Below are 144,179 nucleotides of genomic sequence, written 5' to 3'. Positions count from 1 at the left end.
GTGGAACTTGAAGTCATCCAGGTCCAAAACAAAAGTTCTTGTTTGGAACTGTTCCACTGCTAAACAGTTCTTCTCACACTTGGGAAGTTCTTCGTGTTCAGGTGGAATCTCCTGTAATTCAGTGATTCCCAACCTTTTTTTTTTTAACCAGGGACCACTTGACCAGGAACCACTTGACCAGGGACCATGGTGACCAGGGACCACGTTGGCCAGGGACCACTTGACTCAGGACCACATTGACCAGAGACCACATTGACCAGGGACCTCTTTGACCATGGTCCACGTTGACCAAGGACCACATTGACCAGGGACCACATTGACCTGGGACTATGTTGACCAGGGACCTCTGTGATCAGGGACCACATTGACCAGGTACCACGTTGACCAGGGACCACATTGACTAGGGACCTCTTTGACCAGAGACCTCTTTGATCAGGGACCTCTTTGACCAGGGACTACATTAACCAGGGACCCCTTTGACCAGGGACCACTATGACTAGGGACCATGTTGACCAGGGACCATGTTGACCAGGGACCTCTTTGACCAGGGACCTCTTTGATCAGGGACCTCTTTGACCAGGGACCACATTGACCAGGGACCACTATGACTAAGGACCATGTTGACCAGGGACCATGTTGAACAGGGACTATGTTGACCAGGGACCTCTTTGATCAGGGACCACATTGACCAGGGACTACATTGACCAGGGACCACGTTGACCAGGGACCACGTTGACCAGGGAACTCTTTGACCAGGGACCACATTGACCAGGGACCACGTTGACCAGGGACCACGTTGACCAGGGAACTCTTTGACCAGGGACCACATTGACCAGGGACCACGTTGACCAGGGACCTCTTTGACCAGGGACCACATTGACCAGGGACCACGTTGACCAGGGACCTCTTTGACCAGGGACCACTTTGACCAGGGACCATGTTAATAGATAAACACAGATGTCTATTCTAAACAATGTAAAGAGATATACAAAACACAATGACAGTTCAAAACATACGTTTTATACACAGTATGTATATTAGAGCAACATTCACAAAAATAATGCCCTGGTCAATGTTATAATACACAGATGTATCTTACTAAATATTATCAATAAAAACAAATTATATAAGAAACTGCAAACCTAGATGCTTAAATACGGACTAGAATCAAACCGACTCAAAGTTTCTCTGGTATTTGAAAGATATCTCAGGATTCCAAAAACATATGTTGTCAACACAGTATGTAGGTTGCTCTATATTAGTAAGATACATCTGCGTATTATAACATTGACCAGGGCATTATTTTTGTGAATGTTGAATGTATATGTTGCTCTAATATTACATACTATGTATATAACATATGTTTTGAACCATCATTGTGTTTTGTATATCTCTTTACAGGGACCATGTTAACCAGGGACCACGTTGACCAGGGACATCTTTGGCCAGGAGCCACATTGACCAGGGACTATGTTGACCAGGGACATCTTTGGCCAGGAACCACGTTGACCAGGGACTATGTTGACCAGGGACATCTTTGGCCAGGAGCCACGTTGACCAGGGACCACGTTGACCAGGGACATCTTTGGCCAGGAGCCATGTTGACCAGGGACCACGTTGACCAGGGACATCTTTGGCCAGGAGCCACGTTGACCAGGGACCATGTTGACCAGGGACATCTTTGGCCAGGAGCCACATTGACCAGGGACCATGTTGACCAGGGACATCTTTGGCCAGGAGCCACGTTGACCAGGGACCACGTTGACCAGGGACATCTTTGGCCAGGAGCCACGTTGACCAGGGACTATGTTGACCAGGGACATCTTTGGCCAGGAGCCACGTTGACCAGGGACCACGTTGACCAGGGACTATGTTGACCAGGGACCACTTGATCAAGGACCACTTGACAATGGATCACTTCAGGAACCAGGGCCAACTTGACCAGGGACCACTTTGACTAGGGACCACGTTGTATCTAGAAAGATGACTAAGATGCCTTCCATACTTTGGGGGCCCAGATACCAAAGCTGTTTGGTTTCACACTCTTCAAGTACATGTTGTTTCAGCCTTGGGAAACTTGAGCCAAAATCTTCAAAATTCCTGAGCTCCATCCAACTCTGCAGGGTGTTTCCACCGTTGACGGACAGCTCTTGTGTACGGTATGTCTGCTATTCATTTCAGCAAAGGGCTAAAAGAACAATGTGAGGATTCTCTGGGCACAACACGGGGAGGAGGAAGTGGTTCCCTGTTCGTTCACATTGCATCATTGTCGGATGATGTTTGGAAAGTGCTCCAAAGCTTCCTGCACAAGCTGAGGCAAGAAATGAGACAGTTCCTCTCTGGTCACGGACACACAATGGGCTTCCGCATTCCGACTGCCAAGCCTTTCCATTCAAGCTTACAGCCTCAGCATATTCTCTCGGTGCCTCTGTACTATGCAAGTATATTTAAACTGCCAAAGACCCAACTTGTGAGCTGTCATTGATCCAACCTTTGTAGTTCAGTAAGACACTTAAAACCATCTCACGATGTGTCCACAATAGGACAGCCTCCGTTTAGTCATTTCACCTCCCAGGGAGAATCCAAGCTTGATCTGCTCTTGGATCAATTGTCTTTTCTGGCAGTCTGTGATGTCAGGCTATTCAATAATTTATTCTGTTGTATTGCATATTGTGAATTTTATTTTTATGTAATTACATTTAACTGTGTTGTTGGGCTTTGCCCCACGTAAGCAGCCCAAGTCCCTTTGGAGAGATGGAGGCAGGGTACAAAAATAAAGTTATTATTATTATTGTTATTGTTATTATTTTATTTTAAGACACACCAAACAAGATAGATATGCTGGATTTCGTATCAGAAAATCACAAGAAAATCACTTCCCAAATGTCTAGGACTGTGTGATGTATTATTATTGTTGTTGTTGTTGTTGTTGTTGTTGTTGTTGTTGTTGTTGTTGTTGTTGTTGTTGTTGTTATTTTATTATGACACAGCAAACAAGATAGATATGCTGGATTTCATTTCACAAAATCACAAGTCGAACACTTCCAAGTGTCTAGGACTGTGTGATGTATTTTCAGATGAAGCGTGCAGATTCCAGTAGGGTGGCCTTTTGCAGTTGGCAGATCGTGATTTTGTCAATGTCTATTGTTTCCAAATGCCGGCTGAGATCTTTTGGCACGGCACCCAGTGTGCCCATCACCACCGGGACCACCTGCACTGGTTTCTGCCAGAGTCTTTGAAGTTCAATCTTGAGGTCCTGATAGCGGCTGAGTTTTTCCTGTTGTTTTTCTTCAATGCGACTGTCACCTGGGATGGCGACATCAATGATCCAAACCTTTTTCTTCTCCACAACTGTGATATCTGGTGTGTTGTGTTCCAGAACTTTGTCAGTCTGGATTCGGAAGTCCCACAGTATCTTTGCGTGCTCATTCTCCAATACTTTTGCAGGTTTGTGATCCCACCAGTTCTTTGCTGGAGGGAGGTGGTACTTGAGGCATAAGTTCCAATGAATCCTTTGGGCCACCTAGTTGTGCCTCTGTTTGTAGTCTGTCTGTGCAATTTTCCTACAGTAGCTGAGGAGATGATCAATGGTTTCGTCAGTTTCCTTGCACAGTCTGCATTTTGGGTCATCAGCTGATTTTTCGATCTTGGCCTTAATTGCCTTTGTCCTGATGTCTTGCTCCTGGGCTGCAAGGATCAGGCCTTCTGTCTCCTTCTTCAGGGTCCCATTCGTGAGCCAGAGCCAGGTCTTCTCCTTGTCAGCTTTTCCTTCAGTTTTGTCAAGGAACTTTCCATGCAATGTTTTGTTGTGCCAGCTGTCAGCTCTAGTTTGTAGTGCGGTTTTCTTGTACTGTTTTTTGTCTGCTTTTGTTGTTGTTATTATTATTATTATTATTATTATTATTATTATTATTATTATTATTATTAATTTTGATTGGTTGGGATATCCCAGACTGCCAGAAAAGACAATTTATTTATGTATGTATGTACCTTATTCATATTCCGCCTTTCTCTACCCCAAGGCGGATTGAAGGCAGCTTACAAACAGCACTTGAACAGTGCCTTGGACATAAAAACATAAACTTGAAATAACATTAGATTTATTTATTTATTTATTTATTTCCAATATTTATATCCCGCCCTTCTTACCCGAAGGGACTCAGGGTGGCTTACAACACTGGCACAATTAAATGCCTATACAAAATCAATCCACAATACATGAAATTGAGTAAATACATTAAAATTGATGCATATATAAAAGTATAGTTAAAATGCATTCCAGTATTAAGACAATGTCATCCAAATGCAAGGTTAAACCATTCCATAATCAATTGCACAAGTGATCCAAGAGCAGATCAAGCTTGAATTCTCCCTGGAAGGCATGGTTTTCAAAGTGAAAAGGAGTGCGCTAAAACGACTTATTTATTTATGTATTTATTTACAGTATTTCTACCTCACCTTTCTCACTCGTGGGGACTCAAGGTGGCTTACAGAACTGCCAAAATTCAATGCCAACAACACTCATCCCTTCTGTCAAGATAGAACTTACTGTATATACTCGAGTATTCTGACCCGAATATAAGCCGAGATACCTAATTTTACCATTAAAAACTGGGAAAACTTATTGACCCGAGTATAAGCCGAGGGTGGGAAATGCAGAACTACTGGTAAATTTCAAAATAAAAATAAATACCAATAAAATTACATTAATTGAGGCACCAGCAAGTTAAATATTTTTGAATATTTACTGTATTTCAAAGAAAAAACAGTAAACTAGCTCTGTGAGTGGAAAAGTAGGGTCAACAAAAACAATATGGTATTAACAATAACTTAATAACAACAACAATAAAACTTCATTTGTACCCCGCCCTATCTCCTCATGGGGACTCAGGCTGGCTTCCAACATAGTAACAGGCAACATTTAATGCCTATATAAACAATGCAGAGCTAGATATAGATCTATAATTATATATACTAATTTCACATATGCATTTTCTCCTGAAACATTTGCAAATCCTCTCTATATATGTGCATTTCCCTCCTGCATCTATCTAGAAATCTCTATATATGTGTAGTATTTCCAAGCCCTATTTCCAAGCCCTATCTATATTCATATGCTGTATATACTTGAGTATGAGCCTAGTTTTTCAGCCCCTTTTTTAAGAATGAAAATTCCCCTCGCCTTGTACTCGGGTGAGGGTCCTGGTGGGCTTATATTTGGGTCAGCTTATACTCGAGAAAATATGGTACATTTATTATTTTTCTCTATTATTATTGGTATTATTACATTTATTATTTTTCTCTATTGTTGCTACTATTACATTTATTTTACTCTATTTTTATTATTAATACTAATAAATTTATTATTTCAGTCTGTTCTTATTGTTATTATATTTATTATTTTACTCTATTACTACATGTATTATTTTCATGTATTTATTATTATTATTATTATTATTATTATTATTATTATTATTATTATTATTAACATTTACGTTGAAGAAGAGAATAATGATTTAATCAGAGTTGGACAATCTTATCATATTAGAGCTTTATGTAAATATTTTAAAAAAACATTTAACCTACTGATGCTTCAATTAATGTAATTTTATGTTTTTATTTCTGAAATTTACCATCCTCGGCTTATACTGGAGTCAATGTTTTCCCAGTTTTTTTGTGGTAAAATTACAGTAGAGTCTCACTTATCCAAGCTAAACAGGCCAGCAAAAGCTTGGATAAGCGAATATCTTGGATAATAATGAGGGATTAAGGAAAAGCCTATTAAACATCAAATTAGTTTATGATTTTACAAATTAAGCACCAAAACATCATGTCATACAACAAATTTGACAGAAAAAGTAGTTCAATACGCAGTAATGTTATGTTGTAATTACTATATTTACGAATTTAGCACCAAAATATCACGATATATTAAAAACATTGACTACAAAAATGGCTTGGATAATCCAGAAACTTGGATAAGCGAGGCTTGGATAAGTGAGACTCTACTGTACTAATTTCACATATGCATTTTCCCCTGAAACATTTGCAAATCCTCTCTATATATGTGCATTTCCCTCTTGTATCTATCTAGAAATCTCTATATATGTGTAGTATTTTCAAGCCCTATATATCTATATTCATATATAGCTAGCTAGACATCTCTCTCTATATAGATAATTATATCTGCATAGGATATATACAGATATACAGTTATATGGAAATCTCTAGATATCTATATGTATATAGGATTTGCAAAGACTTGCAAACATATGAGGGGAAACTCATATATAAAATTAATATATAGAGAGTAATACAAATATTTAGGTACATAGGGATAACAAAGGCTTGCAGGGGGAAGTGCCTACATATCTATAGCAGAGATTAATAAATATTTCAGGGACAAATGCTTTTATAAGATTAATGGGTTCTTCTTCCTGACTTGCAAGAGCTTATTTTCCTTTTCAAAACATTCCCTTGGTTGAGAGCCAGGGAGGCTTTGGAAAAACAAACACATTGATAAGGGAGGAGAGAAATATATCGTATATTGCAAGCCATGGCCTCCAGGCTCTGCTGCCCGGCTTGACCTTGACCCCATTATAAGCCGAGGGAGGCTTTTTCAGCTGATAAAAAGGGCTGAAAAACTTGGCTTATCTTTGAATATATAGGGTAATTAAAAGTGACATCCATACTAGGGTTGTGCGGGAATCCCGTTTCCTCCGGTACCTGCGGCACATCCGGCACCTTCTGGAGCACGAAACAAGAAGGGCCCTCCCAGTAGGAAAACACACTTGCAACTAAAGCAAGCGAGAGCCAATCTCAGCTCCTCCTTTGCTTTTCAGCATCACAGTCTAATCTTTTTTGATAATCCTATATAATGGTGTTGTCCTTACTTTGAAAGTAGCATGCACATACTCTAAGCTTTTATTTCCACGAAGGAGCGGCAGACTATCAGCTTCGTTTGACTTGTATCAACATTTGGGGCTTATCTGACTAGCAAAGGAAGTCACCTATTTTTGCATATACACAATTAATCTGTCGATTATCTGGCTTGGGAAATAGCCAGAGGGATTCGCCCAACCTTTTCCACTCCCAGGTGATTATCTGAACAGGGTCACAGAGGGGTGGCTTCTTCTAATTTACATTTCGATGCATATCTAAGAATCCGTTTATATTCATTTCATATATAACAAATAGCTACAGTACACAGTTGAAAGATACTAGTTAGACAAAATCATAAAATAGATGCAATTTATGTAAAGGTTAGATACAGTAGAGCAGGGGTCCCCAAACTAAGGCCCGGGGGCCGGATGCGGCCCTCCAAGGTCATTTACCTGGCCCCCACCCTCAGTTTTATAATATAATATTTTATATCAGTTTTAATAATATGTTGTATATACATATATTGATAATAATATTATAATGTTATACAATATAATACTAATAATAATACCATATAATAATATTAATTATATGTTATATGTTACATATAATATTACAGTATAGTGGTATAGTTCAATATCGTAATATAGAATGCTAATATTGTGCTATGCTAATAATATAATATATTGTATGTACATACAGCTGCTCTGAGTCCCCTTCGGGATGAGAAGCGTGGGATATAAATGTAGTAAATAAGTGTAGTAAATAATTAATTAATTTTAGACTTAGGCTTGCCCAGAGTCTGAAATGACTTGAAGGCACACAACAACAACAACAATCCTAATTCACTTGACTATCTCATTGGCCAGTGACAGGCCCACACTTCCCATTGAAATCCTGATAGGTTTATGTTGGTTAAAATTGTTTTCATTTTTAAATATTGTATTGTTCTTTCATTGTTGTTGTTTTGCACTGCAAATAAGACATGTGCAGTGTGCATAGGAATTTGTTCAAATTTTTTTTTCAAATGATAATTCGGCCCCTTTACAGACTGAACGATTGTGGACCGGCCCTCAGCTTAAAAAGTTTGGGGATCCCTGCAGTAGAGTCTCACTTAACCATAACCAACATAAACGGGCTGGCAGAACGTTGGATATTCGAATATGTTGGATAATAAGGAAGGATTAAGGAAAAGCCTATTAAACATCAAATTAGGTTATGATTTTACAAATTAAGCAGCAAAACATCAAGTTATACAACAAATTTGACAGAAAAAGTAGTTCAATACACAATGATGCTATGTAGTATTTACTGTATTTATGAATTTAGCACCAAAATATCACGATGTATTGAAAACATTGACTACAAAAATGTGTTGGATAATCCAGAATGTTGGATAAGCGAGTGTTGGATAAGTGAGACTCTACTGTATACAATAGAGTTTAGGGTTTTCCAGCTGCTACTGGTTTGGTCTCGATCTTGTGATGATTTGAACTTGTGCAAGTCCGGAAAGGGGCTTTTAGAAAAGGAAAAACATGCTGGGATGCCATCCGGTCTCGGGGCTTTATTAGATTTCATCGTTTTTATTGCCTCTCTTATTTCCTCCTCAGATATGTCCTTGTTTAATAGTTATTTTTGTTGGTCAGTTATTTTTTTGGAGTTTTTAGTTACTTATATACTCATTTATCCAACACTCGCTTATCCAACGTTCTGGATTATCCAACGCATTTTTGTAGTCAATGATTTCAATACATAGCATTACTGCGTATTGAACTACTTTTTCTGTCAAATTTGTTGTATAACATGATGTTTTGGTGCTTCATGTTGGATAAGTTGGTGCTTCATGTTGGATAAGTATGTTGGATAAGTGAGACTCTACTGTACTGAGATATTTTGGATAGGTCTAGTTCTTCTTCCTTATATAGATTAGTATAGAAATCTCTAAATTGTTGTAATATCTCCTCATCTGTCTGATAATTTTTCCCCCCTTTCTTAATTTTTAGTATCTGTTGCTTCTGTTTTTTCTTCCTGATTTTCCTTGTCAACTAAGCACCCAGTTTGTTGGCATTCTCGAAATTGTATTGTTTTATAAATTTAAGTTGCTTGGCCCTTTGTTCCAGTTCTATATGTTCTTTCTATTTTTTTAATATTGTCAAGTCTTTTAGTAGTTCAGTCTTTTGTGGATTCTCTTTTAAGTCCTCTTTTATTGAGATTTCTCTTTTAATCTCATTTATCTTTTGATTAGACATTTTCTATATCTGTTTTAATCACTTAAAGGTTTGGTTTCTGACCTGAAGGTTGCCGGTTCGACTCCAACCCGGGGAGAACACGTAGTGATATACGCATACTTAGGTAAATAAACCTTGCCAGGCAGCTAATACCGAACACTGATGTATATCTCTGAATGACAGAAAGCAACGTAGACAGTGTTTACTGTCCTCGTTTCCTGATTGTTGCTCTTCGTGAGAAATGCCAGATTATTGAACTCAAAGAATGCTGAGCTAGATAGTCCTTTGTTCTGATTTGCAAGTATCTCGTTAAATTATTGCCTTTGTTGACCTTCTGGGTTTTGCTGACTCCAAGCCAACTGGGGAAACCTCTCCCCTTGACAGGGGAGAAACCTAACCTTAGATCGAAAGGAAGTGAAGGCATGGAAGGCAGCGGATGTTTATTTATTAACCGCAGTGAAAGTTCTCCAGCTACCTCCAAGTGATGTGGATGTAGATAAGCTTCCGGACAGCTGAGCTTGCCTGAGTGAAGTGTGTCGTAATGCCTGCATTTTCAGTATCTGTCGCTCTTGGTTCCTACAAAGCTGGGAAAGTGGACCATTTTTGTGGCACTTGAAAGTCAGGCCCTGGCCTTGTCTTACTCAACTGCTGAGTACGCCTGTCCTGTCTGGCACAAGTCTGCCCATGCGAAGCAGGTGGACATAGCACTGAACGAAACATGCAGAATAATCACACCTACACCTGTTGATAAACTCTACAAGTTAGCTGGCATTGCCCCTCCTGACGTGCGATGGGAAGTTGCTGCTAACTGCGAGAAAAATAAGGTCGAACATTATGAAAGCCATCCACTGCATAATTATCAGCCTCTTCCCAGTAGACGCAAATCAAGGAAGGGCTTCATGAGAACCACCACTCCTCTTGATGTCCTCCAGCAGCAGCAAGGGTGTCTCTCTGGGCAGCTAAACCTGGCAATTCTAACTGGATGGCCCCCCACGAGGGTCCTCCTCCAGGGCCAAACCAAGAATGGACAATGTGGAAGTCCCTGAACAAACTCAGAAGCGGAGTGGGCAGATCTAAAGACAACCTGGCAAGGTGGCACTACCTGGAGGAATCTTCCACCTTGTGTGACTGTGGAGCTGAACAAACAACTCCGCATATGTATGCTTGCCCACAATGTCCTGCCTCATGTACGGAGGAGGAGTTGTTTAAAGCTACGGACAATGCGGTTGCTGTTGCTCGCTTTTGGTCTAAAACTATTTAGTTGCTTGTGATTTCTTTTTCCCCCATCATTTTTAAAATGTATTTATCATGCGATGCTTTTGACAAGAAATAAATAAATAAGCGGGATGTAACCAGAGCGTGGACCACCATGGCCAAGTCCGGCTTCCCAAGGTACAGGCGCAGCTGGCGCACAAGTCTAAGTTGTGCAAATGTTCCCCTGGCCACCGCCGAAACCTGGGGTTCCAGGCTCAGTGATGAGTCCAGGAGAACACCCAGACTGCGAACCTGTGTCTTCGGGGGGAGTGTGACCCCATCCAACACAGGTTGCAACCCTGTGGTTCCTGGCCAAATGGTTCCTGGCCAAGTGGTCCCTGGTCAAGTGGTCCCTGGCCAAGTGGTCCCTGGTCAAGTGGTCTCTGGTCAAGTGGACCCTGGTCAAGTGATTCCTGGTCAAAGTGGTCACCGGTCAAGTGGTCCCTGGACAAAGTGGTCCCTGGTCAAGTGGTCCCTGGTCAAGTGGTCCCTGGACAAAGTGGTCCCTGGTCAAGTGATCCCTGGACAAAGTGGTCCCTGGTCAAGTGGTCCCTGGACAAAGTGGTCCCTGGTCAAGTGGTCCCTGGTCAAGTGGTCCCTGGACAAAGTGGTCCCTGGTCAAGTGATCCCTGGACAAAGTGGTCCCTGGTCAAGTGGTCCCTGGACAAAGTGGTCCCTGGTCAAGTGGTCCCTGGACAAAGTGGTCCCTGGTCAAGTGGTCTCTGGCCAAGTGGTCCCTAGTCAAGTGGTCCCTGGTCAAGTGGTCCCTGGACAAAGTGGTCCCTGGACAAAGTCGTCCCTGGTCAAGTGGTTCCTGGTCAAGTGGTCCCTGGCCAAGTGGTCCCTAGTCAAATGGTCCCTGGTCAAGTGGTCCCTGGACAAAGTGGTCCCTGGACAAAGTCGTCCCTGGTCAAGTGGTTCCTGGTCAAGTGGTCCCTGGACAAAGTGGTCCCTAGTCAACGTGGTCCCTGGTCAAGTGGTTCCTGGGCAAAGTCATTACGGGTCAAGTGTTCCCTGGTCAAAAAAAGGTTGGGAACTACTGCTCTAGAGGAGGTGCTCGGGTTCAGGTAGAGGGAGACACTAGGACTGCACATCACACACACACTCTCTCTTTCCAAGGCAAGGAGGCATGGAACGCCATGTGCTCACAAAAGTAGATGATTGGCTCCTGCTTGTTTTCATGTTGAGCTGATTTTCCTAGGAGCATCCTGTTACATGCTCCCGAAGGTAACAAAAATAATGAAAGAATGGATGAAACGAAGGAAAATCATTCCGCGCACAACTCTAGCAGAGTGGGAAGGCCGAGAAAAGGGTAGAAAGAAGGAAGGAATCTGGATCTGAAAAATAAAATTGAATCCAAATGTGTGCTTATTTAGAGATAATAGAAAAAAAAAGAAAGGGACCAAAAAAGAAGGAAGGAAAATGAATAGGGAAAATCAATCCATCGAAGGGGATTGAGGATCAAAGGATATTCACATGAAACAAAAACTCCAGGAGGAAAGAAAAAGAATAACAATGCAAAAGTAAAAAAGGGAAAGCATGTTAAAGAGAAAACAAATGACACGGAGTCACATACTCAGATAGTGACAAATGGAAAGAGGGCAGAATCAAAGGAAGAAAAGGAAACTACAAGAATGATGAGAAAGAAGTTTACACATGACTGGACAAGACAGTTCAGGAGTCTTCCAACAGCTTGATGAGATGTCAACTTGTAATGGGAAGGGATGGAGTTATTTTTAGCCTTTTTCTTTTTTTATAAATGAGGCAATTGCCAAAGTGCCAAAGTGACTTGCTGAAACACATGTAGTGGGAACATTCAAAGCAGATTCCTTGCTGAGATCTTCTGTTCAAAGTCCAGATAGGAATCCGCACCAGCGTGTTGAAATTACGCGTTGCCAAATGATGCCATCGCCTCTTAACTGGTTTACAAAGTGAAACGAGGAAGTTGTTCGTCAAAATAAAAGATGACTTGTCTTGTTTTCAGATCCAGGCTCCTTCGTCAAAATAAAAGATGACTTGTCTTGTTTTCAGATCCAGGCTCGAAAGGCTACAGAGGGGTAAATAAATTAACACTTTCAAGTAGGAATGCCAGGAGTGGTGGTGGCAACGTCTCTGTAGATGGCCAATTTTTTCACAACAGAAGCGACTTGCTTCAAGTCACTTCTGACATGATGATGATCTATATATATATCTATATATATAAAATGATAAAGTTGTTTGCGCAGTGACTATAACAACAAAACTAAACATCCCAGAAATACGAAATTTGGCAACACAATGCAAAAGGCTTGCCTCCAGGTTACAACAACACAACCACACCACAAAACCACAATCCAGACCCACAAAACTCACAACAACGCATCATGCGATAACAACACAACTAAACGCCCCAGAAATACAAAACTTGGCAACACAATGCAAAAGCCTTGCCTCCCAGTTGTAACAACACAACCACACCACAAAACCACACAGGACCCACAAAACTCACAACAACGCATCGTGACTATAACAACACAACTAAACACCCCAGAAATACAAAACTTGGCAACACAACACAAAAGCCTTCCCTCCAGGTTGTAACAACACAACCACACCACAAAACCACAATCCGGACCCATAAAACTCACAACAACGCATCATGACTATAACAACACAACTAAACGCCCCAGAAATACGAAACTTGGCACACAACTAAACGCCCCAGAAATATAAAACTTGACAACACAACGCAAAAGCCTTGCCTCCCGGTTGTAACAACACAACCACACCACAAAACCACAATCCGGACCCACAAAACTCACAACAATGCATTGTGACTATAACAACACAACTAAACGCCCCAGAAATACGAAACTTGGCACACAACTAAACGCCCCAGAAATATAAAACTTGACAACACAACGCAAAAGCCTTGCCTCCCGATTGTAACAACACAACCACACCACAAAACCACAATCCGGACCCACAAAACTCACAACAATGCATCGTGACTATAACAACACAACTAAACGCCCCAGAAATACGAAACTTGGCACACAACTAAACGCCCCAGAAATACAAAACTTGACAACACAACACAAAAGCCTTTTCTCCCGGTTGTAACAACACAACTACACCACAAAACCACAATCCGGACCCACAAAACTCACAACAACACATCGTGACTATAACACAACTAAACGCCCCAGAAATACAAAACTTGGCAAAACAATGCAAAAGCCTTGCCTCTCAGTTGTAACAACACAACCACACCACAAAACCACAATCTGGACCCACAAAACTCGCAACAACGCATTGTGACTATAACAAATACAAAATTTGACAACACAACTCATCCACCTCCCCAATCCCTACATTTACACTTGGCCTCCAAAAAAACAATTACAATAATAACAATGACAACAACAACAAGAATAAGACTCAACACCATCACAGGCAAGAAACAGTCAGGCACTGAGGCTGAGAGGCCAGTCAGTGCTACACTGGGCCTCCAAAAAACAATACAGTAGCATCTAACTTATCCAACCTTCATGACCACTACAACAACAATAATAATAAACACCTATACAGGCAAAACAAAAAAGACTATTGTACCACAATAAAAATATAAACCGCACTCAGCAAAATCAGACATTACAACTAACAACAAACCAAAGACAACAGGGATCTCAAGCAATTATCAATCAACACAAAAATTGAAGAAGGTAACAAACTTCAAATACTACTACTAATGTGAGTATAAAGAAGGTGGAGGTCACAGCATCAATACAACCTAATGTAGACTGACCAACACCACCTGACTAAGCCACAGCAACGCGTGGCTGGGCACAGCTAGTATATATATATAAATGTAATGTGCGTAATTCCCATGGAGTAAACAACAAAACCACTGGATCAAATCACACCAAATTTGGCCACAAAAGACATAGTAATCTAATCTATGTCTTTCAATCAAAAACCCTTTAAAATGAGGTCCAAATTACAGAAAAAAACCCCAAACCAAAAATTACAAACCGCGTATGCGCAAAGCCCCTCCCCCCCCACTCCCAGGAAACTTGGTTACGTTAGCCAGGTGGATGAGGCTTCAACATGTGACCGAGCACAGCTAGACATATTCCAGACAGGAAACAACCACAGCCAGCTGACACCTCCCCAAAAAGTATTCCCCTCTCAGAGTCATTATTATTATTATTATTATTATTATTATTATTATTGGGTTTCTGGGAACCATCAAAATGAACAAAACCTGGCAGCCAGCATTAAAAAAAACTCCACAATCTGGACAGTAAATAAAGAACAACACTCTGAAAATAAGGGTATTCTAGACAGGAAACAACCAGAGCCAGCTAACACCTCCCAACAAAGGATTCCCCTAGGGAGGAAACAACCACGCTTTGAAGCTGCAAATCCATTCAGTGGTAATCAAGGTGACTAATTACAACATTCATACTTGCCTCCACAAACAAGAACCCATTTAGGACGATGCCACAGCAACACGTGGCCGGGCACAGCTAATAATAATAATAATAATAATAATAATAATAATAATAATAATAATAATAATAATAATACACATTATTTATATTCTGCCCTTCTCCCCGAGCAGATTACAATATATAAACAGATGCAGGCAAATCTTCAATGCCTTGTTACAATGACATACAATGAGATACAAATACACTGGCAAAGGCAAAGGCTTCTCCTTTCATTTCCGGCTCTGGAGGCAGCACTCATCTCTGGCTCTTTCTTCATTTCCAAACTGAGGAGCCTGTGTCCGTAGACACCTCCTGGTCATGTGGCCGGCAAGATTGCCTAGACGTCTTTATGCCTTTCCCTCTTAAGCGGTTGCATGTTTTTCAACTGCTAGGTTGGCAGGAGTTAAGGCTAACAGCGGGAACTCACTCCGTCCCACCGATTTGGACTGCCAACCTTCAGGTCAGCAGTTCAGCAACACAAGGGGCACCGCCATGGCCCCAATATTGCTGGACCAGGATATATTACTTTTGCTACACTGATATAACTAAGCACTGCTTCAAGGTATCAATGTTTGCATTCAAAACAGATGCAAACTGGACATGCAATTGGAGTCCAACCACATCCAAAGGGCTGCAGAATTCTCACCCCTTGCTTTAGAGGTTAATTAAGTACCTAGGAATAAATTACACTAATGCACAGAGCATGGGAAATAAGCAAGACAAACTCCAACTTTTAGCACAGCACCACACGTACGATGTCATAGGCATCCCTGAAACCTGGTGGGATGACTCCCATCACTGGAATGTAGCCATTGAGGGCTATAACCTCTTTCACAGAAATAGAACAAAGGGGAGGGAGAGTAGCTTTATATGTCAAAAACAGTTATGTTGCAGAAGAAATGCAAGACTGTAAAACAAGACTGGAAAACAAACTCAGCCAAGAGTACAAAGTCCAACCAATTCCTCACTTGCCTTGCAGACAATTTTATGGTCCAGAAGGTAAAAGAGGCAACAAGGGAATTGGCAACTCTTGATCTAAATCTGAGAAACATTGTATCCTCTTCTAGTAGTAGTAGTAATAATAATAATAATAATAATAATAATAATATCTTCATTTTGTACCCTGCCTCCATCTCCCTGAAGGGACTTGGGGCGTCTTACATGGGGCCAAGCCTGAACAACACAGTTTAAAATGTAATACATTAAAATGCATTACAACAATGTAAGACAAAATAAAACAACAACATTATAACAATATATAAAAAGGCATCAAACCAACAACCAATATCAGTTTCACTTATCGTCATGGGTGGGTGGACTAGTGCAACATGATTTAAAGGATAGGTTAATAAGTAAAGTGCATTGGTCATATGGCAGCAGTGAGGATAAGAGCTAGTGATTTTTCTTTACATTACCCATTTCTCGGGGGAATAGAAGGAGGGAGGCAGCTAGTTATCTTTTGCCTGCGTTATCCAAGCCTAAGAGGACCAGTTATTAATAGTTATGACGATTTGCACCAGCCAAGAATCCATCATTTCACAGCATTCATCTGACCCTTTATTTTTTCATCGTGTTTTGGCTCTGGGATCCGTTGTGCTCAGAAATTATGCGCGGCATGGTGTTGCTCCATCATAAAATATCAGCGGCAGGAAATAATTGTTTCTTTTGGGGACGTGACATACTGTGATTCACAAGAAGATGAGGTTCGGAAGGGCTTTTGAACGCCCACAGTGACATTTCCCCCCTCCCTGTGATGCATTTCTGTAATGTTAATGGAATCTTCCCAATAATTCCTTACGGATTCCTGTGAGCAGCTAAGAGCTTGAAATTGAGAAATGAATGGACACCCAACTACACTTAGGACCCAAGCATGGCCTTGAAAAGAACATCTAAGGCACATCGACATTGACCACTTCAATGTCCACGCTGATACAGACTCTTGCTCAGCAGCAGCAGCTACGGACCTAGTGTCTACCATGGAGACACTAGGACTCTTGCTCTGCAGTACTGGGCCCACGCATCAGGCAGGACACACGTTAGACCTGATCTTCAGCACAGGAATTCAAGTGACCCAAGCCTCTATTTTAGAGGTTCCATGGTCGGATCACTGTGCCCTGAGAGTCAGGCTGGAGCATGCCTACCTACCTGGCAAGGGCGCCGAGCCGATTTGGGTTCGCCCAAGAAGACTTATGGAACCTAGTAGGTTCCAGAATGCTCTGAAGGATCTGGAGCCTGTCAGCGACTCGATCGATGTGCAGGTGGACACATGGAACATCAGTCTATCCAATGCACTCGACGAGATCGCCCCTAGACGCCCTCTCCAACCCCGCCGAAATCGGTCTCCTTGGTTCACCGAGGAACTTCGATCGATGAAGCGGGAAAAGAGACGGCTAGAGGTCGTGTGGCGAGAACTTCATGACAGAGCTTCGAGATCAGCTTACAGGGCATTTATGGAGTCCTATGAGCATGCTATCATCGAAGCAAAGCAAGTATATTATGCCTCTTTGATAGCATCCACCAGCTCACGCCCGGCAAAATTGTTCAAAATAATTAGATCTTTAACGACGGTTCCTACCAACCCAAAAAGTGATGATCAGACCCCTTCAGCCGAGGCTTTTCAAAGCTATTTTGCTGACAAGATCTCACTACTACGCCGGGACCTCCCCGCCACAATTGATACAAGGAGAGAACTTGAGACTCCATGGCCACTCGCTGGGCCCACCCTCGACCGGTTCATCCCACTGGACACAGAGGCTCTCGATAGGCTCATAGTTGCAGCTAGACCGACCACTTGCTCCCTCGATCCGTGTCCCTCCTGGTTGGTAAAATCCTACTTGGAGGGATTACATGATCCTCTGTTGAAGATAATAAACAGCTCCCTTGAGCAAGGAGTCTTTCCAGAGGGTTTAAAAGAGACGGTGGTCTCTCCCCTGCTGAAGAAACCAGATTTAGATCGTTCGGTTCCCTCCAGCTATCGCCCAGTTTCGAACCTCTCGTTCCTGGGCAAGGTGATTGAGAGGGCAGTAGCGGAGCAGTTGCAACAGTTCCTAGACAACACAGCCGGATTAGATCCCTTCCAGTCCGGCTTTCGTGCGGGACATGGGACAGAGACTGTGCTGGTCTCCATCACGGATCACCTTCGATGCCAGCTTGATCAGGGCGGGTCGGTGCTGCTCGTGTTATTGGACCTCACTGCAGCATTTGACATAGTCGATCATAATCTTTTGACCCACCGCCTTGCCATTGCTGGAGTCAGGGGGACAGCTTTAAATTGGCTGGCCTCCTTTCTTCACAACCGTGGACAGCGAGTGGAGAGGGGAGGCCTGGTCTCTGAAAGGTCCCCTCTACTTTGTGGGGTGCCTCAAGGGGCCATTCTCTCCCCTCTGTTGTTTAACATCTATATGCGACCACTTGTTCAGCTGGTTTGAGGTTTCGGACTCGAGTGCTACCAGTACGCTGATGACACTCAGCTTATGTTGAAGATGGAAGGCCGACCGGACTCTGTACCTGATAACTTTCATCAGTGCCTCAAGGCTGTTACTGGATGGCTGCGTGCCAGTAGGTTGAGGGTGAATCCAGCAAAGACGGAGATCTTATGGCTGGGCCGACCGGGCAGTGGGGATATCCAGTTGCCTACCCTGGATGGTGAGGCGCTATGCCCGTCTTTACTGGTAAAGAGTCTGGGAGTCCTCTTGGACCCTGCTGACGATGGAAGCCCAGGTCTCCACCATTAGCAAAACCGCTTTCTTTCACCTGCAGCAGGCTAGACGGCTGGCTCCCTATCTGTCAGGGGACAACTTAGTTACAGTGATCCAGGCCACGGTCATCTCAAGACTGGACTACTGTAATGCCCTCTACATTGGCCTTCCTTTGTCGGTGATGCGGAAGCTCAAGTTGGTACAAAATACAGCTGCTCGACTTCTTGCGGGAGTCCTGATGAGATGTCATATAACACCAATCCTACTACAGCTACACTGGTTACCAATTGAGCACCTGATCACTTTCAAAGTGATGGTGCTTACCTTTAAGGCCTTACATGGTCTAGGGCCAGTGTACCTGAGGGACCACCTCACCCCCTATCAACCCCAGAGATCCCTCCGTTCTGAGGACCAAGATCTTTTGGAAGTTCCCAGTTTTAAGACCTTGCGCCTAACAGCAACTAGATGTAGAGCTTTTACATCAGTGGTGCCATCTCTCTGGAACACCTTGCCACCTGAAGTTCGTGCCTTGCGGGACTTATCAGTCTTCTGCAGGGCATGTAAGACACACCTGTTTTGGCAGGCTTTTGATCTCTGCTATTGCTATTTTTAAATTGCTTAGATTTTAGCTGTTTTTGTAAGTCACTCCAAGCCCTGGGGGAGTGTTTTTGAGATTTTTTAAAAAGATATTTTAAAGATGTTTTTAAATTGTTAGATTTTAGCCTTTCTTGTAAGCCGCCCCAAGCCCTAGGGGAGTGGCGGCATATAAGTTTAAATAATAAATAAATAAATAAATAAATTGGTTCGGAACCGGTTTGGGAGAACTGTGTGAATGAGTAGTTTGGCATTTCTGGAACAGGCACAAGGCCAGGAAGGTGACTACATTTAACACAAACGGTGGCCTCAAGTAGGTTCCAGAATCCACAGTAGAGTTGTATAATCCGAGTAAACTGCGAGCTGTTTCGTGTCCCGGCTTTGAAGAGGATAGATATCTGTTTTTGTTCTGGGCATGCTGAAAGATCAGTTTTCTTTCAGCCCATTAATGGGGGGTGGGCTTCCCAGGCTCCCCTTTCCATCATTTTAGGTATTTAATCTGTTTGTTTCTACTCTAGAGGAGAGGCGCCCGGCTGCAGGCCGGCATGCATGCTTTAGGGAGGTTTCTAGTATAAAGCTGTTCTTCTGTTCTAGAGGTGAGGCACTTGGCTACAGACAGGAGTGTGTGCTTTAGGGAGGTTTCCAATATAAAGCTGTTTTTCTGCTCTAGAGGAGAGGCGCTCAGCTGCAGGCAGGCATGCATGCTTTAGGGAGATTTCCAGCATAGAGAGATGCTCAGCTGCAGGCAGGTGTGTGTGCTTTAGGGAGATTTCCAGTATAGAGCTGTTTTTCTTCTCTAGAGGAGAGGTGCTCAGCTGCAGGCAGACATGTGTGCTTTAGGGAGGTTTCCAATATAAAGCTGTTTTTCTGCTCTAGAGGAGAGGCGCTCAGCTGCAGGCAGGCATGTGTGATTTAGGGAGGTTTCAAATATAAAGCTGTTTTTCTGCTGTAGAGGAGAGGCGCTCAGCTGCAGACAGGTGTGCGTGATTTAGGGAGGTTTCTAGTGTAAAGCTGTTCTTCTGTTCTAGAGGTGAGGCACTTGGCTGCAGACAGGAGTGTGTGCTTTAGGGAGGTTTCCAATATAAAGCTGTTTTTCTGCTCTAGAGGAGAGGCGCTCAGCTGCAGGCAGGCATGTGTGCTTTAGGGAGGTTTCCAATATAAAGCTGTTTTTCTGCTGTAGAGGAGAGGCGCTCAGCTGCAGACAGGTGTGCGTGATTTAGGGAGGTTTCTAGTGTAAAGCTGTTCTTCTGTTCTAGAGGTGAGGCACTTGGCTACAGACAGGAGTGTGTGCTTTAGGGAGGTTTCCAATATAAAGCTGTTTTTCTGCTCTAGAGGAGAGGCGCTCAGCTGCAGGCAGGCATGTGTGCTTTAGGGAGGTTTCCAATATAAAGCTGTTTTCTGCTCTAGAGGAGAGGCGCTCAGCTGCAGGCAGGCATGTGTGCTTTAGGGAGGTTTCCAATATAAAGCTGTTCTTCTGTTCTAGAGGTGAGGCACTTGGCTACAGACAGGAGTGTGTGCTTTAGGGAGGTTTCCAATATAAAGCTGTTTTTCTGCTCTAGAGGAGAGGCGCTCAGCTGCAGGCAGGCATGTGTGCTTTAGGGAGGTTTCCAATATAAAGCTGTTTTCTGCTCTAGAGGAGAGGCGCTCAGCTGCAGGCAGGCGTGCGTGCTTTAGGGAAGTTTCTAGTATAAAGCTGTTTTTCTGCTCTAGAGGAGAGGCGCTCAGCTGCAGGCAGGCGTGCGTGCTTTAGGGAAGTTTCTAGTATAAAGCTTTTTTCTGCTGTAGAGGAGAGGCGCTTGGCAGCAGGCAGGCATGCACGCTTTAAGGAGGCTTCTTACCTGTTTCTACTCTATGGGAGAGGCACAATAAGGTAACAGCTTCAAGACTCACAGAGCATTGAAGTATCACAGTTGTTAAAGTACTAAAAGTGCAATAACATCCCAGAATGGCAGGGGGTTGGACTAGATCACCCTTGTGGTCCCTTCTATGGTTCTATGATTCTTGGATTCTAATAAGTTCTGGGCTGAATGCCATGGGGCGGTCGCTTTGTGCAATGACGTCCTTAAGGATGTAGAGTTATGAGCCTCACATCCTCACTTTCTTCAATTCCTTGGCATACTTAAATATGTGCTACGTCAGCCAGCTTGTGTTGGCAGCCTGCCTGTTTCTCTTTCTCCATTTCTGTTCCATGGGTCCTGTCTTGATGAAACCATTTACTACCCCGAGGACAGAATATCTTCGAGACAGGAAGTTGTCAGTCAGCCTCAGCCAAAGGCAGCGGCGCTGTTTGTAAACAAAGCAAGAAGCGGTTGGTGCCAAAGTGAAAGTATTAGATGACTCATGTAGACATTAGTGTTGAGTTTAACTTCACACCCGAGAGTGTCCAATTAAGTAATTTAATTTTTAAAGAGCTAAAACTCTCATAACTTTCTATAGAGAACTCCTACAGTAGACTCTCAGTTACTTGGCACTCGTAGAAATTGATAGATGCCGATTTGTTTTGTTTGACTGAAATTCTACTGTATCCATTTCTAAATCTCCTTCTCACTTTCACTGCATGACATTGAGTTGGTTATTATTTTAGGGTTGTGCAAAATTTCATTCGTGCCTCATTTGTCGTATCTATTTCGTAAGATTCATACATACGACTCGATATTAAGAAATGCGAGGGCTGCTTAAGTTAAAAGATTCAAAACACTGATGTATGACATTTGGAAGAATTATGTACCATATATACTCAAGTATAAGCTGACCCGAATATAAGCCGAGGCACCTAATTTTACCACAAAAAAACTGGGAAAACATCGACTAAAGTATAAGCTGAGAGTGGTAAATTTCAGAAATAAAAACAGATACCAATAAAATTATATTAACTGAGGCATCAGTAGGTTAATTTTTTAAAAAAAATACTTTCAATTAAAGATTTTCTAAATATTTATACAACGAAAGAGTGGGAACATTATAAAGAAGTTTAAGAAGGAAAGGAAAAGAAAGAGAAAGAGGGGGGGGGGGGGGAAAGTATGAGCTTCCGTTCATCTCTTATTCCTGTCCGTTATAAATCTGTTTATTTTTAGTTCTCTCCCTTTTGTTTGTAAAATCTTTGGATTTATTTTTTCTCTTAAGGATTGTATGTCGTCTTCATATATTCTTCAAATGATGACCAATCGGTCATCCCTTGCCAGTGTTCTTTTTCAATAGGGACGTTAATTGATCCATATCCTTTATTTCCCATACCTTATTTAACCAGTCCTCTCTCTCAGGACTACTTTCCTGCTTCCACATCTTTGCATAAAGCATTCTTGCTGCTGTTGATAGGAAGATTATTATCTTTTCTTTATTAATGTCATTAAAAATGTCCTTGTCCAAAATACCCAAAAGATTAAGTGTTTTTGAATATTTACATAAAGCTCAGATTTAAGATAAGACTGTCCAACTCTGATCGAATCATCATTCTCATCTTCTTCAATCTAAATGTGCTTATGTCTCCCTTTAATAATAATAATAGAGTAAAATAATACATGTAATAATAATAATAATAATAATAATAATAAATAATACATGTAATAATAGAGTAAAATAATAAATGTCATAATAATAATAATAAGATCAGAGTGAAATAATAAATGTATTAACAATAATAATAAAAATAGAGTAAAATAAATGTAATTGTAGCAACAATAATAGAGAAAAATAATAAATGTACCATATATTCTCGAGTATAAGCTGACCCAAATATAAGCCAACCCCGATCCTCACCCAAGTATAAGCCGAGGGGGGCTTTTTCAGTCTTAAAAAAAGGGCTGAAAAACTAGGCTTATACTCGAGTATATATTTTAGGGTTGTGCAAAATTTCATTTGTCGTATCTATTTCGTAGGATTCATACCTTCAACAAGGCATTTTTTCATTGATAGCACAAGGCTAATATATATTCATTGGCTTGCTCTTTTACTGCCCTCTGGCTGCATTTTTTGGGGTTGCTATGCCTAAAATCTCTCCATCCAAAAAGGTATTGCAATATAAAACTATAACAAGAACTCAGATTTGACGCTTTATGCAGTGAAGATGTATCACTTTGGATTGGGGAGATGAAGGCACCGTAAAATGACTTCCTTTGTATTCTCTTTACTGGGCCTCAAATGCCCAATATTGTAAAAATCCTTGACCCAACCCAGGGAGAATTTGGCAATTTTTAAAAAATGATTTTTGGAAAGGGCTCAGAAGGAAATCTAGATGGGATAATTTGGTGTCATAATAATAATAATAATAATAATAATAATAATAATAATAATAATAATAAATCACATCCTCAGCTGCTGCAAGATAATCGCACAGACAGACTACAAACAGAGGCACAACTCTGTGGCCCAAATGATTCATTGGGGCTGTGGCGCAGACGGGAGAGCAATGAGTCACTGACCAGGAGGTCATAAGTTCGAGGCCCGCTCGGAGCTATGTTTGTTTGTCTTCGTCCTGTGTTTAAAAGGCATTGAATGTTTGCCTAATGTGTGTAATGTGATCCGCCCTGAGTCCCCTTCGGGGTGAGAAGGGCGGAATATAAATGATGTAAATAAATAAATAATAAATAAACTTATGCCTCAAGTACCACCTCCCAGCAGTAAAGAACTGGTGGGATCACAAACCTGCAAAAGTATTGGAGAATGAGCACGCAAAGATACTGTGGGACTTCCGAATCCAGACCGACAAGGTTCTGGAACACAACACACCAGACATCACAGTTGTGGAAAAGAAAAAGGTTTGGATCACTGATGTTGCCATCCCAGGTGACAATCGCATTGACGAAAAACAACAGGAAAAACTTAGCCGCTATCAGGACTTCAAGATTGAACTTCAAAGACTCTGGCAGAAACCAGTGCAGGTGGTCCCGGTGGTGATGGGCACATTGAGTGGTGTGCCAAAAGATCTCAGCCGGCATTTGGAAACAATAGATATTGACAAAATTACGATCTATCAGTTGCAAAAGGCCACTCTACTGGGATCTGCATGCATCATCCGAAAATACATCACACAGTCCTAAATGCTTGGGAAGTGTTCGACTTGTGATTTTGTGATATGAAATCCAGCATATCTATCTTGTTTGCTGTGTCATACAATGTTGTTGTGTCAATAATAATAATAATAATAATAATAATAATAATAATAATATACTTTATTCATATTCCATTCCGATGCGACTCGGAGTTGATTACAGGGTACATATATGGCAAACATTCAATGAAATTATACAATTGACAACAAAGACAGACAGTGCACAAACAGAGGCAAGGCTTGTTGAAGTGGGAATGATTGTATATAGAGTTGTTTAAATGTAATTGAGTCATGGTTGTGCAATGTGTGCTGGAGATTGCATCATACACTGTGTGCTGCTTACTATGCCAGTGTGTAAAGGGTTAAATTTGGATTGCATCAGACAGCAGAGGATGAGATAAATAGTCCTCTACTTCCTATCTTTTTCTCTCTGTCCCTTCCCGTGTGTGTCTGCGTGAGAGCTGTGTATCGTCTTGTGAGAATTCCATTCGTAAGTAAACTTTTGATAGAAAACTGAAGACTGCAGTGTCGTTATTTATCCAGAGCTTCCTCGTCAGCGACTTCTGCTGTGCGTGTGCCTAGCAAGCCGCTCTGACAAGGCTTCCCTCATTTTCCATCTCCGGCATCTGGAGGCTGTGCTCGACTTGGCCACGGGGAGGTGCTGTTGTGACATTCTTCCACGCCGAGGAAGCTGTTGTCCTTGGACACCTTCCTAACCAAATTGCTGGCATGTTTTCAGGGGCGCCTTTTACCTCCCCGCCAAAGTGGTACCTATTTATCGACTCACATTGCTGTTTTTGAACTGCTATGTAAGCAGAAGCCAAGGCTGATGGCAGGAGCTCACCCAGATCTTTGGGTCAGCAAGATCTTCGGTCTGTGCCTAAGGAAAGAAGGAAGAAGCCATTGTTCTTGTCCAATTGTGGGCTGTGCTGAGGATCTTCATGCTTCACCATTGGTCAGATAGGACTTTGCCAATAGCATGCCAGATCCTCATAATGTTAATTAAAGACATTGTCCAGCTATCGTCCCAAGGAAAGGGCATTTCCAGTCTCCCCCAAGGTACTTGAAAGCACCTAGAACATTGCTTGAAGGGAGGGTGTCTGTATGCAAGTATCGGAACAAGTTGACATCCACTCCGAACCGATCTCCGATGTTCATTTCTACCAAAAGCGCCGAGGAGATGTCATGGCTGATTCTTTCGGACGTCTTATGGGAACTGCACAACGTGAGAACGGTTTCCTTCATGATGTTTCCGTTCACACTCAGGCTCAGCGTGAGGTCCTCCGCGCTGCTTCCACACGTGGGAAAGGAAAATTGCAAATGGCAAAATATGAAATAGAGGCCGGGTTTCTGGACCACCAGATTTCCATCGTCATAGTGGAAGTTGTAGAGAATCCCTTCTTTATGCCACTTCAGTCGTGTCTGGTTGACTGGAAGAGCTGGAAGAGCAGAGAAGAGGGCACATGTATGGTCTGAAAGGTATTCGCAAATTAATCAGCCTTTTTCTAACTTCTTTTGCATGGAGAACTTTGGAACCCAAGAGCAGGCCAGACTCAAATCTTTTTGATAGAAGATCTAGAGAAGTATCCTGTTAGTAGACCTTCTCCCCAACTATAGATTTTCAATTACTTGCCCAGAGGAAGGGGACAAGGATCGTGTAGGTTCCTCTGGAGATCATTGCTCTCATTACTCACTCAACCATTAGCTGGGATCTCCAGAGCATCTCAGATCATCTCTATGGAAGACATTCTTGGTCTACATGAGAACATCTGTCCATTAGGATATAGCCTGGTGCTTCTCTCACCTCACATCCACTCTTGGTCTACATGAGGACATCGGTCCATAAGGATATAGCCAGGTGCTTCTCTGACCTCTCCTCCACTCTTGGACTACATGAGGACATCTATCCATAATAACTTAGCCAGGTGCTTCTCTGACCTCTCCTCCACTCTTGGTCTACATGAGGACATCTATCCATAATAATTTAGCCCGGTGCTTCTCTGACCTCTCCTCCACTCTTGGACTACATGAGGACATCTATCCATAATAACTTAGCCAGGTGCTTCTCTGACCTCTCCTCCACTCTTGGTCTACATGAGGACATCTATCCATAATAACTTAGCCAGGTGCTTCTCTGACCTCTCCTCCACTCTTGGTCTACATGAGGACATCTATCCATATGAATTTAGCCCGGTGCTTCTCTGACCTCTCCTCCACTCTTGGTCTACATGAGGACATCTATCCATAATAATTTAGCCCAGTGCTTCTCTGACCTCTCCTCCACTCTTGGTCTACATGAGGACATCTATCCATATGAATTTAGCCCGGTGCTTCTCTGACCTCTCCTCCACTCTTGGTCTACATGAGGACATCTATCCATAATAATTTAGCCCAGTGCTTCTCTGACCTCTCCTCCACTCTTGGTCTACATGAGGACATCTATCCATATGAATTTAGCCAGGTGCTTCTCTGACCTCTCCTCCACTCTTGGTCTACATGAGGACATCTATCCATAATAATTTAGCCCGGTGCTTCTCTGACCTCTCCTCCACTCTTGGTCTACATGAGGACATCTATCCATAATAACTTAGCCAGGTGCTTCTCTGACCTCTCCTCCACTCTTGGTCTACATGAGGACATCTATCCATAATAACTTAGCCAGGTGCTTCTCTGACCTCTCCTCCACTCTTGGTCTACATGAGGACATCTATCCATAATAACTTAGCCAGGTGCTTCTCTGACCTCTCCTCCACTCTTGGTCTACATGAGGACATCTATCCATAAGGACTTAGCCAGGTGCTTCTCTGACCTCTCCTCCACTCTTGGTCTACATGAGGACATCTGTCCATAAGGATATAGCCCAGTGCTTCTCTGATCTCACCTCCACTTTCCACTATTAGTGGAAAGTGGTGATAGGGAGCCACCATCCACAAGAAAAACTTTGTGTATGATCTCAACCATTGATGGCTTCACTGTTGATCAACAGACAGCAAAGTCAAGGCCAGGAGGCTCTAGAGTCAGCAAGAGATCCTCATAGGACATCATGGATATTTAGAGATGTCTGCTAGCTTTCAGTTAACTGTCATGGACTCAACTTCAACAAACCCAACAAGCAGAGACCTTTATGGCCATCTGTCAGGGGTACTTTGTACTCTTCCTACATGGCAGAGGGTTGGACTAGATGGCCCATGTGGTCTCTTCCAACTCTATTATTCTAGGTCACTATATCCCGAAGTCTTGGAGACCATTGCATGTCTAGTTAGGAAGCTATTTCCTATGACTGTGGTTTCACTTCATCTAGTCCTCCGTCCTCATAATTGTTTTGCATTGTATGGTCTTGTTAAGTGCTGGTGATTCTAACTCCTAGCACCAACCTTGACCAATAAGAATTCCCTATCTTCATTGTTTTCTGGAATCACTGATCTCAGAATATCCCGTTTCACCTTCCTTTCATCCATTTCTTTTTGTTGTGTTCCATCCCATCTGACTCATATACACACCTTGAAGATATGCAACTGCTTTCTCGGATGCCATAGTCTTGGAGATGTCTTCTGGTATTTCCCATGTAACAAAAAAGAAGAAATTAAAATGTGAGTTTCCAGCTATATCCCCGTTGTTGACCCAGTGAAACTCCAAAAGTTCATTTTGGGAGAGTGGCTGGAATTGGTCATTGTCTGTGTTGTCCAACTTTATGAATCTCTAGCTATGTTGCAGAAATGCAACAAACCCTATTAATGATTTGTTGAGATATATATCTAGCACTGGCAAGGGAGCTGCAATGGGCATCAAGCACAAGCAGGTACATATTTGGGAATGCCAGGCATCTCCGATGTGTATTGGATAATTCTTATGCAATTCTGTTTGCTTTCATCCACACTGGCGTCCTTAAATAAGCAATTACTATGTAAAGGATACTGATTTTTCTTGGTCCCGGTCCCAATCTTACCTTGCATTTCTGCTCTTGGATGTCCATCACATTGGGCTGTCGATCCCTTTAAGAGAAAAAGAGAGTTCCATACATAATGCGGAACTTATTTATTTATTTATTTATTTATTATCATGTCAGAAGCGAATTGAGAAACTGCAAGTGTGAGAGAATTGGCTGTCTGCAAGGACGTTGCCCAGGGGACATTGCCCGGATGTTTTGATGTTTTACTATCCTTATGGGAGGTTTATCTAATAATAATAATAATAATAATAATAATAATAATAATAATAATAATAATAATCTCATGACCATTCATCATTCACAGTGATGTTGACCGGCTATAGCTGCCTAGAAGATCAGGGGGCAGAGGACTCTTACAAGTCAAACAAGTGGTCAAAGAAGAAGAACATGTCCTGGCAGAATATGTAAAGCAAAGTGAAGAACCTGCTTTGATTGAAGTCAAAAATCAGAAACTCCTCAAAGCACAGCAGACAAAAAACCAGTACAAGAAAACCGCACTACAAACTAGAGCTGACAGCTGGCACAACAAAACATTGCATGGAAAGTTCCTTGACAAAATTGAAGGAAAAGCTGATAAGGAGAAGACCTGGCTCTGGCTCACGAATGGGACCCTGAAGAAGGAGACAGAAGGCCTGATCCTTGCAGCCCAGGAGCAAGACATCAGGACAAAGGCAATTCAGGCCAAGATCGAAAAATCGATGACCTAAAATGCAGACTGTGCAAGGAAACCGACGAAACCATTGATCATATCCTCAGCTTCTGTAAGAAAATCGCACAGACAGACTACAAACAGAGGCACAACTATGTGCCCCAAATGATTCATAGGAACTTATGCCTCAAATACCACCTCCTAGCAGTAAAGAACTGGTGGGATCACAAACCTGCAAAAGTATGGGAAAATGAGCACACAAAAATACTGAGGGACTTCCGAATCCAGACTCACAGAGTTCTGGAACACAACACACCAGACATCACAGTTGTGGAAAAGAAAAAGGTTTGGATCATTGATGTCGCCATACCAGGTGACAGTTGCATTGACGAAAAACAACAGGAAAAACTCAGCCGCTATCAGGACCTCAAGATTGAACTTCAAAGACTCTGGCAGAAACCAGTGCAGGTGGTCCCGATGGTGATGGGCACACTGGGTGCCGTGCCAAAAGATCTCAGCCGGCATTTGGAAACAATAGACATTGACAAAATTATGATCTGCCAACTACAAAAGGCCACCCGACTGGGATCTGCACGCATCATCCAAAAATACATCACAGAGTCCTAGACACTTGGGAAGTGTTTGATTTGATTTTGTGATACGGTGATTTTGTGATACGAAGTCCAGCATGTCTATCTTGTTTGCTGTGTCATAATAAAATAATAATAATAATAATAATAATAATAATAATAATAATAATAATAATAATGTCTTATTATCTTCCCAAGGGGACTCAGAGCGGTTCAGGGGACCAAGCCCAATCAACAGATAAAACAATAATAATATAATAATAATAAAACTTTATTTGTATTCTGCCCTATCTCTCCAAGGGGACTCAGGGACTCAATGCCTCCGTAAACAAACAAATACTGACATAAAATCCTAGAGAAACCCTGCATATAAAAATAACATTAAAACCTAACATCAAATTAAAGCCTGACATCAGTAAATTAAACTTAACATCAATAAATTAAACTACATGTAGTCTAACAAAATTATATACAGTAGAGTCTCACTTATCCAACATAAACGGGCCAGCAGAATGTTGGATAAGCGAATATGTTGGATAATAAGGAGGCATTAAGGAAAAGCCTATTAAACATCAAATTAGGTTATGATTTTACAAATGAAGCACCAAAACATCATGTTAGACAACAAATTTGGCAGAAAAGGTAGTTCAATATGCAGTAATGCTATGTAGCAATTACTGTATTTATGAATTTAGCACCAAAATACCACGATATATTGAAAACATTGACTACAAAAATGTGTTGGATAATCCAGAATGTTGGATAAGCGAGTGTTGGATAAGTGAGACTCTACTGTAATAACATTACATCCAAACAAACATCCACATTAATTTACAACAGCCAACTAAAGTTCACAGTATGGTTTGGTTGTGTGGTCATGGAGCTGGAGTTGATAGAGGGAGCTCATCCACGCTCTCCCCGGGTTGGATTCGAACCGGCAACTTTCAGGTCTGTAACCCAACCTTCAAGTCATTGATCCCGCCATTGCAAGGGGACCCTATCTCTGAGGATGCCTGCTATAGATGTGGGCGAAATGTCAGGAGAGAATGCTTCTGGAACGTGGCCAGAAAACTCATAGAAATCCAGATCTTTACAGTAGCAAAAATCAAATAAACCACATTTCTCAGGACAATAGGGAGGCATGAATCAGAAATGACTTACCGTCCGTTGAAGCACTAAGACCACAATAATCCCCAACGTTGCAAGAAGACACAGAGTGAGTGAAACTGTGGCAAAGCAGAGGTATCCTTGGATGGTGGGATTGAACTGCCTGGTGACACTATGTTCAGTCATATCTTTGGCCACTTCCTGGGGACAGTTCACTCTGAAGGAAGATGTCTTCTCTGGATTTACAAAATCCTCAGGGTATCGCTCCATAACATCCTCTGATCACGTTCGGTCTTGCATCTGTGCTCTTGAGGGAGTTCACCCACATCTCGACTCAAAAAAATATCTTCATCCCTTGTTGCATGAAGAAAAAGTAGGAGAAGGAGAAGAAACAGGAGATATGAGGACGCAAGAGAAGGGGTCTTATCTACTTTTCACAAAGGGTTCCACCAAGATGAGACTTGTGCAGGGTTCACAAAGATGAGGCTTGTTCAGGGTTCCACCAAGATGAGGCTTGTGCAGGATTCCACGAAGATGAGGCTTGTTCAGGGTTCCACAAAGATGAGGCTTGTGCAGGGTTCCACGAAGATAAGGCTTGTTCAGGGTTCCACGAAGATGAGGCTCGTTCAGGGTTCCACAAAGATGAGGCTTGTTCAGGGTTCCACGAAGATGAGGCTCGCTCAGGGTTCCACAAAGATGAGGCTTGTGCAGGGTTCTACAAAGATGAGGCTTGTGCAGGGTCCCACAAAGATGAGGCTTGTTTAGGGTTCCACGAAGATGAGGCTTGTGCAGGGTTCCACGAAGATGAGACTTGTGCAGGGTCCCCCAAAGAAGAGGCTTGTTCAGGGTTCACAAAGATGAGGCTTGTGCAGGGTTTCACGAAGATGAGGCTTGTGTAGGGTTCATGAAGACAAGGCTTGTGCAGGGTTCCACAAAGATGAGGTTTGTGCAGAGTTCGCGAAGACGAGGCTTATGCAGGGTCCCCCGAAGATGAGGCTTGTGCAGAGTTCCACAAAGACGAGGCTTGTGCAGGGTTCCACAAAGATGAGGCTTGTTCAGGGTTCCACGAAGATGAGGCTCGCTCAGGGTTCCACAAAGATGAGGCTTGTGCAGGGTTCTACAAAGATGAGGCTTGTGCAGGGTCCCACAAAGATGAGGCTTGTTTAGGGTTCCACGAAGATGAGGCTTGTGCAGGGTTCCACGAAGATGAGACTTGTGCAGGGTCCCCCAAAGAAGAGGCTTGTTCAGGGTTCACAAAGATGAGGCTTGTGCAGGGTTTCACGAAGATGAGGCTTGTGTAGGGTTCATGAAGACAAGGCTTGTGCAGGGTTCCACAAAGATGAGGTTTGTGCAGAGTTCGCGAAGACGAGGCTTATGCAGGGTCCCCCGAAGATGAGGCTTGTGCAGAGTTCCACAAAGACGAGGCTTGTGCAGGGTTCCACGAAGATGAAGCTTGTGCAGGGTCCCACGAAGATGAGACTTGTGCAGGGTTCACGAAGATGAGGCTTGTGCAGGGTTCTACAAAGACGAGGCTTGTGCAGGGTTCCACGAAGATGAGGCTTGTGCAGGGTTCCACGAAGATGAGACTTGTGCAGGGTTCACGAAGATGAGGCTTGTGCAGGGTTCTACAAAGACGAGGCTTGTGCAGGGTTCCACGAAGATGAGGCTTGTGCAGGGTTCACAAAGATGAGGCTTGTGCAGGGTTCACGAAGAGGAGGCTTGTTCAGTGTTCACGAAGATGAGGCTTGTGCGGGGTTCCACGAAGATGAGGCTTGTGCAGGGTTCACAAAGGCGTGTCTTGTCCAGGGTCCCCTGAAGATGAGGCTTGTGCAGGGTTTCACGAAGATGAGGCTTGTGCAGGGTTTCACGAAGATGAGGCTTGTTCAGGGTTCCATGAAGATGAGGCTTGTGCAGGGTTTCATGAAGATGAGGCTTTTGCAGGGTTCCACAAAGACGAGGCTTTTGCAGGGTTCCACAAAGACGAGGCTTTTGCAGGGTTTCACAAAGATGAGGCTTGTGCAGGGTTCCACAAAGACGAGGCTTGTGCAGGGTTTCACAAAGATGAGGCTTGTGCAGGGTTCCACGAAGACGAGGCTCGTGCACGTCCACCGGCTGTACCTGCTTCTGTCTACAAGTCAGCAGGTAACTCCAAACAGGGCTCGCTCCTTATGCGCTTAGCAGATTTCTGCAAAACCACTGTCACAGCTGTTCTGGCCCAGAGGGAGACTTCCTGTTGCGCATGCCACCAGCTTGTTCCACTTGCAGAGAAATGGGAGGACTGCGGTATGCTTGCACCTCCGAGGAGTTCCCCTTTTTAAAACTTTGGAGATGAGTTCTTTCCAAAGATGGATGAATCATAGTTATTTTTAGGACTCCGGAAAAATTAACCCACCTCTCCTTTTGGAGAAATTTGCAAACACTACCCATGAAAGCCCACACATTTGCAGACCCAGAAAAATCCTTAGAGTCACCCCACGTCTGAAATAACTTGAAGGCACAAAACAAACACAGAGTCTCCATGTTGTATTCAATTGTTTATCTACTGAGTTACCATGGATTTTGTGTATCTGAGCAACTCTCATCAATCACCATCAATAAGGCACCGATATCTATATCAAAATGCTACAAGAATGGTATCAATAGAAATAAACAATTTAAAAAAAACACAACAATTTGCAGGGCTCACTCTCGTGTTAAAGTGATTCTAGAGTATCAATATTAAATATATATGGTCTCATATAAATGTAAACGTGTGTATGCCTGTATTTATAAGTATTTTCTTTACAGTCCCAACTGGGTACTATCTTAACACATGAAACATAACATACATCCATCTCAAAAGGAAAACAGTCCAAAAATATGTTGTATACACAACTGGACAACAACAAGTAATCCTGGGTACAATGTCCTTGTTTTGGGAGATCCTTCTTTGGGTTGTATATATTATTTATAATAAACTAGCTGTGCCCGGCCACGCGTTGCTGTGGCGAAGTATGGTGGTATGGGAAATAAAAGTATTGAGGAATTGGTGGTAGTGAAAGTAAAGGGTAAAGGTTTTCCCCTGTAGAGTAAAATCTCACTTATCCAACATTCGCTTATCCAGTGTTCTGGATTATCCAATGCAGTCTGCCTTTTAGTAGTCAATGTTTTTGTAGTCAGTGTTTTAAATTCATTGTGATATTTTAAAGCAGATAATATCTCTATATATAAAAGAGTGATGGAATCCTGGGACCGACAAAACAACAAAACTAAACACCCCACAACCTTGAAAATTAACAGCACAACCCCTCATCCATGCCTCTAGGTTGATACAACAAAAAGAAAAGAAAAATAAAGTCCTAATTAGAGGGAGAGGAATAATTGTTTTTATCCAATTGCTGCCAGTTAGAAGGCTAAGCTCTGCCCACTTGGACTCCTAGCAACCCACTCAGCCCAGGGGACAGGCAGAGTTAGGCCTCACTTAGACCTCTTCCACACTGCCTATAAAATACTGACATCACCAGACAACGCCACAGCAACGCATGGCCGGGCACAGCTAGTAAGATTATAAATGGGTTATATAGCTGTGTGGAAGGGCCTTGAGTCTACACTGCCATATAATCCAGTTCAAATCTGCTAATCTGTATTTTATAGGCAGTGTGGAAGATGCCTAAGTGAGGCCTACCTCTGCCTGTCCCCTGGGTTGAGTGGGTTGCTAGGAGACCAAGTGGGCAGAGCTTAGCCTTATGACTGGTAGCAATTGGATAAAAACAATTATTCCTCTCCCTCTAGTTAGGACTTTTTTTTGGTTTTCTTTTTGTTGTATAAACCTAGAGGCATGGATGAGGGATTGTGCTGCCAAGTTTAGTGTTTCTGGGATGTGTAGTTTTGTTGTTTTGTCCTAGGCTGAAATTTCATTACCTTTTAATATATACTAGCTGTGCCCGGCCACGCGTTGCTGTGGCGAAACATGGTGGTTTGGGAAATAAAGTATTGAGGAATTGGTGGTAGTTAAGGTCAAGGGTAAAGGTTTTCCCCTGACGTTAAGTCCAGTCGTGTCTTACTCTGGGGGTTGGTGCTCATCTCCATTTCTAAGCCGAAGAGCCGGCGTTGTCCGTAGACTCCTCCAAGGTCATGTGGGATGACTGCATGGAGCGGCGTTACCTTCCCGCCGGAGCAGTACCTATTGATGCACTCACATTTGCATGTTTCCGAACTTCTGGGTTGGCAGAAGCTGGGGCTAACAGTGGGGGCTCTCTCCGCTCCCCCAATTCAAACCTGTGGCCTTTCGGTCCAGAAGTTCAGCAGCTCAGCGCTTTAACACGCTGCGCCATCAGGGGATATTATTTCCTAAAGGTTGTGAATATACAATATTTCTGATTGGTTTTTTTTTGTTTGTTGGAGGCAAGTATGAATGCTGCAATTAGGAAAAAATGATTAGGATGTAATGGCCTTGCAGCTTTAAAGCCTGGCTGTTTCCTCCCTAAGTGAATTTTTTCTTGGGAGGTGTTAGCTGGCCCTGATTGTTTCCTGTCTGGAATTCCCTTGTTTTCAGAGTGGTATTGTTTGCGATATTTTATGTGCTTCTACTGTCTGTGGCCCTGAGAAAACAGAGGATTTTCCAGACTTTGATGATGGGAATACTTTGTTGGGAGGTGTTAGCTGGCCCTGATTGTTTCCTGTGTGGAATTCCCGTTTATTTACTGTCCTGGTTTTAGAGATTATATTGTTCTGCATTATTCTATCCCAGTAATTATTTCATATTAAAGAAGAATCTCACTTATCCAACGTTCGCTTATACAATGTTCTGGATTATCCAACGCAGTCTGCCTTTTCATAATCAATGTTTTTGTAGTCTGTGTTTTAAATTCATTGTGATATTTTAGTGGTAAATTTGTAAATACAGTACAGTAGAGTCTCACTTATCCAACATAAACGGGCCGGCAGAACGTTGGATAAGCGAATATGTTGGATAATGAGGAATTAAGGATAACCCTATTAACATCAAATTAAGTTATGATTTTACAAATTAAGCACCAAAACATCATGTTAGACAACAAATTTGTCAGAAAAAATAGTTCAGTACACAGTAATGCTATGTAGTAATTACTGTATTTATGAATTTAGCACCAAAATATCACGATATATTGAAAGCATTGACTACAAAAATGCGTTGGATAATCCAGAACGTTGGATAAGTGAGACTCTACTGTAAATACTACATAGCATTACTGCGCATGGAACTACTTTTTCTGTCAAATTTGTTGTATAATATGATGTTTTGGTGCTTAATTTGTATAACGATTACCTAATTTGATGTTTAATTGGCTTTTCCTGAATCCCTTCTTATTATCCAACATATTCACTTATCCTGCCGGCCTGTTTACGTTGGATAAGTGAGACTCTACTGTGTCAGAACCCTGCTACTAGAGCCTGGATGTGGCTCTGAGTTTCAGGGTCACTGACATTGATAAGACACCTGCGTCCCAGGACTCGGAGGAGAAACGGCTGATGGACTTGGCGGGGAATTTGCGCGGGGTTTTACTGAGCGGGAAGAGACTGTTCAAATGAGGGGGAGGGTATATAAAGGAGGGTTGGCCGGAGCCTCCCATTCTTGGCTTTTCTGATGTTCATGTTTCCTACAGTAAAAGTTCCTGGTGATACCACAAAGAGTCTCGTGTGTTCATTCAGGAGCGGCTGTGGTGAGCTGACACTAAGCCAAGAATACGGACACCATCCCGCTGTAGCGGTGAGGTGTAACATGCAAGTGGAGGATGAAGAGCTCTTGGGCGCCGGAGGAGGAAGGTCGGAAAGGGCCACTCCCGAGACGGACGCTGAGTTCCACCAGCTGGCGGCCCTGGCGTCATCCACCGCTTATGCCCAGCCAAATGGGGTAACCCAGAGGCGCGGAGTGGTGCGGGGAGATAGCACCGGAGGAGAGGAAGGTTCACCTTCCCCAGGCCCGCAAAAGATGGTGTTTCTGGAGGAGAGGATGTCGGCGATGGAGACCACCCTGGCAGTGATGTCGAGGGCGATGGAGCGCCTGGCGGTTTTGGCGGAGCCGGAGCGAGGAAGGGAACTCCGGGCTAGCTCAATGTGGGACGTGAGCATGGGAAGCAGCCAGGGCTTTGCAGACCTCCCAGCACCGAAGGGAAGGGAAATGCGAAAGGAGCCCGGTGCCCGGCCCAAGATCCAAACGAGCCTGACGCGGGTGGAGGAGAGTGACGACGAAGGGGAAAAGCCTCCGAGAATCCCGGCTACGCTCCCAACTGAGACCCTGGTGCCCCTGGCGAATGCCGGGCGTGGCACAGGACAAAGGGAAGCAGCAGCGGGGCCCACTGGCCCGCAAGGGGGCTTGCGACGGGCGGAGGATTGGGGATTGCCACCACAGGGACCCCTACCGAGACGAGAGGAACTAAGGATCGAGTTTGGGGGAGAGTCCTCTGAACTGGATTTTTTCCTGACCACGGTGAGGGGCTATATGGAGGACAATGCCCACACTTTTAGAACGGAATCCAGCCGGGTACGGGCCATTGGTGCAGTGTTGAAGAGGGGAGCGGCCAGCTGGTACGTTCAACTACACGCGCGGCGCGACCCATGTCTGGGGTCACTCCGACGCTTTATGGGGGCCCTGGAGACCCGTTTCCGAGATCCACTGGAGCAGATCCGGGCGAGGGAGGAGTTGAAGACCGTCTCCCAGGGGCAGAGGTCGGTATCTGAGTATGCGGAGGAGTTCCAATGCCTCGCTGAAAAGGTGCCGGAATGGTCTGCAGTGACAAAGATAGAACTCTTCAAAGAGGGGCTCAGGCGGGAGATCCTCTCCTGGGCGGTGCATCGTGATGAGCCTGACACACTGCGCGGATGGATTCAGCTGGCGGGGCGCATCGAGACATCGCTGGCCCAGGCGAGGAGGCACCGAGGAGGGCTACAGCAGCGGCCGCAGATGAAAGAGGGGAGCCGGAAGGAGGGATCAACCCCAGCCGGGAGGAGAACGGAGCCGACAGGGAACGTGAGCACCAGCAGGAGGGGCTGCTTCGTGTGCGGCCGTTTGGGCCACAGGGCTGCCGAGTGCTGGCAGAGAAAAGGGGAAGGCGGAGGCCCGCCCAAACCAAGAGCCGTGGCAGGGAAACGCGCCGAGGAAGAACCACCGATGAGGCACCACTCGGGGGGGTTGGTAAGTCAGGACAAAGCCATGATAGTGGTCCCCATTCAGCTGGAAAGTGGCAGCAAACAAGCAACCTGCAAAGCATTTGTGGATTGTGGATGTTCCAGGAACATCATCTCCCCTGAATTAGCCGAGGGATTGGGATGCGAAAGAACGAACCTAGAATCCCCAATAGCTTTTTCGCAGTTGGACGGATCCACAGCATCGGGATCATTAGCTAAGTACAGTGCCGAAGATGTAAAGTGTAAGATAGGGAGTTGGGAAGGAAAGGTGTCATTTGTGATATCACAAATAGCCAGCTATAATGTTATACTAGGCATGCCATGGCTGGGGCAGGCCAACCCGCAAATCAACTGGGAGGATAAGAGCATGATCTTCAGGATGAAGTTGGAAGGAGGGAGCCAGGAAGTGGAAAGGGAGCCGGGGAAAAGGGGGGAGGAAGACTCTATCAGGATAGCAGAACTGGCAGATAAATTACCCCCAGAGTATCGGGATTTTGTGGACGTATTTGATGAGAAGGAAGCAGACAGTTTCCCACCGAAGCGGAGAGTTGAAGTGAAGATAGAGCTAGTCCCAGGAGCAGAGCTTCCTAAGGCAAAAATATACCCAATGTCGGCTAGGGAAAAGGAGGAACTGAGAAAATACATTGATAAAAACCTAGCGAGGGGTTTCATAGAGCCTTCAAATTCCCCTCTAGGGGCGCCTGTGTTGTTCAGGCGCAAAAAGGACCAAACGCTGAGGCTCTGCATTGACTACAGGGGCCTGAATGCAATCAGTTCTGGAAATAAATACCCCCTACCTTTAGTGAAGGACTTGATCGCCCAGTTATCGGAGGGACAGATATTCACTAAATTGGACTTAATTGAAGCGTACCATAAATTGCAGATTAAACCAGAGGACAGGTGGAAGACGGCCTTCTCCTGTGCATTCGGATTATTCAATTATCGTGTGCTCCCTTTCGGTTTGTGCGGCGGAGGCGCCGCGTTCATGCAATTAATCAACGAAGTGTTGCATCCATTGTTGTACAAGGGAGTCTTTGTTTTTTTAGATGACATATTGTTAGTATCTCGGACTAAGGAGCAACACATAGAACTAGTCAGGGAAGTCCTGCAAAAGTTGAGAGAAGCAAAACTGTATGCGAAGCTTGCCAAGTGCGAGTTCAATAAAGACCAGATAGACTTTCTGGGGTATAGGATTTCCTCCCAGGGAGTGGCGATGGACCCTGCGAAGGTAGAAGACGTGAGGGGGTGGGAAGCCCCCAAAACACGGAAGCAGCTGCAATCCTTCCTAGGGTTCGCAAACTTCTATAGAACATTTATCAAGGACTTTGCGCGCCTCACTTTGCCATTAACGGATTTGTTAAAGACTAAAGGTAGGGGAGAAACAGCCAAAGTGAAGGCCCCAGGGGCCAAACTGACCTGGACAATAGAATGCCAGGAAGCTTTCGAAGCCCTTAAAAAGCGTTTTACTGAGGAGCCTGTCCTACAGCACCCTGATATGTCTAAAGCCTTTGTATTACATTGCGATGCGTCAGACCGGGCATATGGGGCAGTTCTGCTACAGAAAGACGAGGAGGGGAACCTGAAGCCATGTGGCTATCTGTCAAAAAAGTTTAGCGATACAGAAAAAAACTGGCCGATTTGGGAGAGAGAAGCCTTAGCGATTCTAAAAGCACTAGAGTGCTGGAGACACTTCCTGGAAGGAAGTGGAACACCGTTTGAGGTGTGGACTGACCATAGAAATTTACAGTATCTAAGATCCCCTCGTAAACTATCAGCGAAGCAAATTAGATGGGCCCAATATTTCAGCCGTTTTGATTTCAGACTCAGATTCTTCCAGGGGAAACATAATATACTCGCTGACGCTCTCTCTCGGATGCCTCAGCACGGGGGAGGAATTCAGGAATCTGAAGGGAGTATTTTTCTTGATAAGCAATGGGGCCTGGCAGTACTAACTCGAGCACAAGCGGCCAAAGAAAACAAACGTACTGCCATTTCCACGGGGGGAGGAGAAATATGGGAGGAAGAGTTGAAGCGAGCGTATGGAATGGACAAATGGTTACAAACAAACAAAGAAAAGGGAGAATTGTGTGGGGATTTGGTGTTTGTAAATAAGAAATTGTATATTCCTGAATGTTTAAGACGAGAAATGTTAAGGAAGTACCATGATAACAAAGGTGCGGGTCATCTAGGCCCCACCAGGACTATTAAACTGTTGGCCAAACAATGCTGGTGGCCCGGAATGAGGAAAGACGCCAGGGGGTACGTCACGCAGTGTGAATTATGCGCAGAGGGAAAAACACCACCGGGGAAGCCCCAGGGGCTATTGCAGAAGGTGGTGGAGCCCATGAGGCCATGGGAATGCGTAGCCATGGATTTTGTAGGCGAACTACCCCCCAGCAGAGGCCACAGATACATTTGGACAATATTGGACCTATTCTCAAAACAGGCACACTTTGTGGCTCTGCCAAAACTTCCTTCAGCTGAAAAACTTGCTGATTTGTATGTGAAGCATGTATATCGCCTACATGGGTGTCCCGACAAGATAATTAGTGACCGGGGAGTCCAATTTACTGCAAAATTTTGGGGAAAATTCTTGCAGCTGTTAGGAGCAGAAAGGAACCTGAGCTCGGCCTTTCATCCCGCGACCAACGGGGGGGTCGAACGTACCCAACAGACACTGTGCCAATTCTTAAGGATGTACACCAATTATAGACAGGATGATTGGGCGGACCTTCTTCCGTTTGCTGAGATGGCTTTTAACGGGGCCGTACATTCGGCCACAGGTCGTGCCCCATTCGAAATAGTATACGGACAGGAGGTGGCACCTTTCCCCAGGCTACCCGAGTGGAAGGAAGGGGAGGGCCAGACCGACGAGGAATGGCCGGCCAAAATCAAGCAAGGGTGGCAAACCGTGGTAGAGGCATTGCGGGAAACACAAAAGAAGTACAAGCTCTTTGCGGATCGTAGGCGCCGAGAGGGGGACAAATTGGGCGAAGGAGATCTGGTTTGGCTGAGCACAAAAAACCTGAAATTGGGGTTCCCATCCAAGAAATTGGCTCCACGCTATATAGGGCCATTCAGGGTAGCAAAAAGAATAAACGAAGTGACCTATGAGCTGAGGCTACCAAAGGACCTAGGAAAGGTACACCCGGTATTCCATTGCAGCCTGTTAAAAAAGTATAAAGGAACTCTGGACAGCGGAGAACAATAGTTGTGTTTAATCTTTTCCTTCCAGGACGAAGGGGAGGAGGACGCCATGTCAGAACCCTGCTACTAGAGCCTGGATGTGGCTCTGAGTTTCAGGGTCACTGACATTGATAAGACACCTGCGTCCCAGGACTCGGAGGAGAAACGGCTGATGGACTTGGCGGGGAATTTGCGCGGGGTTTTACTGAGCGGGAAGAGACTGTTCAAATGAGGGGGAGGGTATATAAAGGAGGGTTGGCCGGAGCCTCCCATTCTTGGCTTTTCTGATGTTCATGTTTCCTACAGTAAAAGTTCCTGGTGATACCACAAAGAGTCTCGTGTGTTCATTCAGGAGCGGCTGTGGTGAGCTGACACTACTGTATATTGATAATCTTATATTATCTGCTCAGAACTGGATTATACGAGGCTCCTTCTTCACAGCTGTATAAAATGCACACTGAAGTGGATTATATGGAAGTGTGGAGTCAAGATAATCCAGTGCAAAGCAGATAATATAAGATTATAAATGGGTTATATTGCTGTGTTGAAGGGCCTTGAGTCTACACTGCCATATAATCCAGTTAAAATCTGATAATCTGTGGAAGAAGTCTAAGTGAGGCCTAAATCTGCCTGTCCCCGAACTGAAACCTGGCTGTCCCTTGGTTGCTAGGCAACGAAGTGGGCAGAGATTAGCCCTCTAAACTGGCAGCAATTGGATAAAAAAAAATATTGCTCTCCCTCTAATTAGGACTTTGTTTTTCTTTTCTTTTTGTTGTATCAACCTTGAGGCGTGGATGATGGGTTGTGTTGTCAAATTTTGAGGTTGGGGGGCCTGTACTTTTGTTGTTTCGTGAATTGCCGTGATGCCATCACTCTTTTATATATATAGATTTTAATAGTCTTTTGATGTATGGTTATTGTCTTCTTAAACCAGTTGGGACTGTAAAGGAAATACTTGTTTTACGAATACAGACATTTAAATTTGTATGAGAATATATATATATATATATATATATATATATATATATATATACATACACACACACACACACACACACACACACACACACACACCCATATATACTCGAGTATAAGCCGACCCGAATATAAGCCGAGACACCTAATTTTACCACAAAAAAACTGGGGAAACATTGACTCCAGTATAAGCCGAGGGTGGTAAATTTCAGAAATAAAAATAGATACCAATAAAATTACATTAATTGAGGTTAAATGTTTTTGAATATTTACATAAAGCTCAAATTTAAGATAAGACTCTGATCAAATCATTATTCTCATCTTCTTCAATGTAAATATGCTTACGTATCCTTTTAATAATAATAGAGCAAAATAATACATGTAATAATAATAATAATAAATACAGGAAAATAATACATGTAATAAAATTGAGTAAAATAATAAATGAAATAATAATAAGATTAGAGTGAAATAATAAATGTATTAATAATAATAAAAATAGAGTAAAATAAATGTAATAGTAACAATAATAATAGAGAAAAATAATAAATGTAATAATACCAATAATAATAGAGAAAAATAATAAATGTACCATATATTCTGGAGTATAAGCTGACCCAAATATAAGCCAACCAGGACCCTCGCCCGAGTATAAGCCGAGGGGGGCTTTTTCAGTCCTAAAAAAGGGCTGAAAAACTAGGCTTATACTCAAGTATATACTATATATATATATATATATATATATATATATATATATATATAGAGAGAGAGAGAGAGAGAGAGAGAGAGAGAGAGAGAGAGAGAGAGAGTTTATATGAGAACATGGATACTCTAGAATCACTTTAACATGAGAGTGAGCCCTGAAAATGGTTTTTTTTATTGTTTATTTCTCTTTAAGGAGTCGTGCCATCAATGTCACTACAGAAGCATGCAACTGTTGTGTTATGGGGTTTGGAGTAGTGTGCAGAGTTTTGGGGAGCCCATGGTGGTGCAGCGGGTTAAACCACTGAGCTGCTGAATTTGCTGACCGAAAGGTCGGCGGTTCGGATCCAGGGAGCGGGGTGAGAGAACCGGCTGTCTACAGAGACATTACCCAGGGGACGCTTGGATGTGGCTTTGGGACATGGGAAGCTACAGCTGACAGACGGGAGCTCACCCCGTCTCATGGATTCGAACCACCAAACTTCAGGTCACAAGGGTTTAACCCATTGCGCCACTGCAGCCCCTAGTCAGGACTTTAAAGGTGGTGATTCCGGTACTGGATCTGTTTCGGAATTGGGCTTAAGTACCGTATATACTCGAGTATAAGCCGACCCGAATATAAGCCAAGGCACCTAATTTTACCAAAAAAAAAAAAAAACTGGGAAAACGTTGACTCTAGTATAAGCCGAGGGTGGTAAATTTCAGAAATAAAAATAGATACCAATAAAATTACATTAATTGAGGCATCAGTAGGTTAATTGTTTTTGAATATTTACATAAAGCTCAGATTTAAGATAAGATTGTCCAACTCTGATCAAATCATTATTCTCATCTTCTTCAATGTAAATGTGCTTATGTATCCTTTTAATAATAATAGAGTAAAATAATACATGTAATAATAATAATAATAATAATAATAATAATAATAATTAGAGTAAAATAATAAATGTAATAATAATAATAATAATAAGATCAGAGTGAAATAATAAATGTATTAATAATAATAAAAAATAGAGTGAAATAATAAATGTATTAATAATAATAAAAATAGAGTGAAATAAATGTAATAGCAGCAACAATAATAGAGAAAAATAATAAATATAATAATACCTATAATAATAGGGGAAAATAATAAATGTATCATATATTCTCGAGTATAAGCTGACCCATATATAAGCCAACCAGGACCCTCACCCGAGTATAAGCTGAGGGAGCCTTTTTCAGTCTTTAAAAAAGGGCTGAAAACTAGGCATATACTCGAGTATATACAGTATCTTGGACAACTTCTTTAAAGTTCACACCAAAAATCACCTTCTTCTGCTGCCAGATGTTGGAAGACAACTTCAGCATCTAAAATGACATTTGAACCCCTAAATACATATCCTGGTTTCTCTGATAAAAAAGACAGCCAGGTTAGCTATTCTAAAGTAGAAAATAAGTCGTACCTCAAAAAACAAACAAACAAACATATTCCATATAAGAAGAAGAGAGTCAATTGAAGAGCTGTTGTGAAGGAAAGCGAAACACCGCAAGGGGAAGAACCGACAAGTCCTGGAATTCTGAGAAATTGGGCTCTGCATTTCGTTCGCGGCAGATAAGGATCTGCCTGGTTTGATGTGTTTTCGGTGATGCCGACAATTTCCACTGTGTCATTTCCACTCGTATGGGGAAGGTAAAGGTTTTCCCCTGACATTGAGTCCAGTGGGTTGGTGCTCATCTCCATTTCTAAGCCGAAGAGCCGGCGTTGTCCGTAGACACCTCCAAGATCATGACTGCATGGAGCGCCATTACCTTCCCACTGGAGCAGTACCTATTGATCTACTCAACCTATTGGAGGGGTTTCAGGGGACTGACTCACCATTGTGGAAGTTGTAGTTTACCCTACAGCCAGAGAGCACACTCAACCCCACCTATAATGCATCTAGATCAAATTTGTCCAACATAACAAACTGTAAGTGTTGGGGAAGTAAAGGAGAGAATTCCAGGAGAGCAATAAAACAAGCCTTTTATTGTTATCACAGAACAGCTGTAGGCACCCATTTCAATGGGTCCCGTACCATGCAAATGGCCATCGCAACATGTGCACAGTTAACAAAGATTATATACCGCATATACTCGAAGATAAGCCGAGTTTTTCAGCCCTTATTTATGAGCTGAAAAAGCATCCTCCCGGCTTATATTCGGGTCAAGGTCAAGCCAGCAGCAGAGCCTGGAGGCCACAGGATGTTTTCTTTTCCAAAACCTCCCTCCTCTGCTTCTCCTCCCAGGCTGGTTATCTTATATTTTTTTGAGAGAGAGACAGAGAAGAAGCGAATGTTTTCAAAAGCGAAAGGAGAGTGTGAGAGAAACCCTTGCAAGCCAGATTGCATGGGCAGAAGGGGAAGAAAAAAAGATATTCTTGCAAATTTGCATGATTCATTACTATTACTACTACTACTACTACTACTACTACTACTATTGCAAGAACATCTGAGTCCAAAGGGAGGGAAGGAGGGAAAAGAGAGCAACAGAAGGTGTGGATTTCTTTTTATTCCTAAGGAAACAAAAATGAGGTGGGCTTTTTTGGGAGGGGGAGAGAAGTTTTAAAAAGCCTTTTCTGGCTACTTTAGAGTTTGAAAAAGGGAGAAAGAAAAGAGGACAAAGTTGTTTTTAAGGGGACTTTGCTTGCATTTCTTCCTTGGGTCAATGCATGCCCCAAAGCTTCTAAATATTTATATAGATGTTTCCCCTACAAATACATTCATATATGAATTTTCCCCTCATATGTTTACTGGTCTTTGCAAATCCTATGTAAATATAGATAACTAGAGATTTCCATGTACCTGTATATGTGTTCCTATATGTATACATTAATTTTATATATGAATTTTATATGAATTTTACCCTCACATGTTTGCAAGTGCAGAGCGAAAATGCGTGTGCACACACACACACACACACACACAAATGTCTAGATAGATATAAACATTGATAAATAGGGCTTGCAAATATTGCAGGAGGAAAATGCACATAGAGAGAGGATTTGCAAAGGTTTCAGGGGGAAATACACATGTAAAATTAGTATATATCATGATAGATCTGTATCTAGCTCTGCATTGATTATATAGGCATTGAATGTTTGCCTGTTACTATGTTGGAAGCCGGCCTGAGTCCCCGGGGGAGAGAGATAGGGCAGGGCGCAAATGAAGCTGTTGATTATTATTATTATTATTATAAAGTTATTGTTGCTTTTCCACTTATAGAGTTAGTTTACTGTTTTTCTTTGAAATACAGTAAATATTCAAAACATTTAACCCACTGATGCCTCAATTAATCTAATTTTATTTTTGAAATTTGCCAGTAGCTGCTGCATTTCCCACCCTCGGCTTATACTCGAGTCAATACATTTTCCCAGTTTTTTGTGGTAAAATTAGGTGCCTCGGCTTATATTCGGGTCGGCTTATACTCGAGTATATACGGTACCTTTGGCTTATCTAAAATTGACCAATGGCTGAGGGTCTTCCTCACCTTCCACACCTACTTTGGCACAAGTGATACCAATGACCTCACTTGTTTACTCTGAGCTTTCTTCTCTCCTTGGAACTTTCTGGAGAAAGGCACCAGCTCACAGGAAGGGAAGGGCATATGCAAAGGCAAAACTATATAGGCAAAAGTTTACTATTTTCTGGCTTATGGTCCCTTCATAAGTACTGATGGAGTTTCTTGGGGTTAACCTGGCATGATGTGAGTTATAGTTCATTCACAACCTTATGCATTTGGTAAAATTAAAACATTGACTTTTCCAAATAACCTGGACAATGCCGGGTACCCATACTAGTAAGGAATAAATGCTGTATCAAGTTATTTTAGTTTGTTGCTGTTGTGTCTTTGAAAATGTGTCTCTCCAAATAGATTTCCACGGCTGAGTGGGGACTCAAACCTTGGTGTCCCGTCATAGTTCAGTGTTGAAACCATTAATCCATAGTGGCTCTTTAGCTATACATGATGAGATTATTATTATTATTATTATTATTATTATTATTATTATTATTATTATTATTTTATTGTATGACACAGCAAACAAGATAGATATGCTGGATTTCATATCACAAAATCACAAGTCAAACACTTCCCAAGCGTCTAGGACTGTGTGATGTATTTTCGGATGATGCGCGCAGATCCCACTAGGGTGGCCTTTTGTAGTTGGCAGATCGTAATTTTGTCAATGTCTATTGTTTCCAAATGCCGACTGAGATCTTTTGGCACGGCACCCAATGTACCGATCACCACCGGGACCACCTGCACTGGTTTCTGCCAGAGTCTTTGAAGTTCAATCTTGAGGTCCTGATAGCGGCTGAGTTTTTCCTGTTGTTTTTCGTCAATGCGACTTTCACCTGGGATGGCGAAATCAATGATCTTTTTCTTTTCCACAACTGTGATGTCTGGTGTGTTGTGTTCCAGAACTTTGTCAGTCTGGATTCGGAAGTCCCACAGTATCTTTGCGTGCTCATTTTCCAATACTTTTGCAGGTTTGTGATCCCACCAGTTCTTTACTGCTTGAGGCATAAGTTCCAATGAATCATTTGAGCCACATAGTTGTGCCTCTGTTTGTAGTCTGTCTGTGCAATTTTCTTATAGCAGCTGAGGATATGATCAATGATTTCGTCGGTTTCCTTGCATAGTCTGCATTTTGGGTCATCAGCTGATTTTTCGATCTTGGCCTGAATTGCCTTTGTTCTGATGGCTTGCTCCTGGGCTGCAAGGATCAGGCCTTCTGTCTCCTTCTTCAGAGTCCCATTCGTGAGCCAGAGCCAGGTCTTCTCCTTATCAGCTTTTCCTTCAATTTTGTCAAGGAACTTTCCATGCAATGTTTTGTTGTGCCAGCTGTCAGCTCTAGTTTGTAGTGCAGTTTTCTTGTACTGATTCTTTGTCTGCTGTGTTTTGAGGAGTTTCTGATTTTTGACTTCAATCAAAGCAGGTTCTTCACTTTGCTTTACATATTCTGCCAGGGCATGTTTTTCTTCTTTGACTGCTTGTTTTACTTGTAAGAGTCCTCTGCCCCCTGATCTTCTAGGCAGATATAGCCGGTCAACATCACTGCGAGGGTGCAGTGAATGATGAATGGTCATGAGTTTTCTTGTTTTTCTGTCCAAATTGTCCAGTTCCACCAGTGTCCAGTTTATAATGCCAGCAGTGTATCTTATGCCAGCAGTTTATGGCCTTGATGGTGTTGCCTCCATTGAGCTTGCTTTTGAGAATTTTTCTGACCCTTTGTGTGTATTCTTTGCTGACCACAGTTTTCACATGTTCATGCTTGATGTTGTCCAGCTGTAATATGCCCAGATATTTATAGGCCTCTGGCTGGTGACACTTTATTGTTTGGCCATTAGGCATATTTATGCCCTCACTTTCAATGACTTTTCCCTTCTTCAATGCCACTGTCGAACATTTGTCCAACCCAAACTCCATGCTGATATCAGTGCTAATAATAATAATAATAATAATAATAATAATAATAATAATAAGTCACCATTCCTGACTAATGGTGAATTGAAACACAGTGAGATCCAGAATCCAAGCCAAATGACGCAAAAACTGATGAATATTCTCAATTTGTTCCAGCTGCCCACCACTCCGCCCGCCTGACTGTTTACTCTCTTAGGCAAGTTGCTTACTGTAAAAGCATAGGAAACCTTGCTTTCATCTTTTGACAAAATTTCCGAGGAAAGAACCATCACGAAACAATGAGAAATGTATTGGGTGCCCTCAACCCATCTGATTTGTTCCCTCCAAAAAGCGGAGCAAAGAAAGTGTTTGATGTGGTTGTTGCAGCAGAGGCAGGCTCTCTGTTCAGACTAATTTTAGTAGCATTCTCTCTTCTCAGTCCCATCCTGAAAGTTCTACAGCCTTGTTCTGGTTTCCGGGCTGTCTGGCCATGTTCCAGAAGCATTCTCTCCTGACGTTTCACCCACAACTGTGGCAGCCATCCTCAGAGGTTGTGAGGTGTGTTGGAAACTAGGCAAGTGGGGTTTATATACCCGTGGAATAATGTCCAGGGTGGGAGAAAAATTCTTGTCTGTAGGAGGCAAGTGTGAATGTTGCAATTCGTCATCTTGATTAGCCTTGTATCTTCAAAGCCTGGCTGCTTCCTGCCTGGGGAATCCTTTGTTGGGAGGTGTTAGCTGGCTCCGATTGTTTGTTGGTCTACCATCTCCCAACAAAGGATTCCCCCAGGCAGGAAGCAGCCAGACTTGTTTGTTGGAACCAATTACTCTGATTTTATCTGCTTACTCTGCTTACTCTGATTTTATCTGCTTGGATTTTAATGTATTGTCCATATTTTATTTTGTGTATCGTTGGAATGTTTTAAGTTTCTGTCAAATATGTTGTGTCGTTGTTTCGGGCTTGTCCCTGTTGTGAGCCGCCCCGAGTCCCTCCGGGGAGATGGGGCGGGATATAAAAATAAAGTTTATTATTATTTTTATTATAATTAAGGAAGTGTGAATATTGCAATTGCCCAACTTGATGAGCATTGAATGGCCTTGTAGCTTCAAAGCCTGGCTGCTTCCTGCCTGGGGGGGAATCCTTTGTCGGGAGGTGTTAGACCAACAAACAATTGGAGCCAGCTAACACCTCCCAACAAAGGATTCCCCAGGCAGGAAGCAGCCAGGCTTTGAAGCTACAAGATGACCAATTGCAACATTCGCACTTGCCTCCAACAGACAAGAGTTCTTTCTCTCATCCTGGACATTATTCCACACTTGCCTTGTTTCCAATACACCTCACAACCTCTGAGGATGCCTGTCACAGATCTGGGTGAAACGTTAGGAGAGAATGCTTCTGGAGCATGGCCAGACAGCCCGGAAAACTCACAGCAACCCATGAAAGCTTTCAACAACACATTACTGAGGTCTAGTTTTAATAAGTAACTTTGAAAGCATCTGGTATCAAATATTACAAGGTTTTGGCTCACCAAGGTGGAGCTTGTCTGCCCTCTGCTGTTAGAAAGGAAGATGTATTTTTTGAAGAAATAAATTATTTTTAGTATAGTAAAGGTTTTCCTTTGACATTAAGTCCAGAGTGTCCGATTCCATCTCCATTTCTAAGCTGAAGAGCCGGCGTTGTCCATAGACACCTCCAAGGTCATGTGCCACTGGCACGACTGTTTGATTGCCGTTACCTTCCTGCCGGAGCAGTACCTATCGATCTACTCACATTTACATGTTTTTGAACTGCGAGGTCGGCAGAAGCTGGAGCTAATAGCGGGAGCTCACCCCGCTCCCCGGATTCGAATCTGGAAACCTTTCGGTCAGCAAATTCAGCAGTTCAGCGGTTTAACACGCTGCACCACTGGGGGCTCCTGTACATTAGTACTGTATATATAGGCACAAAGATGCATGTAATGCAATACAACACAGAAAAAAAGCTGGACGTCTCCATAAAAGTAAAATTGTGCTTTTATTCAATTCTGCTTCTTTAAAAACATTTACAATCAGACACTGCCCTGTTGTCTTTTGGAAAGCATGGGTTTTTCTCTTTCTTGACCAAATTTTAGCTTATTACTGTCAACCTTATTATTTCCCCATTATATTAATAATATTAATTTTGGGCAGAAAAATGTGGAAACGGGATGGCTTGTCTTCGTGCCCGCTTTTTCCGCCATATATACGCATATATGGTTGGAAAGGAAGAACAAAAAATAAACATAGAGATGACCAGCTCAAGCTGAAGTATGGCTAACAATGCTGATGAGAAAGTGACATGTTTCTGAACGGGAAAAAGATAAGCAAAGTTTGTTTTCCACATCACTGCTCTTAAAGAGCCCTTGCCCAAAGATTTATATCAGTGATTCCCAAAGTGGGTGCTACCTATTAGGACACGGGGGCGGGGCCAGGGGAAGGGCGGGGCCTCTTCCTAAGTGCCAGAGACAGGGCTGAGTCCCTGAGGCACCTGCTAGGACACAGGGGGCGGAGCTAGAGGAGCGGGCGTGGCTTCTTCCCAAGAGCCCAAGACAGGGCTGAGCATCTATACCTCTCCTGAGAGGCCTTTTAGGACTAAAGGGCGGGGCTAGGGATGGGGGCGGGGTCTCCTTCCAATTGCCTGAGACAGGGCTGAGCATCTATACCTCTCCTGAGAGGACTTTTAGGACTAAAGGGCGGGGCTGGGGCGTGGGCGGGGCCTCTTCCCAAAAGTCTCTGTAGACCTCCCCTGAGGTGCTTGTTAGAACATGGGGCAGGGTATAGAGGCCACGCCCCCTCCTTTAGTCCCGCCCCCTGTGTCTTGGCAGGCACCGCAGGACAGGGATAGAAGCTCAGCCCTACCTCAGAGCTCATAACTCCGCCCATCCCAGTCCTGGCTGCCCATTTGTGGCCCCTCCCACCTCCTCCTCGCAGCCCTGCATCTTGGACTAGGGGAGAGGCTCAGCCCCGCCCCCTTGAGAAGAAGCCACGCCCACCCCTCTAAGCCACGCCCCCTTTCCAGCGAGCACTGAGCCATATTTTGTCTGGAAAGGGGGCGGCAGGCCAAATAAGTTTGGGAACCACTGATTTATATCGACCAGGGGCGGCTGAAGCTATAAGCAACTGCGGGTGGCGCAACATCCGCTAGGGCCGTTGTTGAGGTGCCAGGGCCAGCCATCCTGATTCATCTGGGGGTGGGGCGGAAAAATACTGTTTGCTTACACTTGAAAATTACCTAGGGCCGGCCCTGATGTCGACCAAAGAGTTTCGGAGGGAGACATTATAGAAAATTGCCTCCCCAAATCTCCCTCTGGATCGTCATCTTTGGTGCCATTTATGTACAGAAGAAGGGTGCCCCATTGAGCATGCTATGGTTCGAAGAAGGCTTTCCCACCCACGATCCCTCCCTTATTTTAAAAAACACGGTCAAAGGAGCCAAGGTTAGGTTGAGCGGCACCAATGCTTTGGTAAAGGACCCATCCTCGCTGCTAATTTCCCTTCCCCAATAATCCGGGAAGAAACAAAACAAACTTTCTCCCCAGTTCAATTTTCATCTCTCTCTTGGACTCCGGAGCGTGGTCTATGCTCTTTTCCGCCTCCCTTCCAGGTTGCGGAAGCTGTAGGGCCTCAGTTTCATCTCGGCAAATTGGATGGAATATTCGTGGCCTTTCCAGTGGAACCAGTTGACGCCCTGCAAAGGACAAGCAAAGTTGGCGAATGAATTTAAATCTGCATGACAGAGATTGGGGAGGGATGCATTTGGATCATATTTCAATGAGAGCATATTCAACTTCCCACCATTTTGGTGGTTGTTGTATGTTTTTCGGGCTGTATCGCCATGTTCCAGAAGCACTCTCTCCTGATGTTTCACCCACATCTATGGCAGGCATCCTCAGAGGTTGTATGTCAGGATGTGCTCGTCTCAGCTATTCCCAACAAGCTGACCCGTTCACACCATGCCCGTTAATTGGAATGGGAGTACAGGAAGGGCCTTGCTCTGTCTGGGAATGGAATGTTAGCAGTTAGGCCTGGGCTGTGGCGCAGGCTGGTGAGCAACCAGCCAGCTGCAGCCAGCTGCAACAAATCACTCTGATCAAGAGGTCATGAGTTCGAGGCCAGTTTGGAGCCTATGTTTGTCTTGTCTTTGTTCTATGTTAAAGGCATTGAATATTTGCCTTATATGTGTAATGTGATCCGCCCTGAGTCCCCTTCGGGGTGAGAAGGGCGGAATATAAATACTGTAAACAAACAAATAAATAAATAAATAGGTGTAGTGTAGAAGGGGGGCCGTGGGGTGGTGGTTTTGATATACTAGTGTTTTGGCGGGATTTAGTCAGAAGTAGCTTCTTTTTCAACTTGGTAAGAAGGATCAATAAAGTGTTTCCAAGGATTTGCCTGTGTGAGCCTGTTTTGTATCCGAGAACTTCCAAGAACTGACATTGTGACAGCCAATTCATATACCTCACAACCTCCACACACTGCTGGAAGTTCTTACGGTGTCATAAATTAGTTAAATTAGCTGTCTTTCAAGCTGCTTAGGTCAACAGCGAGCTATGTTATTATTGGTTGGGAGCTCAATCCGACCCGGACTGGCTTCGAACTTGTGACCTCTCAGTCAGTAGTGATTTATTGCAACTGGTTACTAATCAGCTACGCCACAGCCCAGCCCTATTGTCATAGTTGGTCCTGAAAAGGTCAGCTAGTTAGTTAGTTTGTTTGGTCAGAAGAGAATACTTCTAGAACATGGCTGGAAAAACTCACAGCAACCCATTCAATAAACTTCTTACAAGAGCAAATAAATCAACAAGCCTTACCTGGCTGTGGCTGTTGTCCCCATATCTCCCCATCAGGTTGACCCGGTGGCAGTTTTTGTACCAGAAAGCTCCTTTGTACGATAGCGCGCAGTTTGTGATGGCCGAATCGTTGTCTTTGTCATAGGTCGAGAAGGACCTTCCATTATGGTACGTCATGGAATCACCTATATCATAGGAATGAGAACAAAATGCATACCTTAGATTATTTGTTTTCAAAGTAACGGTGCCAGTAGAAAGTGGAGAACCGGTTCAAATTGTTGAAAAAGAGATCGATTCTAAGAGGCAAGGTTGTCAATCTTCAGTGGTTTCAGAAGCAAGAAAATATACTTTAAATAGTTTTGGAGGAATATATAATATTCCTCCAAAATTATGCAGATTTGAAGGACTTTTCATGTTATGCGTTTCAGCTTCTAGACCAGTGATTCCCAAAGTGGGTGCTACTGCCCCCTGGTGGGCGCTGCAGCGATCCAGGGGGCGGTGATGGCACCTATTAGGACACAGGGGCGGGGCCAGGGGAGGGGTGTGGCTTCTTCCCAAGAGCCTGAGACAGGACTGAGAATCTATACCTCTCCTGAGATCCTTGTTAGGACACAGAGGGCGGAGCTAGGAAAGGGGGCGGGGCCTCCTTCCAAGAGCCAGAGACAGGGCTGAGCCTCTATATCTCTCCTGAGAGGCCTTTTAGGACTAAAGGGCAGGGCTGGGGTGGGGGCGGGGCCTCTTTCCAAGAGCACAAGACAGGGCTGAGCCTCTGTATACCTCCCCTGAGGTGCTTGTTAGAACACGGGGGCGGGGTATAGAGGTTCAGCCCCGTCAGGCACTTGGGAAGAGGCCCTGCCCCCTCCTCTAGCCCCACTTCTTGTGTCCTGGCAGGCACCGCAGGAAAGGGATAGAAGCTCAGCCCTGCCTCAGAGCTTGTAACTCCACCCATCCCAGTTCTGGCCGCCCATTTGTGGCCCCGCCCACCTCCCCCTCCCAGCCCTGCATCTTGGACCAGGGGAAAGGCTCAGTCCCGCCCTCTTGAGCAGGAGCCACGCCCACCCCTCTAAGCCACGCCCCCCTTTCCAGGGTGTGCTGAGTAATATTTTTTTCTGGAAAGTTGGCCAAATAGTTTGGGAACCACTGTTCTAGACAGACCAGGAGACCCACCTGCTGTGCCACTGTATCCATCAACTTTGAGCCGGTAGCGAGTCCTGGAATCTCCCACAGTGAACTTTTCATAGAGAGCATAGGCAGTCTCTCCGTGATCCCGCAGATCCACACGCAATTCGTACTGGGCTGCGGAAGTGATCTTGTGCAGCTTATCCAGACCTACAAGAAACAGAGTACGGTCAGAACACAAGAGGAGGTTTTCCCAGTCATCTTCTGGCATTCCAACTAGGATTTTGCTTCCGACAAAAGTTGTTGTTCACAGCCTCCAACATGGAGCATAGACTCCTATGATTAGTTGGCTTGAAATCCAGGTGTGTGAGGTATGATCTCATGGCTTCTTGGTTGGGCTTGGGCTTAAATTAAGTCATGTTTATTTAGTGTGTCTTAGCGCAAACAATGTAACCAAAAGGTTCAAGTTCCTGTCTAAGCTCTCAAGCTTCTTGTGTTTGTCTATGTTCCTGAAAGAGTTTTGCCTTCGGAAAAGTTCCTGCTTTCATGCTTATGGATTTACGCCTCTGATTGTGACTTCCTTGATTTCATGTACGTTGTCATTTTTGAAGTACAGTAGAGTCTCACTTATCCAACACTCGCTTATCCAACATTCTGGATTATCCAACGCATTTTTGTAGTCAATCTTTTCAATACATTGTGATTTTTTGGTGCTAAATTTGTAAATACAGTAATTACTACATAGCATGACTGCATATTGAACTACTTTTTCTGTCAACTGTGTTGTATAACATGATGTTTTGGTGCTTAATTTGTAAAATCATAACCTAATTTGATGTTTATTAGGCTTCTCCTTAATCTCGCTTTATTATCCAACATATTCGCTTATCCGACGTTCTGCCAGCCCGTTTATGTTGGATAACTGAGACTCTACTGTACTATTCTTTTTTTATATGGACTATTGCTATTGTATATCTCCTTTCTACTGCTCTTTTGGAAAAGGCCCTCCTTTGTACTTGTTTTTCTTAATAAATTGCTGTAGTTAGTACTACTGGATTGTGGTGTGGTGCTGGATGAAAGCTAGAATGCAACAAGATTCTCCCCAGAAAGGAAATGCATATAATGCAGTTAGAACTGCATTGAACTGCATCACATAATGTAGCTCAAACGGCACTACATGGCAGTGTAGATCCAACCTCTCTGTGCCAAATTGAGACAGTTGGAGAGTGCTGCCATTTTGGTTTATAGGAATGCAACTATAGTAATGGTGCTCTGCGAAAGTGTTGTAACTCAGTCGCTGCGGCCTGTACTACAGCAGGAGTTGGACTCTGATTCAGAGTTTGATTCAGATTTTGGGCCCATCCAGGACTTGGAGCAAAGCCCAATGCCTCTGCAAGTGCCCGAAGTAGTGGAGCCAGAGACTCCGTTAATTGGCGAACATTCCGATCCTCAGTCAAGGTTGGCTTTGCCAGATGTTGTTGACGCAGGGGAGGATGATGCTTTTAATCGCAGAGAATCTTTTGCAAAGGAAAGGAGTCAAAGGGAGGGAGTGAGACGGAGTCGACGTTTGGCTCTGAGATGCACTAATGACTAACTTTCCCATGTGAAATTCTGCGCGTCCCAAATCTCATTGACTTGTAGCCTTGAGTACTCCTTAAAGGTTCCTCTCTCCCTGCTCTGTTTGCGGTGTCAACTTTGATATTCCTGGAAGAAGAAGCTATGTTCCTGCCTCTTGCTCCTTGCCTTGTTCCCATGCCTGATTTCAGAATTTCCAGGCTGTGTTCGTGCTTCATGACTCCCGAGTATACCTTGCCTTGTTAACCTCGAATCCACAACTCCTTGGCAACTGCTTCCCTTGTGGATTACAGTGTCTTGTCCTTGTTCCTTGCAACTTCTGGCTGACCCAGTTTGGACAGTGTTACGGACTACTCCAACTTCTTGGCGAAACTATCGAGTTCCCTTTGTGGATTACAATATTGAAAGACTTTACTGTACTTGTGTTGAACAGTCACAGACTTTATACTATGGACTAATTCCTCTATTGACTTTTTATGCTATTTGCTTGCATATATATATATATATATATATATATATATATATATATATCCTATAATAAACTGCTTTGCTTATGAATCTGGCTCCAGTGTGGTTTTCAGGGTGCTCTCGCTACCTTGGGGTGTAACAGAAAGCCTTGATCATCGGAAAGTAACTGTAATGGCCACATTCTTTTTCCAACTGTGTGTAATGTATATTCTTTCCATCCCTCTCCTAATGCTCCATCCAGCATTTCATTGCAGCCACTTACCCATCCAGAATTCACCCTTGGGGTCACCAAAGCCAGCCTCATATGTCCTCCAGTTTCTGTAGAAATCCTCTGCTCCGTTCTGCCTTCTTAAAAACACCTGGCAACACAGAAAGGAACCGTTGGTATTAAAACAATGCAACCTACCTGCGGAGTAGAGTCTGTGCACAAGCCTAATCGACACCATTTCGCATCAACCACAGGTAAGAAAGACCATGAATCTGGAATCTGGTGAATGCAGTTTAAAAAATATAAAATAATAATACAAAAAACTAAAAATTGAACTAGTAAATAAATACTCACAATCCATCCTCCACCATCAGAAGTCATGTCACAGTAAACTTCTACTGGCTGAGACTGGTCACCATTTAAATAAATGGTGTAGAGGCCAGAGGTTGTCTCTCCATTCAGTAGAGCTTGGGAACAATCCCTGGGGTAAGGATACAGGAGCCCGGCTGCAGAGAAAGGAAGCAAACAAAGAATGAAAACTTGAATTCCACCATTGGTGACCAAAAAAACATATCTGGAATGCCTAGAAGCTTAGAAATGGGATATAATCTATTGCTAATCCCCTGCTTCTGTGTCACAACCTACCTCCTGTCTCTCCAGTTCTACAATATCCTGGCCAAAACTAACCAGCGACACTACTGTTGTATTGAAAAATATATATGGTTATGGCCATGCTCCAGTCCCCAAATGCCATATATGTATCATACTTGTGGTGAAGACCGCTTGGATGATCTTGCTTCTCAGGTTCAGGTTCAATGCCTGCAACTTCACAATGTACTGTGTGGATGGACTTAGGTCTGACAATCCGTAGGATGTGGATTCAGGTCCCAGGATCACCTCCTGCAGAGAGTATCAATAATGGAAGATCACTTTTGGTTGAAGGACCAAAGCTCTTACAGCTTTAAAATGTCTGCGTGTCCTTGGTTGAATGATTCATGGGCCTCTAGGAAAACAATTTAAATGATTTATGAGGACATCGCTGGTCCTAATAGGAGCTACTCATGCCATCTCCCTGTGAGAAGGAGGAGACCGTTGGCTGAAAATGAATGTTTCATATGTTCTCAGTTCAAGCAGTGTGGCTAAAATGTCAGGTACATGCACTTTCATGTAATGTTTCCATCCATTGGATTAATAATGTATTTAGATGCATCCCTCCCACGGCAGAATAATGGGCATCACGATATAAAAGAAACGTGGGTGAAGAATATTAGTATAGTTCTGATATCTAATTGGAGGAACTGCAGTCTCTGTAGTGCTCTGGGCATTAGACTAGGACCAGAGACCATGGTTCAAACCCTTGTTTGGTCATGGAAATACACTACCATGGGAAGTCTCAATGTCTCAGTCTCAGAGGAAGACAGAGACCCAACTCCTTATTAACAAAGATTGCCAAGAAAGTCACACCTTAGGTCAGTGATTCTCAACCTGTGGGTCCTCAGGTGTTTTGGCCTACAACTCCCAGAAATCCCAGCCAGTTTACTCTGGGAGTTGAAGGCCAAAACATCTGGGGACCCATAGGTTGAGAACCACTGCCTTAGGGTCTCCATACGTCAGAAACAAGGCACAAATACAATAACAATACAGTGGACCATGTATTTCCCATTCTCCTGATTGACAGCAGTTGTTTAAGGTTTCAGAGAGGAACTGTATAGAATCATAGAGTTGGGAGAGACCACATGGACCATCTAGTCCAACCCCATGCCATGAAATGCAGATGGCCATCCAGCCTCTGTTTAAAAGCTTCCAAGGAAGGAGCTTCCACCAAGTTCCTTCTCCTAACTCAGTGGTCCTCAATCTGGGGTCCCCAGATGTTTTTGGCCTTCAACTCCCAGAAATCCCAGCCAGTTTACTCTGGGAGTTGAAGGCTAAAACATCTGGGGACACATAGGTTGAGAACCATTGCCTTAGGGTCTCCATAAGTCAGAAACAAGGCACTCAACACAATAACAATACAGTGGACCATGCATTTCCCATTCTACTGGTTGATAGCAGTTGTCTAGGGTTTCAGAGAGGAACTGTATAGTATTATAGAGTTGGAAGAGACCACATGGACCATCTAGTCCAACCCTATGCCATGAAAAGCAGATGGCTATCCAGCCTCTGTTTAAAAGCTTCCAAAGAAGGAGCTTCCACCAAATTCCTGCTCCTAACTCAGTGGTCCTCAATCTGGGGTTCCCAGATGTTTTTGACCTTCAACTCCCAGAAATCCATCCGGTTTACTCTGAGAGTTGAAGGCCAAAACATCTGTGGACCCATAGGTTGAGAACCATTGCCCTAGGGTCTCCATAAGTCAGAAACAAGGCACACAATATAATAACAATACAGTGGACCATGCATTTCCCATTCTACTGATTGACAGCAGTTGTCTAGGGTTTCAGAGAGGAATTGTATAGAATTATTGAGTTGGGAGAGACCACATGGACCATCTAGTCCAACCCCATGCCATGAAAAGCAGATGGCTATCCAGCCTCCATTTAAAAGCTTCCAAGGAAGGAGCTTCCACCAAGTTCCTTCTCCTAACTCAGTGGTCCTCAGCCTGGGGTCCTCAGATGGTTTTGGCCTTCAACTTCCAGAAATCCCAACAGTTGGTCAACTGACTAGGATTTCTGGGAGTTGTAGTCCAAAAGCATCTGGAGACCCCAGGTTGAGAACCACTGTCCTAACCCAACTTGAAAATGTTGAGGATTGAACATGGGGATACATGCACACAAAACAATGTCCTTGTCCTGTAGACTGTTGGATTGGATCCATTGCTTACCTTGAGCCTACCATCAATGGACTCATAGGTGAGGAGGTAGCCTGTGACTGGAGCACGGGGAGGCTTCCATTTCACCAGGGCTGTTTCGGACTGGACATCAGTGGTGGTCAGGTCCTTTGGAGCATCAAGAGCTGCCAAGAACACAAGAAAAGGTATAGGTAAATGCTTTTGATGCATATGCATTATAGTAACTACATAATAGATGTAAAGGGATAACCACATCCAAATCACACTTGTGACGTATCATATACATTTGCATTTAATAATTAGAAGAGATGCAAGATTTCAGTTAGGAAGAACTCGGAATGTGGGCTTCATTTTTGTAAAAAGCTTCCGCTGATTTCAAATTGTGCCAGAGGTCATTTAAGTTGGACCAACAATTCACAATGGGTCTGATTATGTTCTCTTTCTATTGAGATTTCTGAAAGAAGGATGGAACTAGATCTAGAGAAGATCCCATCCATGTTCTCCACTTCAACTAGATGCCTTATCTTGGAAGCTGAGCAGGGCCAGCCATGATTATACCTGGAGGGGGGGGCCCTGACCACCATACCTGTAGTAAACTTGGTGGAGATGATTCGACTTTTCTGTGAGTCCTTAATGGCGTAAATCCTGAGTGTGTACTCAGAGGCTGGACGGAGGTCAAAGAGATCATATTCCACAGTATTTCCAGAGACGCTCTGCGTCACTTCCGGTGCTAAACAAAAAAGGAGGAACAAATCAACATAAGGAAACATCTTAGGACCCTTCCACACAGCCATGTAATTCAGAAGGAAGAAAATTCCACAATATCTGGTTTGAACTGGGTTATCTGAGTCCATATATTCCAGTTCAAAGCAGATAATGTGGGATTTTATTCAGCTGTGTAGAAGGGACCTTAGACTCATCAGGTACATGTATTTAATGGCCACATTCTATGTGGTCCCTAGATTTGTGCTTGACAATAGAACGATGCAATATGAAAAGTTCTGCTTGACTTACCACCATCAGTAATGTAGGAAATCACATATTCATCTACTGCAGCTATTGCTGGTTGCCAGACAGCCAATGCTTCAGATTCGGTTATGTTTACAGCCTTTAGTCCTGAAGGGCTATCCAGAGCTAGAGAGATAGAAGACATAAATTAATATATTAGTCATTCACCTCTTCTTCACTGATCTTAAGAAAGCTATATGTGGGTCTCTGTTGTAACCCAGGCCTGGAAACCCCTATGAACACAGCACCACAAAAGAGGCCAACAAGGTATATTTAGTAAATCTTGATCAAGAATATCAAAACAAGGACGTATAAAGCTTCCAGAATACTTGAATGCAAAACGAAGGCTTGGCTTGAAATGAGAATTCAGGCTTAGCTTCTCCCTTGAACGCTACGTTGCCTGAACTAACTCTTAGGAAAACAACTTGCCCATTAATAGACAGCCATGAAGTCATTTTGCTTCCCATGAAATCTCTCCTCAATTTTCCCATGCAGACACTCCATCCAGAGTTTTCTGTTTTATGCTCTAATCCAGGGGTCCCCAAACTAAGGCCCGGGGGCCGGATGCGGCCTTCCAAGGTCATTGACCTGGTCCCTGTCCTAAACTTTAGACTTAGGGTTGACCTAAGTCTACCTGGTCTTTGGAGGTCTCTTTGCTTACCTATGGTCTTAGGAGACTGTCTAGATGGTCTTTGAAGGTCTCTTTTCTTAGCTACAGCCTTATGAGACTGTCTAGATCAGGGGTCCCCAAACTAAGGCCCGGGGGCTGGATGTGGCCCTCCAAGGTCATTTACCTGGCCCCCGCCCTCAGTTTTATAATATAATATTTTTATATCATTTTAAATAATATAATATATTGTATATACATATAATATTGATAATAATATTATAATGTTATACAATATAATACTAATAATAATACCATATAATAATATTAATTATATATTCTATATTACATATAATATTACTAATAATATTATAGTATAGTGGTATAGTCAATATAGTAATATATAATGCTAATATTGTGCTATGCTAATAATATAATATATTGTATGTACATATAATTTGTAAGCCACTCTGAGTCCCCTTTGGGGTGAGAAAGATTGTGATACAAATGTAGTAAATAAATGCAGTAAATAAATAAATAATAAGTAAATACATTTTAGACTTAGGCTTGCCCAAAGTCTGAAATAATTTGAAGTCACACAACAACAACAACAACAACAACAACAACAACAACAACCCTAATTAACTTGACTATCTCAGTGGCCAGAAACAGGACCACACTTCCCATTGAAATCCTGATAAATGTATGTTGGTTAAAATTATTTTTATTTTTAAATATTGTATTGTTCTTTCATTGTTGTTGTTGTTGTTTTTGCACTACAAATAAGACATGTGCAGTGTGCATCGGAATTTGTTTTTATTTTTATTTTTCAAATGATAATCCGGCCCCTCAACAGTCTGAAGGATTGTGGACTGGCCCTCGGCTTAAAAAGTTTGAGGATCCCTGGTCTAGATGGCTCTGGAGGTCACTTTCCATACCTATAGTCCTATGAGACTGTCTAGATGGCCTTTGAGGGCCCCTTCTCCTTACCTATGGTTTTATGAGATTGTCTAGATGGGTTTTGTGGCCCGCTTTCCTTACCTATGGTCTTATGAAACCATCTAGACCAGGGGTCCCCAAACTAAGGCCCGGGGGCCGGATGCGGCCCTCCGAGGTCATTTACCTGGCCCCCGCCCTCAGTTTTATAATATAATATATTGTACATACATATAATATTGATAATAATATTATAACGTAATACAATATAACACTAATAATAATACCATATAATAATATTATATTCTATATTACATATAATATTACTAATAATATTATAGTATAGTGGTATAGTTCAATATAGTAATATATAATGCTAATATTGTGCTATGCTAATAATATAATATATTGTATGCACATATAATTTGTAAGCTACTCTGAGTCCCCTTTGGGGTGAGAAAGGGTGTGATACAAATGTAGTAAATAAATGCAGTAAATAAATAAATAATAAGTAAATACATTTTAGACTTAGGCTTGCCCAAAGTCTGAAATAATTTGAAGGCACACAACAACAACAACAACAACAACAACAACAACAACAACAATCCTAATTAACTTGACTATCTCAGTGGCCAGAAAGAGGACCACACTTCCCATTGAAATCCCGATAAATGTATGTTGGTTAAAATTATTTTTATTTTTAAATATTGTATTGTTCTTTCATTGTTGTTGTTGTTGTTGTTGTTGTTTTTGCACTACAAATAAGACATGTGCAGTGTGCATCGGAATTTGTTTTTATTTATTTTTTTCAAATGATAATCTGGCCCCTCAACAGTCTGAAGGATTGTGGACCGGCCCTCGGCTTAAAAAGTTTGAGGACCCCTGATCTAGACAGTCTTTGAGGTCCCTTTCCTTATCTATGGTCTTCTGATGGCCTGATGAGATCATCTGGATGGCCTTTGAGGGTCCCTTTCTTCACCGATGGTCTTAGATGGTCTTTGGAGGTCTCTTTGTTTACCTATGGTCTTATGAGATTGTCCAAATCAGGGGTCCCCAAACAAAGCCCCGTGGGCCAGATGTGGCCCTCCAAGGTCCTTGACCTGGCATCTGTCCTAAACTTTAGACTTAGGGTTTACGTAAGTCTGAAATGACTTGAAGGCACACAACAACCACCACAATCCTCATTTTGGACGTTTTCATCCTTGTCTGGCCCCCCAGCAGTCTGAAGGACTGTGAATTGGCCCTCCACTTAAAAAGTTTGAGGACCCCTGCTCTAATCTGTAAATGAAGGCTTTCGATGATCTCCACAGCTTCAGGTGTTTGGCCCTGGGAACCTTCCAAATCACTTAGTTCTTCACCCAACTCCTTATCTAATGTTGCAGTTTCTGGCTCCTCTGTCTGACCTTGGAGTTTTGTACTTTCAGAGCCAGGTCTTCTTCAGAAAGAACCATCATTTCTCTGACTTGAATGTTCATCACTTTGTGCCCCAGGAAATCCCACAATTCTCTCTAAACTATCAGTGAACCCATCAGCCTCAGGTTCAGGCTGTATTACAACAATTTTTGGAAAACATTTTATTCGATCCACGTTATTAAAAATCTGGGATAAATATAAAAGGAAACTTTATTTTAAAACGCCGTTATGGATCTCCCTGCTAGAAGCGTGTCAAAGAAGGGAAATAGGAGGAGAAAATTGTCCAAGATACAATGATATATTGACTAGAGAGAATAGTTCCTACAACTTGAAAAGCCAGGAAGAGTTATACCAACAATTCAAAAACATAGGATGGCTTCAATACATGCAGTTAAGAGACTATTATAACAAAGACAAGAAATTAGGATTTGTGGAGAAAGAAACTTTCTGGGACAAGGTTATGAAATTGGAAAAGAAGACTATATCTAAAATTTATGCGAAATTACTAGAATGGGAAACAGAGACCGAATTAATTAAAGAGTGGATGATAAAATGGGCAAAAAATCTAGGGAATTTGATCAAATTGGAAGAATGGGAAAAAGTTGGAACACTAGGCTCAAATTTACTTATGCTATGGCTATGAAAGAAAATGGGATAAAAATATTTTATAGATGGTATTGGACACCCCAAAAAAATCTCAACATTTTGCAAAAAGACATCAAATAAATGTTGGAAATGTGGAGAACAAGTAGGGACCTCTTTTCACTGTTGGTGGACTTGTAAAAAAAGCCAAGGCTTATTGGAAAGAAATTCATTATAAAATTCAAAAGATGTTGCAAATTAGAATAGATCTGGACACAAAATATTTCCTCTTAGGGATGTTAAATATAGAAAAAGACAGAAATAAGGAAATTCTATTTAATTATCTCACTACCGCTGCAAGAATGACTTTTGCCAAATACTGGAAAGAGAAAGAAACGCCGGAAACAAGGTATTGGATAAATAAGATTTGGGAAATAATGAATATGGATAAGCTAACATATCTATTAAAAAAAACAACCAAGGCAGGCCAAAAAAAAAAAAAACAGACAGACTGGGAATTGGTTAAAAACTATTTGAAAGAAGAGGAATATAAGGTGATTATCAAACTAAAATGAGTTTGAGGAAAAGGTCTGCAAAGCAACTGAGTATGTAAATAATAGGCAATATGTAAAATAGAGACACTAGATAGAGATGGTTGAGAAAAAGAATGTAAAATTTCTTTTATGCAGAATACTGTGCAAAAGATGGAAGTCTTTTCCAACTATATCATGCTAAGTCTGTTAAAGGAGGATAATAGATACACATGTCCTCAGCAAGGCAGCATCCTCACCCTGAGATTCCTCCTCTGCTTCTTGAGGATCAACAAAGTGGGCCCAGCTCCTATGACTCTGGATATATACTTATTGAGCAATGGACAAAATAAATGCCTTGGTCATCTAACTCTGGCTGACTGACAACAGCTGACTATATGTCCTAACTTTCCACTGCGGAAAATAAATACTCACACAATCTCTGCTATTTCTTGGCTGTCCATAATGTGCTAAACTGAAGAGGAGACAAACACTTCTCCTAAGACACGGATAAGAGTTATAGTGTTGGAAGAAGAGGTCATTCCAGAGGTCCTTTTGAACGTTAAATGCATGTCGAAACAAAGCGAAATGGATTATATTTTGCAATGTTATGAGGGGACTACTGGCTTGGAGATCTAGAATGTGGTGTCATTCATCTTGCACAGCTGACATCTCACTTAGCTCTTCGTTCCAGCCATAAAAAACAACAACCCACAGCTGAATTTAGGATGGGAAAGACTGAACTGGAGGCAAAATAAAACATGCTTTTGGCAACGTTTTGTCAACCTCTGGGTGTCGAGAGGGCTCTTCTGTGGTTAAGCAAACGACGTTCATAAAACAGAATGTATCTTATAGATACTTCTGTACACAGGAGTCTGTGATATCTCCAAGTTCTCCCTGAGATGATCCTGCTCTGTCTTTCATGCTGTCTTCAGATGCTTGGAATTCCCCCTGGAAACACCCGTCATATTTCCATCCGTGGTCATAAATCCTACTCATTTCATTCTCCCATGTAAGGACAAAAAGGATCCCAAGTTTTCTCTGCTGGGTGAGGCTATGAGTGGTTTTAGCCATTTTCCCAAGTTGTTTGGAAGTTACCATGGGACAAGTGCTGCTTGTCAGTCAGAGCACGGTCTAGAGCAGGCGTCCTCAAACTTTTTAAATGGAGGGCTGATTCACAGTCCCTCAGACTGTTGGGGGGCCCGGACGATGATGAAATAGTCCAAAATTAGGATTGTTGTTGTGTGCCTTCAAATCATTTCAGACTTAGTTCAACCCTAAGTCTATAAAGTTTAGGACAGAGGCCAGGTCAATGACCCTGGAGGGCTGTGTCCAGCCCATGGGTCTTAGTTTGGGGACCCCTGATCTAGACAATCTCATAAGACCATAGGTAAGCAGAGACCTCCAAAAAACATCTAGATGGTCTCATAAGACCATAGGTAAGGAAAGGGACCCTCAAAGGCCATCTAGATCAGGGGTCCCCAAACTAAGGCCCGGGGGCCGGATGCGGCCCATCGAAGCCATTTATCCGGCCCCCAAGGCACAAGGGCATAAGGGGGTTGGGCTAAATGACCCAAGGGGTCTCTTCTTCTCTTACAACCATTATTATTATTATTATTATTATTATTATTATTATTATTATTATTATTATTATTATTATTATGGCTGGGTGACCATCTCTCAGGGGTGCTTTGCATCTGCTTTTGGTGCACAGAGGCAGAAGGGGGTTGGACTCAATGGCCCAAGAGGTCTCTTCCAACCCTCTTTATTATTATTATTATTATTATTATTATTATTATTATTATTAACATTGAGGCTGGGTGGCCATCTGTCAGGGGTGCTTTGCTTGCGTTTTTGGTGCACAAAGGCAGAAGGGGATTGGACTCAATGGCCCAAAGGGTCTCTTCCAACCCTCTTTATTATTAATATTATTATTATTAATATTGAGGCTGGGAGGCCATCTGTCAGGGGTGCTTTGCTTGTGTTTTCGGTGCACAAAGGCAGAAGGGGATTGGACTCAATGGCCCAAGGGGTCTCTTCCAACCCTCTTTATTATGATTATTATTGCTGTTGTTGTTGTTATTATTATTATTATTGCTCGGTGGCCAACTATAATCCGGCCCTCCAACGGTCCGAAGGATTGTGAACTGGCCCCCTGTTTAAAAAGTTTGGGGACCCCTGATCTAGATGATCTCATAAAGCCACCAGAAGACCATAGATAAGGAAAGGAACCCTTAAAGACCATCTAGAAAGTTTCATAAGACCATAGGTAAGGAAAGGGCCCCCCAAAGACCATCTAGACAATCTCATAAAACCATAGGTAAGGAAAGGGACCCTCAAAGGTCATAGATGGTCTCACAGGACCATAGGTAAGGAAAGTGACCTCCAAAAGCCATCTAGATGGTCTCATAAGGCTGTAGCTAAGCAAAGAGACCTTCAAAGACCACCTAGACGATCTCAAAAGGCCATAAGTAAGCAAAGAGACCTCCAAAGACCAGGTAGACTTAGGTCAACCCTAAGTCTAAAGTTTAGGACAGGGGCCAGGTCAATGACCTTGGAGGGCCTTAGTTTGGGGACCCCTGGTCTAGAGTAACTCCCATGTATATTGTAGAATGCTCCCTATTGCATTAGTGCATTGCTGCAAGGCCATTTATGAAGACATAAAACTCAAACATAATACCAGCTTCGGTCTGCAAGTTTCTTGGGATAGAATCTGCTGGTGGCCCAACTGGTCCTCCTTTTCTCTGAGAACGTACCTGTAATGAAGGATCCAGAAACAGGTTCACTTTCCTCGAATCCTTTGACGGAGATAATGCTGACAGTGTACTCCACACCAGGGATCAGCCTGGCTAGTCTGGTCCTGCTCTTGTTTCCATCTACAGTCACAGAACTGGGAGGACCTGGAATAATAATAATAATAATAATAATAATAATAATAATAATAATAATAATAATAATTTTATTTTTGTATGCCGACTCCATCTCCCCAACGGGGACTCGGAGCGGCTCACATGGGAGCAAGCCCAATACAATCATATACTATCATAAAATCAATAAATTAACAAGTCATGATTTAAAATAGACATAATTAAAATATTAAACAATCATGGAATAGACAGATATTGGCATGCATGAGATGGGAGGATTTGTAAAGGAGGCACCATGATGTGGTGAGTTGAGTGGAAAAGGCATGTGTCGACAGCTGATTGGCTGAGCCAGCCAAGAACCAGAATTCCTATTGGCTGCTGTCTCTAGCTTGGTGCTGAGGCAAACGGCTTTAACTGCCACTTTCACCTCAGAGAGGGAAGAGAGCAGCTTCTATTTATTTATTTCTACAACTTTCAACATGAGATATTTACGTAGGCAAAGATTCTACACTGGGTTTGCATAGCATACATCCCTGAATGAAGTCTTCTTGCTCCCTGAGTGTGATACTTGGGTTGAATGACAATGTCACATCACTGAACGCACACCTTAATGCACAAAGGAGCACTACAGGCAGTCCCTGAATTACAAACATCTGATTTACAAAAAAAAGTACGGTTAAGAATGGGGGTGAGACAACAAGAAGTGAGAGTAATCTGTAATCATACATGAAGAAAGGAGAATCTTCTCAACTTTCTTTCACAATAGAGTCACAATCTGCTCCTTGTATATCTGGTAGATATCTTCTCCCTTACCTCCTGTTACTGGAACGTAGGTAATCCGGTAGTTGTCCACACGAGCCACTGGAGCAGTCCAGCTGACCATCGCTGAGTTTTCAGTGATATCGGAAAACGTGATATCCTTGGGTGATCCCATGGCTAGCCAAGGAGAAAGACAGGAAGACAGGAAAAGGAGACATTAGCACTTGGTTCCATCAGCCAAATTGAGAGGGAGAGGAAGGCGTTTGGTCTCTCTTTTCCTGTCCAGAAGTTAAAATTACATTAAATATTTGGGTTCAGTGTCACGACTAGAATGGAAAGTTCCATAATTTAAAAAGGCTTCTATTTCTCATTACGTTCAAGCATTTCATCTTGTGTTGTGAACACCACACTCCACCCAAAGAAACAACCTTCATGCACACATCCTATCGTTTCCCTGTGTGAGTAGATAAATAAATACTGCTTTAAGTGGGGAGATAATAAAAGGTGCCCATAAGGACATGCTGGTGATTCGATTGCTCCTTGGCATGGAAGGTGGAGTGACAGCACACACAGTCGAGCACAGCCTCCAGATGCCGGAAATGGAAAAGACAGGGAAAGCCTTTACCTCTGTTTATGTATTGTCTGTCCTTGTTAAGTATATAACGGCATTGAATGTTTGATGTATATGTGTTCTGTAATCTGCCCTGAGTCCCCTCAGGTAGATATAAATTATTATTATTATTATTATTATTATTATTATTATTATTATTATTATTATTATTTTCAGTTTACATTGTTTCAATCTATCTATATATATAAAAGGGTAATGAAATTTCGGCCTAGGACAAAACAACAAAACTACACATCCCAGAAACACTAAACTTGGCAGCACAACTCCTCATCCATGCCTCTACGTTCATACAAAAAAATAAAATAAAAATAAAGTCCTAATTAGAGGGAGCGGAATAATTGTTTTTATCCAATTGCTGCCAGTTAGAAGGCTAAGCTCCGTCAGGGGAAAACCTTTACCCTTTACCTTAACTACCACCAATACCTCAATACTTTATTTCCCATACCACCATACTTCGCCACAGCAACGCGTGGCCGGGCACAGCTAGTCATATATATAAGACCAAGTATGTATGAATGTATGTATGATCCACAAAGGCTCCTACATGGCTAGATGGATATGGACTAAACTTGGTACACAGACTTGCATGGTTTTGTTGCATTTTGGCTACATAGCTATGGATTCATACAGTTACAAAATATTCTGTGATGATGAATCTCATCTTCTATGTCTGAAAAAAAATGTGATTTGTATAAACCTTCTTCTTCTGTTTTGATCTTTGGAGCCTTGAGGCTAATGATGAAACCATATGCAAAACAAAGCCACTCAAGTTTACAAGTTTTAGAGCAAAGAGCTTGTGTTTTGTTTTGGTTTTTCTGGCCATAGTTTGAAATTTATTGCAGACAATCAACTCATCAAGCCCAGGAGAAGAGTTTTCCAGCATCCAGACAAAATCTGGCACGGCAAAGTTTACATCCGAGCTTTGAGTTGTAAATACTTTGTCTTCCCACCAGCAGCCATGAAAACAACGCCTGATTATTTTTTGGAAAGGGAATTTTAAAGAAAATAAACAGCCCACACAAGAGAGGTCCATTAGCAACTCAAAGACAAAGACCAGAAGCAAAACCGCAATTAAAAGCTTCGATGGAGATGTGCCAGTTAAGATTCAATAACAAAATTAGGAGAGAATGGGGAAATGTTGTAATATTTTGAGATTCATCCCACATTTCTAATTGTTCTTCCACAATTTCTTGGTAAGGACAAGTAAACTGGTGACATAATGACATGGTTTGAGTGGTGGACTTTGACTCCGGAGGTCAAGGTTTGAATCACTTCTTGGCCATGAAAACTTGGAGTGCTCTGGTTGGCTTACAGTAGTGGTTCCCAACCTTTTTTTATCAGGAAACACTTTGACCAGAGACCTGTTTGACCAGGGACCACTTTGACAAGGGACCATTTGACTAGGGACTTCTTTGACCAAGGACAACTTGACCAAGGACTACTTTGACCAGGGACCACTTTGACCAGGGACTACTTTGACCAGGGACCACTTTGACCAGGGACCTCCTTGATCAGGGACCACCTTGATGAGGGACCACTTTGACCAGGGACCACGTTGACCAGGGACTACTTTGACCAGGGACCACTTTGACCAGGGACCACTCTCCAACATTAGTACCAAAAGGGTTACGAATAAGTTTTTGGTCAACTTTAGATTCGGTTTGGTTATTTGAGGTGCTGATTCAGACAATTGCATTGGATAGACCACATCAGCTCTAGTTTCTGATACAGAACATATGTCATCCAGTAGTTGAAATCTACTCACCCACAGAAAAATGTACTTAACTATTACAGGAATGTTAGGATAGGGACTTGTGTTTATTGTGTCTTTGTGTCATCATCTGATCACACACAGAAAACCATATTTAATAATCCAGAGCTGATGTGGTCTAACCCAATGTAAATTTCTGAATCAACACCCCAAATAACCTCAGGAAAGGCCTAAAAATGAAGACACCAAGAAAAAAAATATTTTTGGTCGGGCTGTGTTATAGTAGTAATGGTGAGACCGTGGACCATATTTTAGTTCTTGCAGAACACTGGTGGTCCACAGACCACGGCTTGGAAACCACTTGCTTATAGGATCCCTAGAGCTCCCAACATGCATATTGGGCTCACATGATAGAAAAAGGAGATGGATAAAAGAATTGTGTAAGTGTTGCCGAAGGCTTTCATGGCCAGGATCACAGGGTTGTTGTATGTCTTTCGGGCTGTGTGGCCATGTTCCAGAAGCATTCTCTCCTGACGTTTCGCCCACATCTATGGCAGGCATCCTCAGAGGTTGTGAGGTATGGATAAACTAAGTAAGGAAAGGAAAGAATATATATCTGTGTAGAGTCCAGGGTGTGGCAAGAGTCCTTTGTCACTGGGAAGCCAGCATTAATGTTTCAGTTAATCACCCTAATTAGCATTGGAAATGTTTTTGTCTCTTGCCTGGGGGCATCCTTTGTTCAGTCAAGCCCTCAGAGTGTTGGTTCCCATCTACTGTTTTGATTTTGGAGTTTTGTAATATTGGTAGCCAGATTTGGTTCATTTTCATGGTTTCTTCCTTTCTGTTGAAGTTGTCCACATGTAGGCACTGCAGACTAATTCAACCAGAGAAATCAGCCATAGCAGAGCATTTGATGAACCAGCCTGGACACAGGATATTATTTGAGAACACAAAAATGCTGGACCACTCCAACAACTATCATGTCAGACTACACAGAGAAGCCATTGAAATCCACAAGCATGTGGACAACTTCAACAGAAAGGAGGAAACCATGAAAATGAACAAAATCTGGCTACCAGTATTTAAAAAACTCTAAAATCAAAACAGTAGATGGGAACCAACACTCTGAGGGCAGAGGAGCCCCAAGGACGGCTAATGACTGAACAAAGGATGCCCCCAGGCAAGAGACAAAAACCTTTCCAATGCTAATTAGGGTGATTAACTGAAACATTAATGCTGGCTCCCAGTGACAAAGGACTCTTGCCACACCCTGGACTCTACACAGATATATATTCTTTCCTTTCCTTACTTAGTTTATCCACACCTCACAACCTCACAACCTCTGAGGATGCCTGCCATAGATGTGGGCGAAACGTCAGGAGAGAATACTTCTGGAACATGGCCACACAGCCCCAAAGACATACAACAACCCCAATTGTGTAAGTATGTGTCATCCTTTCCAGTAGTCTGGGCTTGCAGGTTGCACTCCAAACCATTGAGAAGAGAGAGAGAGATGTGGAAGACATATACACACAAACAGACATGCATGTGGGTGGAGCATGCCTTTCCCTTCCGTGTCACACTAGATGCAAACAATACCTGTTGTAGCTATTGCATTTACGGGTTGGGAACGCCGTCCACTGGTAACTCCATAGAGATCAATGTAATACTCCATGCCTTCCTTCAGCCCTATTATGTCCTGGGTGCGTTCATGGCCTGGCACAATGAGCTCCAGAGGGTCTGAGAGCATGTTGGCAGCCCTGATTTTAAGAACAAAACTATCAAAGGCGCCGTCGTCTGCTGTCCAAGAAAGACGGAAGCCATGTGGCGTAGCATCGGACACCAAGAGGTTGTCCACTTCTGGTTCTGCTTCTGAAATTGGAAGGGAGGGGAAAAAAAGAAATGAGGAGAAACATGAGAGATTATCGAAGAAGCAGGAGGGAAACTCCGGAAGGATCTGCCGCATCAGATTAGGATGTGAAGGTTTCAGCCACAAATCCAAAGAAGGGGAAAGACTTGGTTGGCTATCCAAAGAAGAAAAATGCACCAAGAGGTTAAGAGTGAGACACGGTCCAAACCAAAGTTATGGGTGGAGGTGTAGTGACTCTCCAAGAACCCCCAAGAAATCTCTATAAAGGAAAAAAAATACCATTCTCCCCGCCATGCAATATTAAACATGCTGGTAGTAAGCGTTGATGTTCATTTCTTCTCTGTCTTCCATTGGATTCACCAATCTGATTAAAGGAAAAATACGCATAAAGCCATGGCAAAGAGCTTGGATGTTCCTTTCCTGACCTCATGTCAATGTGATCGGTTCTTGTACATATCCATGCCTAGCTATATATATAAACTAGGTGTGCCTGGCCACGCGTTGCTGTGGCAAAGTGGTGGTGGTATTGGTTAAAAATTGTTGTGTAATTTTTATTTGACGTTATTTGTATTTTTTATTAATTTTATTGTAAGTTATCTTTTTATTTATTATATTTTATTATTTTCTTGTATTATTTTTAGTTATTTTCTGTTATTATAGTATTTTATTGTATTAATCTTTTCGTGTTTTTCATTTTTTTAGTGTTTTTTATTATTTTTATTGGGTTGCTAGGAGACCAAGTGGGAGGAGCTTAGCCTTCTAACTGGCAGCAATTGGATAAAAGCAATTATTCCTCTCTCTCTAATTAGGACTTTATTTTTCTTTTCTTTTTGTTGTATCAACCTAGAGGCGTGGATGATGGGTTGTGTTGTCAAATTTCGAGGTTGGGGGGCCTGTAGTTTTGTTGTTTTGTCAGTCGGCGTGATGCCATCACTCTTTTATATATATAGAAGGGTAACGAAATTTCGGCCTAGGACAAAACAACAAAACTACACATCCCAGAAACACTAAACTTGGCAGCACAACCCCTCATCCATGCCTCTACGTTCATACAACAAAAAGAAAAGAAAAATAAAGTCCTAATTAGAGGGAGAGGAATAATTGTTTTTATCCAATTGCTGCCAATTAGAAGGCTAAGCTCCACCTACTTGGTCTCCTAGCAACCCACTCAGCCCAGGGGACAGGCAGAGTTAGGCCTCACTTAGGCCTCTTCCACACTGCCTATAAAATACAGATTATCTGATTTTAACAGGATTATATGGCAGTGTAGACTCAAGGCCCTTCCACACAGCTATATAACCCATTTATAATTGACTTAATGTCAGGGGAAAACCTTGACCCTTTACCTTAACTACCACCAATTCCTCAATACTTTATTTCCCATACCACCATACTTCGCCACAGCAACGCGTGGCCGGGCACAGCTAGTATACATCTAATTTCCTAATTCTCACTGTGCAACTTGGCCCCTTGGTTGATGTCACACCATCTATAGTTCCTTGTCTCTGAATGTGAATTTCCCCAGCTCCGAATGAACAGCTGTCTTCTGAAACGGCACAAAACTTCAAGCAGAATAGTTCTTATGTGGCTTCTTTTCTAATCTGAACCAAACTGCACTCCATGGACCAAAATTGGAAATTGGGTAGTCTCCAAGGGTAGCATCTAATTGTTCTCCATGACAACACTACTAATCCAGTTTTTGTCAATCCCTCTAAGTGTAAATTAAACACTAGGTCTGGTTAAATATATTCTGCTGGATATGTTTCCAATACTTTAAAGCAGTGGTTCTCAGCCTGTGGGTCCCCAGATGTTCTTCAACTCCCAGAAATCCCAACAGCTAGTAAACTGGTTGGGATTTCTGGGAGTTGTAGGCCAACACACCTGTGGACCCACAGGTTGGAACCACTGCTTAAAAGAAAGGAAGTAATACGTTTTGATGAAACTCTAGTTAGGAGAAGAACCTCATTCCTTTTCACTAAGCTGCATCACCAACTTCCCAAACCCTTGGTCCTAACCAGAAAAATGGACAAGGTAGCTCATTAAAGGTCACCAACCACCAACAGCATTTAAGACTTAACCTGGTCCATCACACCACTCCTTGTGTCCTTCCAAGTGGAAGGATCTACATGAAGCTCTGCTAGTCTAGTACTAGACTTCAGAATGTTGTCAGTTACAAAGATATTTACATCATCTTTGTCTGTTGGATTTCTGCTCTACTAATCAGGGTTCGAGCAAAGAGATAGGAACTGTTACAAGCCGAATCCAGTTAAACCAGTGGTTCCCAAACTTATTTGGCCTACCACCCCCTTTCCAGAAAAAATATTACTCAGCGCTCCCTGGAAAAGGGGGTGTGGCTTAGAGGGGTGGGCGTGGTTCCTACTCAAGAGGGCAGGGCTGAGCCTCTCCCCTAGTCCAAGATGCAGGCCTGCGAGGGGAGGTGGGCGGGGCCACAAATGGGCAGCCAGGACTGGGATGGGCGGAGTTACGAGCTCTGAGTCAGGGCTGAGCTTCTATCCCTGTTCTGCGGCACCTGCCAGGACACAAGGGGCGGGGCTAGAGGAGGGGGCGTGGCCTCTTCCCAAGTGCCTGACGGGCTGAACATCTATACCCCGCCCCTGTGTTCTAACAAGCGCCTCAGGGGAGGTATATAGAGGCTCAGCCCTGTCTCGCGCTCTTGGGAAGAGGCCCCGCCCCCACCCTTTAGTCCTAAAAGGCCTCTCAGGAGAAGTATAGAGGCTCAGCCCTGTCTCGGGCTCTTGGGAAGAGGCCCCGCCCCCACCCTTTAGTCCTAAAAGGCCTCTCAGGAGAAGTATAGAGGCTCAGCCCTGTCTCGCGCTCTTGGGAAGAGGCCCCGCCCCCACCCTTTAGTCCTAAAAGGCCTCTCAGGAGAAGTATAGAGGCTCAGCCCTGTCTCGGGCTCTTGGAAGGAGGCCCTGCCCCCTTCCATAGCTCCACCCTTTGTGTCCTAACAGGCGCCTCAGGAGAGGTATAGATTCTCAGCCCTGTCTCCGGCACTTGGGAAGAGGCCTCACCCCACCACTGGCCCCGCCCCGTCTCCTAATAGGTGCCATCACCACCCCCCTGGATCGCTGCAGCACCCATCAGGAGATGGTAGTGCCCACTTTGGGAATCACTGATCTAAATGAAGCTCTGCTAGTCTAGTACTAGACTTCAGAATGTTGTCAGTTACAAAGATATTTACATCATAGATGCCTCCCATCTCTGTCTGTTGGACTTCTGCTTTACTAATCAGGGTTCGAGCAAAGAGATAGGAAGTGTTACAAGCCGAATCCAGTAAAACCTACATGTAAGTATGGGTGGGCATGTAATGATAAAGTTAAGGACTAGAGCAGGGGTCCCCAAACTTTTTAAACAGGGGCCCAGTTCACGGTCCCTCAGACCGTTGGAGGGCCGGACTATAGTTAAAAAACAAACAAACTATGAACAAATTCCTATGCACTCTGCACATGCCTCATTTTGAAGTAAAAAAACAAAACAAACAAAACAGGAACAAATACAGCCTTGAGGATGATGATGATAATATTAATAACAACAACAACAACAACAACAACAACAACAACAGCAACAACAACAACAATGAGGGTTGGAAGAGAGCCCTTGGGCCACTGAGTCCAGCCCCGTTCTGCCTTTGTGCACCCAAAGCACAAGCAAAGCAACCCTGACAGATGGCCTCCTAGCCTCAATGATAATAATAATAATAATAATAATAATAATAATAATAATAATAATAATAATAATAATAATAATGAGGGTTGGAAGAGACGGGCCATTGAGTCCAACCCCATTCTGCCTTTGTGCACAAAAGCACAAGCAAAGCACCCCTGACAGATGGCCACCCAGCCTCAATTTTAATAATAATAATAATAATAATAATAATAATAATAATAATAATAATAATAATAAAGAGGGTTGGAAGAGACCCCTTGGGCCATTGAGTCCAACTCCTTCTGCCTTTGTGCACCAAAAGCACAAACAAACTATCCCTGACAGATGGCCACCCAGCCTTAATAATAATAATAATAATAATAATAATAATAATAATAATAATAATGGTTGTAAGAGAAGAAGAGACCCCTTGGGCCATTTAGCCCAACCCACTTCTGCCCTTGTGCTGTGGAGACTGGATAAATGCCTTTGATGGGCCGCATCCGGCCCCCGGGCCTTAGTTTGGGGACCCCTGGACTAGAGAGTTACTAATCCAGGGCTTTAGCGCAGCAGGTTAAACCACCAACTGCAGTAAATCTTGTCAAGACAAGGTTGACAGTTCGAAGCCCTGGTCGGGGTGAGCTCCTGGCCTTTAGCCCAGCTTCTGCCAACCTAGTGGTTCGAAAGCAAAAAAAAAATGTGAAGAGGAGGAAGGTTACAAACAGCTCTTTGGCAGAGAGATGGAGCGACGACTCCCCTCCTGCATGGCCAGAACCGAGCATAAGACTCTGAGATGCCGAAGATGGAGAAAAGCCCATATATATCTCCTTCTGTGTACAATTGTCTGTCTTGTCTGTGTATAAAAATGACATTGAATGGTTGCTGTATATGTAAATGTCAGGATCCCCAATCCTTGACATCTCTGGTTGGCTGACAAGGAACAGATGCCAGCCATAAAGCAGGCCGGCCATAAAACATCAATTATGTGGGAGCCCCTATATATGTGGGCCAAAAGAAGGTTCTGGCATTCGGTACAATAAAAACTTGTTGGAATCTACCCGCGTGTGTCTTGGTGCTTTTCTTTGGAAGACGGACCACAGCACAACTGGGAGAAGAGAACCTGACAGTAAACCCTTTAGGGTGAGAAGGGTGGAATTAAATACTGTAAATAAATAAATAAGATGATCTTGAAATACAACCAATATGGTGGGGTATAAAAAAAAAACAGAGTGTTTTGGAATGCCAAGATATGCTAACCCATGCATTCTGATCAAGATTGTCATCCAACTCAGACTGCTACAGAATGGAATTCAGTGCTGCTTCAGCATATCAAACTAAATACATAACCACATTGTTATATTAAACTATTACATTCCACCATCGTGCAATGTACTTCGCCAAGTTTTGTTTTAAATCGATGGCGAAGGTTTCACTGTATAGTCTGAAGGCAGATAATACATTGACTTTGGTGACACTAACAGCAGGGTTCATCTCAGTCATTGAAAAACTTATGTTTGCTGACTGTTGACAGTAGAAAGGTGGGTCATAAAACAATAGAACAAAATGATTTCCAAGGGAATTCAATGCAGCTGGAAATCTTGACCTACAAGGAAGATAAAAAAAAAACATAGCTGGCAGTGGATGTCTTGATGGTGTGTACGAATCCTACAGATAGGAATATCATGGAGGATTGGGAATATGAAAGCCAAAGATCAATGAAATCAGTGACACTAAGGAATACTCCAAGTAGGTGATAGTTCCTCTTTCCAAGAGTAAGATACTACCACTAATGTCATTCTATATTTAAAGACCCATGTAATGGAGCAAAGATGGTGTTGGACCTTGAAATGGACTTCATGGATTCAGCGTTGGATGTGGAACTGGGGTTCTTTCGTCTCATTCTTTGATCAGCTTTTGAAACTCATTCCATTTGATCTATTTGTAATTCATCCTAACCCACAAGGCAATTTATTACACTTTGAAGTTATCCAAGTATGAACTTGGTTGATATTCAGGATGACAGATTGTTCCTTCTTGTGTGCTCTCCATGCAAGTTGGAGGAGAAGTACGGGCAGAAATAAATAAATAAATCAGGATCAATAGAAAAAAACACGTTGTCCTATTCTTCGTATAGGATAACAAAGACGCCAAAACACATTGATTTCAATGCCATTTCTCTGGCTCTTTGCATTGTGGTCCTCTGAAAGACAGGAAGTAAACATCTCAAAGAAGAAAGAGAATAGAATGGAGTTGTGTTAGTCGATGCACCAGAAGCCAGTGATGAGGGAAGCTATGAATGTTTGGCAAATGGGAATGGAATGAAGACTCTTCCAGAGAAGTATGAGTGAGCACAGAGGAAGTAAGGGAGTAGGAGGAGATCATGGTGAGTGTAAGAAAAAATACCTGTTAAAGCAACAACACTTAAAGGTCTTGTTTGGCGACCATGAGCAAAGCCATAAAGCACAACCTCATAGCCAATGCCAGTAATGAGACCTCTAAGAGTCAGCTGACGTTGTGTTCCCGGAAGAATGAACTCCTGGGGGTCCAGCAGTTTGCCGGAATCCACCACGATTACTAGAAAGCTGTCAAAGGCATTATTTGATGCCGTCCAAAAGACTGTAAATCCATATGGATTAATATTTGAGACAGTGAGGTTTTCCAGTTGGGGCAAAGCCTCTGAAAGAAGGGAAAGACGTGAGAAACTCTGCGTTAGGAGTGATCAGGTGGTCACCTACATAAAGTGGAATGTATGAGGGTTATCCAGAAAGTAGATTACGTTTTGGAATTAAAAATGAACAAAGTATAGGAGAAAACATTTACCATATGCAATTGAAAGCCACACCCAAATACCACTTCTCAACATAGTCTCCATTCAAATCTAGGCACTTATCATTGTGATGAATGAGCTTGGCAACTCCTTCCCCACAAAACTCTGCCGCTTGCGTCCTCCAACAGTCGGTCACCCCTTTCCGCAGCTGCGCATCATTGCCAAAACGCTGCATTGAGGGTGCAAGCGACAGAGTTTGGTCAGGAAGGAGTTGCCAAGCTCTTTCATTGCTATGATAAGTGCCTAGATTTGAATGGCGACTATGTTGAGAAGTGGTAATTGGGTGTGGCTTTCAACTGCATATGGTAAATATTTTCTCCTATACTTTGTTCATTTTTAATTCCAAAACGTAATCTACTTTCCGGATAGCCCTCGTATAAGATCTAGTCTTAACTCATAAAGGATCCTCCAATGATTAATATCTCTACTAAGTCACAGAGTGTGTGAGCAATTTATCTCATTCACACTCAAATCATGTGATGTTGTCACTGGTCGGTTGTTCCTGCCCAGAGTCTTAACACTCTTGGGTTGAGGGTTACTCCCAACAAGAGGAGATCCATTGAAACAACGGTGGAATGGTGAAGCCTCAAATGGGCAAATCCAATCGATTCAGTGAATCTACTCTAATTTGACGTAACACCATGATTTAGGTTTTTGCTTATTCATGATAAGGAGTGGACACTAGGGTTGTGCTTTCGGGGTAAACCTTGACCTGTTTCATATCCTGGCTTTCAGTGGGGGCTCCAATCCATTTTTTGGGAGTCTCCCAAAATTGGGAGGGCTGATAACTTTTGCTCTGGGGTGCCAAAAGATCCATTTTCTATCCGCCAATTATGGGGGCGGCTTTCCAGGCTCCACTTCCCGTCATTTTAGGCATTTAAGCTCTGCTCTAGAGGAGGGGCACTTGGCTGCAAGCAGATGCTTGCTTTAAGGAGGTAGGTTCTTACCTTCTACACTAGAGGAGAGGTGCGGTAAGTAGGCTCCCGTGCTTTCTCTCCTGGACCTGCATGCCACACACACTTTCCAAGGCATTTTAAGGAAGTAGGTTCTTAAAGCTGTTTCTTACTCTAGAGGAGAGGCACTGCAGGCAGAAGCCCATGCTTTCTCTCCCGGGCCCACACGCCAGACACACTTTCCAAGGGATTTTAAGGAAGTAGGTTCTTAAAGCTGTTTCTTACTCTAGAGGAGAGGCACTGCAGGCAGAAGCCCATGCTTTCTCTCCTGGGCCCACACGCCAGACACACTTTCCAAGGGATTTTAAGGAAGTAGGTTCTTAAAGCTGTTTCTTACTCTAGAGGAGAGGCACTGCAGACAGACGTCCGTACTTTCTCTCCCGGGCCTGCATGTCACACACACTTTCCAAGATATTTTAAGGAGGTTTCCCACTTCCAGATAAGGAAGAGCAATGACCTCCTGGAGCTCCTTACCCTTCCTGGGCTTCCTTAAAAATCCCTATTTTCCCCCGGCATGTTTCAGTCTCCTTTCTGCTTTGGGTTTAATGCTTCCTTACAGTTGTTTCTACTTTCTACTCTAGAGGAGAGGTACGTGGGAATAGTTTTCAGGGAATCGGGGGTTTCTTTTTGTTTGCTGCGGGATTAATAAAAAAATATTAAACTGTGATGCCAAAAAGCAGAGGAGGAACCAAGATTCTCCTGCTTGCTTTCTTTGTGAGCAGGTTTTTGTATTGGGAGTAATTTCCCGTTTTGTGCACCCAAAGGTACCGGATGTCCCACAGGTACAGGAGGAAACGGGATTCGCGCACAACTCTAGTGGACACAATCTGTGGCTTACCTAGCTCCACTTGTCACAAGATTACATAAGCTCTTCATTTTTTCTCATGTTTAGACTTTTTCCAGATTGGGATGGATGAAAAAGTGATATGGTACTACCATGCTTCCCGAGGACCTCTATATTATTGATCAAAAATATTTTGGAGAGCTGGAAGGGTAGGCTATCGAGGTCTAGGAGATGATGGTAGCCCATATATGGCCCTAATTTTCTCCCATTCTAAAGCAACAGTAATGAATATTGTTTTGCAAAATTGTCTTGACAATTGTACTGCATCACGGGCATCGTGGTCTCCAGTGCCTATGGAAACAGTAGGCCACAAAGACCTTGATGCTGTAGCTCATTCCAGTTAGTCAACAATACATCTATGGGGAATACATATGAAAATGTCCAAAAATGGATACCTTTAATGACTAGAGAGATGAGGGGATCAGACGGCCCCTCACCTGTGGTTGTGCCCTGAGTGTTAACATAGTCAGTGTAATCTACCGAGCCTGAGATGAGAGTTTCAGGAGCTTCTTCTGAGGCAGGAAGCTCCAGATGCTCTTGAGATAGATAAGGATCTCTAATATTTACAGCCAACTTGGGGAGAGGCTCATCCTTTGCAGTCCAGGAGAGGTTGGAGGTGTTGGCATGAGCGTTTGTGAATGTGGGCATGCCCGGCTGTGGGTCGATCTCTGAAGCAGAGAAAGGGACATAAATTGGATTACTTGCGGAAAGCCATAGCAGAAAAATGTGGAGCGTGTTTCATCCAAAAAATTCAAATATTTAGCAAATCATTCCATGATGACCTCTCACTGGTCAATTACCGTATATACTCGAAGATAAGCTGAGTTTTTCAGCCCTTTTTATGAGCTGAAAAAGCCTCCCCCGGCTTATAATCGGGTCAAGGTCAAGGCCAGCAACAGAGCCTGCAGGCTGTTGCTTGCAATATGTGATCTATTTCTCTCTTCTCCTCCCTTATCAGTGTGTTTTCTTTTGCAAAGCCTCCCTCGCTCCTAATCAAGGGAATGTTTTGAAAAGAGAAAGACGCCCTTGCAAGTCAGGAAGAAGAAAAATATATATTCATTAATCTTATGAAAGCATTTTCCCCTGAAATATTTGTTAGACTTTCCTACAGATATATAGGCATTAACCCCTTGCAAGCTTTTGCAATCTCTATGTACCTTTATATTTGTATCTATCTATATACATTAATTTTATATATGAATTTTCCCCTCATGTTTGTAGGTCTTTGCAAATCCTTTATACATATAGATCCATGTACCTGTGTATCTGTAGCCATTAGACATGTCCAAAAAATCGTTTTGAATCGTATATCGGAATTATTTCGGATTGTTCTCGCTTTTTGATACGCATTCCGAGACATTGTCTCATAGTAATTTGAATCATTGTTGGCCCATTCTCTAATTGTCTCTTAATGTTTCGTTAATTCCCCCCCCCCCCAATTTTTTAAAAATATATTTTTAAAGATATTTTTAAAAAATTTTTGTTTCTGCAACCTACCTAGAATGGGAGCTTAGCGCAGCTTAACATGGCTGCCGCTCCCCGGCCAATCAGAAACTTCCACGATGGACGCAATGGTGGGGGCTAGGGTTGATGGGGATAGCTCAAGAAATGAGGGCAGGAGAGCCCTGTAAAAGTGTTCCCCCCCCCCCGATTTCTTTTTTTTGGCGATTGCGCATGCGCGTCTGACATTTTAGAAACATTTAGAATCATTACGAATTTTTGAAAATATCCGAAATTTTTGGGTGAAAAAATCGGAAATACTTTCCATATCGAAGCGCCAGCGCCCCCTACTTTAGAAACGAGAATTGAAACATTTTTTCATCGATCGGACATGCCTAGTAGCCATACATACACATTATTTTTATATATTAATTTGCCCCCATATGTTTGCAAGTCTCTGCAAATATCTATATAAAGAGAGATGTCTGGATAGATATGAATATATTCTTACCTACCTATATATAGGGCTTGCAAATATTACAGGGGGGAAATGAACACACATATATATATAGACATGTCTAGATAGATAGATATGAATGGCTTGCAAATATTGTAGGGGAAATGCACACACACACACACACACACACACACACACACACACAGAGAGCGGATTTGCAAATGTTTCAGGGGGAAATGCACATGTGAAATTAGAGTCTATAATTATAGATCTATATCTAGCTCTACATTATTTATATAAGCATTGAATGTTTGCCTGTTACTATGTTGAAAGCCGGCCTGAGTCCCCATGGGGAGATAGGGTGGGATCCAAATGAAGTTGTTGTTGTTGTTGTTATTGTTGTTGTTAGGTTATTGTTGATATCATATTGTTTTTGTTGACCCAACTTTTCCACTTATAGAGCTAGTTTATTGTTTTTCTCTGAAATACAATAAATACAATAAATATTCAAAAACATTTAACCTACTGATGCCTCGATTAATGAAATTTTATTGGTACAGTAGAGTCTCACTTATCCAACGTTCTGGATTATCCAACGCATTTTTGTAGTCAATGTTTTCAATATATCGTGATATTTTGGTGCTAAATTCGTAAATACAGTAATTACTACATAGCATTATTGTGTATTGAATTACTTTTTCTGTCAAATTTGTTGAATAACATGATGTTTTGGTGCTTAATTTGTAAAATCATAACCTAATTTGATGTTTAATAGGCTTTTCCTTGATCACTCCTTATTATCCAACATATTCGCTTATCCGACATTCTGTCGGCCCGTTTATGTTGGATAAGTGAGACTCTACTGTACTTTTTCTGTCAAATTTGTTGTATAACATGATGTTTTGGTGCTTAATTTGTAAAATCATAACCTAATTTGATGTTTAATAGGCTTTTCCTTGATCACTCCTTATTATCCAACATATTCGCTTATCCGACATTCTGTCGGCCCGTTTATGTTGGATAAGTGAGACTCTACTGTACTTTTTCTGTCAAATTTGTTGCATAACATGATGTTTTGGTGCTTAATTTGTAAAATCATAACCTAATTTGATGTTTAATAGGCTTTTCCTTAATCCCTCCTTATTATCCAACATATTCGCTTATCCAACATTCTGCCAGCCCATTTATGTTGGATAAGTGAGACTCTACTGTATCTATTTTTATTTTGAAATTTACCCATAGCTGCTGCATTTCCCACCCTTGGCTTATACTTGAGTCAATAAGTTATCCCAGTATTTTGTAGTAAAATTAGGTGCCTTGGCCTATATTCAGGTTGGCTTATCCTCGAGTATATACAGTAATAATTATGACTGCTGATATTGAATGCATGCACCCATATCCTCCTAGCCCAGTTTGTGGTGGCCATCCAAAGTCATGGTTGTCAGATCACTAAGTTCACAGTTGAAGATTATTATCGAACAATGTTGGATACATTGCTCATCTATAGGAGCTTTCTTCTTCTCTAAGAAAGGAAGTTGGCTTGAGAAAATAAATGGATATGAGCTGGAGAGCACCGGGACCACAACTGAATGACCACAATTAAGGAATCATGCGTGAACTGCCTTCATGCTGCATGATGGTGACCAGCAATGTTTCCATCTCACTGTCATGTTGTGCATGACTAGCAAAATATGTTCAAGGAGAGCACAAGTTCCCCTGAAGATCAAAGAGAATACATAGGATGACAAGCATGACATGCAAACTGGGACTGGTTTTCTCTCCATGTGTGCTCCACCTGAGCATCTCGAAAGCATGCTCTTCCATGCAAGGACAGTCATGTAAGCCCTTGGATCTCAAAGAGTCCTCCATGCAATGCAAGTTGAGAGCATCTCATGAGGCAAGATTTGGAAAAGACCTACCAATTGCTAACACAACTCTGTCAACCCTAGAAGACATGGTGAGATTCCATGATCTAAGACATCAAGGTTGAAGTAGGAGTCCTTCAGGTTGACTCTCCAGAAAGAACATGGCTGTGTTTGCCATTCCAATTACTGCCTTGATCTCATTAAGAACAGACAGAAAAGACTTCTGGAAGATGTATTTGCTGATGCATTCAATGACCAAAATCAGTAGAAGACCTTCGATCTTCAGAGCAAAGAACAGTCACATGCAGAGGACAATTTTTCAGAAAGTCAAGCATTTCGGAACATCTCGATGTCATGATGAGAAAGACAAGGCAGGCAAAATGGAAGGAGAAAGAAGAGTCAAGAGCAGAATGATGACTACTGTGGATCTGATGTTCTAGAAGAACCTCAAGAGGAAGAAGTACATATACATACAGTTATACACACATATATGTACGTAGCGTCGAAATGGTTGTCTATATATGCACACAGAAAAAAGGATGATGGTGTAGATCAGTGTGTGTGCATATATAAAAGAACCGATCAGGGTTCCAGACAGATTTCCTTAATTGTGGGGACACATGGGTGTGACAACACTACTCCAAGAAACGACACTCTTTTCAAATTTCAGAAGATGAGAAGAGGAAGAGGTCATCTTGAGAGGATGGCGGAAAAAGAAATCAGAGGAAAAAATAACAAATTGGAGAGGATATACCTGTGGTCGCCAGGGCTGTCAAGGTCTGGCTACTTTGCCCATCAACCAAGCCATGAATCTGGAGATGATAACTAGAGCTTGGTCTTAGCTTGGTGAGAACAAAGCTCCGGATGCTCCCTGGCACTGTGTGTAGCTGGGAGTCCAGAGACTGGTTGTTGGTGTTTCTAACCTCTAAGAGAAAATTATCAAAGGCAAAGTCCTGGGCTTTCCATTGGAGCGAGAGTCCATCAAAGGTAACATTTGAAACGGTCAACTTGCTAAGCAGTGGTTCAACTATTATGAGGAGGAAAGAGAAAAAACAGAATACATGTTTGGATCAACATTGGCAACACTTTGAAAAGCTGAGTACAAAACTGGGGGTGGACATCAGAATGGGAGAAGATGAGGACCTTCCTCCCAGCTATAGTGTCCATCAAAGAAAACTAGGCACAAACCAATGGTCCAAGATAGTGGACCTCCAATTGAAGTTCAAGGTGGCTCTTGTTTACATGAGAAACTCATAATTTGTTTCTATACCGGAACTAAAGCTCAAGCACAAAACCTTCCCACATATAAATGGGAAATGTCTGTCTGTCTGGGTTGCTGTGAAGTTTCCGGGCTGTATGGCCATGTTCCAGAAGCATTCTTTCCTGATGTTTCACCCACATCTGTGGCAGGCATCCTCACAACCCGTGGCATGCAAAGAACATGAGGAAGTACTACTATATATATATATATATATATATATATATATATATATATATATAAATAAAAACTCGGCATCACAGTGGATGATGAAGCAACAGCTCCCCCTGTGGCTGGAATCGAGCATAACCACATGAAGCTGGAAAATGTTAAATAGCTTCTATTGTCTGTCTGTATATGTGGTATGTCTGATAATGACATTGTATGTTTGTGCATTTTAATCTGCCCTGAATCCCCTTTGAGGTGAGAAGGGCTGAATATAAATAATAATAATAATAATAATAATAATAATAATAATAATAATAATAAATAAATAAATAAATAAAAATAATAAATAAATAATAAATACTAGTTTTTTGGCTAAGGCAGTGGTTCCCAATCTTTAGTCCTCCTGGTGTTTGGACTTCAGCTCCCACAATTCCTAACAGCTGGTAAGCTGGCTGGGACTTCTGGGAGTTGAAGTCCAAAACAACTGGAGGACCAAAGGTTGGGAACCACTGCTCTCATTAGCTTGTGTTGCAACCTTTCCTTGTAGTAGTGTTGCTCCACCACGTAGGTCATTTTGGTTGATATTTTCAGCATCCTTTTCCAGCTATACAATATCCTTTGGTGCAATTACCCAAACCATGCCTAGTATTGTGTAAAGCAGTTACATTAGAATCATAGAATCATAGAATCATAGAATAGTAGAGTTGGAAGAGACCTCGTGGGCCATCCAGTCCAACCCCCTGCCAAGAAGCAGGAAATCGCATTCAAAGCACCCCCGACAGATGGCCATCCAGCCTCTGCTTAAAAGCCTCCAAGGAAGGAGCCTCCACCACAGTCCGGGGGAGAGAGTTCCACTGTCGAACAGCCCTTCTCACAGTGAGGAAGTTCTTCCTGATGTTCAGGTGGAATCTCCTTTCCTGTAGTTTGAAGCCATTGTTCCGTGTCCTAGTCTGCAGGGCAGCAGAAAACAAGCTTGCTCCCTGATAGACCTCAGTTAAGTTCCCCATTATTTCTATCCCCTCTGTGCCCACTAAACCAAAATCCTCAGCTGTTGTAATCTTTCCGTAGGGATGCCGTTGTCTACCTTTTGGCTGTGCGTTTCCACCTTTCCGCAGAAGGCAACAGAAGGACAATGTAAATAAATAGAAAGGAGGATAAGAAAGGTCCTGGAAAGAAAACTGTGGAAGAAACAAAGCATGCATTAGCATATGTGGCATCACAGATCATATACCTGTAGTAGCTGCAGCACTCAGTGTCTGAGACCGGAAACCATTAGTGACTCCATAGAGGTAGACAATGAAATCGGTTTTTGGGGACAACCCTGAGATATGTGCCGTTCTCAAATTGCCAGAGACATTATACACCTTGGGTTCCAGCAACCTGTTGGAATCAATAATCTCAATGGTAAACATCTCGAAGGCTTGGTTGGTGGCTGTCCAGGAGAGGTTGAAGCTTTCAGGGGTGATGCCCGAAATCGTTAGATCACCAACGTCTGGTTTGGCGGCTGAAGAAGGGGGAGAAAAACATTGGCTTTGTCCGTGAGAGAGAATTTGAAGCCCAGTCCACGTTTCCTGTTTGCGAAGCAGGAGATGGAATGGTGAGACCACCAGTCAAGCAAGAAAGAAGCGAGGAAGCGGTAATGGAGATGCATACCCTAAAATGAGGCCATGCAAAACAAAGCTTGCTACAGAAGATAGTTACTCTTTAGTAGCCAGCTGCAATAAATCACTGCTGAGATCGAAGCCCAGGCCAGATTGAGCTCCCGACCATTAACAGCCTAGCTCGCTGTTGACTTAAGCAGCTCGAAAGACAGTTGCACCTGTCAAGTAGAAAATTTAGGTACTGCTTTATGCTGGGAGGCTAATTCAACTAATTTACAACACTATGAAACTACCAGCAGCATGTGGAAAGGGATGAGGAAGCAGAATGGTATTTCTCCAATACTAAATGAAGACCGTAAGAGAGATTTGGAATCACCCTTTTTCTCTTATCATCCTTTGTTTCTCAAACAAAATGAAACAAAACCAGGAGAAGCCAAGAACATGCAAGTTAGTGTCCTTCCTGATCTTGCAAAGCTCGAGCCAATCCTATGAGATGAAACGTTGAAGAGGAGACAATCATCAGAGAGCTGGTTCAGAAATTGGACAAGTGCCCCATTCTCTTTCTGCAAAGGAAGGAAAGGAGAGCTTGGATATGCCGGAGGGATGAAAAAAGAGATACCTGTAGTAGATTCAACCAGGAGAGGTTTTGTTCTGTATCCCTGAGTGACCCCATAAAGGGTGATGGTGTAGAGAGTGTTTGGTAGGAGGCCGGTGAGGTCCACCGACCGTAAACCACCGGGAATAGTGAGATTCCTTGCATCTTCTGGTAGGTTGGGTTCCCGCACCTGGATAATAAAGCTCTCATAGGCCCCGTCAGCTGCGGTCCAGGTGAGCTGGAATCCATCCCAGTGAACTTTTGAGACTGATAGATTCCCCAGCTCAGGTTCCTCCTCTGGAGAAGGACAGAGAGTCAATTGGTTAATCAGATTTGCAAGCCGACTTAACCCGGGGAACGCCAAGGCTTTGTCAAAGTGGAGCTTGCACGCCATTACATATTTATGACTCCATCTCCCTTTCTCTCTCACACACACACAACCGTATCGATTTTGCTCCATGGGATAAGCTTTCCCGAGGAGATGTTAACAACACAGCCAAGAAAGCACACAGAAGGGCGAGGTCAAGTTGCAGGACCTCAAAGACAATTCTGGGACTGATCTCCACCAAAATTGTTTAACAAGCCTTAGTTATGTTTCACAGGGCTTTGGAAGGATTTACGTTGCTGCTTTGTGGCGACCATTAAAAATTCAATATTTGCAGATCCAAAGCTATGATGGCAATGCAGTAATGAACCAAGGTGAAAATGCTTTGATGTGACTGACATGCCCTGGATTGGAGTTTCCTTTGAAGCTGTAGCATAAGCTCTGTTCGTTGCTTACCTATGAAGTAACAGCCCAAACTTTTCTTGTAGATAGAGGTACAAGGCAATATGGTGACCTACCCATCTGGAGTTGGTAACTTCCATGCCAGTGGGATAGCTTTAGCACAGCAGGTTAACTACCAGCTGCAATAAATCTTGCCAATCGGAAGGTTGGCAGTTCGAAGCCCAGGTCGGGGTGAGCACCCAACCTTCAGCCCAGCTCACTGCCCACCTAGCAGATTGAAAACAGCTGTGAGTGTTGTGACTCAGTTGGAACCTCAGAGTGACTCTGATGGTGATTATGGGATTCAGGTTCAAAATTACTCTGATGGGAATTGTGGGATTCAGGTTCAGAGTGTCCTTGTTGTAGAAGATGAGGAACAGAGAGTTTTTCCCACAGCAGGGGATGGTGTTGATGATACTGAAACTAGTCAGGTGCAAATTGACTCAGAAAAGGAGGACAGTTCTCAGTCTGATAGCAAGCAGGAAGACGCTAATGAGCAGGTTGACCTTGGTGAAGCGGAATCTCTAGATCGAGCTGACCGTTTGGAATTCAGGGTTCGAAGGAGTGTGAGAATAGCAAATAAGAAGGAGGTCAGAGGCCAAAGAAATGCTTTTATGCTTTGCAAAGGGTATTAAAACAGTGTGTTGGGAGACAAATCTTTGTCAAAGCAACTTTTCACTCAAGTCAAGAAGAAAGCTCTCGTTTTCTTGAAGCCTTTGTGTGTTCATGTTCATGGGACTTTGTCATGCTCTAATGGGACTGTTTATTCGTTATGATTTCTTGGATTATTCTCTAAAGCCTTGTTTTGTAACAATCTCTTGGAACTTTACTTTTGCTTTTAAAGAACTATTTATTTTCTATTTCCTAATAAACTACAAAAGACTTCAACCTGTGTGCAGCCTGGTGTATATAGCAAGGTGAAACTAACCTGAGGTGTGACAGTGAGTAGATAAATAGGTACCGCTTAAGCTGGGAGGTATTTTAATGGTACCATAAGGAAATACCAGAAAAATGCTGGGGATCGAAATAGGAGGAAGTCTGTGAACAGGGCTTTTCGACACAGAGGATGGAGTGACAGCACTCCCCAGTGGCCAGAATCGAGCAGAACCTCCAAGACACCGAAGATGGGGAGTGCCTATATACCACTATCTGTACTGTTGTCTGTCCTGTCTGTGTATAAAGGCATTGAATGTTTGCCGTATATGTGCATTGTAATCTGCCTTGAGTCCCCTTCTGGGTGAGAGGGGCGGAATATAAATACTGTAAATATATATATACTGTATATAAATAAATAAATAACTTGGAGACTTTCTGTTGTTTCATGGCACTGCTACGAGGAATACCTGTATTTCAAACTTTACCAGGAGTGGGAGGGTGCCCATCTTGTGCAAGGTCTATTTTAAGCAATTGGTGATCATGTTTGAATTGGAACGTTTCACCTTTTCTCCCTAACACCACGATTCCTATCAATACTGAATTCTTTCTTTCTCGAACACAGTCAAAGCAATGAAGGCATGAGTTGTTCAGAGCTCCCTCAAAGGAGGAAATGCATAAAAGTAGAGGCTGAGCTGAAGGATTGGAATCCAGACATAGTAGGTAGATTAATAAAGAACAAATACACGCTCGAGTGGAGAGCTTCTTGGACGAACAACAGATACAGAGCTATAAACATTCCTTCCAAAAGAGAAATTCCACAATGTATTACATTTTAGTCTAAACAAAGCCTGCAGCTCGGGCTTCTGCTTTCACTATATATGGCACATTTTATTTCTCTGGAGGATGTGACTGTCATAAAGGATTCCAATGCAATTCCTCACTGCTGTTTCTCATATGAAGGGGGATCATACTGGAAGGCAAGGTTTCTCCGGACACTGACTGTGCAGAGAAACAGTATTCATTTCATATCGCCATGCCTTTGATCCCCAAAGTAGATCAAAAAGCTTTTGAGGTTCAGGGGTTCATCTTTAAACCTAACAATTTGGTGTTGTGAGTCTTAAAAAAACTGAATAAAGGGAAGTAAAGAAGGAACCCATCTTTATGTAACCTCAAATTGAGTCTCAAATTGTGAATTCTTTGTCTAATCCTCATCCAATGGAGAGTTGAGTATGTCACTCACTATCCATAAAAGAATGATAGGATTGAAATATTAACTTGAATTCTTTGTTTCACTATGACTTCAGCACTAAGGTTGCGTTTTCAGGGTAAACCTTGAACCGTTTCATGTCCTGGCTTTTGGTGGTAGTCCCGATCTGTTTTTTGGGGACCTCTTGAAATCAGGAGGGCAGATATCTGTTTTTGCTCTGGAGTGCAAAAGATCCATTTTCTATCAGCCCATTCCAGGCTCCCCTTCTTATCATTTTAGACATTTAAGCTGTTCTACTCTAGAGGAGTGGCGCTCAGCTGCAGGCAAGCACGTGCTTTAAAAGCAGGCTTGGAGCTGGGATCGGCTCTTGCTTGCTTTCGTGTTTAACTGATTTTCATAAGGGAGAGGCCTTCTCATTACGTGCTCCCGAAGGTAATGAAAGTAACAAAAGAACGGATGAAACCAAGGAGCATCCGCTCCTGCCAGGGCCTGCAGCCGAGCACCTCTTACTCTGTGATGCTGAAAAGCAGGCCAGGAGCTTTCGTGTTTAACTGATTTTGATAAGGGGAGAGGCCTTCTTGTTACGTGCTCCCGAAGGTAATGAAAGTAACAAAAGAACGGACGAAACCAAGGAGCATCCGCTCCTGCCAGGGCCTGCAGCCGAGCACCTCTTACTCTGTGATGCTGAAAAGCAGGCCAGGAGCTGGGACTTGCTCCTGCTTGCTTTCGTTTTGAGCTGATTTCCATAACGGGAGTGGCTTTCCTGTTCCGTGCTCCCGAAGAAACGAAAGACATGAAAGAAATGAAGAAAATTGAAGAAATGAATTCTGTGCACAACTCTAGCTGCTAGCATTGGGTTAGACTCAGTATAAGGCAGGCAAAAATACCCTAAGGGCACCAGATCTGACCTTGGAAGCTAATCAGCATCCAATGGGATGGGAGACAGCCAATGAATGCCAGGTGCTATAGGCTATATTTCAGAAGAAATATGAGTATATGTAGTCTAAGAAAACCCAATGAAAATTATGGGGTTTTCATGGCAGTATGAGGATTTCTAGAGTCACTGTCTGTCAGGATGCAAAAAGATCAGCATTCTCCAAGCTGTTCTTTTCACACCTGACTACAACAAATCGGATAAAGATGACCATTTGGCTGGGAAGGCTGATTTATGACAGGATCTGGTCTTCAAACGTGGGAAAGGACAAAAGGAAAGGGAGGTGTGAATGGAGAAGAAGAGACATGAAGGGAGGAGGGAAGCAACAATCCAATATACCGAGGGGAAAGAGCGGAAGACGGGCAGTAGAAGCTTTGCAGTCATTTTGGCAAGGTGGATTCAATAAAGTTTTCCATAGCTACAAGCTGTGTGAGCCTATCTTTGTCTCCTACACCTTCCAGGAACTGACACTGTCATTACAACATGCTGACTCTCTTCTTTAGCCCCAGCCACAGAGTTGCTTCTGTGTTATTTTATGGAACTAAAGTGGAAAAAGCTGTAGACTCCTTTATCTGGAGAGGAATGCTTTCAAAATGTCCTTATCTTTCCTTCTATGGCATGCCTGGAAGAGATGAAAGCATCAAAGAAACCAGCTGAGAACATCAAGTTTGGATTCTCCAGACCACATCATCATGGCCTGTTGACCGAGCTATGAACTTCCCTCTGGGAATGTCAAGCAACTCTGTGTCGTTTGAGCACAGAGGAGATCCAGTAATGTCTCCCATGATTTGGCTCAGAAAGGGAGATTCCTCACCCATGGTCACATTGACTTCTTGGGTCACCACATCCTTGGGACCCTAGCTTGAGAAATCATTTTGATCCTTATATATTAAGACAAGAACGACTCTAGCCAGAAGCAGGAGGCAGGGAAGTCTCACTTGCTCCATCCCAACCCCATAAGCTTGTAAACTACTCGCCTGCCCTTGATGCAAGGGCTTTCTTGTGGATCAAGACAAGCTTTCTTAGATGTTGATGCCAGAAAAGTCCAGCTTTTTTAGACTATATGGGCAGGGGGTCTTTGGTTCAAGCTGCTTTGCACATTTCTTGGAAGAGTCTGACTATCCATCATCTTTAAGGAGAGAGAGAGATAAAAGTTCTGCGCACTTGAGCACCTTGGCTCTCCGAGAAAAATAACCAAGCTTGTGTGGTTATAATGGATTCCACATTCCACATTTGCTCTTTCTTGGTGAAGAGTTTCCCATACGTACGTATGTAAATATTCCTTTCATGTGGTGATTTACAGCATATACATTTGTGGATTTTTACACGGTAATTTTTCAAAGGCATTATTCGTCTCGGCATAGATGAAAGCTAAATTTATAATGTTCCCTCACTACTTCACGATTCGTTTTTCGCGGACTCGCTGTTCTCCTAAGGAGAAGCCTAGCATCCCCACTTCACGGATTTTCACTTGTCACAGGTGGTCTTGGAACGTAACTCCCATGATATTTTATTAAGTCAACCAAGAAAGGCAAAATGCCTTATGATAGCCAGTATGATGGTTTGAGCATTGGACTATGACTCTGGAGACCAGGGTTCGATTCCCAGCTTGGTCATGGAAACCCACTTTTGGTAAGCCATGCTGTCAGCTTGAGAAAAAAAGAGATTCATTTAAGGATAAGGTTTCCTAAAGCTTTTTGGCTCCATAGAATTCACATCAACACGAATCAGCGTAATGCAAGAAAGTCAACACACAGCTTCATAATTCTCCTCTTCCCCTAGAAGCTAAGGGCACTTTTTACACTGGAGCTCAAAAAGTGTCAAAACACTCCTAGGAACCTTAGAAAAAAAAATATGATAAGCCATTGAAAAGAGAATAAAATTCAGGTCAAAAAACGTCACATACCAGTAGTGCCAGTCACGGTTGAGGGTTTGCTCTTGTGTCTTCCTTTCTCTGCCACGAGGTTGATGGTATACTCGACACCTGCATCCAATGACCTTAGAATGTAAGAGGTGCTGTCTACTGGAATCTCTATTTCGTTCTTCCTCCCAGAAGGTGTCAGGTAACTAAGGCGATAGCGGTCGATTTTGGCCAAGGGTCGCTTCCATCGTAGGGTGAGGGTGGTTTCGGTAGGATCTGTGACTTCCAAATCCTTTGGACTATCTAAATCTGTAAGCAGAAAGAACAGTTTAAAAAAAGAAATTGTGAAAGGCAAAATGTAAATAAAGTTATTATTATTATTATGATTATTATTATTATTATTGACACAACAACATTGTATGACACAGCAAATAAGATAGATATGCTGGATTTCGTTTCACAAAATCACAAGTCGAACACTTCCCAAGTGTCTAGGACTGTGTGATGTATTTTCGGATGAAGCGGGCAGATCCCAGTCGGGTGGCCTTTTGCAGTTGGCAGATCGTGATTTTGTCAATGTCTATTGTTTCCAAATGCCGACTGAGATCTTTTGGCACGGCACCCAGTGTGCCCATCACCACCGGGACCACCTGCACTGGTTTCTGACGGAGTCTTTGCAGTTCAATCTTGAGATCCTGATAGCAGCTGAGTTTTTCCTGTTGTTTTTCGTCAATGCGACTGTCACCTGGGATGGCGACATCAATGATCCAAACCTTTTTCTTTTCCACAACTGTGATGTCTGGTGTGTTGTGTTCCAGAACTTTGTCAGTCTGGATTCGGAAGTCCCACAGTATCTTTGCATGTTCATTTTCCAGTACTTTTGCAGGTTTGTGATCCCACCAGTTCTTTACTGCTGGGAGGTGGGACTTGAGGCATAAGTTCCAATGAATGATTTGGGCCACATAGTTGTGCCTCTGTTTGTAGTCTGTGTGATTTTCTTACAGCAGCTGAGGATATGATCAATGGTTTCATCGATTTCCTTGCACAGTCTGCATTTTGGGTCATCAGCTGATTTTTCGATCTTGGCCTGAATTGCCTTTGTTCTGATGGTTTGCTCCTGGGCTGCAAGGATCAGGCCTTCTGTCTCCTTTGTTCTTCAGGGTCCCATTCGTGAGCCAGAGCCAGGTCTTCTCCTTATCAGCTTTTCCTTCAATTTTGTCAAGGAACTTTCCATGCAGTGTTTTGTTGGGCCAGCTGTCAGCTCTAGTTTGTAGTGCGGTTTTCTTGTACTGATTTTTTGTCTGCTGTGCTTTGAGGAGTTTCTGATTTTTGACTTCAATCAAAGCAGGTTCTTCACTTTGCTTTACATATTCTGCCAGGGCATGTTCTTCTTCTTTGACTGCTTGTTTTACTTGTAAGAGTCCTCTGCCCCCTGATCTTCTAGGCAGATATAGCCAGTCAACATCACTGCGAGGGTGCAGTGAATGATGAATGGTCATGAGTTTTCTTGTTTTTCTGTCCAAATTGTCCAGTTCCATCTGTGTCCAGTTTATGATGCCAGCAGTATATCTTCTGACAGGTATGGCCCAGGTGTTTATGGCCTTGATGGTGTTGCCTCCATTGAGCTTGCTTTTGAGAATAATAATAATAATAATAATAATAATAATAATAATTATTATTATTATTAGAGGGTAAGTGCTGGGAGTTTCCTGCTCCATGTCCTGAGAATCTTGATGAGAATCTTTATTATTATTAGAACTTTGCTTACCAGTTCCAGCATTAATGGTAGCCGGAGCACTTTCCTTGTCCTCTTTCACAGCTGTCACGCCAATGCCATATTCTGTTCCAGGCCTCAAACCTAAACGAAAGGAGGGGGAAAGTCACACAACCATTCCTTGATTAACAAAATGAGAGTCCGTTACACATCATTTCATCATAATGGTCATATAAGGGGCCACAGTGGCACAATGGGTTAAACCCTTGTGATGCTGAACTGCTGACCTGTTGGGTTCTCTTCTCCCAGTTGTGCTGTGGGTCAGTCTTTCACCAGAAAAAGCACCAAGACATACGCTGGTAGATTCCAACAGGTTTTATTGTACAGAATACCAGAACCTTCTCTTTGGCCCATTTATATAGGGGCTCTCACATACCAGAGGGTAATTGAGATTTTATGGCTGGTCCTTTTTATGGCTGACATCTGTTCTTTGTCAGCCAACCAGAGATGTCAAAGATTGGAGATCATGACATGACCTGAAGGCTGGCAATTTGAAAACGCGGAATGGGGTGAGGTCTAGCTCCTGCCAACCTAGCAGTTCAAAAATATGCCAATGTGGGTAGATAAATAGGTACCGCTTTGGCGGGAAAAGGCAAAAAGACACTCCAAGCAGTCATGCCAGCTACATGACTAGGAGGTGACAACACAGGCTCCTCGGCTTGAAAATGGAGAAGAGCACCTCCTCCAGAGCTAGAGATGATCACCGCCTCCAGAAGCCGGAAATGAAAGGAGAAGCCTTTGCCTATGTTTGTGTTGTGTGTCTCATTCTATGTGATTTTAACAAGGTATTGAATGTTTGCCTGTGTCTGCTTAATATATTGTAGTCCACTCTGAGTCTCTGCAGGGAGAAGGGCAGAACAACAACAACAACAACAACAACAAAAACAACATGCAGGTGTTGTTTCAGTTATCTGAAGGTATACACGTCCTAAAGACATAAAAAGACCTTTGCCTGAATCCTACAGATTTGTCCTAAATCCAGTAGATTTAGATTTATTGAATGGTGAGTTCACATGTAAGTGAGCCCCATTGGTCTGGAGGGTCTTCTCTAGTTGAGGTCAACAGCAAGATTTGAGTGATTGGCTTCAAAAGGAGTTTCTGAAGAACCATACCTGTGAGTGTAGCTTTGGTGGTGGCTTGGTTGCTTCTGGGCACGGTGACTTCAATATGATCTCCTCCAGAAATGGGGGCATATTTGATCCTATACATTTCAGGTGTTGCCTCACTGTTCTTCCACTCCAGGGTGATGGTGTTGTCTGTCTGGGAGAGGCGTTTCAGATTTCTTGGAGCGTCCAGATCTACATAAAGTGTTGGGTGGAAACAATGTGAGATTTTTGATAGTAAATTTGAAGTTTATTGGGGAATTAATCCTTCTATGTGAATGATGTCCAACCTTTGGTCCTCCAGATGTTTGGGACTCCAACTCCCAGAAGCTCTGGCCAGCTTGTCCAATGGTCAATAAGTATGGGAGCAGAAGTCCAAAACACCTGAAGGACCAAAGGTTGGACACTACTGATCTATGTCCCATCTATATCCATTTCTCACACACCTACCATTTTTGTAATATCCACAAAACTCTATGTGAATTTGGATATTATTTCAATACTTATTCATTTCTTGCAAAAACTGATACATCTCAATATTTACCTGTGACAAAGGTTTCTGTCACAGGATCACTCTCCATATCCCCTCGTCGGGACGTCAACGTCACTTCATATTCTGTGTGTGGCTTCAGGTTTCCAATGGAGAACTGGCTTTCGTCCTCTGAGAGATCAATCGATGTCCGGTCCCCTGGAGAACTCTTCGGCCCATAAGTCAACTCAACACCATCGATCTCAGCCAACGGTTTGAACCATGTGATCAAGGCTGTGGTGTCTGTAACATCCTTGGCCTCAATCTGGCTTGGAGCATCAAGTCCTAAAAGCAAAAGGAAGGTCAAGATGGGATTGTAAAATTTGTGAGACAAAATCCAAGAGTCTACCAAGTTCTGGCTTGGGCTTTCATGTCAGCGTGGATGGTGAGTTGACTCCATGTTTTAGTTACACCTTGATATGGAGCTATTCAGAAAGTTTGGGTCAAACCCAGAAAAGATTCACCACTGTTTCGACTCCAGAGATGTAAGCCACCACTGGAATTTGATATCAGAACTGGAAAGGTTCTTTTGCTCCCACTGAAAACCATCATGGTCCCAAGGTAGGAGCTGGATGGAGAAAATCAGTAAAATAAGTCCAACAACAGAGCTTCATAATCATAGTTACATTGATGATGCAAGATTGTAGCCATTGGGTTGCTGTGAGTTTTCCAGGCTGTTGGTCAACAATGGTGGGCGTTGCTGGTCAACAGTGGTGGGCGTTGCTGGTCAACAATGGTGGCAGTTGCTGGCCAACAATGGGGGCCATTGCTGGTCAACATGGTGGCCATTGCTAGTCAACAATGGTGGCCATTGCTGGTCAACATGATGGCCATTGCTGGTCAACAATGGTGGCCATCGTTGGTCAACAATGGTGGCTGAATTGGTAAACAATGGTGGTTGTTGCTGGTCAACAATGATGGCTGTTGCTGGTCAACAATGGTGTTCATTGCTGGTCAACACGATGGCCATTGCTGGTCAATAATGGTGGCAGTTTCTGGCCAACAATGGTGGTAGTTGCTGGTCAACATGGTGGCCATTGCCAGTCAACAATGGTGGCCATTGCTGGTCAACATGATGGCCATTGCTGGTCAACAATGGTGGCCATCATTGGTCAACAATGGTGGCTGAATTGGTAAACAATGGTGGCTGTTGCTGGTCAACAATGGTGGCCGTTGCTGGTCAACAATGGTGTCCGTTGCTGGTCAACAATGTTGGCTGCTGTTGGTCAATAATGGTGGCTGAGTTGGTCAACAATGGTGGCCGTTGCTGGTCAACAATGGTGGCCATCGCTGGACAACAATGGTGGCCTTTGTTGACCAACCCCACATTCCTTTTTGGAAATTAGTCCACATCCTCTGACCTGACATCAGTCTTAATTTATATGGACTGAGCTTCAATGTGCTCTTTTTATTAAATGTAAGAAAATAGTGCAAGGTGGTATCATAATTAAATGAATATTTCTCATATTTCCTATATGTAAAATAAAATCATGGGATCAAAAACAATAATTGATTCCAGTATCTAGAATCAGATTAACTAAACCTCTGGGTGATCAGAAGCCCTTGGATGATTGTAGTGATTGGTTCTGATTGTCATTACAGACACTTTAAGTGAATGTATAGTTGGTTGACATAGTCTTGTGACATCCAATGATGACTTACTTGTTGTCACTATTTTGGAGAGACCAGGTCCCCTGGTTTGATTCTTCACTACATAAAGCGACACGTTGTATTGCTGCCCTGGAGCCAGGCCAATTTGCATGTAGGACGTCCTTGGACTTTCTAAACTGCTTCTTATTGCTCCGTTGTCTTCTTCTTTCTGCAATGCAAGGGTTTAAAAAGAAATCAATGGGATTTGATGACATAGAAATAGAACCAAGAACTTCCATGAGACTGCAGAAAGCTCGTGTTTTGAGATCCCTACCAGGTTGTTGAACTCAATCAACCATCCACTGAATGGGAAGTCCACGGGGTCCCACTCCACATCTACTGATGTCTCTTTGACAGATTTGAACTTCAAGCCATCGGGTGCAGGCAAATCTGAGATGCACAAGCACAAAGAAGGGACATGGAGCTAGAGTTGAAGCAGATAACTATCTTTCGAACTGATAATGAATAATTTCCATCCTTAATTAAGATACTCACAAGTAGCAACTCGAGCACTGATGGGGATGCTCTTCTTATTCTTGAGGACCGCGAAGACACGGATGAAATATTCCACACCAGGTTCCAGCTCCCGGATGGTGGTTGATGACTTGTTTCCAGGCACCCTGAACTGCATTTCTAAGCCACCGATGCCGGTAGGGATGTAAGTTATGAGGTACTCGGTGACAACGTTCTCATTCTTCCATTCCAAGTTGACTGTCTTATCTGTCACGTCTACAACTTTCAGATCCTTTGGAGGCGATACTAGCAAAGAGACACACACACATGTACTTGAAGCTCTAGTTTTAATAAGATTTAGCAACAGAAAGTCTAAAGCAGTGGTTCCCAACCTTTTTTTTGACCAGGGACTACTTGGACCAGGGACCACTCTCCAACATTAGTGCCAAAAGGCCCGGGGCTGTGGTGCAGACGGGAGAGCAAACCAGCTGCAATTAACTGCAATCAATCACTCTGACCAGGAGGTCATGAGTTTGAGGCCCGCTCGGAGCTATGTTGTTTGTCTTTGTCCTATGTTAAAAAGGCATTGAATGTTTGCCTATATGTGTAATGTGATCCGCCCTGAGTCCCCGTCGGGGTGAGAAGGGCGGAATATAAATGCTGTAAATAAATAAAATAAATAAATAAAAGGGTTACAAATCAGTTTTTGGTCAACTTTTGATTCAGTTTGGTTATTTGGAGTGTTGATTCAGAAAACTGAATTGGATAGATCCCATCAACTTTGGTCTCTAGTACAAAACATACTCCATCCAATAGTCACTATCTGCTCACCCACAGAAAACCACATTTAATAATCTAGAGCTGATGTGGTCTATCCAATGCAATTTTCTGAATCAGCACCCTAAATCACCCTCAGAACAGCCTTAAAATGAAAATATCGTGCCCAAGCTTCCAGGTGCCACTTGGAACGGCTCCGCTCAGAGAAAGGGAGGAAGAGAAGCAGCAGTCAGGAGGCTTGTTGACGCATCTTTCGTGTCTAGTCAGCCTCTCCCCTCCTGACATCCCCATTTTCTCGGCACTATAAGAGGGTCTTGCCAGACTAGTCACTATCGTTGCAACGGTCTAGTAACGGTGAGGCCACAGACCATATTTTAGTTCTTGAGGAGCACAGTTTGGAGTGATATGTGTAAGAAATAAAATTGAGCCATTTGGCAATGTCTATATTCACCTAGATGCTGCTGTGACATATGGGTGCCATGGCACCGCGGCCTCGATGTGAAATTCCCATCCAGACAACAGCTAGGAATTGCCTGAGCCACATCACAAGTACAGTAGAGTCTCACTTATCCAACACTCGCTTATCCAATGTTCTGGATTATCCAACACATTTTTCAATACATCGCAATGTTTTCAATACATCGTGATATTTTGGTGATAAATTCGTAAATACATTAATTACTACGTAGCATTACTGCATAGTGAACTACTTTTTCTGTCAAATTTGTTGTATAACATGATGTTTTGGTGCTTAATTTGTAAAATCACAACCTAATTTGATGTTTAATAGGCTTTTCCTTAATCCCTCCTTATTATCCATATGGGCTCAGGCTGTGGCGCAGGCTGGAGAACAGCTGCAATGAATCACTGCAATGAATCACTCATGAGTTCGAGGCCCGCTTGGAGCCTATGTTTGTTCTATGTTAAAAGGCATTGAATGTTTGCCTATATGTGTAACTAGCTGTGCCTGGCCACACGTTGCTGTGGCGAAGTATGGTGGTATGGGAAATAAAGTATCTTACATTATCTGCTTAGAACTGGATCATATGAGGCCCCTTCTACACAGCTGTATAAAATGCATACTGAAGTGGATTATATGGCAGTGTGGAGTCAATATAATCCAGTTCAAAGCAGATAATATAAGATTATAAATGGGTTATATAGCTGTGTGGAAGGGCCTTGAGTCTGCACTGCCATATAATCCAGTTAAAATCAGATAATCTGTATTTTATAGGCAGTGTGGAAGAGGCCTAAGTGAGGCCTAACTCTGCCTGTCCCCTGGGCTGAGTGGGTTGCTAGGAGACCAAGTGGGCGGAGCTTAGCCTTCTAACTGGCAGCAATTGGCTAAAAACAATTATTTCTCTCCCTCTAATTAGGACTTTATTTTTCTTTTCTTTTTGTTGTATGAACGTAGAGGCATGGATGAGGGGTTGTGCTGCCAAGTTTAGTGTTTCTGAGATGTGTAGTTTTGTTGTTTTGTCCTAGGCTGAAATTTCATTACCCTTTTATATATATAGACTAGCTGTGCCCGGCCACGCGTTGCTGTGGCTCAGTCTGGTGGTGTTGGTCAGTCTACATTAGGTTGTATTTATGCTGTGACCTCCACCCTTCTTTATACTCACATTAGTAGTAGTATTTGAAGTCTGTTACCTTCTTCAATTTTTGTGTTGATTGATAATTGGTTGAGATCCCTGTTCTCTTTGGTTTGTTGTTAGTTGTAATGTCTGTTTCTGCTGAGTGTGGTTTATATTTTTATTGTGGTACAATAGTCCTTTTTTTGTTTTGCCTGTGTAGGTGTTTATTATTATTGTTTTTGTTGTGGTCATGAAGGTTGGATAAGTTAGATGCTACTGTATTGTTTTTTGGAGGCCCAGTGTAGCACTGACTGGCCTCTCAGCCTCAGTGCCTGGCTGTTTCTTGCCTGTGATGGTGTTGATTCTCGTTGCTTTTGTGGTTGTCATTGTTATTATTGTAATTGTTTTTTTGGAGGCCAAGTGTGAATGTAGTGATTGGGGAGGTGGGTGAGTTGTGTTGTCAAATTTTGTATTTGTTATAGTCACAATGCGTTGTTGTGAGTTTTGTGGGTCCGGATTGTGGTTTTGTGGTGTGGTTGTGTTGTTACAATCGGGAGAGAATGCTTTTATGTTGTTGCCAAGTTTCATATTTCTGGGGCATTTAGTTGTCTTGTTATAGTCATGATGCGTTGTTGTGAGTTTTGTGGGTCCAGTGTGGGTGTGTGGTGTGGTAATGTTGTTACAACTGGGAGGCAAGGCTTTTGCATTGTTTTGCCAAGTTTTGTGTTTCTGGGGCGTTTAGTTGTGTAGTTATAGTCATGACGCGTTGTTGTGAGTTTTGTGGGTCCGGATTGTGGTTTTGTGTTGTGGTTGTGTTCTTACAACTGGGAGGCAAGGCTTTTGCGTTGTGTTGTCAAATTTTGTATTTCTGGGGCGTTTAGTTGTGTTATAGTCACGATGCGTTGTTGTGAATTTTGTGGGTCCAGATTGTGGTTTTGTGGTGTGGTTGTGTTGTTACAACCGGGAGGCAAGGCTTTTGCGTTGTGTTGTCAAGTTTTATATTTCTGGGGTGTTTAGTTGTGTGCCAAGTTTCGTATTTCTGGGGTGTTTAGTTGTGTTGTTATAGTCACGATGCATTGTTGTGAGTTTTATGGGTCCGGATTGTGGTTTTGTGGTGTGGTTGTGTTGTTACAACCTGGAGGGAAGGCTTTTGCGTTGTGTTGCCAAGTTTTGTATTTCTGGGGCGTTTAGTTGTGTTGTTATAGTCACAATGCGTTGTTGTGAGTTTTGTGGGTCCTGTGTGGTTTTGTGGTGTGGTTGTGTTGTTACAACTGGGAGGCAAGGCTTTTGCATTGTGTTGCCAAGTTTTGTATTTCTGGGGTGTTTAGTTGTGTTGTTATCGCATGATGCGTTGTTGTGAGTTTTGTGGGTCCGGATTGTGGTTTTGTGGTGTGGTTGTGTTGTTGTAACCTGGAGGCAAGCCTTTTGCATTGTGTTGCCAAATTTCGTATTTCTGGGATGTTCAGTTTTGTTGTTATAGTCACTGCGCAAACAACTTTATAATTTTATATATATAGATGTGATCCGCCCTGAGTCCCCTTCGGGGTGAGAAGGGCGGAATATAAATGTTGTAAATAAATAAATAAATAAATATTCGCTTATCCAACATTCTGCCGGCCCGTTTATGTTGGATAAGTGAGACTCTACTGTATTCAATGTGCCCAATGCACATTGCAAGTGGCCAAAATGCATGATTGTTCATCAGGAGCAGCCAATATGCATAACGTTCTTGCAATTGGACAGAAATGCACCCATTTTTGTGGCATAGTTACATATTTGCAAAGTTATGTGATGTAGAATTTCATCAATTTTTACACAAAGATTTGAGCTCAGATTTTGAGTAGAGCTTACCGTCAGAACAGTCGTCCCCGACATAGCCTTCATCGCAGAAGCAATGCCCGTTGACGCAGCGACCCAGATCGTTGCAGTTGTTGGGACAAGACTGTTCACTGCAGTCAATCCCTTGGTATCCTTCATGACATATGCACACGCCATTGACACACTGGCCACGGTTGGTGCAGTCTCTGGGACACTGTCGTTGGCTACAGTCCACACCGATGAAACCTTCGTCACACACGCACAGCCCATTCACACAACGGCCTCGGTTATTGCAGTTGTTGATGCAAGCCAGTTCTCCGCAGTCGACACCTACAAACTCTTGGTTGCAAATGCACGTGCCGTTGACGCACAAGCCGCGCCGGTTGCAGTCATTGGGACAGGTCCGTTCTGCACAGTCTTCGCCTGTGAAACCTTCATCGCAAACACACTGGCCGTTGATACAGGCGCCGTGGCCGTTGCAGTCGTTGGGACACCGGAGTTCGCCACAATCGATGCCCATGAAGGCGTCATCACACACACATTTGCCATCCACACAGCGTCCCCGGTTGTGGCAGTCATTGGAACACCGCACCTGCCCACAGTCCTCTCCCACAAAGCCCTCGTTGCACACACACTGCCCGTTGATGCATCGGCCCCGGTTGTGGCAGTCATTGGGACACTTCAGTTCGCTGCAGTCGTCCCCCATGAAACCCTCGTTGCATTCGCACTGCCCGTTGATGCACCGGCCCCGATGGTTGCAATCGTTCCAGCACCTCAGCTCGCTGCAATCCTCCCCCATGAACCTCTCATCACATATGCATTGGCCGTTGACACAACGCCCCTGGTTGTTGCAATCCTTGGGACACCTCACCTCACTACAGTCGAGGCCCAAGAACCCTTCACTGCAGATGCACTGCCCATTAATACAACGCCCGCGCTTGTTGCAATCCTTGGGACAACTCCGGTCACTACAGTGATCTCCGACGAAGCCTTCAAAACAGACGCACACCCCGTTATCGCAGCGCCCATTGCCATTGCAGTTGTTGGGGCAGGCAACGTCCCCGCAGTCTTCTCCAGTGAACCCCATTTCGCAGTAGCAGGTCCCGTTGATGCAACGCCCTCGGTCGTAACAATCGTTGGGACAGATGAGTTCGCTGCAGTCGTCGCCGGTATAGCCTTCATCGCACACACACTCCTCTTCCACACACCGTCCTCGATTGTTGCAATTGTTGAGGCACAAGGGCTGGCTGCAGTCCGCCCCGCTGAAGCCTTCATCACAGATGCACTGCCCATTCACGCACTTCCCATGCGCACTGCAGGGCACCAGGCAGATCTCCAGGCTACAGTCCTCGCCGCCATAGCTGTCGAAGCAAACGCACCGGCCATCAACGCATTTCCCTTGGTCGTTGCAATCCCCCGGACACGTTCTCTGCCCACAGTCCTCTCCAGTGTAGCCTTCATCACAAACACACTTCCCATTGACACACAGCCCCCTGCCATTGCAATTCGAGGGACATTCTGGTTCGGAGCAGTTGGGTCCTTTCCAGCCAGCTTCACAGACGCAGCCACAGATATCATTGCTGTAGTTTCCTCGCCCACTGCAGTAGGGTTTGGCATCAAGGAGACCTGGACAAAAGAGAAAAACAAAGCACGCTAGTCCCAATGTGCGGGAGCTAACAGAGACACAGCCCCAGATGACTCCATCTTTAATATAACATCTTTTCAAATATTTAATCATGGCTGCTATGTCCCCTCTTAAACATCTCTTCCCTAGACTAAACATATCCAGCTCCACCTAGAGCAGTGGTTCCCAAACGTATTTGGCCTGCTGCCCCCTTTCCAGAAAATATATTACTCAGCGCCCCCTAGAAAGGGGGGCATGGTTTAGAGGGGTGGGTGTGGCTCCTGCTCAAGAGGGCGGGGCTGAGCCTCTCCCCTAGTCCAAGATGCAGGGCTGGGAGAAGGAGGGGGAGGTGGGCGGGGCCACAAATATGGAGCTAGGACTGGGATGGGCGGAGTTACAAGCTCTGAGGCAGGGCTGAGCTTCTATCCCTGTCCTGTGGTGTCTAGAGGAGGGGGCGGGGCTCTTCCTAAGTGCCTGAGGGGCCTGAACCTCTATACCCCGCACCCGTGTTCTACCAAGCGCCTCAGGGGAGGTATACAGAGGCTCTAGGGAAGAGGCCCCACCCCTAGCCCCACCCTTTAGTCCTAAAAGGCCTCTCAGGAAAAGTATAGAGGCTCAGCCCTGTCTCAGGCTTTTGGAAGGAGGCCCCGCCCCCTTCCCTAGCTCCACCCTCTGTGTCCCAACAAGTGCCTCAGGAAAGGTATAGATTCTCAGCCCTGTCTCGGGCTCTTGGGAAGAGGCCCCGCCCCCACCCCTAGCTGCACCCTTTAGTCCTAAAAGGACTCTCAGGAGAGATATAGAGGCTCAGCCCTATCTTGGGCTCTTGGAAGGAGGCCCCGCCCCCTTCCGTAGCTCCACCCTCTGTGTCCCAACAAGCACCTCAGGAAAGGTATAGATTCTCAGCCCTGTCTTAGGCTCTTGGGAAGAAGCCACGCCCACTCCTCTAGCTCCACCCCCTATGTCCTAACAGATGCCTCAGGGCTCAGCCCTGTCTCCGGCATTTGGGAAGAGGCCCCGCCCCTCCCCTGGCCCCGCCCCCAAAAGCAACTGTGGCCATCACCACCCCCCTGGATCACTGCAGCGCCCATCAGGGAGCAGTAGCGCCCACTTTGGGAATCACCAGAGCATGGTTTCCATATCTTTGACCATTTTTGTCACTCTCAAATTTAAAGTGTGTTGCAGCATGATAAAGCATTGAGCTGCTGGACTTATGGACTGAAAGGCCACAGGTTCAAATCCGGGGAGCGGAATGAGCACCTGCTGTTAGCCCTAGCTTCTGCCAACTTAACAGTTCGAAAACATGCCAATGCAAGTGGATCAATAAGGTACCGCTCTGGCGGGAAGATAAACGGGCGTCCCATGTAGACATGCCAGCAATGATTGGAGAAAGTTCAAAGTCGGGGGGAGCTCCCAACTTTCAGCTCTAGCTTCTGCCAATTTAGCAGTTCGAAAGCATGTAATGCAAGTAGATCAATAGGTACCACCCCGGCGAGAAAGTAAACGGGCACCCATGGAGACATGCCAGCAATAATTGGAGAAAGTCAATGGAACAAGAGCACCTCCCCATGGCCAGAGTTGAGCATTGCCTCCAGAAATGGGAGATGGAAAGCCTTTGTATTGTACTAGCTGTGCCCGGCCACGCGTTGCTGTGGCGAAGTATGGTGGTATGGGAAATAAAGTATTGAGGAATTGGTGGTAGTTAAGGTCAAGGGTAAAGGTTTTCCCCAGACATTAAGTCCAGTCGTGTCTTACTCTGAAGGTTGGTGCTCATCTCCATTTCTAAGCCGAAGAGCCGGCGTTGTCCGTAGACTCCTCCAAGGTCATGTGGGATGACTGCATGGAGCAGCGTTACCTTCCCACCGGAGCAGTGCCTATTGATGCACTCACATTTGCATGTTTTCGAACTTCTGGGTTGGCTGAAGCTGGGGCTAACAGTGGGGGCTCTCTCCGCTCCCCCAATTCAAACCTGTGGCCTTTCGGTCCAGAAGTTCAGCAGCTCAGCGCTTTAACACGCTGCGCCATCAGGGGATATTATTTCCTAAAGGTTGTGAATATACAATATTTCTGATTGGTTTTTTGTTTGTTTGTTGGAGGCAAGTATGAATGCTGCAATTAGGAAAAATGATTAGGATGTAATGGCCTTGCAGCTTTAAAGCATGGCTGTTTCCTCCCTGAGTGAATTTTTTGTTGGGAGGTGTTAGCTGGCCCTGATTGTTTCCTGTCTGGAATTCCCTTGTTTTCAGAGTGGTGTTGTTTGCGATATTTTATGTGCTCCTACTGTCTGTGGCCCTGAGAAAACAGAGGATTTTCCAGACTTTGATGATGGGAATACTTTGTTGGGAGGTGTTAGCTGGCCCTGATTGTTTCCTGTGTGGAATTCCCCTGTTTATTTACTGTCCTGGTTTTAGAGATTATATTGTTCTGCATTATTCTATCCCAGTAATTATTTCATATTAAAGAAGAATCTCACTTATCCAACATTCGCTTATACAATGTTCTGGATTATCCAATGCAGTCTGCCTTTTCATAATCAATGTTTTTGTAGTCAGTGTTTTAAATTCATTGTGATATTTTAGTGGTAAATTTGTAAATACAGTAGAGTCTCACTTATCCAACATAAACGGGCCGGCAGAACGTTGGATAAGCAAATATGTTGGATAATGAGGAATTAAGGATAACCCTATTAAACATCAAATTAAGTTATGATTTTACAAATTAAGCACCAAAACATCATGTTAGACAACAAATTTGTCAGAAAAAGTAGTTCAGTACACAGTAATGCTATATAGTAATTACTGTATTTATGAATTTAGCACCAAAATATCACAATATATTGAAAGCATTGACTACAAAAATGCGTTGGATAATCCAGAACGTTGGATAAGCGAGTGTTGGAAAAGTGAGACTCTACTGTAATTACTACATAGCATTTCTGCGCATGGAACTACTTTTTCTGTCAAATTTGTTGTATAATATGATGTTTTGGTGCTTAATTTGTATAATGATTACCTAATTTGATGTTTAATTGGCTTTTCCTGAATCCCTTCTTATTGTCCAACATATTCACTTATCCTGCCAGCCTGTTTATGTTGGATAAGTGAGACTCTACTGTATATTGATAATCTTAAATTCTCTGCTCAGAACTGGATTATATGAGGCTCCTTCTTCACAGCTGTATAAAATGCACACTGAAGTGGATTATATGGTAGTGCGGAGTCAAGATAATCCAGTGCAAAGCAGATAATATAAGATTATAAATGGGTTATATAGCTGTGTTGAAGGGCCTTGAGTCTACACTGCCATATAATCCAGTGCAAATTAGATAATCTGTGGAAGAAGTCTAAGTGAGGCCTAACTCTGCCTGTCCCCTAACTGAATCCTGGCTGTCCCTTGGTTGCTAGGCAACCAAGTGGGCAGAGATTAGCCCTCTAAACTGGCAGCAATTGGATAAAAAAAATTATTGCTCTCCCTCTAATTAGGACTTTATTTTTCTTTTCTTTTTGTTGTATCAACCTTGAGGCGTGGATGATGGGTTGTGTTGTCAAATTTTGAGGTTGGGGGGCCTGTAGTTTTGTTGTTTTGTGAATTGCCGTGATGCCATCACTCTTTTATATATATAGATGTTGCTGTTCAATGTGTAAAAAGGCATTGAAAGTTTGCTTAGATATGTAAACTGTAATCCGCTCTACGTCTCTCCAGGGAGATAAAGCGGAATGTAAATAAAGTGTATAATAATAATAATAATAATAAATAAATAATTTTATGTTAGATTTTTGGTTTGAAATGGTGTTGATTGCTTTACTTGTGACAAATATTCATCAGTCACCCAGCCATCTAAAAGCCTTCAAACCAGGCCTGCCTAATAATAATAATAATAATAATAATAATAATAATAATAATAATAATAATAATAACTTTATTTTTATACCCCGCCCCATCTCCCCAAAGGGACTTAACAGCAACAAAACAATAAAACAAATATCCCAACAATAAAAATTTCTTGTCATGCCTTGGGACAGTCAGCATCCTTCTGCTGCTCCCAAAAATACCACTTGGGTTACTTCTGTGAGAAAGTCGTAGTGGGTTTTAATATTGATTCCCTTCTCCAAATGTTTAATGTTTCATGCATTTTGTACTCTGAGTGTTTTGGTAGGCTCTCTGACAAATATCTTTAGAAGTGGGGTATATATTATTAACAAGAATTGATAAATAAAATACATACATTAGGTACACATTATCCGTCCTTTGGCATTCTCTAACCATCCTCTCCCCTCCTCTCTCTCCTCCCTCCCTGTCCATCACAGTCTGAAAGCCCAGAAGACCAGGAATGGGAAGCATGTGGTCCTCTGACGTGGTCAGTTATAGACATCATAACCACCGAAGAGAAATAGGTTCTGCACTCCAAACACATTTACAAATGTCAACATATGAATCAGATCAATCATGTCTATCTCAGTCCTACCTTCTGCTGTCTGGACATTGGGACAACATCCAACTCCGCTGGTGCACTGGTCCCGCAGAGAAGACACCAGTCCCTCCAATTCTTCAAGACGGCTTAAGAGATCCTTGATATCAGGGGCTGCTGCACAACCACACGCCTGCCGAGGGATGTTTATCCTATGCGTGAAGACTATCTGGTTATCCTCATTCAACGTATGCTCCTGATAGTGTTTGCTTGGCTCAGTATGAGCTTTGAGTTCCGAGTCCCCACTTGCTGGATCTAAGTCCACGGCGCATAGGGAGCCCCCAGGGACATTAATGTTGTAGACGTGGTTGAAAACCACCGGCTGGTTGTCCTCGGGCAATGTGACGTTGACCCCAGTTTCCCGTTTCTGTCGAAGGATTCTTTTGATGAGTCCACCACTAACATGTTGATTGAACAAAGACACGGCCACCAAGGCCAAAACCCAAGTTGGGAGGCCCATGTTGAGGTGCAGATCTGTCAACAGTCCTCTTAGAATTTCGCCGTTGTCTTGTGTTCACAGTCCAGAAGAGAAGTTCTCTTGCTGCTCAGGCCTCGGTCCTCTTGATGATCCTGCAAAAGTTAAAATTATATTGGGATCAGTTATTTCCCTGAGCAACCAATATCGTGGCAGTGCAGTGACCTCACAGGAACCCAGTGATTGCCTCATTCACTCCATATTGCTCAGGTTGAACACCAATCTCCTTTTGGGAGAAGACTAAGGCAAAGAAGATGTTGAGCAGCTCTGCCTTTTCCCTTCAGTCCTTCCCTCTTTCCTTCCTTCCTTCTCTTCCTCCCTCATTACTCTTTCTTTCTTTCCTTAGACTCTATGGATTGCCTCGTCCACTTCATATTGCTCAGGTTGAACACCAATCTCCTTTTGGGAGAAGACTGAGGCAAAGAAGATGTTGAGCAGTTCTGCCTTTACCCTTCAGTCCTTCCCTCTTTCTTTCCTTCCTTCCTTCCTTCCTTCCTTCTCTTCCTCCCTCATTACTCTTTCTTTCTTTCCTTAGACTTTATGGATTGCCTCATCCATATTGCTCAGGTTGAACACCAATCTCCTTTTGGGAGAAGACTGAGGCAAAGAAGGTGTTGAGCAGTTCTACCTTTTCCCTCCTTCCTTCCTTCCTTCCTTCCTTCCTTCCTTCCTTCCTTCCTTCCTTCCTTCCTTCCTTCCTTCCTTCCTTCCTTCCTTCTCTTCCTCCCTCGTTACTCTTTCTTTCTTTCTTTCTTTCTTTCTTTCTTTCTTTCTTTCTTTCTTTCTTTCTTTCTTTCTTTCTTTCTTTCTTTCCCTAGCCTTTATGGATTGCCTCGTCCACTTCATATTGCTTAGGTTGAACACCAATCTCCTTTTGGGAGAAAACTGAGGCAAAGAAGGTGTTGAGCAGCTCTGCCTTTTCCCTTCAGTCCTTCCCTCTTTCTCTCCTTCCTTCCTTCCTTCCTTCCTTCCTTCCTTCCTTCCTTCCTTCCTTCCTTCCTTTTGTCAATCATTCCTTCCTTCCTTCTCTTCTTCCCTCGTTACTCTTTCTTTCTTTCCCTGGCCTCTATGGATTGCTTCGTCCACTTCAGTGATTGCCTTGTCTACTCCATATTGCTCAGATTGAACATCAATCTCCTTTTGGGAGAAGACTGAGGCAAAGAAAGTGTTGAGTAGCTATGCCTTTTCCCTTCCGTCTTTCCTTCCTTCCTTCCTTCCTTCCTTCCTTCCTTCCTTCCTTCCTTCCTTCCTTCCTTCCTTCCTTCCTTCCTTCCTTCCCTCCTTCCTTCCCTCCCTCCTTCCTTCCTTCCTTCCTTCCTCCCTTCCTTCCCTCCCTCCCTCCCTCCCTCCCTCCCTCCCTCCCTCCCTTCTTCCTTCCTTCTCTTCCTCCCTCATTACTCTTTCTTTCTTTCCCAACCCTCTATGGACTTCGTATAGACTTCCTATAGGTCCACGTTCTGGCTACTCCTGAGGCCCTTTTGCGGCTCCTTCGTTTGACTTCTGCCAATTTCTCATTGCTGACAGATTTCAAGATTCCTAAGACTTTGGTGTGGGAACTCAGAGGAGCTGTTGAGATCAGTGCATTCATGTGCGCTCTGCCGAGATGCAAGGGAGCTCATTAGAGCAGGTTAATAGAAACCCACAGTGGCAGACAGAGTAGATTTGCAGGCGAGGGGAGAGGCACAGCTTGAAACAGCTCCTCCAGCTCAAAGAAACTCCACTCGCAGTACATGCTGCCAAAAAAGCCCGGGCTGCGGGCCATCTTTTGGCACTTGGTGGGAGGGAGATGTCTATAATATGGTGATTATTGTTATTATCCTTTTTAGAAAGAACTGTTGAGAGAATGGCTTCTGACACAGCAGTGGGAAGAGGGGTTTTGATGTCCTGCCACTGCCCCTTCCAAACTAGAAAAGGATGCCCTGCCTTCTTGAGCTCTTTCCCCCAGACAATGCCATTCTTTCTCTGGCCAAGAAAACCTGATGATAGGGTCAAAATGACTTGAAGGAACACAGCATTTCGCAAAGGCAGAGGTGCCAGGTGGTCTTACAAAAAGCTCCTGAAAAGAATCTAAATGGAAAAGGAGGAAAGTGGACAGAGAATTTGGCCGAGAATCAAGAGACAAAGCCAGAAAAATCCTAAATAGTCTGGTACAGCCAACAGTTTGCTCCTTGCAAGGGGCTTCTTCAAGCAATCCTGGTGCATGGACAATGTGGCTATTAGAGTTGTGCTTTCGGGATAAACCTTGACCCATTTTGTGTCCTGGCTTTTGGTGCCCCCCCCCCCCCCGATTCATTTTTTGGGAGTCTCCCAAAATAAGGAGGGCAGATACCTATTTTCACTCTTGGATGTCGAAAAATCAGTTTTCTCTCAGCCCATTATGGGCAGGGGGCTTCCTGGCCTTCCGTTCCTGTCATTTTAAGCACTGAAACTGTTTACTTTATAGGAGAGGCACTCAGCTGCAGGCAGGCAGGCACTTTAAGGAGGTTTCTTATCTATTTGTACTTTATAGGAGAGGCGCTCAGCTGCAGATAGGCAGGCAGGCACTTTAAGGAGGCTTCTTGTCTATTTGTACTCTATAGGAGAGGCACAGCTGCAGGCAGGCAAGCACTTTAAGGAGGCTTCTTATCAATTTGTACTCTATAGGAGAGGTGCTAAGCTGCAGGCAGGCAGGCACTTTAAGGAGGTTTCTTATCTATTTGTACTCTATAGGAGAGGCACTCAGCTGCAGGTAGGCAGGCACTTTAAGGAGGCTTCTTATCTATTTGTACTCTATAGGAGAGGCACTCAGCTGCAGGTAGGCAGGCACTTTAAGGAGGCTTCTTACCTATTTGTACTCTATAGGAGAGGCGCTCAGCTGCAGGCAGGCAGGCAGGCACTTTAAGGAAGCTTCTTATCTATTTGTACTCTATAGGAGAGGCGCTCAGCTGCAGGCAGGCAGGCACTTTAAGGAGGTTTCTTATCTATTTGTACTCTATAGGAGAGGCACTCAGCTGCAGGTAGGCAGGCACTTTAAGGAGGCTTCTTACCTATTTGTACTCTATAGGAGAGGCGCTCAGCTGCAGGCAGGCAGGCAGGCACTTTAAGGAGGCTTCTTATCTATTTATACTCTATAGGAGAGGTGCTCAGCTGCAGGCAGGCACTTTAAGGAAGCTTCTTATCTATTTGTACTCTATAGGAGAAGCACTCAGCTGTAGGCAGGCGCACATGCTTTCTAGGCTTGCACACCATACACACACTCTCTTTCCAAGACAAGGAGGCAAAGGCAAGTTCTCATTCATACTTTAGAGGAGGCGTTCAGCTGCAGGCAGGTGCACATGCTTTCTGGGCCACACACACATGCCCACTCTCTTTCCAAGACAAAATCCTGTTACATAGTGTAATCAAAGAAAAGTATCATGAGCATCAAAAAGCCTATAGTTTTCTTCGTCCTATCCAAGGCTTCGAGGTGGCAGGGTGAGCTCTCTTTAGCTTGGACCCTTTGCCAAGGTAGCTTGAGGATGAATGGAAATGAATCCCATTGTTTACATGAAGTAATGATGGGCAGGTCTGGATAAAGTTTCAAAAGACTGCTCACGGCATGAGAGCCTCACAAAGGGGAAAGATGACCCTGCCTTGAAATAAATAAATAAGGAGTTTGATTTGAAGTGGCAACAATATAGGAAGCCCCAATTGTCTAGTTTCCAACAGACCTCACAACCTCTGAGGATGCCTGCCATAGACGTGGGAGAAACTGTCAGGCTCACTTCAAAGGATCAGTCTGAACGCAGATCAAAGATAGCTGCTCTCAAATTCAATCTTTATTGAAGAATACATGACTTTGGAAAAGTCGAGAATGACCTAATGTTTACATACATCTAATTTTATCACTTCTGATGCAACGCAATATCACACGCAAATATCATCATCAAGCCCCACCTTCTGGATCACATTTCTACCATGATTTCTATTCCCACACACTACAGCAATTATAATTGTTTATACTTTCAACTCTGAGTTCCCAGGCTCATTTTATCTTCTCCCGCCAGGTGCTTGCAGGGTTGTTTTATGTTATGAAGTCAGATTCAGGGCTTGGAAATTCAGCCCTGGGATCTGGCTCCATGACATGGCGCCCTCGTTCTCTTCGTCCTCCTCTTCGGTTCTTCTTTCATCATAGTTCTGAAACAAACCAAACAATAACTCTATGTGTCCATTTTGTCCAAAGTCCCCATATACTTTTTCAGTAAGCTGCGATGGAATACTGGGTGTATTTTCCCTAAACTTTTTGGCAATGCCAACTGGAAAGTCACTTCATTGATAACACCCTGTATTCTGAATGGTCCAATATATTTGGGGCCCAGTTTTCTTGAAGGTAGCCCCAATTTGATGTTTTGGGTACTTAACCACACTAGATCTCCTTTATTTAATTTATCGCCTTCCACCCTCTTTCTGTCTGCGAACGCTTTATACTTTTTGTGTGCTTCCTTTAAGGATGCAGTCACTTGACTCCAACATTCTAGCATTTGCGTTTTCCACTTCCCTGCCTCTGTTTCCTCATTTTCTGTCCACCTTGGCAACTGGGGTAAAGGCTGTATTTCATACCCGTAAACTACTTCAAAGGGGGTTTTATTTGTTGCTGAATGTATAGTTGAATTAAAGGCTAGTTCCGCAAAAGCCAACCACCTAGACCAGTCATTTTGTCTCAAGTTAGAGTACATTCGAAGGAACTGCCCAAGCGTTTGCTGAGTACGTTCTACCGCCCCGTTTGTCATGGGGTGAAAAGCAGAACTTAGACTCCTTTCTGCTCCTAGCATTTCCAAGAATTTTTCCCAAAATTTTGCTGTGAACTGTACTCCTCTGTCACTGACTACTCTACTGGGACATCCATGTAGTTTGTAAATATGATTTATGTACAATTCAGCTAGTTTCTCAGCCGATGGTAGTTTCGTCAGCGCTATAAAGTGAGCCTGTTTAGAAAACAGGTCTAATACTGTCCAAATATAACGATGTCCTTTGCTAACCGGCAGTTCTCCCACAAAGTCCATAGCTACACATTCCCAAGGTCTGGTAGGTTCCGCTACTGTTTGTAACAATCCCATAGGCTTCCCTCCTCCCGATTTATTTCTGGCACAATCATCACATTGAACAACATGATTCTTTATGTCCTTCCTCATTCCTGGCCACCAACAATGTTTTACTATTGCCTTTGTTGTTTTTGTAATTCCTGTATGACCAGCGCTCTGGTTGTTGTGAAAACGATGCAGAATCTTAATCCTTAATATTGCTGGGATATACAGTTTCTTGTTTACAAACCAAAATCCCCCCTTCTGTTCCCCCTTTTCTGCGTTGGACGCGATCCATTGATCTCCTTCATAAGACTGTTTAAGTTCATTTCCCCAGTTTCCTTCCCCGCCGAGTTCAACAAAAGCCATGTCCTCCTTTTGGGTTTGCGCTCTTGTCCTGACAGCTAAGCCCCATTGTTTGTCAGAGAATATTGTCCCCTCTTTTGCTGTGGTTATGCCTTCGTGTTGAGGCATGCGTGAAAGAGCATCTGCCAAGACGTTCTGCTTCCCTTGAAAAAACTTTAATTGGAAATCGAACCTGCTGAAGTATTGCGCCCATCTAATTTGTTTGGGGGACAATTTTCTAGGAGACTTTAAATACTGTAGGTTCTTATGGTCAGACCAAATTTCAAATGGGATTCCGCTTCCTTCGAGGAAGTGTCGCCAGCATTCTAAGGCTTTTAATATGGCTAATGCCTCTTTTTCCCATATTGGCCAACTTTTTTCAGTTTCGCTGAACTTCCGTGACAAATATCCACAGGGTTTTAAGTTCCCATTTTGATCTTTTTGCAATAGTACTGCCCCATACGCACAGTCTGAGGCATCGCAATGGATTATGAAAGGGTTCCTGATATCGGGGTGTTTTAGGATGGGTCCTTCAGTGAAGCATTCTTTTAAGGTTTCGAATGCCTTTTGGCATTCTGGCGTCCAACTCAGTTTGGCGCCAGGAGCTTTCACTTTTGCTGTCTCCCCTTTCCCTTTTGTTTTTAAAAGTTCTGTAAGGGGTGCGGTTATTTGCGCGAAACCTTTTATGAAGGGTCTGTAAAAATTTGCAAACCCCAGAAATGATTGTAATTGCCTCCTTGTTTGAGGCACTCCCCATTCTTTCACATCTGCTACTTTAGCTGGATCCATAGCTAACCCTTCTGGAGATATCCGATACCCCAGAAAGTCAATTTGAGTTTTATTGAATTCACATTTGGACAGTTTTGCGTACAGCTTTGCTTCTCTTAGTCTCTGCAAAACTTCCCGGACCAATTTTACGTGCTTTTCCTTATCTTCAGTTACAATCAAGATGTCATCAAGAAATATGAATACCCCTCTGTACAATAACGGGTGTAGTATTTCATTTATAAGCTGCATAAAGCATCCGCCTCCGTTTTTTAACCCGAAAGGCAAAATTTCGTATTCAAAATGGCCGAATGCGCAGGAAAATGCAGTTTTCCAAGTATCCTCCGGTTTGATCCTTAATTTATGATACGCTTCAATTAAATCCAGTTTAGTAAATATGCTCCCTTTCTTCAATACGGTAATTAAATCCTTGACTAAGGGCATAGGGTATTTATTGTCCTTAGTAATTGCGTTTAAATTTCGATAATCAATGCACAATCTTAGGGAGTTGTCTTTCTTTCTCCTAAATAACACTGGGGCCCCGAGAGGAGAATTGGATGGCTTAATGAAGCCTCGCGCCAGGTTTTTATCAATGTATTTCCTTAATTCCTCCTTCTCCTGCACAGACATGGGATACACTTTTGGTTTGGGTAAGTTTGCTCCTGGGGTTATTTCAATTTCTACTTCTATATTCCTTTTGGGAGGCAATTTACTGGCCTCTTTCTGATTGAAAACATCCACAAAGTCCCTGTATTCAGGTGGCAATAGCTGTGGGTCTATTTCCCCCGCTTCATCTTCCTCGTCCTCCTCTTCTGCAATTTTGCTTATCTCCCATTGCATCTGCTGTTCTTTGAATGCTAGGCTTTTTCCTCTCCAATCTACTTCAGGATTTGCCTGTTCGAGCCATGGTATCCCTAATATTACGTGGTATGTGGCAATAGGGGCTATCACAAAGGATATTCTTCCTTCCCATTTGCCTATTTTACATGGGATTCCTCGTATTTCCTTTGTAGATACTTCCCCAGCAGCGACTGATCCATCTAGCTGCGAAAATGCAATTGGGGAGTCAAGCGCCATCTGCTGGCATTTCAGCGCTCCTGCTAACTCCGGGGTTATAATATTTCTAGAACACCCACAATCCACAAATGCCTTGCAGGTGGCCCGATTTTCTAGCCCTGAGAGGCAGATGGGCACTACTATCATGCGGTTGTCCCGACTCACCAGTTTTTCTGAAGATTCTGGGGCCTGCACCTCCTCTTCCGCGCGCCTCCCGGTTGCTGGCTTGGGCTTTGGGGCTTTTGGCGGCTCCCCCTTCCGGGCCCAGCATTCTGCTGCTCGATGGCCCGTCTTCCCACATACAAAGCATCCCGGTTTAGGTTTGTTGTCGTCTCCTCTGGAGGGAATCCCCGGCCTCCCTCCGGGTCTTTCCTGCTTCCTCGTTTCTCCTCGACCCCTCGCCACCGGTCTTTGCTGGCCGCTGCCGCTCCTGAAGCGCTTTACTTGGGCCAGGGTGGATTCGACGCGCCCCGCTAGTTGAATCCATCCCTGGAGCGTTTCGGGGTCGTCTCTGTGCGCTGCCCAGCTGAAAATCTCGGGGCGCAGTCCCTCTTTAAATAACTCCACTTTGGTCACTTCAGACCATTCTGGTACCCTTTCCGCGAGGTGAAGGAATTCCTCTGCGTACTCGGGCACTGTTTTGTCCCTCTGCTTTATTCCTTTCAGCTGGTCTCGAGCCCTCAATTGCTCTAGCCGGTCTCTGAACCGGTTTTCCAGTGCGGCGAGGAAGCGGGGCACTGACCTCAGGCATGGGTCGCGTCTGGCATGAAGCTGCACATACCAGCTGGCTGCTCCTCGCTTTAGTGTGTTGCCGATGGCTCGAACCCTGCTTGCCTCGGAGGGGAATGTGTGTGCATTGTCTTCCATGTATCCTCTGATGCTAATTAGAAAAAAGTTCAGTTCATCTGATTCCCCTCCGTATTCTAGTTTGAGATCTTCCCTTCTAGGCATCCATTCTGCAGCCCGTTGATGCTGTCTGGGAGGCATGGGGAAGGGTTGCATCAGGTTTCCTCGGGCGGCTCCTTGGAACACGCCGCGCCCCACTCCGGTGGTCATTCTGCGCGGCTCCCGAAAGTCTGCCGCCGCTGTCGGCTCTTCCGCCCATCCGCATACTGGCCTTGCTGTAGCCCCCTCATCTCGCCTTTCCTCGTCGTACGGCACATCCTCCTCCTCTTCCTGGATCCCCCGCTCCTCTCCGCCTTCGTCTGCCAATCCACTGGACCCGATCCCTGGCCCCAGTGGCCTTTCCACCCCGACGCCCATTCGGGGGGTTGGGAGCTCTGTTGGAGATGGCGGCCTCAGAGTTCCCAGGGCTCCCTGACGCTCCACTTCTCGCGCCATTCTGTCCCGGAACTCCAGCTCCCGCCAGTATTCCTCATCTCCCTCGTCCCTTGCCGCCACGGGACTCTGCGTTGACGCTCGCTGGCCCCTCTGGCTCCAATCTCCTTCTTTACTTGGTTCTCTCTCGGCGCCATATCGGCTGGGCTCCTTTTGGAGATTCTCTTCCAATAATGGCACCAATCTCCCCACGGTTTCCGACAGCCTGGATAAATTAGTTTCCAGGATGGATAACCGCAGGGCCACGGTCTCCGGCATACTTCCTCCAGATCCCCAACTGGTTTCTGCAGCCGCAGAGACGCCTCTTCCTCCCCTGGGAATTCTCTGGGTCACGCCGTTCGGCCTGGGGTATCCCGTAGAGGAAGCTATGGCTTGCAGCGTTTCTTCTCTCTTCGGCCGGGCCCCTTGTAAAGGCCTCTCTGCCCCATTTGGGCTTTGATCTCCTTCTTCACTCATTATCACTTCACTGCGAATTCCGCAGGAGGGTGAGAAATGGATTCTCGACTTTAATGTCAGGCTCACTTCAAAGGATCAGTCTGAACGCAGATCAAAGATAGCTGCTCTCAAATTCAATCTTTATTGAAGAATACATGACTTTGGAAAAGTCGAGAATGACCTAATGTTTACATACATCTAATTTTATCACTTCTGATGCAACGCAATATCACACGCAAATATCATCATCAAGCCCCACCTTCTGGATCACATTTCTACCATGATTTCTATTCCCACACACTACAGCAATTATAATTGTTTATACTTTCAACTCTGAGTTCCCAGGCTCATTTTATCTTCTCCCGCCAGGTGCTTGCAGGGTTGTTTTATGTTATGAAGTCAGATTCAGGGCTTGGAAATTCAGCCCTGGGATCTGGCTCCATGACAAGAAACATCAGGAGTGGGCCATAAAGCCCAGAAAACTCACAGTAACCCAGTGATTCCAGCCACGAAAGGCTTTGGTAACACTTTGTACATATTCTTCCCAACTTTATCAACAGATCGCCACCAAAGGCTGAAAAAACGACAACAGTGTAGATATGGGTCTGCATATTTGATTCTAATTCATGGTGTGGTAACCAGCTCAGGACAAAACAAAGCCAGTTGAATGCTTTGGGGGCTTTTTTTTGCAAATCCAATCAGCCCATTCAAGTGATTTGTGAAAAGGTGGGGACTGGAAGAGTGCTAATGCACATCATCTGCTGGTGGGTATGTCCTTTGGTCAAAGCTTTTCCCAGTTTCCGGAGCCGGTCCGAAGAGAGGGCCCAGGGCAGATCCTGTTTGGACAAAAGACACAGATTGCAAACAGTAGCTCGCCTTGCCACAATGCGCAGCAACAATGAGCCCAAAGGCAGAAAGAGCATACTGTGTGCTAAAAATGGAAAGGAGCTCTGAAGAAGTAGGCCACTCCAAATGACTCCCTGGAAAGGGAAAGAGCTCCAACACCAGTGTCTTCGTGTTGTCGAAGGCTTTCATGGCTGGGATCACAGGGTTGTTGTATGTTTTCGTTCAGCACATTTTGCCTCCCTGTCCCTTTCAGCCTCTGCAGCCTCGACGGAGACTTCTGCATTCCTTTAGAACAGATTTGAGGTTGACACTCAACGTTAATTCAGAATCCCTCCATCAGTTGATACTCTCTCCTCAAAATAAAAACTCCAAAGTGGCCTCTACATTGTATCATTTGTGGTGTTATCAGAGCTAGCCCTAGGTATTTTTCAAGTGTAGGCGAACAGAATTTTGGCGCCCCCCCAAACCAATCACTGAGAAATAAAAGCATTGGATAAGGGAAAATGTTGGATAATAAGCAGGGATTAAGGAAAAGCCTATTAAACATCACATTACATTAATATTTTACAAATTAGGCACCAAAACACCATGTTTTACAACAAATCAACAGAAAAAGCAGTCTCGACTGCACCTCGGTATGTTTTGCGCTCGAAGCGACCGCTTACTTCGCCTCATTGTTGGACCGGCTCTGAGTTATGTGCCTGCATTTCAATTGTAACGTATGGCAACACTATCATAGGTTTCTCTCGGCAAGATTTATTCATAGGAGGTTTGCCATCAACCAACGGATGTCACCAGTGTCACCAAAGGCATCTCCACAGTTGAGTTGGGGACATTGGCCAACATCTGGGAAGGAATCCCACTGGAGCATTGCAGCACACCAAAAGACCTGGGAGTCACTCTGGACTGTGCTCTGACTTACAAGAAGCACTGCTTGACTATCAAGCAAAAAGTGGGTGCTGGAAATAACATTGTACGAAAGCTGACGGGCACAACCTGGGGATCACAACCAGACACAGTGAAGATATCTGCCCCTGTGCTTTGTTACTCTGCATGCCCAGTGTGGAATACATCTCATCACCAGAGCTGGCCCTAGGTATTTTTCAAGTGTAGGCGAACAGAATTTTGGCGCCCCCCCCCAAACCAATCATTGAAAAATAAAAGTGTTGGATAAGCGAAAATGTTTGATAATAAGGATGGATTAAGGAAAAGCATATTAAGCATCAAATTACATTAAGATTTTACAAATTAAGCACTAAAACATCATGTTTTACAACAAATCAACAGAAAAAGCAGTTCAATACCTTGCAGAGGCAGGCCGCAGGAGACAGGAGTTGCCTCAATGGCACCCTCAACAAGATGGCACCACAGGCAACTGCCTAGTTGGCCTGGTGGTTGAACCGCCTCTGCTCATCACGTTAAGACAGTGGATGTGGCTCCTAATGAGACATGCCGCACTGTCACAGGATGTCTACGCCCTAAACTGCTGGAGAAATTATACTGTTTAGCCAGTACTGCACCACCTGACATCCGTCCGGAAGTAGCAGCCAGTAATGAAAGGACCAAGGTAGTGACATCTCCAGCCCATCCTCTGTTCAGATATCAGCCAGCATGTCAGCGACTTAAATCAAGAAACAGCTTCCTAGGATCTACAGAAATACTCACAGCAAATGTGGCAGGTAAAAACCTGGAACCTCAATGAGTGGCTGTTATCAGATGAGTTACTCCTTCCTGGGCACACAGAAGACTGTGTGACTTGGAAGGCGCTGAACAGACAGCGCTCTGGGACCATGAGATGCAGAGCCAATCTTAAGAAATAACAACAACAACAACAACAACAACAACAACAACAACAACAACAACCTGGGCTATAAAGTGGAGTCCATGATATGAAAGTGTGGAAAAGAGCAAACCACAGACCACTGCAGCCTGAGCCCTGCCTGAGATCCCCGATTCGAAGCCAAATGTGCACCACAGATGTTTCCACCAACCTGAGACCCTCCAGATGCATCATTGATTGCTGAGATGATCAGGCAGACTTCAATAAATGGGAGTTGTGGTCTAACACATAAAAATGCCAGGCTGGACAAGCCTGCAACCAATCATTTCCCCTCAAATATTCCAACTATATCTGCAGTTTCCCAGCATCACTGCCTTGTTACCCCCTACCCTTGCCTTTAGAAGAGACATATGCCTAGCTGGCAAAGATATACATCCATATACAGCCTTTCTAAATGTGTTGCTGGAAAGTTCCTTTGCCAAGTTACACATGGATGGGGGCTCTTTTTATCCCCTCTCAATGACTTCACTTTGCACTATGCCAAACCCCTTTAAAGTCTCAGTTTCATACATCCAGGGCTTGTAATTTCCCCCATCCCCACCTCCCCTGAATAAATCACAGCAAGCAATGTAAATTTCGAACATAGGTCTGCTGTTTCACTTCCAAGATCTTTAAGGTTTCGTCCAAAAAAAATACTGAGCCATACATTCAGAACAGCCCCTTCTGGAAAACCACAAAAAAGTGGCGATTTCTTTGCCACCGAAGCATCCCGCAACATTTCTTTTGTATTCCTGAGCGGTAGTGATGTGCACACATGAAGAATAGAGATTCCTATTTCGCAGAGTGTGGAGTTTAGCCCTGAGAGGGGTTTTTGACAGGAAGCTTGAGGGGCTTTTGATCCTTCTACACTTAACTGCAACCGAGTTGTACAATTAGCACACTTGTGCATTGAACTAGAAGTGAGCAATAAGGTAGCACCACTGCACCAGCCAATGCTCAGCATGGGATTTGGAGTGGCGGCGGGGGTCCTTGTGAATTAATTATTTCCTTGGTACAGACATGCAGCTCAAGCAATGTTTTTTAGATGCCCTTCCTTGAATGCATGTTATCGGAAGCCCAGGGGCCTTTAAAAACCATTCTGCAGCCCCCTCTCTCCTTATATGGTACTGAACCGAATAAGTCTACAAGCTTCCCTTGTGAGGAAGCGTGTAGACTTATTTTTCCTTATTAAATAATTCCTGGGTTACTCAGCTGGTATTCCATTTCTCCCTGCTTCAAGAATCCCTCTGTCCTTGGTAGTAACATACCAAAGGGAGTTCTGTTTCTACCACAAGACCGCAGGAGTAGTTCCTAGAAGGCCCCATTAATATCCTATGCACACCCATCCTTGGTTACCTGGCCTATTTCTGTCAAATACAGAGAAGTCAGGAATTTGCTTTCCCTTGGCAAAAGATGGTGGTATTTCAGGTCTTTATGTGGCCATTTCTCGGTGAAGTTTACAAGTGTGGCATCACTTCAAAAAGGAGGGAAAGGGAAAGTAGGTTTGCAATGGCCAAATATCTCTGAGCAGTTATATAAACATGGGCTGAGAAGGCATCGAATACTCCAATCTTGGTGTAAGGCTTCTCAGCTCCTGAAGTTGGTATGAGTTGCTAAGAGCTCACCTATATTTTGGAATTGATGCAGTGTGACACTAGTGTAGCCCTCATGGCTCTCCAGAACTGCAAGCACTATCTCAACCAAGTTTTGATTAATATCCACACTGTCATTACTGTTCTCTTTGTTTACCTTTAACACAGCTGATTCTGAGAAGTTTGTTAGGATATTAATTCATTCTTTCTTTGAGTCATTGGGGTTTTCCAGGGTCAGGACAATATCATCGGCGAAAACACAAAGAATCAGAATAAGACGTGGCACCAGGCAAGGCTGTCCACTATCATCACTACTGTTTATTATGTGCATAGAGATGCTTATAAAACAAATACATGGGAACAAGGAGATAAAAGGTGTTCGGGCAGCAGGAAAGGAATAAAAGATCCGAGCCTTCGCCAATGATATTATCCACACTGTCAATACCTACCTTTCCACCAATTTCCATTGCAATAGCAGCAATAGCTGGCATAGTGGAAGCAACCAAGTTGGCCTACCTGCAAAGCCTAAGGTGCAGGGAAGTGATTGGTTGACCTGGATTGCAAATGGAAACTGTGGAAATTGAGGTGTTTGCTACTGGTTCATCTAATCCAAGGAAATCATGAAACAGGAGCCAAGAGAAGAAGCTATGTCATTGTTAGACCTTTATATAAACAAGACTGTGTCTGATGACCAAGTGAAAGCTCAGTTAGCACATCCACAGACTCCATTACCAGGATACGTATTTCCTGTGGATAAGAAGAAGTATCTAAGATTGCAACCCAAATGGTTCAGCAGATTCCCTTGGTTGGCCTACTCATGTCATGTACAAGATGTGCTCTGTAAGGACAGTGTGGTGTTTGGAGGAGAAGTTGGGGATAAAGGTGCTCATCAGAAGCTTAGTATATTGCCTCCTCTCCTACCAACCCACACAGCCTTTAAGATCTGCTGGGGAGGTCCTTCTCTCACTCCAGCCTTCGTCTCAAGCATGACCGGTGGGGACAAGGGAGAGGGCTTTCTTGGTGGTGGGCCCTTGGCTCTGGAACTCTCTCCCCAGGGAGATCAGACTGGCACCTATCCTGTCCACCTTTCTCAAAGACCTAAAGACATTGATGTTCCAGTGTGCTTTGTGGCCGACAAGGCTTTAAGAGGGAGCAGTAATTCAGGACCATTACCCGTGAAGACCTTTGCACAATTGTGGTCATTTCAGGGCCTTGTTGAGATCTTGTGCCAGATCAGGAGACACTGACCGCAAAAGTCATCTCAGGAGAAGAATTTTTTTCTGGCTACAGGCCTGGCTCAATGCTATGGTATCTTAGAAGGTGACATATTACAAGGTGTTCTCTGCCAAAGAGTGCTGGTCTCACACCAAATTACAACTCCCAGGTTTCCATAACATCGAGCCATGACAGTTAAAGTGTAGTCAAGCTACATTATATCTACAGTGTAGATATATCTGCAGCGTAGCTACATCTTGAGACATCTAAAGAGCCAAAGGATCTGTAATGACAACACCAGGTAGCCAGCATGGGAAGACAGAAAGCCTGTTTTCAGTGAAAGAAAAATAGGAAAATACTATAGCAGTGGGTTGGTACATATTAGAGGTGTGCATTCGTATAGAATTGCTGTTCATTTTGTGTAATTTCATTCGTGTTGTCTCATTTTCATATTCGTGTCCCGCCAATAAAAATGGGCCACCTATACGACACAAATTTTCATCTGGCTCATGAAAAAAACTAAAATTTTCAAACCATTGGCTGCCATGGGAGGCTGAAACGAAAGGAAACAACAGCAAATGAAAGAAAACATGATGGTTGTGCGACTTTTATTTTTATGTCACCTCTCGTTTCCTACGAAAATGTCATCATTCGTTTTGTGTAGACGCACGGTTGAAATGACAGGATAGAACGAAGGAAACGAAGGAAAAAAATTGTGCACACTTCTAGTACATATACCTGGGGGGTACTTTGAGTCTTTCCCCAAGCAGTAGATGGAAGTGCTTAAAGCTCTCCACCCATTTGTAATGAAAGGAGAAACACTCCCTGAAGAGGAGAGAGACCACAAAATATATATTTCCATCTTAATGAGATGGACAGCTCTGGCTCTCCCCTAGTCATTATGGCTGTAGGGAGATGCCGAGACCGCTTTCCACTCAAGATGAAAAGTTTCGGAGAAGGGGGAGAGAAGCTTCTCCTCTCTCCTTCCTTCCGCTTTCAGCTCCCATGCAACGAGACAGACATCCCCTTGTACGTGAAAGGGACTCCCCTCTCTCTTCCTTATTTACATCCCGTGAGGGGAGGGGGATTGGAGGGTTTCCTGGACGGGTGCCCAGGGTTTAACTTTCCCCACATGTGGAATGAATTTGTGCCACTGACAAAAGAGCGTTTGAGATTAAGGGATATCTTTAAACATGAGGTGGAAGTTCCATGCCCCCTGTCCGCCACTCTACCATCACCATTGGCAGGTGGAAACCCAGACAGACAATCAACACTGGCTAACACACATTTTGGTACCTCCAAACACTAGCCAAGCTTCTGGGCATTTTTGACCTACTGATTCCATAAAGAACACCAGTTTTCCCCTATCAGCCTTAGTTTTTTTAAATACAGGACATACCGGTATGCGATCTGTCACTATGAACTCATACATAGAAAATCATGATAACTATATCTAAGAAATTAGAGTTGATGTGGTCTAGCCAATACCACTTATCCAACACCGGGTACCCAAGCTAGTTATTAATATTATTATTTCCTTTCCTCCTCCCTCTCCTTCCCTTCCTTCCTTCCTTCCTTCCTTCCTTCCTTCCTTCCTTCCTTCCTTCCTTCCCTCCTTCCTTCCTTCTGTCCGTCAATCATTCTTTCCTTCCTTCCTTCTCTTCTTCCCTTGTTTTTCTTTCTTTCCCTAGCCTCTATGGATTGCCTCGTCCACTTCAGTGATTGCCTTGTCTACTCCATATTGCTCAGGTTGAACATCAATCTCCTTTTGGGAGAAGACTGAGGCAAAGAAAGTGTTGAGTAGCTCTGCCTTTCCCCTTCAGTCCTTGCCTCCTTCCTTCCTCCCTCCCTCCCTCCCTCCCTTCCTTCCTTCCTTCCTTCCTTCCTTCCTTCTTTCCTTATGTATTTATTTATTTAAAACATTTATATTCCACCCTTCTCATCCCAAAGGGGACTCAGGGCGGAGCTCGACATATATACAGCAAACACTCAATGCCGGCCAATTAACTCAGGACACCATGCTGACTCTGGTCAGTGGAGTAGGTTTCCTATTAATGCCTCATTGCACTGCCCCAAAGGCTTGGGGTCTTTACCATCTTTCTGAAGGACAGGAGGGAGGGGGCTGATCTAATCTCGCCAGGGAGGGATTTCCATAGCCGGGGGCAATCACTGAGAAGACCCTGTCTTTCGTCCCTGACAATCGCGCCTGTGATAGTGGCGGGAATGAAAGCAGGACCTTCCCAGAAGATCTTAGTTTCGCTGTGGTTCGGATAGGTAAAGTGGCCTGGGGCCATTTAGGGCTTTATAGGCCAAAGCCAGCACTTTGAATTGTGCCCGGTAGCAAACAGGCAGCCAGTGGAGCTGACGTAACATGACAGTTGTGTGCTCCCTATATGTCGCCCCTGGGCTATTTGTAGCTTTTGGACAGCCCCACATAAAGTGTGTTGCAGTAGTCTATCCTGGATGTAACAAGAGCATGGACCACTGTGGCCAAGTCTGACTTCCCAAGGTACGGACTATTTGTAGCTTCCAAACAATCTTCAAAGGCATCCCCATGTGGAGCGCATTGCAGTAGTCTATCCTGGATGTAACAAGAGCATGGACCACCATGTCCAAGTCTGACTTCCCAAGGTATGGGTGCAACTAGAACACAAGTTTTAATTTTGCGAGTCCCCCTAGCAACTGCCGAAACCTGGGGTTCCAGGCTCAGCGATGAGTCCACGTTCAAGGGGAGTGTATCCCCATCCAGCACAGGCTGTAACACTAGACCCTTTTCGGACTTGCAACTGACCAGGAGGACCTCTGTCTTGTCTGGATTCAAGTTCAATTTGTTCACCTTCATCCAGACCATCACAGTGTTCCTTCCATCCTTCCTTCATTCCTTCGTTCCTTCCTTCTAAAAAAAAACCTAAATATTTCCCCTTTGTTTTAAGGAAAGTCTTCATTTTGTCATCTCCCTAGGGTGGCACCCCATTTACACAAACAGTAGGACTACTTCTACTAGGGAGAGATTCACATTTGATTCAATATTGCTCCTATCTTAGTGGATAATACGGTAATATATCATACAAACTTCTCTGTAGTGTTTTCTCTTCCCTATCAAAATTACACAGATCAATAACAACAACAAAAACATTCTAGGTGCCTTCGTTTTGAGCCCTGTTCCTTGGCTTATTTGAGGTACTGATTCAGGAAGTTCATTGGATAGACCTCATCAGCTCTAGTTTCTTAGATATGGTTATTAGTGCTGTGCTTTTGTATGGAAATGCTGTTCGTTTTGTGTAGTTTCATTCATGTGGTCACATTTTCGTATTTCCTTAGACCTCACAACCTCTGAGGATGCTTGCCATAGATGTGGGCAAAACATCAGGAGAGAATGCTTCTGGAACATGGCCATACAGCCCGGAAAACACGCAACAACCCTGTGATTCTGGCCATGAAAGTCTTCAACAACACATTGATAAAGGGTTTGCTTTTCCAATTTGCACACAAGAATGGGTGCGTACATGTGCCTTCTGGCTGCAGCTCCTATTTCTCTACCGAGTCTTATTTCACGGTGGGGTGGGGGGTGCCCAGCTCCTCCAGTTGCCTTTCTTTGAGGCAGGCAAGTAGTAATTTATTTATGGACCATGCTAAGATCAATTGATCTGCCTCCCATTGCCATTGGAAGTGAGGCTGCAGAGTAAAAACTCTGCCGTGTCTTTGGCTGCCAGAACAAGCTGTTGTTCAAGTCTATTGTCATGGCACTCCATCTCCCATTACTCCCAGCCTATTTAGCATTAATAGGCCATTGCTTGTTCATGGTTCTGTCTGGGGATGACAGCAGATGTAAACAGATACATGTGGAAGCGGCAAAAACTCCATATGGCTATTGATTCAAGGGCTATCCTTTTGTTGGGCCTCACATAATATCGCTACAGTGTTCCCTCACTACTTTGCGGTTTACTTTTCATGGATTCACTGTTTTGCGGTTTTTCAATCTATATATATAAAAGAGTGATGGCATCAGGGCAGCGGACAAAACAACAAAACTACAGGCCCCCCAACCTCGAAATTTGACAACACAACCCATCATCCACGCCTCTAGGTTGATACAACAAAAAAGAAAAGAAAAATAAAGTCCTAATTAGAGGGAGAGGAATAATAGTTTTTATCCAATTGCTGCCAGTTTGAAGGCTAAGCTCCGCTCACTTGGTCTCCTAGCAACCTCCTCAGCCCAAGGGACAGGCACAGTTAGGCCTCACTTAGGCCTCTTCCACAGATTATCAGATTTTAACTGGATTATATGGCCCTTCCACACAGCTATATAACTCATTTAGAATCTTATATTATCTGCTTTGAACTGGATTATCTTGACTCCACACTGCCATATAATCCACTTCAGTGTGCATACTAAACATAAAGACAACCATACAACAGACATTCAATACCACCACTACCTCAACAATTTCTCACCAACACCACCAGACAATGCCACAGCAACGCGTGGCCGGGCACAGCTAGTCAACTCTAAAAGAGTATTATAAATAATAAAAAATACAATTTACAACCTAAGGAAGTAAGGAAGGAGAAGTCGAACGGAGAGAAAAGGAGGCCAAGCGGCAACAGGAGGAGAAGGAGGTGATTTATCAACACACAATTGGTTGATAAAGACTTAAAATAGTGTATAACTACTAAAATCTATATATATAAAAGGGTAATGAAATTTTGGCCTAGGACAAAACAACAAAACTACACATCCCAGAAACACTAAACTTGGCAGCACAACCCCTCATCCATGCCTCTAGGTTCATACAACAAAAAGAAAAGAAAAATAAAGTCCTAATTAGAGGGAGAGGAATAATTGTTTTTATCCAATTGCTGCCAGTTAGAAGGCTAAGCTCCGCCCACTTGGTCTCCTAGCAACTCACTCAGCCCAGTGGACAGACAGACTTAGGCCTCACTTAGGCCTCTTCCACACTGCCTATAAAATACAGATTATCTGATTTTAACTGGATTATAGTATATGACAGTGTAGACTCAAGGCCCTTCCACACAGCTATATAACCCATTTATAATCTTATATTATCTGCTTTGAACTGGATTATCTGGACTCCACACTGCCATATCTGGCAGTGCATTTTATACAGCTGTGTAGAAGGGGCCTCATATAATCCAGTTCTAAGCAGATAATGTAAGATTATAAATATAATATGTAATAATTACTGTGATATAATAATACAGAACAATATAATCTCTAAAATCAGGACAGTAAATAAAGAGCAACACTCTGAAAGCATAAGCCACAGCAACATGTGGCCGGGCAAAAAGCTAGTAATGTATAAATGTTAAAATAAATACAGCATCCCTACTTTGTGGATTTTCACTTATTGTGGGTGGTCCTGGAACCTAACCCCAGCGATAAGTGAGGGAACACTATATTCTGATACAATGTTCTGTATCAGAAACTAGAGCTGATGTAGTCTATCCAATGCAATTATTTGCAAGATGTTCCCGAAAATGCTGTGTCTAGTTAGAATTTCTGCAGAGCTGAGGAGTGGTTCCATCTAGGAATGTGAGGAAACTCCTTCCTCTATGGGGAAAATAAAAACTCCATCCTAAAAATAAACCCCTCTTTTATAGTTTCCCTTCAAGTTCTTGACCAGTTTTATGGGAGCGAGAAGCTGCCAAAGACGACGGAGTGCCACTTCATGCAACATTGCATTGGAGCCTCTGAAGTAGTTTAGCTCAGCATCACAGAAACCCCTCCATTTATGGTTTTTTCATGGTTTTTCCCCAGCCACTAATGCTTAGATACCAGTGGTTCCCAATCTGTGGTCTGAGGATCACCAGTGGTCCACAGGAACTAAAATACGGTCCTCACTGTTACACCATTGCCTCGAAAAGGGTTACAAATAATTTTTTGGTCAACTTTCGCTTCGGTGTGCTTATTTGGGGTACTGATTCAGAAAATTGCATTGGATAGACCACATCAGCTCTGGATTATTAAGTACTAGCTGTACCCAGCCACGCGTTGCTGTGGCGAAGTATGAGGCCCCTTCTACACAGCTGGATAAAATGCACACTGAAGTAGATTATATGGCAGTGTGGAGTCAAGATAATCCAGTTCAAAGCAGATAATATAAGATTATAAATAGGTTATATAGCTGTGTGGAAGGGCCTTGAGTCTACACTGCCATATAATCCAGTTCAAATCAGATAATCTGTATTTTATAGGCAGTGTGGAAGAGGCCTAAGTGAGGCCTAACTCTGCCTGTCCCCTGGGCTGAGTGGGTTGTATGGTTGTCCATGTTTAGTATGCACACTGAAGTGGATTATATGGCAGTGTGGAGTCAAGATAATCCAGTTCAAAGCAGATAATATAAGATTCTAAATGGGTTATATAGCTGTGTGGAAGGGCCTTGAGTCTACACTGCCATATAATCCAGTTAAAATCTGATAATCTGTGGAAGAGGCCTAAGTGAGGCCTAACTGTGCCTGTCCCCCAGGCTGAGTAGGTTGCTAGGAGACCAAGTGGGCGGAGCTTAGCCTTCAAACTGGCAGCAATTGGATAAAAACTATTATTCCTCTCCCTCTAATTAGGACTTTATTTTTCTTTTCTTTTTGTTGTATCAACCTAGAGCTGTGAATGATGGGTTGTGTTGTCAAATTTCGAGGTTGGGGGGCCTGTAGTTTTGTTGTTTTATCCGTTGCCCTGATGCCATCACTCTTTTATATAGATAGATAGATGGTTTTCTGTGGGCTGAGCCGATAGCAACTACTGGGTGGGATATGTTCTGTAGTAGAAACTAGAGCTGATGTGGTCTATCCAATGCAATTTTCTGAATCAGCATCTCAAGTAAGCAATCTAAAGTTGATCAAAAACTGATTCGTAACCCTATTGGTACTAAGGCGAACCTATCATGGCACCTAGGCTGAGAGTATGCAACCCTCCCAATAGATTTCCCTACCCAAGCCTTGGTCTCCCATGGTCCTAACCCGTCACTCAAAGCATTCATCCATTCTGGCTCCCCCGTTCCCTTGCTCTAGAAGAGAAAGAGATATCTTCTCCACAATCCAGCTCTCTGTGGCTCTCAGGACTTTCTCCCATTGTATTATACATATCCATTGGCCACGTGGTATGTAACGGATTGCTAAGAGTGTGGTCAATAAGAAAAGAGTGTAGCCTCTGTGAGGCTTGGCTCTGTTAAACTGTTGGAGATGATGCCTCAGCAAGAAAGCCATGCGTGGATAGAACGTTCACGGCTGGCTGTGGAATGTATTCATGGGATGTTATTTCCTTCTTGGTTTATCATAAAGGACATCTCAACACCTTGCGAGGTGGTATGGATTATGGGGAGCCCCGGTGGTGTAGTGGGTTAAAGTGCTGAGCTGCTGAACTTGCTGACCGAAAGGTCGGCAGTTCGAATCCGGGGAGTGGGGTGAGCTCTCGCTGTTAGCCCCAGCTTCTGCCAACCTAGCAGTTCGGAAATATGCAAATGGGAGTAGATCAATACCGCGTTTCCCCGAAAATAAGACAGTGTCTTATACTAATTTTTGCTCCCAAAGATGCTCTAGGTCTTATGTTCATGGGATGTCTTATTTTTTCATGAAGAAGAATTCACATTTATTGTTGAACAAAAAAATGAACATTTATATATATACTAGCTGTGCCCGGCCACGCGTTGCTGTGGCGTTGTCTGGTGGTGTTGGTGAGAAATTGTTAAGGTAGTGGTGGTATTGAATGTCTGTTGTATGGTTGTCTTTATGTTTAGTATGCATTTGGTTGTTTGTGTACTGTGAAAGTGGTGAGGGTAGAGGGGGTCTATGTCCCTGTGTAGTATTGTATAGTATTTAAACGTTGTCCATGTATTGTGAATGCTTGGATTGTGTCCTGCTGTATAGTAGAAAGGGTTGGGCTGGATGGCCCTTAGGGGTCTCTCCAAACTCTTGTGCCTGTTCCCTGGGCTGAGTAGGTTGCTAGGAGACCAAGTGGGCAGAACTTAGTCTTGTAACTGGCAGCAATTGGATAAAAACAATTATTCATCTCCCTCTAATTAGGACTTTATTTTTCTTTTCTTTTTGTTGTATCAACCTAGAGCCATGGATGATGGGTTGTGTTGTCAAATTTCGAGGTTGGGGGGCCTGTAGTTTTGTTGTTTTGTCCGCTGCCCTGATGCCATCACTCTTTTATATATATAGATTGTACAGTAGTTGTCATAATAAACCAGCTTAACCAGACAAACTGTGAATCCTATCAAGAATTTCTTGTTACTACCAATATTTACCGATCCTGCATGTTCTGGTGTTCTGTTTGGCGGGCATGCTTCCAAACAAAAACTTTGCTAGGTCTTACTTTTGGGGAAGGCCTTATATTTAGCAATTCAGCAAAAACTCTACTAGGTCTTATTTTCTGAGGATGTCTTATTTTAGGGGAAACAGGGTAGGTATTGCTCTGGCGAAAAGTAAGAGCCTTCCAAGCAGTTATGCCAGCCACATGACCTTGGAGGTGTCTACGGACAACACCGGCTCTTTGGTTCAGAAATGAAGATGAGCACCAACGCCCCAGAAAACCTTTACCTTATAGTATGGGGTATAGTATTAGTTAGGCCCATTTTAATAGTCACTCAAAAGCAACCAGAAACGACATTGATCTGACATCTAACATTTCCAATGGGTGCCAGTTAGCGGATAATTTACTGCATCTTGCTCCTCTCTATATATATAAGGAAAAGGTTTCCTCCTGACATTAAGTCCAGAGGGTTGATGCTCATCTCCATTTCTAAGCCAAAGAGCCGGCGTTGTCCGCAGACACCTCCAAGGTCATGTTGCCACCGGCATGACTGCATGGAGCTCCGTAACCTTCCCTCTGGAGTAGTACCTATTGCTCTACTCACATTGGCATGTTTTCGAACTGCTAGGTTGGCAGAAGCTGGGGCTCACCAGATTCGAACCGAAGTTCGGCAGCTCAGTGGTTTAACCTGCTGTGCCACCTGGGGCCCTATCTCTATCTCTATCTCTATCTCTATCTATAGCTATGTATAGAGAGAGTGTTGTATAGTGGTTTGAGCAGTGGAGTCTCAATTTTCCATTTTGCCAGGAAACCCACATAAGTTTGCCTTAGAGCTGCAAGAAAACACAAAAACACATACCCGGATATACTCAAGTATAAGCCAACCCACATATAAGCTGAGGCACCTAATTTTACCACAAAAAAACTGGGAAAACATTGACTCCAGTATAAGCCGAGGGTGGTAAATTTCAGAAATAAAAATAGATACCAATAAAATTACATTAATTGAGGCATCAGTAGGTTCAATGTTTTTGAATATTTACATAAAGCTCTAATTTAAGATAAGAATGTCCAACTCTGATCAAATCATTATTCTCATCTTCTTCAATGTAAATGTGCTTATGTATTCTTTTAATAATAACAGAGTAAAAAAATACATGTAATAATAACAATAATAAATACAGGAAAATAATACATGTAATAATAAATGTAGTAAAATAATAAATGCAATAATAATAAGATCAGAGTGAAATAATAAATGTATTAATAATAATAAAAATAGAGTAAAATAAATGTAATAGTAGCAACAATAATAGAGAAAAATAATAAATGTAATAATACCAATAATAATAGAGAAAAATAATAAATGTACCATATATTCCCGAGTATAAGCTGACCCAAAGATAAACCAACCAAGACCCTCACCCGAGTATTTATTTATTTATTTACAGTACAGTAGAGTCTCACTTATCCAACATAAACAGGCCGGCAGAATGTTGGATAAGCGAATATGTTGGATAATAAGGAGGCATTAAGGAAAAGTCTATTAAATATCAAATTAGGTTATGATTTTACATATGAAGCACCAAAACATCATGTTATACAACAAATTTGGCAGAAAAAGTAGTTCAATGCGCAGTAATGCTATGTAGTAATTACTGTATTTATGAATTTAGCACCAAAATATCACGATATATTGAAAACATTGACTCCAAAAATGCGTTGGATAATCCAGAACGTTGGATAAGCAAGTGTTGGATAAGTGAGACTCTACTGTATTTATATTCTGCCCTTCTCACCCCAAAGGGGACTCAGGGCGGATCACATTATACATATAAGGCAAACATTCAATCCCTTTAACATAGAACAGAGACAGAGACAAACGCAGGCTCTGAGCTGGCCTCGAACTCATGACCTCTTGGTCAGAGTGATTTGTTGCAGCTGGCAGTTGGCTGCTCACCAGCCTGCACCACAGCCCGTATAAGCTGAAGGTGGCTTTTTCGGTCTTAAAAAAAGGGCTGAAAAACTAGGCTTATACCCGAGTATATATGTATGCAATGTGCATGCATTTGCACACAAAGATATTAGCCAAAGATCCCCTCCTGGTTTCTATAGCAGCAGTGAAATATATTTGCATCAAAGCCTCTCCTTTTTAACCTTACAGCCTGAAAGGTAAGCAGATGCATATATTCCTGGACCTCTGAAGAAAACTGTCACAATGAATGGAGTTATCTTTTTGCATTGAAGGTGCTGCATTCCCAGCCTTTCCAAGCAATGTTTATCTTAATTTGGACACCGGGGTCCCAAACACGGAGATTCTAGGCACCGTGGAGCCTGAAAACACCCGGTGCCACCCCCATTGTCTCTTTTCTTCCCCACCTTCATTGGTGTGCAAGTCCATGTGTACGTTTGCCACCCGAACCCGCTTCCCATTCATTGACTCGCTCATGCATCTGCTGAAGCACCATGGAAACGCGCATCCGATGATTCCCAAATGACACCGCGGAACCGAGACAAAACTTCCAAACAGGGATGCACGGATCGCAAACTAAACGCATCTCGAGGCGGAAACTCGTACGTACACATATGTACAAAATTAAGTCAACATTCCCCCAGCTGTTTGCTAGAATGAAAGCTTACCTCCTTGCCGTTGGATATGTTTTATCGCATCCTGCTTTGTCCCAGTCGCCAGGGATGCTTAACAAAGCCGCCTCCGTCTTGCGCTCCTTCAGCAGAAAAGTTCTTCCTTTTCTGTTTCAAGCCAGAGAAAGAAAGAGATGCTGGACAGTGTAAGGCAAACTGTGGTTAGCGCAAACCGCTTCTGCTGGTTTATATAGCCGAGCGCCGATCCTTAGCTCACTTCACTGTAATGGGATGCCTTCGAGGCACAGCCTGGCTGGACGTTTCGGTCGGTCAATTAAAGGCACCGCTTGCCTCTGGATTTTTGTGTCTGCTCTCTGGTGGAAAAGGCACTCATATTTATAGAAGCGCGGTGGGACAAAAGACATTTGCATGCAATTTATGGTAGAAAGGGGGGGGGGGGCTAAAGAAACAACACTCCTCTTTTCATCACCAATGGGGAGAAGAGGGGGGTGAGAAAAGTCAGCTCAAGGCAGCCAATGACTCAGAGGGGGAGAAGACTTTGCTTTCCCTTCAAGGGTTTCTCTGCACATTGTTCACCCACTTGTGTGTGGGTTAGCCGTTTGCGGCCACCACCAACACCCCTAAAACACACCAGATTCTTCCGGCAGACATTGCTCGTGGCCTTGAACTTGTGAAGTGTGCCATCACGCACATGTGCAGGTGCGAACGGACTTCACACCATTCCTGAGCATCATCAAATGCTTTGGGTGACAGCTGACTCACTTAATCAATCCTCATTATCCAAATATGATGGCGTGTACTTTCTGAGTCTGAATGCCACACACACATGCACTTTCATTCCAAGGCAAGGAGGCAAGTTCTCATTCTTACTCTAGAGGAGGTGCTTGGCTGCAAGCAGGTGCATGCGCTTTTCGATCCTGCATGCCACACGCACTCTCTCTTTCCAAGGCAAGGAGGCAACAGGCATGTTATCATTCTTACTCTAGAGGGGGCTGCTTGGCTGCAAGCAGGTGCATGCACTTTTCGAGCCTGCATGCCACACACACACTCTCTTTCCAAGGCAAGGAGGCAACAGGTATGTTGTCATTCTTACTCTAGAGGGGGTGCTTGGCTGCAAGCAGGCGCGTGTGCTTTCCGGGCTGCAAGCAGGCGCATGTGCTTTCCGAGCCTGCATGCCACACACACGCTCTCTTTCCAAGGCAAGGAGGCAACAGACACATTCTCATTCTTATTCTAGAGGGGGTGCTTGGCTGCAAGCAGGCGCATGTGCTTTCCGGGCTGGCATGCCACACACACACACTCTTTTCAAGGCAAGGAGGCAACAGGTACGTTCTCATTCTTACTCTAGAGGGGGTGCTTGACTGCAAGCAGGTGCATGTGCTTTCCGGGCCTGCATGCCACACACACACTCTCCTTCCAAGGCAATGAGGCAACAGGCACGTTCTCATTCTTACTCTAGAGGGGGTGCTCGGCTGCAAGCAAGTGCATGTGCTTTCCGGGCCTGCATGCCACACACACACTCTCCTTCCAAGGCAATGAGGCAACAGGCACGTTCTCATTCTTACTCTAGAGGAGGTGCTAAGCTGCAAGCACACGCATGTGCTTTCCGGGCCTGCATGCCATACACACACTCTCCTTCCAAGGCAATGAGGCAACAGGCACGTTCTCATTCTTACTCTAGAGGGGGTGCTCGGCTGCAAGCAGGTGCATGTGCTTTCCGGGCCTGCATGCCACACACACACTCTCCTTCCAAGGCAATGAGGCAACAGGCACGTTCTCATTCTTACTCTAGAGGGGGTGCTTGGCTGCAAGCAGGCGCATGCGCTTTCCGGGCCTGCATGCAACACACATACTCTCTTTCCAAGATAAGGAGGCAACAGGCATGTTCTCATTCTTACTCTAGAGGAGGTGCTAAGCTGCAAGCACACGCATGTGCTTTCCGGCCCTGCATGCCATACACACACTCTCTTTTCAAGGCAAGGAGGCCACAGGTACGTTCTCATTCTTACTCTAGAGGGGGTGCTTAGCTGCAAGCAGGCACATGTGCTTTCTGGGCCTGCATGCCACACACACACTCTCTTTTCAAGGCAAGGAGGCAACAGGCACGTTCTCATTCTTACTCTAGAGGGGGTGCTTGGCTGCAAGCAGGCGCATGTGCTTTCCGGGCCTGCATGCCACACACATACTCTTTTTTCAAGGCAAGGAGGCAACAGGCACGTTCTCATTCTTACTCTAGAGGGGGTGCTTAGCTGCAAGCAGGCGCATGTGCTTTCCGGGCCTGCATGCCACAAACATACTCTCTTTTCAAGGCAAGGAGGCAACAGGCACGTTCTCATTCTTACTCTAGAGGGGGTGCTTGGCTGCAAGCAGGCGCATACACTTTCTGGGCCCTCAAGCCACACACACTCTCTTTCCAAGGCAACAGGCACATTGTCATTCTTACTCTAGAGGGGGTGCTTGGCTGCAAGCAGGTGCATGTGCTTTCTGAGCCTGCATGCCACACGCACACTCTCTTTCCAAGGCAAAGAGGCAACAGGTAAGTTCTCATTCTTATTCTCATCTGCAGGCAGGCATGTGCTTTCTGGGTCTTTACACCATGTATACACACACACTCTCTTTCCAAGGCAAGAGAGCAAGTTCTCATTCTTACTCTAGAGGAGGTGCTCAGCTGCAGGTAGGCATGCATGCTTTCTGGGCCAGAACGCCACACATGCACTCTCTTTCCAAGGTAAGGAGGCAAGTTCTTACTCTAGAAGAGGCGTCAGCAGTAGGCAGGTGTGTGCTTTCTGGGCCTGCATACCACACACACATGCACCACACTCTCTTTCTGAGTTATGGAGCACCACATGCTCACGAAAAGCAGGTGAGGAGCCATGATCGGCTCCCGTTTGCTTTTGTGTCGAGCTGATTTTGGGATGGGCCTTTCTGTTACATGCTCCCGAAGGTAAAGAAAGAACAGATGAAACAAAGGTAAACAGTTCCGTGCACAACTCTATTACCCAAACACATTTCCTTTAGAGATAGAGATTCAGAAGTATCTTACAATATCACTTATCCAACATAAACGGGCCGGCAGAACGTTGGATAAGCAAATATGTTGGATAACAAGGAGATATTAAGGAGAAGCCTATTAAACATCAAAATAGGTTATGATTTTACAAATTAAGCACCAAAAATCATGTTATACAACAAATTTGACAGAAAAAGTAGTTCAATATGCAGTAATGCTACATAGTAATTACTGTATTTACGAATTTAGCACCAAAATATCACCATGTATTGAAAACACTAACTACAAATATGCGTTGGATAATCCAGAATGTTGGATAAGCGAATGTTGGATAAGTGAGACTCTACTGTAGTTAAAAAGGCGTCTCTCAGATCTCTAGAGATTTCAAATCTTTTTACATGATTGCTGCTTTTAACTTCATTCTGTATCACTATGTAACACCATTGTTGTTCCTGGGTTATAAATGTCATTTCCTAATTGCTTGTATCATAAAAACATGGAAAAGATTTATAAAACTGCAAAAAGGTTGTTTCTGTGGGAGGGGCATCCTGCGGCACATTTTGCCATAATTCTTCAATGAGTATCTCCTCCAGTCTCAACCAATTCAACATGGTTTGTGACAGCCACAAAAACAAAGTTTCTGGAGTAGAACAACGACTTTCAAAGTAGGAATCACACAATTGGACAGGAAATAATACTTTTGTGAACAGGAACAGATTTCTTTTCAAATTTTGCCCCACTTCTGCTTGTGTTTCCCCTCTTACTCCCCATTTTCATCCTGAAACCAGGATGGTGAATTTGTGAGGGTGTCCAATTTGATTCAGTTCTCATCCGTTGAAAACTTACTTTTCATTCCGCAGTCCTTCTTACAAGGCTCTTTTCATCAAGGCTCTGTCTGCTGACACAGCAACCTGACAACTCCCCATGTGGCCACCATAATTTAAAAGCTTGCTCTCCTTCTGTGATGGATCACAGTGTAATCATAAATCGTTGAAAGGCATCAGTTTTTAACTGTCCTGGGAAGCATTTTGCAATGTAGGGCAAACGGGAAAGAGGGGAAAGCTCTTCATGGGTGGATGGGCACTGATTTCACTCACAGTTCTGACTTCTAATAGGAAGGCGCATGCTCGGGGCATTAACCAAAGGAGGCACTAGTTTGTGTTGAACGGATTGGGGAGAATCTCATCGAAAGCTGGGACACGAAATGGGTCAAGGTTTACCCCAAAAGCACAACTCTAGTAGCAGAGCCAGTCCTAGGTAATTTTTAAGTGTAAGCGAACAGAATTTTAGCGCCCCCCCCCCCCACAAACCAATCACTGAAAAACAAAAGCATTGGATAAGCGAAAATGTTGTATAATAAGGAGGGATTAAGGAAAAGCCTATTAAAAATCAAATTACATTATGATTTTACAAGTTAAGCACAAAAATATCATGTTTTACAACAAACTGACAGAAAAAGCAGTTCAATACATGGTAATGTTATGTAGGAATTACTATATTTGCAAATTTAGCACCAAACATTGAACTGGGATATAGGGCAGTGTGGACTCAGATAACCCAGTTCAAAGCAGATATTGTGGGTTATTCTGCTTTGATATTCTGGGTTATATGGCCGTGTGGAAGAGCTCTGAGGGTCCTTCCGCACAGCCGTATAACCCAGAATATCAAGTCAGATAATCGACAATTAAAAGGCCACCGAAAGGGAATCTGGCCCCTGGTATTAAAAAAAACTCTAAAATCAGGACAGTAAATAAAGAACACCACTCAGAAAACAGAGGAATTCCAGACAGGAAACAATCAGGGCCAGCTAATACCTCCCAACAAACCCCAGATAGGTAGCAGACGGGCTTTGAAGTTGCAAAGCCATTCAATGCTAATTAAGGTGGCCACTTAAAGGGAAGCAAGGAGGGGGGAAAGGTATGGATAAGAATCCAGAGAAAAGACAATAATTAATAATAATTAATCCAGGGGCCAGGCTGTGGCACAGGCTGGTTAGCAGCCAGCTGCAATAAATCACTCTAAGAGCTCATGAGTTCGAGGCCAGCCCATGTCGGGGTGAGCACCCGACAATTACAAATAAAAATAGCCCCTGCTCGTTGTTGACCTAAGCAACCCGAAAGATAGTTGCATCTATCAAGTAGGAAATTTAGGTACCACTTAAATGTGGGGAGGCCAATTTACGACACCATAAAAATCATCCAGCCGCCGTTGGAATGAGGAAGTTGCCGTCTCAGTGGATGATGAAGCAGCTGCTCCCCCTGTGGCCAGAATTGAGCATACCCTCAGGAAGCTGGAAGCTGGAGAAGATTACGTTGCCTCTATGTCTGTCTCTGTCTCTGTGTTCATTTGGCATTGAATGTTTGCCTTATATGTGTACAATGTGATCCGCCCTGAGTCCCCTTCGGGGTGAGAAGAGCGGAATATAAATAATGTAAATAATGTAAATAAATAAATAAATAAATAAATAGTAGCCAGCAGCAATAAATCACCACAGACCGTGAGGTCATTGGTTTGAAGCCTGGGTCGGGGTTAAAGCTCCCGGCCGTTAATAGCCTAGCTTGCTGCCCACCTAAGCAGCTTGAAAACAGATGTATTTGTAAGTAGATAATTCTAGATATCACTTAATGTGGGGAGGTCAATTTAACTTAATTTTTGAAACCATGAAACTGCCAACGGCATGTGTAGAACATGAGGAAGTACTGCCATCAAAAAGGACTTGGGCTCCCCCTGTGGCCAGAATCGAGCATACCCTCATGAAGCCGGAAGCTGGAAAAATGTTAAAAATAGCCTCTATTGTCTGTCTGTATATATGATATGTCTGATAATGGCGTTGGATGTTTGCCATGTATATGTGCATTGTAATCCGTCCTGAGTCCCCTTCAGGGTGAGAAAGAAGGGCGGAATATAAATAAATGAATACTGCTCTAAAATTAATTATAATAAAAATGGAAATAAAATTATGAATACAAAATTGACGTCTGGTAATCGCAGATTCTGTAAGCATATTGTAAGCCTCTCCTCTGATATGTGGTAGGGGCCATTTCACACCTTTCCTCCCAAAGGATACAGGAATGTGTTGTCGAAGGCTTTCATGGTCGGGATCCAGGCCTGGTCCAACGTGGAAGCCATTGAAGCGGCCGCGTCGGGCGCACGTCAAGGGGGGGTGGGGTGCTGTTGAGGCCTCGACAGCGCCCCTGTGTAAATTTACCAAGGAGGGAGGCAGTGGCGGGGACCATCGTCTCCTTCCTTGGCGAAGAGCTAGGCCTCAATGAGGCCTTCATCGAGGAGGGAGGCAATGGTCCCTGCCGCCGCCGCCTCTCTCCTCGGCGAACGCGGAAGGCCTATCTAGGGCCTAGCTATTCTCGCGAGGACTCACAAGGACTCACGAGACCTTGCGAGAAAAGCTAGGCCTCAGTAGGCCTTCTGCGTTCACCAAAGAGGGAGGTGGCGGCGGGGGGACCATCGCCTCCCTCCTCGGTGAAGGCCTCAATTTTCGCCGAGGAGGGAGGCGATGGTCCCCGCCGCCGCCTCCGCCCTCGGCGAATGGGGAAGGCCTACTGAGGCCTAAATATTCCCGCGAGGTCTCACGAGACTCACGAGACCTCGCGAGAAAAGCTAGGCCTCAGTAGGCCTTCCCAGTTCGCCAAGGAGGGAGGTGGCGGCGGGGACCATCGCCTCTCTCCATGGTGAACCCGGAAGGCCTTGTGAGAAGAGCTAGGCCTCAGTTCAGGCCTTCACCTCGGAGGGAGGTGATGGTCCTCCCCGCCACCGCCGCCGTCGCCGAAGGAGGTATGGGCGGGGCCTTGGGGGGGCGCAATTTCGGGGGGGGGGCCGCCACTAGGTTCGCTTACAACGTGATCACAGGATTGTTGTATGTTTTCTGGGCTGTATGGCCATGTTCCAGAAGTATTCTTTCCTGACGTTTCACCCACATCTATGGCAGGCATCCTCAGAGGTTGTGGATGGAATGGCAGGGTGGTAAGGGCAAAATTTGAAGTATCCATATTTCTCCCTTTTGTGACATGATGAATGCAACGAACACACAGCTAGGTGTACGAGAGCCGTAAGCCAACCGAGCCGTAGTCTCTTGGAAAGGTTGGAGGATGCCAGCTGTCTTTAATAAAAAAATAAGCAAACCTTTTTGAGTTAGCCACAGAGAATGTAAGTCGAATCCCAGATGCTTGGAGGTTTCCCTTTGCTCCCCGGAGAAGATGCGGCAGGATATGAGCAGAGGTGTGCGTGGCCCTGCCGGAAATGCTGCCTCGAAACCCGAGGAGTTATGCCTCCCCACGCTCTTTTTGTCCGAGGTTCAGGAGTGAGCTCATCAGCTGTGGCCTCCCACCATGAGAGGAACTTGAGAACAAGAAAAAAAATAACACAAGATCTTGCTTCATCATGGTAAGGAAAGCTGGAAGAGAATTAACAGAGTGCTGCATCATAATTATGGAAGAATGTTATGGTCACTACTTAGCATCCTGCATGTTGTGTACTCAGGAGAGATGCAAATCTTCACTTATCTCATTCCTGATGTAACAATGAATAATTTCCCCAATTTTACCGGAGCAGCTGAGCTTATGATTGCTGTACTACTAGCATTGCTCATGGTTGGAGAAATCTGTTGAAGGACAAAACAACCGTCTTCCGCCCACAGCCCAACAAAAACAATTTTTTCTTGGTGTCTTGGTTTTTAAATCGGTTATTGCGGTTATTTGGGAAGCTGATTCAGAAAATTGCATTGGATAGTAGGCTTGTGCTTTCGGGGAAAATCTTGCCCATTATGAGGCCTTTTGTTGGGGCCTCTGATCAATTTTTTGGGAGTCTCCCGAAATTGGGAGGGCAGATAAATGTTTTCGCTCTGGGGTGCCGAAAGATCTGTTTTCTATCGGCCCATTTTTTGGGGGGGGGGGGGGGGGGGTGTGCATCTCAGGCTCTCCTTCCCATAATTTTAGGCATTTATTCTCAGCTGCAGGCAGGTGCACGCTTTAAGGAGGTTTCTTACCTGTTTCTTATTCTAGAGGAGGCGCTGGGCTGCAGGCAGGTGCACGCTTTAAGGAGGATTCTTACCTGTTTCTTATCCTAGAGAAGGCGCTGGGCTGCAGGCAGGTGCACACTTTAAGGAGGATTCTTACCTGTTTCTTATTCTAGAGGAGGCGCTGGGCTGCAGGCAGGTGCACGCTTTAAGGAGGATTCTTACCTGTTTCTTATCCTAGAGAAGGCGCTGGGCTGCAGGCAGGTGCACGCTTTAAGGAGGATTCTTACCTGTTTCTTATTCTAGAGGAGGCGCTGGGCTGCAGGCAGGTGCTCGCTTTAAGGAGGATTCTTACCTGTTTCTTGTCCTTGAGAAGGCGCTGGGCTGCAGGCAGGTGCACGCTTTAAGGACGATTCTTACCTGTTTCTTATCCTAGACAAGGCGTTCGGCTGCAGGCAGGTGCACGCTTTACGGAGAATTCTTACCTGTTTCTTATTCTAGAGGAGGCGCTCAGCTGCAGGCTGGTACACAAGCTTTCTGGGCCTGCACGTCACACACACTTTCAGATTCAAGGAGACAGGTTTACTCTAGAAGAGGCATTTGGTTGCAGGCAGGTGCATAGACTTTCTGGGCGTGAATGCCTCACACATTTTCCATTGGAGGACAAGCAGGGTCTGTGGGCAAGGACAGGAAAGGCGGGTAGAGTGCCCTTGGGGGCGGGGGGCTCCTCAGTGGAGGGCAGCATGGTAGTGAAGACACCTGTCCCTTTTCATGGCATGATAAAGGTTAAATAGCCATTGTAGGAGGAGGAGAAGCAGCAGTCAGGAGACTTGTTGCTGCACCTTTCGTGGGTAGTCAGCCTCTCCCCTCCTGACATCCCCGTTGCCTCAGCACTTTGAGAGGGTATTGTGAGATCCATCACTCTTGTTGTAATGATGTAGTAACGGTGAGGCCGCGGACCATATTTTAGTTCTTGGGGACCACTGGCATAGAAAAATGACATCTCATATAAAGTTGCAAAATTGCTTTGGGGATTTAAAAATTTGTATAATAGGGACTACATGGATGCAGAGTCTGTGGATACTGAAGATGGTCTGTACTCATTTTTCACATCTAGAAGTGGGCTCCTGGTTACATTGGGATTTTTTTTTTTGGTCATCTATTCTTGGCAACCTCAGTAGTCCTCTGAGATTCCTTGGCCTTGGAACCAACTGCAGTTCCTCATCTCAAGCGTATTCCACCCCACATTCCAGGTTTGGAAAGTAATCAACTCAGGAGCCACACGAGTTGTTCTTGGGGCACATGGGAATGGGAGTGTAGCAATTCCCTCTTCTGTTGTTGATTGCCTTCTATAATCACTGCTTCTCGGCGAATGGGAGCTGGGCAAGGATTGTGTCTCATTAATTAGAAACAGATGGGAGTCAACACTGCCAGACAGAAGCCCGTTGGCGTCTTACACAATCCAAGCCATCCAGTGTGTCTGAACAAGCCCTGGAGGGGAAGTGATGAATTCTTCACACCTGCTTCCGCCA

The 144,179-nt window shown here is 43.7% G+C and overlaps 3 protein-coding genes across 7 annotated transcripts; 1 reads left to right on the top strand and 2 right to left on the bottom strand.

The window, feature by feature from the left end:
• Positions 1–24,278: 24,278 nt before the first annotated feature.
• tnfsf8 (TNF superfamily member 8) lies at positions 24,279–32,173 on the bottom strand. Its single transcript, XM_008120758.3, has 4 exons — positions 30,528–32,173; positions 28,125–28,170; positions 27,679–27,729; positions 24,279–25,617 (listed from the first exon to the last, which is right to left on the bottom strand). Exons 1-4 carry the CDS (start codon positions 30,741–30,743, stop codon positions 25,181–25,183), a joined length of 750 nt encoding a protein of 249 aa, XP_008118965.1. The 5' UTR covers positions 30,744–32,173; the 3' UTR covers positions 24,279–25,180.
• Positions 32,174–35,518: 3,345 nt separating this feature from the next.
• LOC134293113 (uncharacterized) lies at positions 35,519–41,136 on the top strand. Its single transcript, XM_062959651.1, has 2 exons — positions 35,519–37,626; positions 40,855–41,136. The coding sequence occupies exons 1-2, from the start codon at positions 36,079–36,081 to the stop codon at positions 40,894–40,896; spliced, it is 1,590 nt and encodes a 529-aa protein (XP_062815721.1). The 5' UTR covers positions 35,519–36,078; the 3' UTR covers positions 40,897–41,136.
• Positions 41,137–49,900: 8,764 nt separating this feature from the next.
• On the bottom strand, positions 49,901–135,041 carry tnc (tenascin C). Of its 5 annotated transcripts, none has more exons than XM_062960743.1 (27): positions 134,705–135,041; positions 108,865–109,437; positions 102,812–104,404; positions 98,652–98,915; positions 98,431–98,546; positions 98,169–98,325; positions 96,522–96,791; positions 95,987–96,172; positions 94,869–94,958; positions 93,146–93,409; positions 87,481–87,753; positions 86,492–86,764; positions 84,589–84,861; positions 80,468–80,740; positions 77,852–78,124; positions 71,512–71,784; positions 67,625–67,747; positions 66,701–66,844; positions 59,883–60,002; positions 59,455–59,598; positions 58,902–59,032; positions 56,851–56,983; positions 56,438–56,589; positions 56,138–56,234; positions 53,881–54,042; positions 52,735–52,898; positions 49,901–51,611 (listed from the first exon to the last, which is right to left on the bottom strand). In XM_062960743.1, exons 2-27 carry the CDS (start codon positions 109,325–109,327, stop codon positions 51,501–51,503), a joined length of 6,522 nt encoding a protein of 2,173 aa, XP_062816813.1. In that variant the 5' UTR covers positions 109,328–109,437; positions 134,705–135,041; the 3' UTR covers positions 49,901–51,500. The 5 variants fall into 5 exon arrangements, with proteins under 5 accessions (XP_062816813.1, XP_062816814.1, XP_062816815.1 ...); XM_062960744.1 differs by having other exon boundaries at positions 80,510–80,740; XM_062960745.1 differs by lacking the exons at positions 77,852–78,124; positions 80,468–80,740; positions 84,589–84,861 and having other exon boundaries at positions 134,705–135,035.
• Positions 135,042–144,179: the final 9,138 nt, after the last annotated feature.

The sequence above is a fragment of the Anolis carolinensis genome, unplaced genomic scaffold (genome assembly GCF_035594765.1).
Source record: "Anolis carolinensis isolate JA03-04 unplaced genomic scaffold, rAnoCar3.1.pri scaffold_7, whole genome shotgun sequence".
Classification (NCBI taxonomy): Eukaryota; Metazoa; Chordata; class Lepidosauria; order Squamata; family Dactyloidae; genus Anolis; species Anolis carolinensis.
The sequence above is the reverse complement of the archived record's forward strand: the minus strand, read 5'-3'. Positions and strand labels throughout refer to the sequence as shown.

Bases quoted from the DNA above. Each gene is read 5' to 3' on its own strand.
- tnc (XM_062960743.1), bottom strand. From the start codon at position 109,327: ATGGGCCTCCCAACTTGGGTTTTGGCCTTGGTGGCCGTGTCTTTGTTC. The intron at 98,326-98,430 runs GTAGGGATCTCA...CTTGCATTGCAG, and splicing joins TGATTGAGTTCAACAACCTG to AAAGAAGAAGACAACGGAGC. The intron at 52,899-53,880 runs GTGGGTCTCCTG...CCTATGATATAG, and splicing joins TGGATACAGTGGCACAGCAG to GTGATTCCATGACGTACCAT.
- LOC134293113 (XM_062959651.1), top strand. From the start codon at position 36,079: ATGTTCATGTTTCCTACAGTAAAAGTTCCTGGTGATACCACAAAGAGT. The intron at 37,627-40,854 runs GTAAGTCAGGAC...TTTTCCTTCCAG, and splicing joins GGCACCACTCGGGGGGGTTG to GACGAAGGGGAGGAGGACGC.
- tnfsf8 (XM_008120758.3), bottom strand. From the start codon at position 30,743: ATGGAGCGATACCCTGAGGATTTTGTAAATCCAGAGAAGACATCTTCC. The intron at 28,171-30,527 runs GTAAGTCATTTC...TTTCTCTTAAAG, and splicing joins TCTTAGTGCTTCAACGGACG to GGATCGACAGCCCAATGTGA. The intron at 25,618-27,678 runs GTGTGTATATGA...CTGCTCTTCCAG, and splicing joins AGCAGTTGCATATCTTCAAG to CTCTTCCAGTCAACCAGACA.